Source organism: Bufo bufo, chromosome 3, assembly GCF_905171765.1.
Source record: "Bufo bufo chromosome 3, aBufBuf1.1, whole genome shotgun sequence".
Classification (NCBI taxonomy): domain Eukaryota; kingdom Metazoa; phylum Chordata; class Amphibia; order Anura; family Bufonidae; genus Bufo; species Bufo bufo.
The window spans coordinates 486,940,411-487,084,589 of NC_053391.1; the positions used below are offsets into that span (position 1 = coordinate 486,940,411).

Here is a 144,179-nt window from a genome sequence, read left to right on the forward strand (position 1 = left end):
GAGAGGTTTCAAAGCAGAGAATCAGGCATTTAGATCACCCACCACAGGAGTAGGCCCCAATTTAATGGGACCCCGGCAACCATGTCAGATGGCACAACCATCAGCTTCATATCAATCAGCACAGGAGAAGGCGACTTTGAAAGACTTTGACCCCTACACCCAGACGGAGGAGAGAGGTTTCACAGCAGAGAATCAGGCATTTAGATCACCCACCACAGGAGTAGGCCCCCATTGAATCAGACCCTGGCAACCATGTCAGATGGCACAACCATCAGCTTTATATCAATCAGCACAGGAGAAGGCGACTTTGAAAGACTTTGACCCCTACACCCAGATGGAGGAGAGAGGTTTCACAGCAGAGAATCAGGCATCATATCAACCACCACAGGAGAAGCCACCATTTAGTTACTTTGACCCCTGCACCCAGGAAGAGGAGAGAGGCACCACAGCACATATTCTGGCATCATATCAGCCACCACAGGAGAAGCCACCATTGAGTTACTTTGACCCCCGCACCCAGGAAGAGGAGAGAGGCACCACAGCACATATTCTGGCATCATATCAGCCACCACAGGAGAAGCCACCATTGAGTTACTTTGACCCCCGCACCCAGGAAGAGGAGAGAGGCACCACAGCACATATTCTGGCATCATATCAGCCACCACAGGAGAAGCCACCATTGAGTTACTTTGACCCCCGCACCCAGGAAGAGGAGAGAGGCACCACAGCACATATTCTGGCATCATATCAGCCACCACAGGAGAAGCCACCATTGAGTTACTTTGACCCCTGCACCCAGGAAGAGGAGAGAGGCCCCACAGCACATATTCTGGCATCATATCAGCCACCACAGGAGAAGCCACCATTTAGTTACTTTGACCCCTGCACCCAGGAAGAGGAGTGAGGCACCACAGCACATATTCTGGCATCATATCAGCCACCACAGGAGTAGGCCACAATTTAGTTTATTTGACCCCTGCACCCAGGAAGAGGAGAGAGGCCCCACAGCACATATTCTGGCATCATATCAGCCACCACAGGAGAAGCCACCATTGAGTTACTTTGACCCCCGCACCCAGGAAGAGGAGAGAGGCACCACAGCACATATTCAGGCATCATATCACACACCACAGGAGAAGGCCTCTTTCAGTGATTTAGGCCTTTGGACCCAGACAGAGGAGAGAGGCACCACAGCACATATTCTGGCATCATATCAGCCACCACAGGAGAAGCCACCATTGAGTTACTTTGACCCCTGCACCCAGGAAGAGGAGAGAGGCCCCACAGCACATATTCTGGCATCATATCAGCCACCACAGGAGAAGCCACCATTTAGTTACTTTGACCCCTGCACCCAGGAAGAGGAGAGAGGCACCACAGCACATATTCTGGCATCATATCAGCCACCACAGGAGTAGGCCACAATTTAGTTTATTTGACCCCTGCACCCAGGAAGAGGAGAGAGGCCCCACAGCACATATTCTGGCATCATATCACACACCACAGGAGAAGGCCTCTTTCAGTGATTTAGGCCTTTGGACCCAGACAGAGGAGAGAGGTCAGAGATTAGCTTCATATCCCCCAGCACAGCAGAAGACCGCTTTATTTGACTTAGGCCTCAGCACCCAGACAGAAGACAGAGGTAGCATGGCAGAGGTTATGGCTTCATGTCACCCGTTAGTTTAACCGGCCACTTTCATCTGGTTAGGCCCCGGCGCCCAGACAGAGAAGAGTTTCATTCAACTGTGGGTTTCATAAAATTTGTATCAAATAAAGAAGTGGCCCGTAGCACAACAAGACATGTTTTAGGCAGTTAATAAGGACTACTCTGCACAAGGGAGGGACAGGTCCTGTGGGATCCATGCCTGGTTCATCTTTATGAAGGTCAGCTTGTCCACGTTGGCTGTGGACAGGCGGCTGCGCTTGTCAGTAATGACGCCCCCTGCCGCGCTGAATACGCGTTCAGATAAAACGCTGGCCGCCGGGCAGGAAAGCACCTCCAAGGCATAACATGCTAACTCTGGCCACGTGGACAATTTCGAAACCCAGTAGTTGAATGGGGCCGAACCATCCGTCAGGATGTGGAGGGGTGTGCAGACATACTGTTCAACCATGTTAGTGAAATGCTGCCTCCTGCTAACACGTTCCGTATCAGGTGTCGGTGCAGATAGCTGTGGCGTGGAGACAAAACTTTTCCACATTTCTGCCATGCTAACCCTGCCCTCAGATGAGCTGGCCGTGACACAGCTGCGTTGGCGACCTCTTGCCACTCCTCTGCCTTCACCTTCCACCTGTTCCCCTGTGACATGTGGGAATGCTCTCAAGAGCGCCTCTATCAGCGTGCGCTTGTACTCGCGCATCTTACGGTCGCGCTCCAGTTCAGGAATTAAAGTGGGCACATTGTCTTTATACCGGGGATCCAGCAGGGTGGCCACCCAGTAGTCTGCACACGTTAAAACGTGGGCAACTCTGCTGTCGTTGCGCAGGCATTGGAGCATATATTCGCTCATGTGGGCCAGGCTACCCATGGGTAAGGACAAGCTGTCCTCTGTGGGAGGCGTATCGTCATCGTCCACCGTATCCCCCCAGCCACGCACCAGTGATGGGCCTGGGCTGCCACTCCGCTGTGAACTTGCGTCATCCTCGTCCCCCTCCACCTCCTCCTCCTCATCCTCCTCGTCCTCCAGTACAGTGCCTTGGCTGGCGACTTGTGAACCTGTCCTCTGCTGCTTAAACAAACCTCCCTCTGAGCCACTTCGAACAGACTGGCCCGAAAGTGTTAGAAACGAGCCCTCATCCTCCTCCTCCACCTGGGCCACCTCCTCTAACATCATTGCCCTAAGTGTTTTCTCAAGGAGACATAGAAGTGGTATTGTAACGCTGATAACAGTGTCATCGCCACTGGCCATGTTGGTGGAGTACTCGAAACAGCGCAGCAGGGCACACAGGTCTCGCATGGAGGCCCAATCATTGGTGGTGAAGTGGTGCTGTTCGGCAGTACGACTGACGCGAGCGTGCTGCAGCTGAAACTCCACTATGGCCTGCTGCTGCTCGCACAGTCTCTCCAGCATGTGCAAGGTGGAGTTCCACCGGGTGGGCACGTCGCATATGAGGCGGTGAGCGGGAAGGCCGAAGTTCCGCTGTAGCGCAGACAGGCGAGCAGCGGCAGGATGTGAACGGCGGAAGCGCGCACAGACGGCCCGCACTTTATGCAGCAGCTCTGACATGTTGGGGTAGTGGTGAATGAACCTCTGCACCACCAAGTTCAGCACATGCGCCAGGCAAGGGATGTGCGTCAAACCGGCTAGTCCCAGAGCTGCCACGAGATTTCGCCCATTATCGCATACCACCAGGCCTGGCTTGAGGCCCACCGGCAGAAACCACTCGTCGGTCTGTTGTTCAATACCCCGCCACAACTCCTGTGCGGTGTGGGGCCTGTCCCCCAAACATATGAGTTTCAGAATGGCCTGCTGACGTTTACCCCGGGCTGTGCTGAAGTTGGTGGTGAAGGTGTGTGGCTAACCGGATGAGCTGGTGGAAGCAGTGGAGGAGGAAGCCGAGTAGGAGGAGGAGGCTACAGGAGGCAGAGAATGATGCCCTGCGATCCTAGGGGGCGGAAGGACGTGCGCCAAGGAACTGTCCGCCGGGGGCCCAGCCGCCACTACATTCATCCACTGTGCAGTTAGTGAGATATAGCGTCCCTGGCCGTGCTTACTGGTCCACGTATCTGTGGTTAGGTGGACCTTGCCACAAATGGCGTTGCGCAGTGCACACTTGATTTTATTGGACACTTGCATGTGCAGGGAAGGCACGGCTGTCTTGGAGAAGTAGTGGCGGCTGGGAACCACATACTGCGGGACAGCCATGGCCATCAGCTTTTTGAAGCTGTCTGTGTCCACCAGCCGGAATGACAGCATTTCAAAGGCCAGCAGTTTAGAAATGCTGGCGTTCAGGCCAAGGGCTCGAGGGTGACTCCGGGGGAATTTGCGCTTCCTCTCTAAGGTTTGAGATATTGAGAGCTGAACGCTGCTGTGTGATATAGTGGAGACGCTAGTTGACGGTGGCGGTGGTGGTGGTGTCGGTGGCACATCCTCTGTTTGCTGCTCGGCAGGTGGCAACATTCCTCTCGAGGCGGAAGCCGAGGCAGCAGCGGTAGAGGGAGCAGGGGGAGCCTCAGCGAGTGCCTGGTTTTTAGGGTGTGTACCCCACTGCAGTTCATGCTTTGCATGTAGATGCCTGGTCATGCAGGTTGTGCTGAGGTTCAGAACGTTAATGCCTCGCCTCAGGCTCTGATGGCAGAGCGTGCAAGTCACTCGGGTCTTGTCGGTAGGACATTGTTTAAAGAAGTGCCATGCCAGGGAACTCTTTGAAGCTGCCTTTGTGGGGCTGGGTCCCTGTTGGCGATGTCCAGTAGCAGGCGAACTCTGGGGGCGGCAGCTCGTCTGCTTTGGCCCCCTGCTCCCTCTTTGGCTTCGCTGTTGTCTCGGTCTCACCACTACCTCTTCCTCTGAACTGTGAAAGTCATCGCCACGACCTTCAGTCCATGTGGGGTCTAAGACCTCATCGTCCTCTGCATCGTCTTCCACCCAGTCTCCCTCCCTGACCTCCTCCTGTTCAGTCTGCACACTGCAAAAAGACGCGGCAGTGGGCACCTGTGTTTCGTCATCATCAGAGAGTCGGTGACTCTGCTGTGGTGGTATTCCCATGTCCTCTTCATCTGGAGACATAAGTGGTTGTGCGTCAGTGCATGGTATGTCTTCCTCCACTGGGGAAGGGCTAGGTGGACGCCCCTGGGAAACCCTGGAAGCAGAGTCTTCAAACAGAAGAAGAGACTGCTGCATAACTTGTGGCTCAGACCGTTTCCCTGATATGCTTGGGGGTGATGTGACAGACTGATGGGCTTGGTTTTCAGGTGCCACCTGTGCGCTTTCCACAGAAGACTGGGTGGAAGACCATGTGGTGAACGTGCTGGAAGCACTGTCGGCCACCCAATCGATTAATGCCTGTACCTGCTCAGGCCTTACCATCCTAAGAGCGGCATTGTGCCCCACGAGATATTGCGGTACATTCTGCCGGCTAGTTGAGGGAGTTCGTTCCCTACTGTGTGCGCCTGGGGCCGAACGGCCACGTCCTCTACCAGCAACAGAGGCTCCACGGACACCACCACGACCACGTCCTCGTCCCTTAATAGTATTTTTCTTCATTGTTGCGATTCAACTCGCACCACAATGAAATATATTATTTTTTATAAGCAAAATCCCCTCACTGGAATACTTTCAGTCTTTTGACTGTATGGATTACAGATGGAATGACTGTTATATGTGAGTACCGCTTTCTTTGACAGATTCTAGTATGGGTACATATATGTTTTCCCAACCCCAGCACATTAGTTTGCTAATTCCAGATGTATGAAACGCAGGCCTAACTGTATCTAGTATATTGAACGCCAGATAAACTAACTTGGCCTTTTTTAAATAAAAAAAATTCCCTCACTGGAATACTTTCAGTCTTTTGACTGTATGGATTACAGATGGAATGACTGTTATATGTGAGTACCGCTTTCTTTGACAGATTCTAGTATGGGTACATATATGTTTTCCCAACCCCAGCAAATTAGTTTGCTAATTCCAGATGTATGAAACGCAGGCCTAACTGTATCTAGTATATTGAACGCCAGATAAACTAACTTGGCCTTTTTTAAATAAAAAAAATTCCCTCACTGGAATACTTTCAGTCTTTTGACTGTATGGATTACAGATGGAATGACTGTTATATGTGAGTACCGCTTTCTTTGACAGATTCTAGTATGGGTACATATATGTTTTCCCAACCCCAGCACATTAGTTTGCTAATTCCAGATGTATGAAACGCAGGCCTAACTGTATCTAGTATATTGAACGCCAGATAAACTAACTTGGCCTTTTTTAAATAAAAAAAATTCCCTCACTGGAATACTTTCAGTCTTTTGACTGTATGGATTACAGATGGAATGACTGTTATATGTGAGTACCGCTTTCTTTGACAGATTCTAGTATGGGTACATATATGTTTTCCCAACCCCAGCAAATTAGTTTGCTAATTCCAGATGTATGAAACGCAGGCCTAACTGTATCTAGTATATTGAACGCCAGATAAACTAACTTGGCCTTTTTTAAATAAAAAAAATTCCCTCACTGGAATACTTTCAGTCTTTTGACTGTATGGATTACAGATGGAATGACTGTTATATGTGAGTACCGCTTTCTTTGACAGATTCTAGTATGGGTACATATATGTTTTCCCAACCCCAGCAAATTAGTTTGCTAATTCCAGATGTATGAAACGCAGGCCTAACTGTATCTAGTATATTGAACGCCAGATAAACTAACTTGGCCTTTTTTAAATAAAAAAAATTCCCTCACTGGAATACTTTCAGTCTTTTGACTGTATGGATTACAGATGGAATGACTGTTATATGTGAGTACCGCTTTCTTTGACAGATTCTAGTATGGGTACATATATGTTTTCCCAACCCCAGCACATTAGTTTGCTAATTCCAGATGTATGAAACGCAGGCCTAACTGTATCTAGTATATTGAACGCCAGATAAACTAACTTGGCCTTTTTTAAATAAAAAAAATTCCCTCACTGGAATACTTTCAGTCTTTTGACTGTATGGATTACAGATGGAATGACTGTTATATGTGAGTACCGCTTTCTTTGACAGATTCTAGTATGGGTACATATATGTTTTCCCAACCCCAGCACATTAGTTTGCTAATTCCAGATGTATGAAACGCAGGCCTAACTGTATCTAGTATATTGAACGCCAGATAAACTAACTTGGCCTTTTTTAAATAAAAAAAAAATTCCCTCACTGGAATACTTTCAGTCTTTTGACTGTATGGATTACAGATGGAATGACTGTTATATGTGAGTACCGCTTTCTTTGACAGATTCTAGTATGGGTACATATATGTTTTCCCAACCCCAGCAAATTAGTTTGCTAATTCCAGATGTATGAAACGCAGGCCTAACTGTATCTAGTATATTGAACGCCAGATAAACTAACTTGGCCTTTTTTAAATAAAAAAAATTCCCTCACTGGAATACTTTCAGTCTTTTGACTGTATGGATTACAGATGGAATGACTGTTATATGTGAGTACCGCTTTCTTTGACAGATTCTAGTATGGGTACATATATGTTTTCCCAACCCCAGCAAATTAGTTTGCTAATTCCAGATGTATGAAACGCAGGCCTAACTGTATCTAGTATATTGAACGCCAGATAAACTAACTTGGCCTTTTTTAAATAAAAAAAATTCCCTCACTGGAATACTTTCAGTCTTTTGACTGTATGGATTACAGATGGAATGACTGTTATATGTGAGTACCGCTTTCTTTGACAGATTCTAGTATGGGTACATATATGTTTTCCCAACCCCAGCAAATTAGTTTGCTAATTCCAGATGTATGAAACGCAGGCCTAACTGTATCTAGTATATTGAACGCCAGATAAACTAACTTGGCCTTTTTTAAATAAAAAAAATTCCCTCACTGGAATACTTTCAGTCTTTTGACTGTATGGATTACAGATGGAATGACTGTTATATGTGAGTACCGCTTTCTTTGACAGATTCTAGTATGGGTACATATATGTTTTCCCAACCCCAGCACATTAGTTTGCTAATTCCAGATGTATGAAACGCAGGCCTAACTGTATCTAGTATATTGAACGCCAGATAAACTAACTTGGCCTTTTTTAAATAAAAAAAAAATTCCCTCACTGGAATACTTTCAGTCTTTTGACTGTATGGATTACAGATGGAATGACTGTTATATGTGAGTACCGCTTTCTTTGACAGATTCTAGTATGGGTACATATATGTTTTCCCAACCCCAGCACATTAGTTTGCTAATTCCAGATGTATGAAACGCAGGCCTAACTGTATCTAGTATATTGAACGCCAGATAAACTAACTTGGCCTTTTTTAAATAAAAAAAATTCCCTCACTGGAATACTTTCAGTCTTTTGACTGTATGGATTACAGATGGAATGACTGTTATATGTGAGTACCCGCTTTCTTTGACAGATTCTAGTATGGGTACATATATGTTTTCCCAACCCCAGCAAATTAGTTTGCTAATTCCAGATGTATGAAACGCAGGCCTAACTGTATCTAGTATATTGAACGCCAGATAAACTAACTTGGCCTTTTTTAAATAAAAAAAATTCCCTCACTGGAATACTTTCAGTCTTTTGACTGTATGGATTACAGATGGAATGACTGTTATATGTGAGTACCGCTTTCTTTGACAGATTCTAGTATGGGTACATATATGTTTTCCCAACCCCAGCAAATTAGTTTGCTAATTCCAGATGTATGAAACGCAGGCCTAACTGTATCTAGTATATTGAACGCCAGATAAACTAACTTGGCCTTTTTTAAATAAAAAAAATTCCCTCACTGGAATACTTTCAGTCTTTTGACTGTATGGATTACAGATGGAATGACTGTTATATGTGAGTACCGCTTTCTTTGACAGATTCTAGTATGGGTACATATATGTTTTCCCAACCCCAGCACATTAGTTTGCTAATTCCAGATGTATGAAACGCAGGCCTAACTGTATCTAGTATATTGAACGCCAGATAAACTAACTTGGCCTTTTTTAAATAAAAAAAAAATTCCCTCACTGGAATACTTTCAGTCTTTTGACTGTATGGATTACAGATGGAATGACTGTTATATGTGAGTACCGCTTTCTTTGACAGATTCTAGTATGGGTACATATATGTTTTCCCAACCCCAGCACATTAGTTTGCTAATTCCAGATGTATGAAACGCAGGCCTAACTGTATCTAGTATATTGAACGCCAGATAAACTAACTTGGCCTTTTTTAAATAAAAAAAATTCCCTCACTGGAATACTTTCAGTCTTTTGACTGTATGGATTACAGATGGAATGACTGTTATATGTGAGTACCGCTTTCTTTGACAGATTCTAGTATGGGTACATATATGTTTTCCCAACCCCAGCACATTAGTTTGCTAATTCCAGATGTATGAAACGCAGGCCTAACTGTATCTAGTATATTGAACGCCAGATAAACTAACTTGGCCTTTTTTAAATAAAAAAAATCCCCTCACTGGAATACTTTCAGTCTTTTGACTGTATGGATTACAGATGGAATGACTGTTATATGTGAGTACCGCTTTCTTTGACAGATTCTAGTATGGGTACATATATGTTTTCCCAACCCCAGCACATTAGTTTGCTAATTCCAGATGTATGAAACGCAGGCCTAACTGTATCTAGTATATTGAACGCCAGATAAACTAACTTGGCCTTTTTTAAATAAAAAAAAAATTCCCTCACTGGAATACTTTATGGCTTTTCACTGTATGGATTACAGGTGGACTGGTATTAGTAGGGGTGACACAAGCACCCCAAGTCCCTGATGTAGGATTTCTATGGCACAGACCACTATTACAAGTGATTAATGGACGTTGGGAGAGATTGTGCTGCAGCACTAGTCCCAAGATAGCCGCCGCCTATCAGCCCAGTAACATGTGCCACAAAATGGTCTGCACAACCTTTAAAAAAAATAGCCTTGGACTGTGCTGCTAAATCGCTATTGGTCTGAATCCCAGGTGTAGATGTCTGACTTGTTTGGAGCTTTGGAATGCACACTGTGGCAGCTTCTGCTGCAGCACTACAAGTCGCAAAATGGCGGCCGGCGGTCAGCCCGGGTACATGTGGATGGAAAAATCACTCTGGCCACTCTAAAAATAGCCAATCCCTATCAAAAAAAGCAGCTCAGCTGCAGTTGTTCAGATGAATCACAGGTGGAGGAGAGAAATTTGCTTCCAGTTATTCAATTATCCCTGCCTATTCTCGCCCTAGCATCAGCTGCGTCTAACCCTGTTCTATTCACATCGGGAGTGAGCACGTCCCAACGTGCGCACAAGCTTATAAGAGGCTGAGTCACATGCTGCACTTGGCCAATCACAGCCTTGCCAATAGTAGGCATGGCTGCGATGGCATCTTAGGGCAAGTAGTATGATGCATGTTGATTGGCTGCTTTGCAGCCTTTCAAAATGCGCCAAAATACATGCCGAACGACGAACCCGAACCCGAACTTTTACGAAAAAGTTCGGGTTCGGGTCCGTGTCACGAACACCCCAAAATTCGGTACGGACCCGAACTATGCTCGAACTGTTCGCTCAACACTACCCAGGACCTGAGTGTGTCACTGTTTTTACCCACTCTGAAGCGGGTTATGACACGTTCAGGTCCAGCCTTGTGTAATTGGAACAGGGGCAGTCCTTTGCCCCATAGGGAGAAAATCTGGCAGAATCTTTGCTTTGCCCATTTCTCCATATCCCGTAAGTCCAATCAAGAAATATAGTTGATATTGATAATCAGGACAATTTTACGCATCATCTGATAACAAATACGACTAAAAGATATTACAGGGTGCCTGAGAACCTTTATATCTCAGAGCGGGAATCTCTGATTTGCCCGCGGGTTTCCTAGAAGGTGGGTTAGAAGAACCAAAACCATCTCTGAAAAGATGGTTCCTTTCACATTTCCATAACCCATGAAATATTAGGAAAATATGGGAAAAATATGAAGCTTATGGATTGAAGGGGACTTTCAGGTCATCTTCCTTCCTGTACCAACCAGCTGTGTGATAAGGATCTGTCCTTTTCTTCTGAAGCTCGCTGCCCAGGCTAAAGGTGTGAGACCCCTGCTGGTATTGAGACACTATGGCTGCAGAAAGACCAGGTTATGTGGTTCTGTCATAAGAGAACTAGATTGATGGCTACTCAACTTGGCCTGGGCAGGAAGGTTTGTCACAAGGTGGTGATAATGGCACCCTCTGCTCTGTGAATTACTCCTTTAGTGAAAAGAGAAGATTTTTAGTAAAGGCTCTGGTGTCTCTGTGATTGCGAAATATGGCGCATTTGCGATTTCCTAGTATCGCTGTGGATCGCAAAGCGTCACACAGGGCGCTACGACACTGGTCGAATAACCATGGGCTAGATTTCGACCCAAACGTTAATTTACTAGAAAAGAAATACTGCCCTTGCCACTTGATACCATGCCACTGCCATAAGTCTGGTTGAATGGGGAGTAGCTTAAAAGCATCTGTAATATCTGCCTTGGATAACCAGGCTCCTTTACCTAACTTAAGTATGACCTGAATAGCTTCATCAATAGACACATGCTTCATGGAAAACTCTTCTGACGGAATCAATGAATTCAAACTAGGTATGGTTAAGGAATGTGGGGCCGACAAATCATAAATCAAACTTTTTTATTAGAAAATTTGCACCACCACCCCAACCGGATTAATCCTCCAGCATTCAAACAGGGGCTGTTTCAAAGGGCCAATTAAATATCCCCTATCTAACTCCGTCTGAATTAACTGTGAAATAGCCTCAGGGTCTTTGAATGCCGACAATAAATTCCTGCACTCATATGGAGATTGAGGGAGGGCGAGCATACCCGAATGAAAACCGTTAACTAAGCCGTTGAGCACGAACTGTACCCAAGCTAGGTCTGGATGAGTGGGTAAGTGACAACTAAGGAGTTCCACATTGACCATGCTTAGTCATGCAGGATTATTGCCCTTTTGGGGGCAAGAAACTCAGGGGTGGGCCCTAAAGCAAATAGCACACAAATGCAACAATCTACACTGGCTGTTGTGGCACTCAGAATAATTGAAATTGTTACAACTTTGTGATTTACCTAAATATTTAATTGGCCGACCCAACTTATCCACTCCGGAGACTACCCTGATAACTGACGGGCCCGGAACAGCGCAAGACTGGGAAGGTTCCATTGTGTAGTTAATATTAGAACACCAGCCAGCAGTATGGGCGTAGGAGTTGCAAACAGTACAGGTTGGGGCTTTAAGTCCCTCAAAATAGCTCTGTATCAATAATAGACCAATCAACCGTATGCTGACACTGTGCAAGAGCAGCTGCTGCCTTAGCCGAAAATGAGCACTGATAGTCGTAGAATGCAGTACCACCATATTTACTGTATATCTCAAGTCTACCACTTTATACATATAGAGGTCTAACTCCTCCCTCCTAAGTAGGCTAAGCATACAAACCACGTCCCAAAACAAGCTAAAGGTCAACACAAACTCTGCAATATTGAGCTTTCTATTCAATCTAGCGTCCCTAGATTTCAATATCACCGAGACCTCACCGCAGGTTATGGTTTTGTTATCTGGGGCCTCATGAGTAGCTATGAGAAGAGAAGCCAGATTAACATCTTTCTCTTCAAGGATGTCTTGTCGTATGTTAGTGGGTATGTAAATGTGAAGGTGCAATAGTGGGAGTAGGACTTGACCCACCAGGAGCATTAAACTGTGAAATAGTGGCCACCGTCGGTGTCTGCCCCATCAAGCCAGAAGCAGCAGTACTGGCTTCGACTGTGTCTAGTGTAGCCTGAATGTCAGACATTGAAGAAGCCATCGTATTAATGACAGCGTGTAGCTGAGTAAGTAAAGTCTGGAGGGTGCAGCCGAATCCGTAGAGAGAAGACGGTAAAGTTTCTGCCTTAGAAGCTGAGGCTGAGAAACGGGATTCCTCTTTTTAATAATTCTGCCGTCAATTTCGGGATGGTGCATGACCTCAACGATGGTACTGCACCTCGTACTGATTGCAGATCACCACTGTCGTGAGTGAAGGATGAGCCCTCAGCAAGAAACTCTTGAGGCATCTCCCTAGTAAAAAGAGATGAATAACAAGAGACAAAACTAGCACCCTAATTGACAAGCACCGTGAAAACCCTGAATAACAATATACCTACACCATAGTATGAATTATGTATAGACAACCGCCACCTACAACCATGACTAAATACACGTAAACCTACAGTCGTGAACCACTATACCCCGATCCTGTAGTCAGAACTAATGACCCTGGACGTGGACTGGTAGAGCTTGCCAAGCTGAGCCTGTAGTTGTGACAGAACTAGAAATCGAGTCTGAAGACGTGACAGACATTTCAATGCTGCGCCTGTAGTCGTGACGGGACTACACCTCGAGTCTGCAGTCGTGACAGACATTGCAGTGTTGCCTGTAGTCGTGACAGGACTTCACAGTGAGTCTGTAGTCATGACAGACATTGTCCTGTTGCCTGTAGTCGTGACAGGACTTCAAATTGAGTCTGTAGTCGTGACAGACATTGCACTGTTGCCTGTAGTCGTGACAGGACTTCACATTGAGTCTGTAGTCGTGACAGACATAGTTTTTTTTCTTTATGCACAATACACCTTAAAGCAAATGGATAGGATTCCTGGCGATGCTGCTGAGCTGCAATACCAAAAATACCCAGCAGATGGCGCCCGCACACAATGTCAGCTGCCTCGAGCACTGAGAAAAAAAACATACCCAGCTGTGCCTTAACTGCGCTGCTGCACGTGACTGGCAAGTAATGATTGCTTGCCACCGCCAACCCTTGCAGCTGCTTACAAACCCCCGACCGACACATGCCCCAGGCTGCGCCTGCAAGCCCCAGCAGCCTCCAACCTACCATGAGTAGCAGCACCTAGCTGGAACGTCTCACGCCCGAACGCCACCACCGCACGCCGCGTCCAACGATAACCTAATCGACCCGGAAGTGATGAAAACGCCATTGAGCCATCCTGTGGCTGTGCGCTTGTCGGTATAAGTAGGCAGTTGGCCCCGCCTCACCTCCCACAAATAGGACATTCATATTGCCTAACACTATACACTCACCTAAAGAATTATTAGGAACACCTGTTATTTCTCATTAATGCAATTATCTAGTCAACCAATCACATGGCAGTTGCTTCAATGCATTTAGGGGTGTGGTCCTGGTCAAGACAATCTCCTGAACTCCAAACTGAATGTCAGAATGGGAAAGAAAGGTGATTTAAGCAATTTTGAGCGTGGCATGGTTGTTGGTGCCAGACGGGCCGGTCTGAAGTATTTCACAATCTGCTCAGTTACTGGGATTTTCATGCACAACCATTTCTAGGGTTTACAAAGAATGGTGTGAAAAGGGAAAAACATCCAGTATGCGGCAGTCATGTGGGCAAAAATGCCTTGTGGATGCTAGAGGTCAGAGGAGAATGGGCCGACTGATTCAAGCTGATAGAAGAGCAACGTTGACTGAAATAACCACTCGTTACAACCGAGGTATGCAGCAAAGCATTTGTGAAGCCACAACACGCACAACCTTGGGCTACAACAGCAGAAGACCCCACCGGGTACCACTCCACTACAAATAGGAAAAAGAGGCAACAATTTGCACAAGCTCACCAAAATTGGACTGTTGAAGACTGGAAAAATGTTGCCTGGTCTGATGAGTCTCGGTTTTCTGTTGAGACATTCAAATGGTAGAGTCCGAATTGGCGTAAACAGAATGAGAACATGTATCCATCCTCTGATGGCTACTTCAGCAGGATAATGCACCATGTCACAAAGCTCGAATCATTTCAAATTGGTTTCTTGAACATGACAATGAGTTCACTGTACTAAAATAGCCCCCACAGTCACCAGATCTCAACCCAATAGAGCATCTTTGGGATGTGGTGGAAAGGAGCTTCGTGCCCTGGATGTGCATCCCTCAAATCTCCATCAACTGCAAGATGCTATCCTATCAATATGGGCCAACATTTCTAAAGAATGCTATCAGCACCTTGTTGAATCAATGCCACGTAGAATTAAGGCAGTTCTGAAGGCAAAAGGGGGTCCAACACCGTACTAGTATGGTGTTCCTAATAATTCTTTAGGTGAGTGTATATGTGAGATAACAGTAAGTGGTCCTGCCATGCAAGAACACTTAAATATTCATCAAATGTCCAGAAAATAGCAGCAAAGTGGGCTGAGACTACACCATATCTGCACACGTTGCCCAGATGGCTTGTGGGCTCAGTGTGGGGAATACCGCTAACTACCGAGATAAAAATGACATACCGTATTTGCAATTAGTGTCCTTTCACCATAACCAGGTGCCAGTAAACCTACAACATCATGTGGCTATTAGCAATAAGCTAGCGAATGACCATTGAGTTTTAAAGGGGTTTCCGGCACCTGCTTGAAATTTCTCCTTTAAAATAACCTGTGGAGAGAAGGTTATTACAGTAATACTTATCCTCCACAGTGCAGCAGTTCCCGCAATCGTCTTTACAGTCACGTGACCACTCCTCCAGCGATTCCACATTTTAAAGTCCTTGCCGTTTTCTTCTTTTCCTCTGTGAAGCAGAGTAGTATGCAGATGTCGGTCTTCCTAGGTCCTGACCCTGCACACTACTACGCAATGCCCTGGGACTGCCAGCCGTCTTCTCAGTGTACAGGCTTCTGTACAGGCGCGATGTAAGCACTGTGTACGAGTCGCAGCATAGCGATCACCCACAGAGGCAGAGGCACTTGAGGAGCGCTGTGGCTGGTACTGTTATGGGGCGCTGTGGATGTCACTGTTATGGGGGCGCTGTGGAGGTCACTATTATGAGGGTGCTGTGGAGGTCACTGTTATAGGAGCACTATGGATATCACTGTTATGGGGCGCTGTGGATGTCACTGTTATGGAGGCACGGTGGCTGTCACTGTTATGGGGCGCTGTGCATGTCACTGTTATGGGAGCCATGTGAATGTCACTGTTATGGGAGCCCTGTGGATGTCACTGTTAAGGGGGGCGCTGCGGGTATCACTGTTATAGGGAGCTGTGGAGGTCACTGATATGGGAGCACTGTGGAGGTCACTGATATGGGAGCACTGTGGATATTACTGTTATGGGGCCACTGTGGAGGTCACTGATATGGGAGCACTGTGGATATCACTGTTATGGGGCCACTGTAGAGGTCACTGATATGGGAGCACTGTGGATATTACTGTTATGGGAGCCATGTGAATGTAAATGTTATGGGAGCCATGTGGAATGTCACTGTTATGGGAGCCCTGTGGATGTCACTGTTAAGGGGGATCTGTGGAGGTCACTGTTATGGGGGGAGCTGTGAAGGTCACTGTTATGGGGGAGCTGTGGAGGTCACAGTTATGGGGGCACTGTGGATGTCACTTTTGGGGGCCCTGTGGATTTTACTGTTATAGGAGCTCAGTATGAGTTATAGGGCTCATGCAAACATCCGGAATCGGCTCAGGAATCATGGTTCATGTGTCAGCCATATTTTTCAGGCCGACTGCGGCTCCCCCGACCTACACTGACTGTATGATAGTAATTCATGATACAACCAGTCTTTACCTGACAGCAGGGCAAATGTAGTGCACTCACCTCATCATGTTAATACCCCCCGATCAGATAGATACTGGCTGTATCATACACTGATGTCATTACAATCAGTTCTGGTCATGAGACTGTGGTCGGCCTGAGAGATGCGGTGACACATGGACCGTGTTTCCCAGGCTGATCATGTCGTATCACATGTGTATCACACATAACGGGCCAAGATAAACCCTTCAGCAGGCAGGACCAAAAATGATAGGATTAGGCTCATGCAGACAACTGTATTCGTTTTGCTGTCTGCAAGTGCGCTTCTGCTAAATAAGCATACTGTACGTGTGTGACCCACATTTTTTTGCCTGAGCCATTGACTTCTATGGGTCCGAGGTCTGCATTTTGAGGACCAGAAAAGGACATGTTCTATGTCTTGCAGAACTTGACATACAAATGTGGAAAACACATGGAGGTCATCAGTGTGCTTTCCACATCCATATGTCAGTTCCACAAAAGATAGCGCATATCCTATTCTGGCCCTCAAAATGCAGACCTCGATCCCATAGAAGTCAATGGCTGTGCACAAAATGTGGGTCACACATGGACAGTATCCTTATTTAGCAGATGCGCAACTTGTGGACCACAAACAGATACGGTCGTGTGCATGAGGATCTATATACACACTTCACCAGGCAGTATCATACAAGATAGGATTAGATACACAACTCAGAAGACAGTATCATACAAGATAGAATTAGATACACAGTTCAGGAGCCAGGATCATACAACATAGGAATAGATACACAGCTCAGCAGACAGGATTACACATGAGAATCTTGATACAGGAACAGTAGACTGGTATCGCAGATGATAGATTTAGATATAGGGGCACAACAGACAGTATCTGACATGAGAAGCTTAGATACACACCAGCCAGTATCATCAGGGGCGTAGCTATAGGGGGTGCAGAGGTAGCAGTTGCTACCGGGCCCAGGAGCCTGAGGGGACCCAAAGACCCTTGTGGTGCAAGAAGACACCAGTATTATAGAAAGTGCATGCTGGTCCAGTTACACCTCTGGCTGGAGGGAAGGAGTTAGGTCAAGAATTTGGTATGGGGGCGGGGGGCCGTTTCAATTTTTGCCTCGAGCAAGCACGAAGGCTATGTGCTTCCTGCCCCTGGCCACAAAGCACTGAGGGACAGGGGGGGCCCCAAGCTGAACTCCTGCACCAGGGTCCATGAGCCTTTAGCTACGGCCCTGAGTATCATACAAGATGGGATAGAGATTAGATACACAGCTCAGCAGACAGTATAGTACAAGATGGGATATATACACAGCTCAGCAGGCTGTATCATACATGATAGGATTAGATATGTGATGTCATGTGCTTGCTTTTTCAAGCTGTTTATTGCACTCCTAGATGGTGAGGCGAAGAGCCTGTAAACTGATAATGATGTGATTTAGACACTGGAGTGGTAAATTAAACTAGCAGGATTCATGTATGGGTGTAGTAAACATATCAGCCAGGACAGTCTGATGCCTATACAGGGGGAAAAGAAAGCACAGACATGAAAAACAGGTTATCGGGGGCATATGTATGGGGGGGGGCATGGTGACCCCTCGTCTTGCATACATATGCCCCAATATCGTTTTTCAAGTCTGTGCTTGCTTAGCAGCACATCAAAAGAATTTTGATTTTGAGACTGGGCAACCTCTTAATGAATTATAACAGATTGCTCCTCCTTGCATAGCCAAGCAGGTTTCAGCCGGATCCCGGCCACGTCTTGACCACAGCCCACTAGGTATGGCCTAACCCTCAAAGGCAGAGTCTACATCTTCAAAAAAAATTTAATTCACCTCTTGGTAGCCCAAGTGTATAAGATCGCTAGAGTTAGCACATGAACGTTCTATTCACTGACAGTATGGAGAGATCTTAAACATTGTGAGGAACTGACACAGAAAGGGGAATTTCCCTTGCAGGAGCGCATCTTATACTAGCATTTTTGGAAGAAATGCTAGTCTTTATAAATCCTCCAAAGTATATTACAAAGTTGTGGAACTCTTCATTATATGATATCTAAAATACCTACAAATTAAAGTACATATGTCATAAGTATTTTAACCCATTCCCAATATCTGCCATACATATAGTGCAGATGTCAGCTCTTTAAAAATTGTGGCTGCTCAGCAACTAAGTTGCTGTTTTACTATAAGACATCTGCCAGCATTGTCCATGATCAAAGACACATCCGAAATGAACACTTAACACATCAGATGCTGTAGTCAACTGCGACCACGGCATCTGAGAATTATTTATCGGAGGGGGCTGCTTCAATGCCCGAATGGCTCACCTGTGACAAGATCGCAGAAGTCATATGGTTACTATGGCAACCAGGGGCCTTGGAAAGGCTCCTAGGCCTGCCATAGCAAGTTTCCTATTGAGCCCTTCTTGAGGAACATACCACCCCCTACTCCCCATTTTACTTACAAAAATATATAAGCAATAAAAAATAAAACCTAATTGGTATTATAACAACTGATAATACTCAAACTATTAAGATCAAGTATTTTTCTCTACAGTGAACATCATAAAAAAAAAAACACCCAAAATTGCTGTGTTTTGGTTACTTCACACAAATAAAAATTGAACAATAGTGATCGTAGTACTACTCATGTCCATGATTGTGTGGCAGATTCTCTTTAAATGGTGCAATTAGAAAGTACACCTTGTCCAGCAAAAACTAGCTGCCATAACAGCTATGTGAATGGGGAAAATAGAAAAAAAAATTTGCTTTGAGAAGGCAGAGAGAGAGTAAAAATGAAAAATAAAAATTTGATTACAATGGAGGGGGTTAAAAGAAGTCAATCAACTAAAAATAGGAAAACTAGTGGTCTCTGAATGATAGTTTAGGACAGGACTACTAACCTTGATGCATATGTTACAGTACGACTTATCATTTATCACCGTTCCGTGTCTCATACTTCAAATGACAAGAAGCTCAATATCTTACTTTGTTTCCTGACTTGTTCCTTATTATAGACAAGTGTCGAGAGTCAAGACCCATGACAATGCCAGTCATTATTCACATGAAACATAATTTACCTCTGTGTGCTTGCAGTCTGTAAAACGGCTTCACACGGACAGCACATAGACTCATGGAATAAAGTGAAGCATTCATATCTCAGTTTTCCAGGGCATGCACCATTCTGGCCATGTCTCACAGAACATGGACCTTAATACCTTTGGATACAATTGTCTCTGATGGTTGCCATATCCAAGTCCTGGGTGAACGTACACCGGCATATAAAAATCGTCCTTGTTTTGCGGTTATAAAACGGATGATTTTAATATTAACAAGAAACATAAGGCCTAAGGCTAAGTTCACAGGTTGTGCAATTTTTGGAAGCCAAAATCAGGAGTGGATCAGAAAAGGAGAGAAAGTTAAAGGACAGGTACGACTTCTCCTCTTTTTTTAAATTCACTCTTGGTTTTTGGCTTCGAAAACTGCCTGAAGAATCCTGACTGTGTGGCTGTAACCCGTTTTCTTTGCGGGACCGTATATGGAACCATTCATTTCAATGGGTACCGCCAAAGAAAAAACGGAAGGTACTCCGTGTGCATTCAGTTTCCGTATGTCCCGTATTTCCGTTCTGCAAAAAAATAGAACATGTCCTATTATTGTCCGCATTACAGACAAAGATAGTACTGTTCTATGAAGGGCCAGCTGTTCCATTCCGCAAAATACAGAATGCACATGGACATTATCCGTATTTTTTGCGGACCGCAAAATACATATAGTCGTGTGCATGAGGTTTACACAGAGGAACTTGCTGTAAATCTGTGTTGCACGGGGCGCCAAAGGCGCACTCGGTCTCCCATCAGCCACAGACCTGCTGCTTACCTTCGGGAGCAAGGATCTGTGTTTGGCCACATTCCCAGGGCGGCTTTGCTAGCTGGGAGGCTCCCTGCTCCTAGGTCTGCCTTGAGCGTCGAGCTGATCACTCGTTGCTCAACTTGTCTGTCTGTCTGTCATGTGATGCTGGCCACGTCACATGACCCTCAGACACCACTATAAATACAGGCAGCCTGCTGGCCACAGGTTGCCTGTTAATTCTAGGTTCCTGGCTATTTGTTGGACTACTGAATACTACCTGATCCTGTTCTCTGCCGATCCTTTGCCTGCTCCTCCTGTACTGCGCATCTCTCCTGGTATTCTGACCCCGGCTTCCACCTGACGATTCTTTGCGGACTCCTGTTGTACTTCGTTTTTCTCCTGGTATTTGACCTCGGCTTTTCCTGACTATTCTCTGCTCATTCCTTAGTACTGCGTAGCTCTCTAGGCATTGACCCGGTCCGTTCACGTTCCGTTATTTGTCTTGTCTGTCTTCCCAGCACATATCCTAAGTTAGGAACTGCCGTCTAGTTGTCCCCTGTCATTAGGACTTGTGAGGCAAGTAGGCAGGGTCAGGGGTGAGGGTGGAGCGCAGTGGTCACTATCCTCCCTTCTGTGTGTAGAGTACGTGACCGTCACACTGTGGCTATGTTACATGTGCATGTATCCATGGATTAGGCTGCAGTTTTACCACATCGAAAAAGTGTAATCTGCAGCACACTCTCAGGTTTCTGCATGCAGTTTTCGATGGCAAAATCAAGAGTGAATTTAAAAAAGAGAAGTCATATCTGTCCTTTATACTTTTGCTCCTTCTTTGATCCACTCCTGGTTTTGGATTCCAAACCAGCATCAGGAAACCTGACAGTGTAGCTGTACTCTAAACCTATCATGACTTTGATGTCTATGATACCAGAGAATTCTCTAATATACACACCCCATATGCAGTAAAAGCAAAAGCCATTTTAATTCACATTCAGTTAGGGTTTATTGGCTGAATCAATTGATACACATATGTTAGTTATAAGAGTTATAGGACGTAGGGTGGAGTACAGTCCTTACTGATCAGCAAATTTGTTTTATGGATATACCTTTGACATGAGCAGAATATAATAGTTTGCTATACAAAGATAATTAACAGCCAGACTAGAATATATATCAGGGATGACTACTCATTACTACACTGTAATTACAGTTTATATTTCAGGTCATGTTGTGTATACAGTATCTACCTGCGTTTTCTTTCAAGTACAAACCTGATAATCCAATAACAAATGACCCATGTCTTGCGATTACCGGTCCTTAGCAGCATGTACTGTTAATATTAGGCTAGAGCGAATTCATTAAAAAACTTTGTTATTAATGCTGTTTCTTTACAGCATTAAAATAAGAATCAGAAGTCAGCTCCGGTACCAAGGTACCAGCCAGTACCAAAGCCAACTTCAGATTCCTATTTTAAAATGTTTAAAAAAAATGCAGATAGGAATACTGAAGACATTTACCGAAGTATTGCACAACTTCGTCCAAGACGAAGTTTGCCTACACGGAGCCAATACATTTTGATGCTGTACAGAAACCAAGTTTTTTAACAAATCAACTTTGGATCTATGATCTGAAGCTTGATTCACTGAAGCCTAGTGAATATTGCACCTATGACAATGTCCAAGATAATGATGTAACTGTGTACTTGTCCTATGACATTTTGTTCCATTGATCAGAACTACATTAGATGGCTAAACCCATTGAAAGGTTGTTTTAGGCCAATAATTTCTTTTCATATGCCCAAAATCCCCTTCTATGAGCCAGAATCAAGATCTGGTTACCTGGCCACCTACAGCATGGTCATGCATTCATTAATACTGGAATATAGGACAATTAAACACGGAATTGATAGATTAACAGATGTATTTTTTCAGCCTTATAAACTATGTTACTATATTACTAATCTATAACTAATTAGTAGATTTCTGCATATCTTCTGGATGTGACCATTCTTTATCTGCTTTTTAGATTACATCAAAGCATTACATGGAGTGACCTGACTTTCTGTTTGAAACAAAGATGACAACGATAATGTAAAATCATGCAAAATATCACAGAGAAAGGCAGCTCCGGATTATATGTTTAAATTAATATTTTTTTGGTATTTAGGAAATGTTGCAGAAAGTAATATCTATATGAATGGGTTGTTACAGTCTAATTAGGGACTGTTATTGGAAGTGTCTTCACCTTTATGTTTTATCTGTAGTATACAGCATTGGTTTTTTGTATAAAACTCATCAGATTTACGGTTGTTGTTCATAGGGTTTGCTTTATAAAGTGACTGAATAGCTTGCCGGAAGTTGCCCCCACAGCAACATACAGTAACAAATTGCCAAATGTATTTAAGCGAAGCTATGGGTCTAGATGCTAATGTATGTGGCATGGATATGCTTTTCATTACACAGTCTACGGGATACTGCCGAGTTTCGATACGAATAGCTCTAAAAATATGTAAAGGTAAAAAACAAGCATAAATACACCAGAAGAATGACAACAAGGCGTCGAGCCCTTTATCTTATGAGCATCATTAGTATATGGTCCATTTGCTAAGCTGAAGTTGATGCAAGTATAGGATAGAGTCACTACTAGTAAAGGTAGTGCAAATCCAGTGGAAGTGAGGAAGCAATTATACCAACGTACATTATGTGTATCAACAGACACTGCAAAGTCCATGCAAGCCACCAGTACTCTTCAACCATTTCTCATGAAAACAACCATGGAAGGACCCTCAATTAATGCAATTACCCACACAGCAGCGCACGCTATGCTGCCCCATCTTCTTTTTGTGGATGGAGTGAAATTTCATTGGATGAACAATGACAAAAGTAGCGGAAGATGCTGAAACAGGTCAGGAAGAGAATGCTGCCATATAGGTTAAAATGAAATTGCAACTCGGATGAGCTTGCACGTAAAGTCTCCAAGAGTCCACTTTTCCTTATTAGCATAATTGTATACCAGGAAAGGAAGACTGCTAAGGTGCAGAAGATCTGTGATGGCAAGTTCAGCAGAATAATGATGCTGGTTCTCCATGGCCTCATCTTCATGACATATACTGTAATTGCAATAATGTTTCCCTGGAAATCCAATATGAGATGATGCTGTACATTGCCAGGTAGGAAAGTATATTTTTATCAATTTTGTCCTCTAAAGGGTTTGTACTGTTAGTTGAGAACTTCTGTGTTGATGGACATAAAGGAGGATTTGAAGATTTATTCGGATTCATTATTCATTGTCTTCTGCTAGAAAGAAGGTGTATAGTTAATAGAATATGAATTGAGTTCTCATATGTACATATATTTATTTTTAAACAATCTGCATTGTAAGGGAAGGGAATAGGGAAGGTTTACTTAAACTAAATGTACAAGAATAATTGGCCAAAAAATGAAATGTTTTGAACCTCATTTATCTTATGTTTCAGACCCTTTTTTAGGCCTTGCTTAACATTGGACTTTAGCACAAAGGTCTGGTGGATGATCATGAATGTTGGCATGGCTTATAATACGCTGTGAGTAAAAATGTGCTAATATTTAGTCGATGTCATTTTAGTCCCAAAATATCAAAGATTGCTTCAAAATATATTGGGAGATCACTGTGTCACACGACACAGGAGTGACATGTCACTGGCTGCAGCCAGTCATTGGGTTCGGCCACAACTGGAGGGGCTGAAAAAAAAAAGCACACTAAAAGTGAACAACCCCCTTTAACTTCATATTCATGAGTATTTTTCAACTAGACAAGATTGTGAAGTTTTTCGAGAATGACATCTGCAATGTGTAGTCATCATAAATGCACTTCATATTGTATAAAATGTAATTGTAAAATGAGTACCATAACTGTCTCAAAATGATTTCTGATGAGTTTTGTCACCTGCACATTAGGAATGGTTATCAATAGAAAACTATTCATAGATATTTCCTGGAATCAAGCAAATAATCACACAGAATAGTTGTACTGTACGTGCTACGAAGACACAACGCTCACAGCTCAACATGAAAGTACTGCTTTGGTAGCCTGATTCCACCCATATCCAAATAATGTTGACATGTAAATTATGATAGAGTTAGTAGTTATTATGGGAGGCGGATCTGTTCCTACATTTATGCAATGTGCAGCTCAGGGTCACTCTGACACATGTGTCAAGCATGTAGTTGTGATATTATTCTGGGACACAAACGTCATAGAAATAAGCAATGAAAACTTATGTCATAATGTATGGGCCCTTACTCATCGTGTAATACAATGAAGGGAACACATGGTGACATGGTTCCTTTCACTGTATTTAATTATGTTAATAAAGTTATCTTACCTAGTGATAGGTGTCATCCACGAAGTTCAACTCCAAAGATGAGCTGTTATCGTCCTCTTCACCATCACTGGATGGCAGCCTAACGGTTAAGGCGGGGTGACCTATAAAAGAAGGAAGCAAACTGTAATTGTGCATTCTCTGCGCTGGAAAACAACTTTTCCCTCTCCACCTGCACAACTGTCGCGATGTTCTTTATGGGGTAAGACACTCAAATGTTTTTGAGTGGACAAAAAGTTATTTATTATACAATAATTTATATGTAATGGTAAGTTGGTTAATATAATAAATAATGAACATCGCGGCCTACATTAATCCATTAAATAAATTAATTCATTACTATTTAGTGTTTGGGTCATTTATTTAATAGAGCCTCTGGAACCTGTGCCACCATGTAAATTATTACAGTTATCGAAAATGACTCAAAAACGACATTATAATTAGAGATATAGCGAATTTTTCCAAAAATCAGATTCAGCCAGTTCGCCAAATTTTCAGAAAAAATTCGGTTCGATACGAGTTTATTTCTTGCGAATCACGTTAAAAAAGCCTTTATAGTGGTGTAGAACACTGTGCCTTGCAGTAACATGCATAGGGAGTCTGCTGTGGTAGTAAAATAATACTATGAGTCAGTATGACATGCAGATGACATGACAGGCGTCGCTCTTAGAATCACTGCACACTTCACTTATTTGGGCAGTCACGGGGCTAAAACTGACCAAATAACTCAAGGATGAAATCAGCCTTAATGGTCAATGTTAGCGCACTCCTTTCACACAGTCATCAGCTGATTCCACATAGATGTCTACAGAACCTGTTCAATTAAACGCTTATACAAGTAGAGCCCCCCTGACAGAGTGGAGAGGGTGTCAGCAGTAAGTTTGTGTTGACGTCACTATTTATTTTGCCCTTCCTCTGATCCGTCAGAACAACAACCCCCAAAAAATTGATCTTGTCTGTTGAGCATCCGCCTTCACTCGCTCAGCATTTGGTCAGTAATCCATCAGTATTGCTAATGCCAAAAAAAACAGGAGTGGATCCAAAACAGAGATGATCGAGTCAACCATTCAAGAACCGCTGGGTTGCTGGTCAAGACACGACCGCTAGATGACACCGGGAGCTCAGGCCTCTCGCTGCCATGCTCACTTACTCTGCTGTGACTTGTGCCTGCGCCAGAAACATTTTGGCCTCTGCCACTCCCCTGTGCAGGGCCTGGCACTTCTCTGTCAGACATACTGTTAGATCAGATAAATAAATAAAAAGGAAATTAAAACACCCCAAAAAAGTCTGTAATTTTCTCACTTCACCACACAACGGCTAATAAGCCCTTTTTTCCACTAATGCACACCAAAAAGGGCTGTAATTTTCTCATTTCACCACACAATGGCAAATACTTTTTTTGTGCCACTAATACATGCAAAAAAGGGCTTTAGAACATATAACTGCACCAATGAACGGCAAATATATATTTCTTTTTTTGCCACTAATACATGCCACAAAAGGCTTTAGAACATATAACTGCACCACTGAACGGCAAATATATTTTACTTTTGCCACTATTACACACCACAAAAGGCTTTAGAACATATAACTGCACCGCTAAATGGCGAATATATTTTTATTTTGCCACTATTACCCAACAAAAAAGGTTTTAGAACATATAACTGCACCACTGAACGGCAAATATATTTTTCTTTTTTTGCCACTAATGCATGCCACAAAAGCCTTTAGAACATATAACTGCACTGAATGGCAAATATATTTTACTTTTGCCACTATTACACGCCACAAAAGGCTTTAGAACATATAACTGCACCGCTGAATGGCAAATATATTTTTCTTTTTCCACTAATACATGACTAAAAGTGCTGTAATTTTAGCACTTCGCCACACAACGGCTAATAAACCCTTTTTCCCCCCTAATACAAGCCAAAAAATGCTTTAGAACATATAACTGCACCGCACAAGGGCAAATAAGACGTAGAAATATTTCCTTGTAATAAACCCTGTTAATGGCTAACACCTGTAAGAAGGTACCTGGAATCATCGTGGATGGAAGGTATGTGTCACCAAGGTTCCTGGCCTCGGTGAAGTAAGAGCCGGTATTTTATGTGTCAGCAGCAGCTATTGCTAATTGACACCTTGAGATTTAGCATGGCTGTCATAGCTGTTCCGGGACGGCTCTTAATGGGAGTAGTCAAAGTGCTGGGTGTGTGACTACTCCCCATGTTCCAGGCCGGGTTTTGGCAGGCATAAAAAAACAGCCAGGACTGCCAGGTGTGGTGGATTTACCTCCCTCTGACAGTGGAGCTCAGGAGTCTGTGTGCTGTGAACTGAGGGCTATACTGGGATTTGAGGTTTGAGCCGGGCTGGAGGACTCAGGCCCCTCTAAAAGCGAACAGGCTGCCTATGGACTTGATGAGGCTGAACTGCTAACAGGGTGTGAATTAACACCAAGGAGAAAAGGTGACTTTTATTGTTTATGAACTTTCCTTGTGTGTGAACAAACACCAAGCCACCTGCGTTTTGCGATACACCTTAGGCTACTTTCACACTGGCGTTTTGGCTTTCCGTTTGTGAGATCCATTCAGGAATCTCACAAGTGGTCCAAAACGGATCAGTTTTTCCCTAATGCATTCTGAATGGAAAAGGATCCACTCGGAATGCATCAGTTTCCCTCCGTTCCGTCTCCATTCCACTTTGGAGGCTGACGAAACTGAGCCAAACGGATCAGTTCTGACACACAATGTAAGTCAATGGGGATGGATCCGTTTTCTATGACACAATCTGGCACAACCGAAAACATATCCGTCCGCCATTGACTTTCAATGGTGTTCAAGACGGATCCGTCTTGGCTATGTTAAAGATAATACAAACGGATCCGTTCTGAACGGATGCAGACGGATTTATTATCTGAACGGATCCGTCTCACCAAACGTGAATGTGAAAGTAGCCTTATCTGCATTTTGTTATACACCAATGTGTGAATAAACACCGCTGTTTGGTTCAAGAACTGTGTACTTTGCCTCTATACTGCATCCGCTAGACCAAACTACCAGAGCGAATCCCCACAATTGGTGGAGGATGCGTGCAAGCGCAGTGAGGCTGGCCTGAATGCCGATATATTTTTGGGGTTGCATTTTTGGGCACAGTTGTATGTCGTACATCAAACCAGCTGTATTTCAACCCGTTCCCCACAACAAAATGGATGCTGTTGTGAAGGCCCTCATGGAGGCTAATAAGCAGCAGCAAGAGACCAACCAGTTGCTGCTACAACACGTAATGGCTTTGCAGACAGCAGGAGCAACCCCAAGCGTCCACGATGCCCGGAAAGCAGTCCGTGCAGCGATCTCTAAGATGACACCTGCAGACGACATTGAAACCTACCTGGCTATGTACAAGAAAGTGGCCACCAGGGAAAAGCTGCCCCGAGACCAGTGGGCTGAGGTCGTCGCTCCTTTGCTGGCACCAGAGTCCCAGCGGGTGTATTTCGACTTGCCGGACGATCATAAGGCCGACTACCCGAAGGTAAAGGGTGAGATTTTGGCAAGACTGGGGGTGAATGTGTTGGTCTGGGCCCAGCAAGTACATCAGTAGGGGTTTAAGTCGGCTGAGAACGCGAGACCCCAGTATTATGACTTACTCTACCTTTTGCAAAAGTGGCTACAGCCTGATGTGCTGAGTCCCACGGCTATGCTGGATAGACTATTGGCTGATATATTCTGGAGGGCGCTGCCACCCCCTCTCCAGCACTAGATAGGCCAGGTATCTCCTGGAAGTGCCCTGGAAATGGTGGACCCGGTGGAACGCTATGAGGCCACCAAGAGTCTCAAGGGGAGTTCTTTTGGGAGGAGGGCAGGCAAACTCCAGAATTCCCCACCCCAGGACCACCGGTTTGAGCCAATGAAACCCCACCAGGAGGTTCCCCCTATTGGCCAGACCCAGTTAATCTGCTGATGGTGTCAGGAACCTGGCCACACCAGGGCTGAGTGTCCTCATCGGGTTGAGCCCATGGACACTAATTGTGGTTACCAACAATCGCTATATGCTAGGAAACTGTGCCACAGGTACCCCGGAGGCTCTAGACCACTTGGGCCAGGTGAAAGTGGGAGACACTCAAGTGGTGGCGCTGCTGGACCCAGGGAGCTTGGTGACCCTGGTAAGGGCTACCCTGGTATGGTCAGCTGATTATACTGGCCGGAAAGTTGGGGTGATGTGCATTCATGGAGACTTGAAAGACTACCCCACCACGCTGGTGTCTCTAACCACGGTGGCCAGCAGGTGGACCCACGAAGTGGCAGCCGCCACAATTCTCCACTATGAGCTCATAATAGGGAGAGACTTTCCAGGTTTCCCTGCCCTATGGCCGGTAGTGAGAGTTAAGGATACCCCTGGCCGAAGTGCCAGCAGTAGGGGTGACCGCCACTTCAGTGAAAGAGGAGGAGACAACCCCACGTAGGGTAACAGTGGGAGACATGGAGGAGTTGCCACGGGTCCTCGGTTGGCAGACCTCAACGTCCCGGGGAAGAATTTTGGTACAGCCCAACGCCGAGACCCAACCCTATCTCGGGCCTGGGAGAATGTGGTAATACTTGATGGTGTACCCCAACAACATAGTTACATACCGTAGTTAATACGGTTGAAAAAAGACAAACGTCCATCAAGTTCAACCAAGGGATAGGTGGGGACGCGAATCCCAGAAGGAAGTGAGACTCTACACGTTTTCATAAGCATTTATGTTTTTTACTTTTAAGAATTCGTCTAAACCCTTTTTGAAACTGTCCACTGTTCCTGCTGTGACCACATCCTGAGGAAGTCTATTCCACAGATTCACAGTTCTTACAGTAAAGAAGCTTTGACGCTTCTGGAGACTGAACTTTTTCTTCTTCAGTCGGATGCAGTGCCCCCTTGTCTTTTGAGCACATTTTACATGGAACTGTTTTTCACCGTATTTTTTGTATGGCCCATTTTTATGCTTGTACAGGTTAATCATGTCTCTTCAAAAGACTAAATAAATTCAATTATTTAAATCTTTCTTCATAACTAAGACCCTCCATGCCCCTTATCGTTTTAGTCACTCTCCTCTTTACTTTTTCCAGCTGCAGTGCATCCTTTCTATGTACTGCTGCCCAGAACTGGACTACGTATTCTAGATGAGGTCGCACCAGCACTTTGGAAAGTGGTAGTATTACATCCCTGCCCCGCGAGTCCATGCCTTGTTTAATGCATGACAATATCCTGGTGGCCTTAGAAGCAGCTGATTGACATTGTATACTATAATTTAATCTACCATCCACAAGGACACCCAAATCCTTCTCTATAAGTGACTCTCCCAGTGCTACATCACCTAGGACATATGAAGAACAGAGATTATCACTACCAAGATGCATAACTTTACATTTGTCTACATTGAACCTCATTTGCCAAGTTGATGCCCAATCCCTCAGAGTGTTCAAGTCAGCTTGTAGTTTGTGGACATCTTTCTTAGACCGTACAGTTCTACACATTTTAGTGTCATCTGCAAAAATAGATATGGTGCTATTAATCCCATCCTCAATATCATTAATAAATAAATCAAATAATAAAGGGCCCAGCACTGAACCTTGGGGTACACCACTTATAACCTGGGACCATTCTGAATAGGAATCATTGACCACAACTCCCTGGACACGGTCCTTCAGCCAGTTTTCAATCCATTTACAAACTATACTTTCCAAGCCAATAGACCTTACTTTACTCATTAAGCGTCTATGAGGGACAGTATCAAAAGCCTTTGCAAAATCCAGAAACACTACATCCACAGTGGCCCCTCTCTCCAGGCTACTACTCACCTCCTCATAAAAACAAATCAGGTTAGTCTGACAACTTCTGTCCTTGGTAAACCCATGCTGGTTATCACTTATAATATTATTTATAGTCACATACTCCTGTATATAGTCCCTTAAGATTCCTTCAAAGATTTTTCCCACAACAGAAGTTAAACTAACTGGTCTATAATTACCTGTGGAGGACCTTGATCCTTTTTTGAATATGGGCACCACATTTGCCTTGCGCCAATCACTTGGCACTGTACCAGTCCCTAGAGAATCCTTAAAAATTATAAACAGGGGCACAGCAATGACTGAACAGAGCTCTTTAAGCACTCTTGGGTGTAATCCATCTCGACCTGGAGTTTTGTTCACATTTGCCCTATTTAACTTCTCTTGGACCATATCTACAGTTAGCCAATTGAGTATATCAATTGATGTACTAACAACCCCGGCGCCACAGATATCAGCTCCTTTCTCTTCTTTTGTATATACAGAGCTAAAAAACCTATTTAGGAACTCTGCCTTTTCCTTATCTTCAGTAACTAACCCCCTTTACCATTACTTAGGGGGACCTACCTGCTCAGACCTATTTTTTTTTTAGCATGTATATATTTAAAAAACTTTTTGGGATTTGTTTTGCTTTCTTTTGCTACCTGCTGTTTGTTTTGTATCTTTGCTAATTTTATCTCCTTTTTGCAGATTTTATTAAAGGGAACCTGTCACCAGGATTTTGTGTATAGAGCTGAGGAAATGGGTTGCTAGATGGCCGCGAGCACATACCCAGTCCCCATAGCTCTGTGTGCTTTTATTGTGTAAAAAAAAACAATTTGATAGACATGCAAATTAACCTGAGATGAGTCCTGTCCTTGACTCATCTCACGTACAGGACTCTTCTCAGGTTAATTTGCATATGTATCAAATCGCTTTTTTTACACAATAAAAGCACACAGAGCTATGGGGACTGGATATTGCGGATGTGCTCGCGGCCATCTAGCAACCCATGTCCTCAGCTCTATACACAAAATCCCGGTGACAGGTTCCCTTTAAGCCCTTTGCAATCTTCAAAGGCTACAGCTGACCCCTCAGATTTGTATTTTTTAAATGCCCTCTTTTTGTCTTTTATTGCTCTTTTTACAGTAGCTGTAAGCCATGGGGGGTTTAATTTTAGCCATTTATGCTTGTTACCTAAAGGGATAAAAAATTTTGTCCAATTACTCAATGTGGATTTGAAGCTCTCCAATTTATCATCTGTATTATTATGTGACAGTAGCTGCTCCCAGTCTATGCCCTGAAATTTTGCCCTCAACCCAGGGAAATTTAGTGTCTTTGCTCTGCCTGATAAAGTATGCTTCTTATAGTTTAGGGGGAATATAATTATATTGTGGTCACTATTACCTAGTGTTTATTGAACAGTAACATTACCAACAAGCTCTGCATAATTAGAAATTACCAGATTCAACAGAGCATCGCCCCTATTGGGAGCTTCTACAAACTGGCCCATAAAGTGGTCCTGCAGCAAGTTGAGGAATTTTCTCCCCTTTGCAGTTGAGGCAGAACCATGACCCCAGTCAATGTCTGGGAAGTTAAAATCTCCCATTATGACTACTGTACCAGCCTGTGCCGCCCGCTCTATTTGGTTATACAGTTGCGTTTCTATCTCTTCTGTGATGCTAGGGGGTCTATAGATTACACCAAGTATCTTTTTTTCAGTGTTTATATCCCTTTGAACTTCCACCCATGAGGTTTCCACATCCTCACCATCCTCACGCACAATTGCCTCTTTCACACTTGTCTTCAGATCACTCCTCACATACAGGCACACGCCACCACCCTTTCTATTGACCCGGTCTTTCCTAAATAGTGTAAAACACTCAATATTAACCTCCTCAGGACCGCCGTACGCAGGATTGCGTCTTTGCGGCGGTCCTGTTGTTCTGGGTGGACGCGCCGGTGCACATCGCGGGCCGGCAAAAGTTAAAGAAGTATTTCGTCACCAGCCTGCCAGCCAATGATCGTGGCTGGCGATTTTCAAAAAATCAAATCAGAAGCCAGATAACAGATCATATTAGTAAATATGATCTGTTATATGGCTTCTCTGCTCCTCTGCTGGTCCTTTTCGTCGGTTGGATCCAGCAGAGGAGCAGACTTCACTGTGAGTACCCACCAAACACTACCCTTAGCCCTAGATCACCCTCCATCACCCCCATCATCCAAATTAACCCCTTGATCGCCCCCTGTCAATCACTTAGTGAAAGACAAAAAGTGATCAGTGTAAACTGTCACTTTTTTTTTTTCACTAGTATTGGCTGTTAGGTTTTAGGATAGTTTAGGCCCCTTGGTTAGGTAGTTTAGCGTCAGTTAGCGCCCAGCCCACCGCACCGCAGTCACTGATTCGCTGATTAGCGTATCGCTAATCAGCATTTGTACTTTTATAGTATCTGTAAGTGATCAAAACTGATCACGGTCAGATCTATAATAGTATTAGTGTCACCTTAGCTCGCCCTCCACCCAAAACGCAGTGTTTGCCCGATCAGGCCTGATCGGTCGCCCACACGTGTGTTCACCCACACCCGCCCCGCCGCAGTGACAAAAAAAATTTAGTTTTTTGATCACTGCACAATCATTTTACACGCACTGCGGCGATAAAAAAATCAGTTTTGATATTTTTTATCAACCGCAGCGGCCTCCGGTACTTCGCTAGCCTCCCCTTTGTAAGACAGGTTTGCTTTTTTTCTTGGGTAGTCTCAGGGAATACCCCTAAATTTAGTAGTCCAAATGGCAAACAGGGGGTATTCTTCTGAAGAGGCCTACAGGATTCTGACCCAGTCGGATGAGGAATGGGAACCCTCATCTGACGAATCTAGCGGGTCAGAATATGAACCTGTAGAAAGCAGTGGCTCTCTGACCCAAAGTTCGGACGAGGAGGTGGAGGTCCCTGATAGAACCAGGCGTACCCGGCCCGTGTCGCTAGACCACAGGTTGTGCAGGATCCGTTTCAAGAGCAGCAGAGTGGGGCTGTCGCTGCCGGATCACGTGGTGAGGCATACACCAGCAGCGCAGCCCTTCCTGGACCTACACCTACCTGCACTGCCGTACAAAATGGTGACGTGGCGAGCACCAGAAGGGCAGTTGAAGCTGGTACGGTGGCACGTGCAGTAGTTACCCCGTCGCAGCCACCGTGCAGACAGGCCCATAGAGCCCCTAGAATCCCTGAGGTGCTGGCAAACCCTGATTGGCAGTCACCAACTTCAGCCGCACCATTAGTTCCCCCTTTCACTGCCCAGTCTGGAGTTCGGGTTGAGACGGCTCATATCGGTTCGGCCCTGGGATTTTTTGGCAGAAACAAATCGGTATGCCACACAATTTATATCCGCCAACCCGGGAAGCTCTTATGCCCAGTCTTTCCGGTGGAAACCAGTTCAAGTTTCCGAACTTAAAATTTTTCTGGGCCTTCTCCTCAACATGGGTCTAACTAAAAAGCATGAATTGCGGTCATATTGGTCCACGAACCCAATTCATCACATGCCCATGTTCTCTGCTGCTATGTCCAGGACACGATTTGAGACCATCCTGCGCTTCCTGCACTTTAGCGACAACACCACCTCCCGTCCCAGAGGCCACCCAGCTTTTGACCGGCTCCACAAAATTCGGCCCCTCATAGACCATTTCAACCAGAAATTTGCAGATTTGTATACCCCCGAGCAAAACATCTGCGTAGACGAGTCCCTAATACATTTTACCGGGCGCCTTGGCTTCAAACAATACATCCCAAGCAAGCGTGCCCGGTATGGGGTCAAATTGTATAAGCTCTGTGAAAGGGCCACAGGCTATACCCACAAATTTCGGATCTATGAGGGAAAAGATCAGACCCTGAAGCCGGTCGGTTGCCCTGACTACCTGGGGAGCAGTGGGAAGACAGTCTGGGACTTGGTGTCACCCTTATTCGGCAAGGGGTACCATCTTTATGTGGACAATTTTTACACAAGTGTGGCCCTCTTTAGGCATTTGTTTCTAGAACGGATTTGCGCCTGTGGCACCGCGCGAACTAGTCGCGTGGGCTTCCCCCAACGGCTCGTTACCACCCGTCTTGCAAGGGGGGAGAGGGCTGCCTTGTTTAATGAAGAACTGCTCACGGTGAAATGGAGAGACAAGCGTGACGTTTACATGCTCTCCTCCATTCACGCAGACACGACAATCCAAATTGAAAGGGCAACCCGTGTCATTGAAAAGCCCCTCTCAGTCCACGACTATAATGCGCTCATGGGAGGGGTGGACTTCAATGACCAGATGTTGGCTCCCTATTTAGTTTCCCGACGCACCAGACGCTGGTATAAGAAGGTGTCTGTATATTTAATTCAATTGGCTGCATATAATAGTTTTGTTCTCTACAGTAAGGCTGGGAGAACAGGATCCTTCCTCAAATTCCAGGAAGAGATCATCGAGAACCTCCTGTATCCAGGAGGTTCCGTGGCCCCATCCACCAGTGTAGTTAGCCGTCTACACGAGCGACATTTCCCTAGTGTCGTTGCTGGTACCTCAACCCAACCGCCACCCCGAAAAAAATGTTGTGTCTGTAGCAGGAGTGGAATAAGGCGTGACACCCGCTATTTCTGTCCTGACTGTCCTGACCACCCTGCCCTATGCTTTGGTGAGTGTTTCCGGAAGTACCACACACAGGTACACTTAGCACAGGGATTGCATCTCACAGAACAGGCACACAGGGCTATTAGGGCACTTTTACTCACAGCTGCTGCAAACCTCTCCTTTCACCTGGGATAAAGTGCATAACGTACTTCGCCACATCTTTGGGCGATTTGCGCTTTGCACATTGTCCCATGGGTAAGGAGAGGTTTGTTCTATAAAGGTAAAAAAAACTAAACAAAAAAAAAATTACCGGTAAGTAAAAAAGTTAACGTTCAGTTAAAAAAGTTTCTATATTCTGTTCAACAGTTAATAAATTTATTGCGTTGCGGCCTGGTTTTTTCTTTTTTGTTTTGTTTTTTTTACCTTCCAGGTGGACCAACCGATCGACTAGCTGCAGCACTGATGTGCATTCTGACAGAAGCATTGCGCTGCTGTCAGATTACACACAAGTCGGTGTATGCGGCGCTGCAAGACGAGATTTCTCCTCTGCAGTAAAAGATACGTTTGCCGAGGCATATGAGCTGAGGAGGTGGCGGTGTTCATATACTTTGGCAAACACTTTGTATATATAAAAAAAAAAATCCCGGCAAGGATTTATTCATCCACATCGATTGATGTGAATGGAGAAATCTAGTTTGCCAGGGCATACGAGCTAAGTGGGTATGGATGTTGGGCGGAGCTCCTATGTCCTTGCAGACGCCTTTCCCCTCCTTTTTCTTTTTTTGGCAGAGATTTTTTCATCCACATTGATCGATGCGAATGAAGAAATCTGTGCCGTTAATTTTTTTCTTTCAGCCCAGAGGCTGAACGGAAAAAAAAAAATCTCATTACCCGTATGCTCAATATAAGGAGAATAGCAGAAACTCCTAATGCTGGGCATACATGTAATGATTGCAGAGACCCTCAAATGCCAGGGCAGTACAAACACCCCACAAATGACCCCATTTTGGAAAGAAGACACCCCAAGGTATTTGCTGAGGGGCTTATTGAGTCCATGAAAGATTGAAATTTTTGTCCCAAGTTAGCGGAAAGGGAGACTTTGTGAGAAAAAAATCCAAAAAATCAATTTCCGCTAACTTGTGCCAAAATTTTTTTGTTTCTATGAACTCGCCATGCCCCTCATTGAATACCTTGGGGTGTCTTCTTTCCAAAATGGGGTCACATGTGGGGTATTTATACTGCCCTGGCATTTAAGGGGCCCCAAAGCGTGAGAAGAAGTCTGGTATCCAAATGTCTAAAAATGCCCTCCTAAAAGGAATTTGGGCCCCTTTGCCCACCTAGGCTGCAAAAAAGTGTCACACATGTGGTATCTCCGTATTCAGGAGAAGTTGGGGAATGTGTTTTGGGGTGTCATTTTACATATACCCATGCTGGGTGAGATAAATATCTTGGTCAAATGCCAACTTTGTATAAAAAAATGGGAAAAGTTGTCTTTTGCCAAGATATTTCTCTCACCCAGCATGGGTATATGTAAAATGACACCACAAAACACATTACACAACTTCTCCTGAATACGGAGATACCACATGTGTGACACTTTTTTGCAGCCTAGGTGGGCAAAGGGGCCCACATTCCAAAGAGCACCTTTCGGATTTCACAGGTCATTTGCCTACTTACCACACATTTGGGCCCCTAGAATGCCAGGGCAGTATAACTACCCCACAAGTGACCCCATTTTGGAAAGAAGACACCCCAAGGTATTCCGTGAGGGGCATGGCGAGATCCTAGAATTTTTTATTTTTTGTCACAAGTTAGTGGAAAATGATAATTTTTTTCTTTTTTTTTTCTTACAAAGTCTCATATTCCACTAACTTGTGACAAAAAATAAAAACTTCCATGAACTCACTATGCCCATAGGCGAATACCTTGGGGTGTCTTCTTTCCAAAATGGGGTCACTTGTGGGGTAGTTATACTGCCCTGGCATTCTAGGGGCCCAAATGTGTGGTAAGGAGTTTGAAATCAAATTCTGTAAAAAATGACCAGTGAAATCCGAAAGGTGCTCTTTGGAATATGGGCCCCTTTGCCCACCTAGGCTGCACGAAGGCCATCTACTCTCTGGACGGATCCGGTTGCCTCCGCACGGCCAAGCAAGCAGCGTTCAGGTGTCCGCTCGCTGAGCGGAGGCTGAACGCTGGCAGACTGATGCATTCTCAGCGGATCCGCGTCCACTGAGAATGCATTAGGGCTGGACGGTTGCGTTCGGGGCCGCTTGTGAGCCCCTTCAAACAGAGCTCACGAGCGGACACCCGAACGCAGGTGTGAAAGTAGCCTTATTCGTTGAATGCTCAAAAAATGTTTTGTCTCACTCCCATTTCTTCTTGTTGCATGTTGAAGCTCTACTTGGAACCTTGTTAAGATCCAGCCATGCAAAATATGATTTTTTGCCATTTTTCAAGTAGTCTTAAACTTTTGATCAGGACTGTATTTCAAGCTGCTTATTTAGATTTAAGATCTGGGCTTTCAAATATGCAACATGGTTGCATCTAGTGCAAATGTATTCACCCTTGAATGGCTCTTAAAGGCATGCATACAGGACACATACTTAGTATCGTTGTCAATGGAGCACATGTTTAATGGGGATGAACAGTAAAAAAGTAAAACCGTAAATATGAGTTAGAATTAGACCCTGTCTGCTGTAGTTGAAGGATTAGCTTGTATCAAGCCAACAACACACAAGGAAATTATATCCAACCTTAGTTTCTTGCTCCTTGTCTTAAACTCCTTTTCTTTAACTCAACTTAATCAGAAGCCCACTTAGTACAGCAAGCCTCAGGAAGAGTTCCTGGGGCCAAGTCGATGTTTCCCCGTTTTGTGGTCCACCAGAATATGCTATATCAAGTAAACCAGCTGCTGAACCTGTTGAACAGTTAGTGGTGCCCGGGGCCTATCGAAAACTTGTGTTAGAGTTAGCCTACCAACATGTTTTCGGGGGTCATCTGGGAAGGCAGAAGACACAGGACCGGATACTAAAACAGTTTTACTGGCTCAGTGTCTTTAGAGAGGTGGATGACTTTTGTAAGTCTTGCCCGACCTGCCAAACCACTAGCCCCCAGCACCTGTTTTGCAGTCCCTTAGTGCCCCTCCCGATTATTAAAATACCATTTGAGAGAATCGCTATGGATCTCGTAGGCCCAGTACCGAAGTCCTCTAGGGGGCACCAACATATCTTGGTCATCCTGGACTAGGCCACTCGGTACCCGGAGGCGGTGCCACTGCGAAATACATCAGCCAAACTCATAGCAAAAGAGTTAATGAAGATGTTTTCCCAAGTGGGGATACCCAAACAGGTTCTGACTGACCAGGGAACTCCTTTTATGTCCAAGGACATGCGGGATCTCTGTAAGTTGCTGAATATCAAACAGATACGGACATCTATCTTTCACCCGCAAACTAACGGCCTAGAAAGGTTTAATCAAACATTAAAAACTATGTTAAAACGAGTAGTAGCTAAGGATGGAAAGGACTAGGACCTCCTTCTGCCCTACCATTTAAAAATGTTGTTGAATACGTCACCCAGATGCTGGTAAAGAAACATATGTAGGCAGCTCAGCGAGCTCAAAGTCGGGTGTATAATCGGCATGCTCGGGTCCAAATCTTTAACCCGGGAGATTGGGTTTTGGTTCTGGTACCGACAGTGGACAGTAAGTTACAGGCTAGGTGGCAGGGACCCTAAGAAGTAGTCAAAAAGGTTGGAGAAGTAAACTACTGTACAAGGTACACCAGCCAGGGTGGCGGAAGCTGGAGCAGGAGTACCTCGTGAATTTACTTAAACCGTGGCAGGATAGGGAGACCAGTACTGACGATAGCCCATGGCCGAGTTTTCTAGGGGAGAGGTTTCAGCCCCTAAGTCTGATGTAAGGTAAGCGGTTGCCACAATTAAGATTACTGACAGCCTCTCCTCTAAACAGACTCAGGAGGCCAGGGAGTTCGTCAGCAGGAGCACGGATGTGTTCTCAGACCTCCCTGGACGCACTTCCATAATCCAGCATGACGTTGTCACTGAGCATCAGGCCAAAATCCAGTTGAGACCATACCGGGTACCCGAGGCTCGGGAACAGGCCATCTCTGAGGAAGTACAACTAATGCTGAAACGAGACATCATCGAGGAGTCTAGAAGTGAGTGGGCCAGCCCTATAGTACTGATACCCAAACCAGATGGGATGTTGCGCTTTTGTAACGATTTTCAAAACTTAAACGAGATATCTAAGTTCGACGCATATCCCATTCTTGGGTAGACGAGCTGATTGAGAGGTTAGGACAAGCCCGGTATGTTTCTGTTTGGGACCTCACTAAAGGGTACTGGCAGGTACCCTTAATGGAGGCTGCCAAAGAGAAAACGGCCTTCATCACACTGGAGGGGCTGTACCAGTATAAGGTATTACCCTTTGGTCTGCATGGCGCCCCCGCCACTTTCCAAAGGCTAATGGACATTGTGCTGCGACCACATCGTTGGTACGCTTCGGGTTACCTGGATGATATTGTCATCCACAGTACCGACTGGGAAAGTCACCTGCCCAAAGTGCAGGCTGTAGTAGACTTATTTTACCCCAACTCCCCTGACGAAGCCGCATCGCGGCAAAACATGTCGGGTGGGGTATGACAATCTCCAATTTTTAGACAGGTTGCAGTATAGGGCAAGATCCACAACCAGTAGGGTCGCAATTTTTGTCCAGCTCAATACACATTGTGTAAATGTTCGGAAGCTAACTGCCTGATCTTCCAGCGTGTGAGATGTGTGAATGAATGATGAATGTCTGTCGCATAGGGATATAGGAATACATTGTATCTATTTACAATAGAAACTCCTATACTTAGGACCTATAGGGACACCAAACAATTCACCATTGAAAACACACGAGGCAACCTGCGGTGATACATGGCCACAGAGTATCCATGAGGTTGGCCACCTCTTGAGTAGAGTGCAGAGCGAGCGACGGTGCCCCAGGAAAGACATAAAGTAACTGACTTAGCCAGAAACTGCAACCTGATATTTTTATATTACCTTGTAGTATTAACATATAGATAGGACCCCTAAAAGGAGTTTTTGGTCAGGTGAGCGTGGTTGGATTTTTGTTACAATCTCCTGAGGGCCCTATAGGGACAAAAATCTGGTTCCCTGTAGTAGACAGGACTGGTTCCCTTCGAAAAGTTGGACTAACCGCTAACCCAAAAAAATGGCGACAGGGTTGGAGGAGACAAAATACCTGGGGTATGTCATTGGGTGTGGAGTGATCAAACCCCCCAAGTAAACAAAATAGATGCGATAAGAAATTGGCCCCGACCTGTCTCCACTAAACAAGTAAAGTCATTCCTAGGAATGATAAGCTATTACATGAGATTTGTTCCTCACTTTGCCACCATAGTCGCGTCCTTGACAGAGCTCTTGAAGAGATGAAAATCAGTTATGGTTCGCTGGGATGAGCGGGCGGAAGATGCTTTTTCCACTTTGAAGTCAGCCCTATGTGGGTCACTGGTTTTGGTGATGCCCGACTTCAATAGGGAGTTCGTGGTACAGACAGATGCCTCCGAAGTAGGCCTCAGTGCTGTACTCTTTCAGGAAGTCAACGGGGAGGAGCATCTCGTTGTCTTTTAAAGCCGCAAGCTCACCCCAACCGAAACCAGGTATAGTATAGTGGAGAGTGCTTAGCTATCAAGTGGGCACTCGAGTCTCTCAGCTACTATTTGTTGGGGAGAAAGTTCCGCCTGGTGACTGACCACTCCACTCTCAACTGGATAAGCCAGGCCAAAGAGAGAAATGCCCAAGTCACCAGGTGGTTCCTGTCCTTATAGAACTTTAAGTTCTCAGTGGAACACAGGGCAGACCAGTAGCAGGGAAACGCGGATGCCCTGTCCCAGGTATACTGTATGGCAGGTGTTCACCCCCTCAGGGTTGAACAAAGGGGGGGGGGGTATGTAAGAAGGTACCTGGAATCATTGTGGATAAAAGGTATGTGTCACCAAGGTTCCTCGCCTCGGTGAAGTAAGAGACGGTATTTTATGTGTCAGCAGCCGCTATTGCTAATTGATACCTTGAGATTTAGCATGGCTGTCATAGCTGATCCGGGACGGCTCTTACTGGGAGTAGTCAAAGTGCTGGGTGGGTGACTACTCCCCATGTTCCAGGCCGGGTTTTGCCAGGCATAAAAACCAGCCAGAACTGCCAGGTGTGGTGGATTTACCTCCCCTCTCAGGAGTCTGTGTGCTGTGAACTGAGGGCTGTGCTGGGATTTGAGATTTGAGCCAGGCTGGAGGACTCAGGCCCCTCTAAAGGCAAACAGGCCGCCTATGGACTTGATAAGGCTGAACTGCTAACAGGGTGTGAATTAATACCCAGGAGAAAAGGTGACTTTTATTGTTTATAGACTTCACTTGTGTGTGAACAAACACCATGCCACCTGCATTTTGTGATACACCTTATCTGCATTTTGTTATACACCAATGTGTGAATAAATACAGCTGTTTGATTCAAGAACTGTGTACTTTGCCTCTGTACTGCATCCGCTAGTCCTAACTACCAGAGCAAATCCCCACACACCCCAATAACAAGAACGGTTTGCTGGAATTTCAGAGGTGTATAAAGGCAATTTGGGTCCCCAGTCAGTGCAGCAAGGTGTAATAGGATTGTTCCTATTACCCATGCTGTAACCTCCCTTACTGAACCCTGTTCAACATAAATGATGTGGAATGATTCCTCCCTATCCTTTCCCTACACCTTGAATAATCTTTCCCTGCACTTGTAAATAATTTTTTTAGCACTGTGAAGTTCGGATTCGGTGCAAATAAAATTTGAATGGTTGAATGGTTTATTGTTTTTCTGTGCACTTTATTGCCAAATTATTGCTTGACATTTCTCTTTCTATCATTGGATGCTATTAGTGCTCATTAGTTACTGTGAATACGATGCTTTACATGTTTTACCTCTTAGGCTACTTTCACACTAGCGTTCGGAGCGGATCCGTCTGATGTTTCATCAGACGGATCCGCTCCGATAATGCAGACGTTCGCATCCGTTCAGAACGGATGCGTCTGCATTAAAACTTAGAAAATTTTCTAAGTGTGAAAGTTGTCTGAGCGGATCCGTTCAGACTTTCCATTGAAAGTCAATGGGGAACGGATCCGCTTGAAGATTGAGCCATATTGTGTCATCTTCAAGCGGATCCGTCCCCATTGACTTACATTGTAAGTCTGGACGGATCCGCTCGCCTCCGCACGGCCAGGCGGACACCCGAACGCTGCAAGCAGCGTTCAGGTGTCCGCTCACTGAGCGGAGCGGAGGCTGAACGCTGGCAGGCGGATGCATTCTCAGTGGATCCGCCTCCACTGAGAATGCATTGGGGCCAGACGGATGCGTTCGGGGCCGCTCGTGAGCCCCTTCAAACGGTGCGCACGAGCGGACACCCGAACGCTAGTGTGAAAGTAGCCTTACTTTGTACTAATGTGCATGAATCTGTTGTGGATATGCTTTGTCATTTATTTACTCTTTAATAAATATACAATTATAAAAAAATAAAAAAAAAGGTATTGGGGGCATATGTATGCATGGTGAGGGGTGTTAGGAGCATGTAAAAAGAATTTTGATTTTGGGACCGGACAAGCTCTTTAAGTTCTTCTGCATCCACAAGAGTCTTCCCCCAGCTGGTGTCACACAGCTCTCTAGACTTCTTTAGTAAGCCGTAACATGACAATTCCCTATTCCTTACTGTTTATATTAAATGGCTTCTCCGGTTTCATAATGCAATTATTTAACTGCCCAGAGTACCCCAAACACTGTATATTTTTAACCTTGTATACCTGTTTTTCATGTCAGCACTTTCCTTCCTCTTTTCTCCTTCACCGCATCCTGGCAGGATGTTTACATGCAGAAACTCCGGTTTTCATCAGCTTCTTGCTGTGTTTTCTAATAAAACCCAGCATGCTTTACTGTGTAATGTTACACAAGACTTGTTCTGCATAGCTAACATGGAGAGGGGAGGTGTAGGGGGATTGACTGCTGCATATCTCCCAATGTGCTTCTGACAAAGGATCATTTATTCAAGTTCGTCCTGATTAATACCTAGTGAAAAATTAAGCAAGCACTGATTGATTTTTTATATTACCGCTTGTCAGGGACTTGCGTAAGAAGACATTTAAACCCTAATTTATCAAGACCAGTCATGATGGGCTATGCACCATCAGAGGAGGCATTTAATTTATTACAAGTCATAGGCCTAATCATAAAATAAATGCCTCCTCCTGCAGTCCAAGCGCCAGATGAAAATTTACTCCAACTCATAGCAGCCATGGATTTCAGTTATCATTTACTCCAGTTTCTGGTGTAAATAATGATGAATGTGTCTGGGAAAATGGTCAGGCCGCCTTTTTGTAAACTGGAAAGGGCAGTGTAAAAATGCCTCTTAACCACTTCCAGACCGGGTCATTTGCACCCTTGCTGACCAGGCCTAATTTTGTAAATCTGACATTTTCAACAACCTTTGAATGCTTTTACCTATCCAAGCCATTCAGAGACAGTTTTCTCGTGACACATTGTACATCATGTTAATGGTAAATTTGAGTCAATATGTTTTACTTTTATTTATAAAAAAAAAAAAAAAGTTACCAAAAAATTTAAAAAATTCACTGTTTTCTAAATTTGAATCTCTCTGCTTTTAAGACAGATAGTGATACCTCATAATATACTCATTAATTAACATTCACCATATGTCTACTTTATGTTGGCATCATTTTGGTATTGTAATTTTATTTTTTTAGGACGTTAGATGGCTTAGAATTTTAGAAGCAATATTAAAAATTTTCAAGAACATTTCCAAAATCTACTTTTTTAAGGACCAGTTCAGTTTGAGGAGCTCACATAATATAAACCATACCTAAATGACCCCATTTTAGAAACTACACCCCTCAAACTATTCAAAACTGGTTTTAGAAATGTTAACCCTTTAATTATTCCACAAGAATTAAAGCAAAATGGAGGTGAAATTTAAAAATGTCACTTTTTTGCAGATTTTCCATTTTAATCAATTTTTTCCTGTAACACATCAAGGGTTGACAACAAAACAAACCTCAATATTTATTGCCCAGTTTCTGCAGTTTGCAAAAACACCCCATATGTGGGGTGTATGGGCACACTACAGGGCTCAGAAGACAAGGAGCGCCATATGGATTTTGAAGGACAGATTTTTACTGGAATGGTCTTTAGGTGCCATGTTGCATTTGAAGAGACCCTGAGGTACACCCAAAGTGAAAACCCCCAAAAGTGGCCACATTTTGTAAACTACACAACCCAAGGAATTTTTAAGGGGGTGTAGTAAGCACTTTGACCCAATAGACGTTTTACAGAATTTAAGTGCAAATGAAAAAAGTGCAAATGAAAAATTTCAATAATTTTTGTTTACAAGAAAATGGTGCGTTATGCCCAAACTTTATTTTTCACAAAGGATAACAGGATAATATCCCCCACAATTCGCTAGTCATTTTCTCCTGAATACAGCAACATCCCAGTTGTGGTTGTTAACTGTTATTTGGGGATACGCCAGGGCTCAGAAGGGAAGGAGTGATGTCACGAACCAGCGGGTGTGAACCCACTGTGCCACGTGTCCTACCTCCACTAAGGGCGTTGTCTAAGTGAACCCCTCAATCTTTACAGTACCCCTGATGGTGGGGAAAGCATTTTCCGAGGGGAACACCAGGTTGCTACCTCTAGAGGAGTATAGGCACACAAGGCAGCTGATCCAGGCGGACCAGGAAGTACCTGAGAAAGGTCCCAGAGGTACATGCATTGTCAGCAGGCTGAGTCGTAACCAGGAGAAACAGTGCAGGACCGAAGGATGAGGCAGAGGCAAAGTCAGACAGGCAATAGGTCAGGGCAGGTGGTAGTGTGGACTCTCATTGCATTCTTTGGTGGCCATTTGGCACCAGCAGTGGTGTGGAGTGGGCTCGGCATGAATTTTGGCACCTGCATTCCTTGGATATAATGGAGGCCATTTTGGCACTAAAGATTACAGAAATTAAAGCAGGCCTAGCATGCATGTGGAAGCTACAATCCCTGAATTGTATGGTAGCCGTCATGGCACATAACAGGTAGAATTTAGTGTTAGGAACTCGTCTTACAGAGATCGCCTTGACGTGCGGCAGACGGGCTCAAACTATTTTGTACAAAATGTATTTGCCAAGCATTTCTAATTTATAAGTGTAGCACTAGCAATTATTATGCATTTTTGTAGTTTATTTGGTTTGCAGAGAGCTGTTGCATTGCATGTTTTGTTTTACAATGTTGTTTTCAGCCGTAGCAACGTGCCCCTGCGCATTGGGATGTGCTGACTGACCCCATTTTTCTTTGCAGGGCAGGTGGCATAGGTACAGGTCAGGCAAATCGGGTCGGCAACAGGAGAGTCAAGGCAAGCAGGCAGAGATGAAACAGGTAGCAGAGTCCAGGAATACAAGTACGAGTCATGAACACAGGAACACAAGCGGATATCAGGACCATTAGCAGGACACAAGGACCTTGACACTGAGGCATCTGGGAAGGGGGCTGAGCAACTTATATATATGCAGGAGGGCTAGGATTGGTCAGTGAGGTCACATGACCTAACCCATAAATCACAGGGAGTGACGCATGCCAGCCCTTAAGGAAGTGCTACAGGAAACAAGCAGCAAACCAGTTCTGGGATGAACCTGTGGAGAGAATCTCAGAACAACAGTACCTACACAGACAGAGCCCAGGTTTGCAGCAGTGAATGGGAAGCACTGGCAGCAGATCACTGCTGAACATGGCGCCCAGGAACGAGGCGGTAAGCAGGGGAACAGCGGCTGTTACAAGCGGCATCTGGATTTTCTAACATGGAATTTTCTGACATGGTTTTTAAGAGTGATACCTTTTTTTTTTTTTTTTGACTGAGCTGTTTAAGAGATTACTTTTTTGCAGGACGAGCTTTAGTTTTTATTGGCACCATTTTGGGGAAAATTTGGCTTTCTGATTGCTTTTTATCTCATTTTTTGGGAGGTGAAGTCACAAAAAAACCAGTTTGGTGTCATTTTTCTATATAGTTTTTTACACTGTTCACTTGATGGGGACGATCATGTGATATTTTTGTAGATCCGGTCGTTACGGAGGCAACAATACCAAATATATCTATTTATTTTTTATTTTTACGTTTTACACATGTCACGGTAAGTGGGGAAAGGAAGAACACCAAATAAACAAACTAGAATAGTAACACAGACTTGGACCCAAAGCTAGTGAGGAGGGGGATGGTAACCTCCTAGTTATCCCTGAGCCTCTCCCTGACTGCTGACAGTATGAGCAAATCCTAATGGTGGAAGAACTCATACACCGGAACCTAAGACCTGCTGAAACTGACACAAATCCTAAATTAGGGAACAGGAATGAGACTGCCGGGACCTTCCACCGTGAAGGGACCAGCATCTCCCTGAGACCTAGACACAATACACACAAAAAGTAGAAACAGGAGGACTTAGCTTGAGATGAGTAAGAAGCAGGAGAATCTCTAACAACCAGCTTAGAACTCCAGAAGGAAATAACAACCGCAAGGTCTGCAGTGAGAGGTGGGCTTAAATAGTGCCACTAAATAGCAAATGAGCAGAACCTGTGGAGAGATGAGATCCTGCCCACAACAAGAGGCAGTAAGGAAAAACAGAAAGACCTGTCAGATAGACTCACGTGCTGCAAATCTATCTGATCTTCTCAGACTTCTCACAGGGCAGGCAGTGACAACACAATAAGAACATTTTTAGCAAAAAAAATCATGTTTTTGTGTTGACATTTTCTTAGAGCCATATTTTAAAAAAAAATCTGGTTATGGTCTTGTGTGAGGGCTTTTTTTTTTTTGCGGGATTAGGTGACATTTGTATTGCTATCATTTTGGCGTACATACGACTTTTTGATCGACTGACGTGTTTTTTGAAAGGTGAGGTAAGGTTTCGGCGTAATGTTATTTTTTTTTACGGCATTCACAGTATGGGCAGATCATGTGATAATTTTATAGAGCCGGTCGTTACGGATGCGGAGATAACAAATATGTCTATTTTATTAAATTTTTTCTATTTTTAACATTTTTAAATGACTTAATAGGGGGGGAAATTTTATTTTACATATGATTTTTTTTTTATAGAACACTTTATTATTATTTTTATTTTATTTTACACTTTGTGTTCCACATAAGGTCATACAAAACATCTGGGGGACATTTATCTATTGATTTCTCCTATTACTGGGTCTGAATATGGCCCCAGAAAGACTGTACAGTATAGTATAATGCTGTACAGTACAGGGCTGTTCAAGGTCTGTGTAAGACCCCGCAGCTTCTGTACTAACCGGCCCCAGCGGTCACATGACCACCGGGCCAGGACAGGAAGCGGCACATCGCTTCTTGATCGGTATACACATTGCTCCTTCAGCATTGTGTATACAGCGATCCAGAAGACAGGGACGCCCAGGAACAGCTCCTGCCTTCTTTATGGGGTGCCCTGCTGTCACTGATTAGTGTGCAGCTGCGATCTCTGAATGGACGTTCCAAAACATCCATTCAGAGACAGTGGCGTATGTACCATATAGGCAGAGCACGCAGCTGCTATGGGGTCCGTGAGGAAGGGGGGCTTGCAGTGGAGGATAAGCCCCCCCTAATTGCTCCCATCTATGATGATGTCACCACAAGGCCTATAAGGGAACTGCACAGTGTAAAGTGTAGTTTCCAGGTTAGAACAATGCATCTGTCAGGACCTGTGATGACATCATCTTCAACATCACAGGTCCTGCAGGATCTAGCAAAGGAACTGCACCAAAAATGGTGTAGTTCCCAGGTTTAAAAGGTACATCTGCCAGGACCTGTGATGACATCATCACAGGTCCTTCAACCCCTAATAGCAAGTATTAGAAGTTTACAATCAGCTCTGCATTGATCCATACAGACTGGAATACAGTGGTAAGAGGAGGTCCTCTACTTTTCTCTTCATTTTCCCCCCCAACCATGCCCTGTTTTTACTCATTAATCACTCATATATAATACTTCAGACAGTTACAGTGGCCACTACCTCATGTACCTGACACACAGTGACCATAATGTATAACTGACCACATATATCTGTACACACTGCATCTATTATACCTATTATAGCTCTGTATGTATATATATATATATATATATATATATATATATAGTACAGACCAAAAGTTTGGACACACCTTCTCATTCAAAGAGTTTTCTTTATTTTCATGACTATGAAGGCATCAAAACTATGAATTAACACATGTGGAATTATATACATAACAAACAAGTGTGAAACAACTGAAAATATGTAATATTCTAGGTTCTTCAAAGTAGCCACCTTTTGCTTTGATTACTGCTTTGCACACTCTTGGCATTCTCTTGATGAGCTTCAAGAGGTAGTCCCCTGAAATGGTCTTCCAACAGTCTTGAAGGAGTTCCCAGAGATGCTTAGCACTTGTTGGCCCTTTTGCCTTCACTCTGCGGTCCAGCTCACCCCAAACCATCTCGATTGAGTTCAGGTCCGGTGACTGTGGAGGCCAGGTCATGTGGCGAAGCACCCCATCACTCTCCTTCATGGTCAAATAGCCCCTACTTTCAAAGTTTTCCCAATTTTTCGGCTGACTGACTGACCTTCATTTCTTAAAGTAATGATGGCCACTAGTTTTTCTTTACTTAGCTGTTTTTTTCTTGCCATAATACAAATTCTAACAGTCTATTCAGTAGGACTATCAGCTGTGTATCCACCTGACTTCTCCTCAACGCCACTGATGGTCCCAACCCCATTTATAAGGCAAGAAATCCCACTTATTAAACCTGACAGGGCACACCTGTGAAGTGAAAACCATTTCAGGGGACTACCTCTTGAAGCTCATCAAGAGAATGCCAAGAGTGTGCAAAGCAGTAATCAAAGCAAAAGGTGGCTACTTTGAAGAACCTAGAATATTACATATTTTCAGTTGTTTCACACTTGTTTGCTATGTATATAATTCCACATGTGTTAATTCATAGTTTTGATGCCTTCAGTGTGAATCTACAATTTTCATAGTCATGAAAATAAAGAAAACTCTTTGAATGAGAAGGTGTGTCCAAACTTTTGGTCTGTACTGTATATATATATACAGTTTACACACAGGACATTTATAGTCAATGGGCGTTCGGGAAGTGGTTAATCTGGTCAAAATGGGTTTTGCGACTTTTTAACGCCAAATCCATGAATTAGACAAAGGTGATATGTATTAAGCAAATATATTGCTGCATTTGTGGGAGGGGAGGCTGATTACAAGGCTAATAATAAGCACCTGTGGGCCCAGGCTGGCTGATTACTAGGCTATTTATAGGCACCTGTGGGCCCAGGCTGATGATGATTCAGCTGATTTCACTACCTCTGAGTCAGCTCTAGGATACAGCAGCATGGTGTGGAGGCTCCTTACAGCTGAGCGACGGCAGAATGTCTCAGGAGGGCGCTGGTATTCATGGTAGGATCGGAGTTGTTTGTACGGGACCCATGCTGCGGTCCGCGACATGTAGCGCTCTGGGATGAAGCAGAGTTTGGGCGCTAATGGTCGAACCATGGTTGTTTGTATTGTTTGTCTGGCTATTCAGAGGCCTGGTGGGGCCTTTGCATACAGTTATTGGGGTAGCATGTGCTTAGAGTGGGCATGGTTGTATGTTTTCTGATACCAGTGTTACATGCGGGGCGTGTGTCTGCAGTTGGCTCAAGCTACGCGTGCTGGGTTTAAGTGATGGTAAATGTGGATCAATGGTCGATGATTTAAAAAAAAAAACAAAAAAAAAAACCTCCTGCAGCATCATGTGGAGGTTCGGTTGCGCCTGGGCAATGGCAGAAGGTGCCAGGCGAGTGCTGGCATTCACGGTAGGATCGAACTTGGTTACACGGTCCGTGACTTGTAGCGCTCTGGGGCGAAGGGGGTTGGGCTCCAATGGTCAAATGATCGTGGTTAGGATTGTTACCTTCAAAGCTACGTCCGTGTGTCTGCATTTACATTTTGTCCTATAGGCCATTCACTAATAGAGCTGCGTTCATGCGTCCGCTGTTGCATTACATTAATACTCTTCTCACTTTCAGATTGCATTCATACGGCTGCTTTATACCATGCTCCTCATAATCATACACATACACAGAGCTGTGCCCATACCATGTTTTTAGGCACCACTCGCATCCAGAGTTGCATTCACTCACTTGTTCTTACATCCTGTGTTATACTCTGCTTCCACTTAAAGCTGCATTTCTTTTCATTGCTACATAAAGGTTACTCAGTATTCTTACTAGGGCTATCAGCACACCCAGGGCCGGTACAAGGCAGGGGCCGAAGGAGCGGGTGCCCTGGGCGCTACCATTTGCGGACAGGAGGGGGGCGCAGGTGAAGTGCCAGCAGTGTACAGCTTCACTGTACCACATTAGCCAAGCGCCACTTGCTGTGCTGAGTGCGCTCCTGCACCCGCCTACACCGTCCACACCAGCCATGTCAGCGCTGCTCCTTCTCTCCCCCTATGAATTTTGTGCCGACTGCGCTCCTGGCTCGGGCTCCCTTTCCTCCTCTGCGTTTCCCCGCCCCCCCCCCCCCCCCATGGAGGATTCATTTGGTTGATACCACCGGCGTGCGCCGTGTGACGTCACGCGGCTCACGCCGGAGGCGAGGTGTGAGGTGAGAGAGGGAGGACTCGCGCAGCCTACAGGGAGCTGTGTCGGCGCGTGAAGAACAAGCCACGAGGAGCCTGCCTTCACTAGCTGCTACTCACACACAGACTGTAAAAAGTAAGAAAATAATGTAATACAAATAACAAACTAATTTTTTTCTTAAAAACGGGGGGGGGGGGGGGGCGCAGTTTGCCATCTTCGCCCTGGGCACCAAATGGCCTTGTCCCAGCCCTGAGCACACCGCTCTGATACTGCTCTTCCGATAAACATAGCCGCTTTCTTTTCAGGCTTACGTTTCTTTCCTTGGTGGTTTGTTACATTCCTTAGGCCTACCTTTTTCTGTTACTTGGGGGGAAGAGAGGAGAAAATGGGGGAAAAAAAAAATAAAAATGGGTGGTGTTCTTTAATCCTGGTTTGCATTCACTCAGACTGGTCTCCTTTACTTCTGGTTCACATTCACTCAGATTGATCTCCCGCCCCAGTTAACCAAATAGCTCCCTAGCGGACAGTGGGCCAATAGGAGTAAGTTCCTACTATGTTGTCACAGTTCATTCCTTTGTCACGACGAGGGTCTTTTCTTAGCGAACTGCAATGCCCCTGGCTCTTGTTTTTCTCCCATCTGTTTAAATTTCGTGGTTGGTTAATGTTTCGTTCATGCAAGTGGTTCGGATCACTAATGTCTATGCATTTTCCATTAGGTCTGGCTCACGTTTTAATTACTTATCGTCACTGTAAGGTCATCCAGGTCAGTCTCTTGGCTTCAGGGGGCCTCATGGCTTCGGGGGCCCGATGACCGTTCTTCATGTTGTTCGTTAGGGGTACAATATGGTTGTAGGCTGGTTAGCGTCCTAGGTTTATTGTCAGAGAGGGTCATGGTTATGCAAGTCCCCAAGTCATACTGGTGCTGCACAAGTGGTTTAAAATAAATAAATAAAAATCCGCAATTAGAGTCTCTCACGCATGGCTTCTCCGTTTTAGTTTTACACATATGGCTCCGCCATTAGTCTCTCACGCATGGCTTCTCCGTTTTAGTTTTACACACGACTCCGCCATTAGAGTCTCTCACGCATGGCTCCGCCATTAGAGTCTCTCACGCATGGTTCTCCGTTTTAGTTTTACACACATGACTCCGCCATTAGAGCCTCTCACGCATGGCTCCGCCATTAGTCTCTCACGCATGGCTTCTCCGTTCTAGTTTTACCCACATGACTCCGCCATTAGAGCCTCTCACGCATGGTTTCGCCATTAGAGTCTCTCACGCATGGCATCTCCGTTTTTAGGTTTACACATATTACTCCGCCATTAGTCTCTCATGCATGGCTTCTCCGTTTTAGTGTCACACATATGACTCCACCATTAGAGTCTCTCACGCATTGCTTCTCCCTTTTAGTGTTACATATGACTCCGCCATTAGTCTCTCACGCATGGCTTCTCCCTTTTAGTGTTACATATGACTCCGCCATTAGTCTCTCACGCATGGCTTCTCCCCTTTAGTGTTACATATGACTCCGCCATTAGTCTCTCACGCATGGTTCTCCGTTTTAGTTTTACACACATGACTCCGCCATTAGAGCCTCTTACGCATGGCTTCGCCCTTTTAGTGTTACACATATGACTCCGCCATTAGAGCCTCTCATGCATGGCTCCGCCATTAGAGTCTCTCATGCATGGCTCCGCCATTAGAGTCTCTCATGCATGGCTCCGCCATTAGAGTCTCTCATGCATGGCTCCGCCATTAGAGTCTCTCATGCATGGCTCCGCCATTAGAGTCTCTCATGCATGGCTCCGCCATTAGAGTCTCTCATGCATGGCTCCGCCATTAGAGTCTCTCATGCATGGCTTCTCCCTTTTAGTGTTACATATGACTGAGCCATTAGTCTCTCACGCATGGCTTCTCCCTTTTAGTGTTACATATGACTCCGCCATTAGAGTCTCTCACGTATGGCTCTGCCATTAGAGTCTCTCACGCATGGCTTCTCCGTTTTAGTTGTACACATATGACTCTGCCATTAGAGTCTCTCACGCATGGCTCCGCCATTAGAGTCTCTCACGCATGGCTCCGCCATTAGAGTCTCTCACGCATGGCTCCGCCATTAGAGTCTCTCACGCATGGCTTCCCCCTTTTTAGTGTTACATATGACTCCGCCATTAGTCTCTCACGCACGACTTCTCCCTTTTAGTGTTACATATGACTCCGCCATTAGTCTCTCACGCACGGCTTCTCCCTTTTAGTGTTACATATGACTCCGCCATTAGTCTCTCACACATGGCTTCTCCGTTTAAATTTTACACACAACTCCGCCATTCAAGGCCGGCTGCGTGGTCCCACAACAAGTAAGTTCCATGTCTTTTTCTGCCCTCAGACCCGCTCGCATGGTTCGGTCATCTGTGGCTCGCAATACAATTTTCTTGTGGTGGCTCGCACGTGTGGCTTGTGCCATTAGAGTCTCACTCACGTTATTGTTTTCCCTGACTTTTTTATTTTCTAGGTTGTTGGGTTTTCATTGTTTTCTTTATAAGCAGTCATCCCAAGCCTGCCTTTGCGGACATCATCTTCTCCCAGGCATGCTTACTTCATCTACAAACTCGGGCTGAGGGTGTTGGTGTCCGGCCTAAGTCCTGGGTATCAGTCCATCTTACAGTAGGAGGTACAGTAATAAAGCGCAGTTTACGAAGTCTGTCATGTCTTCTGACACGACAAGTCCTATCACGACTACAGGCGCAGCATACATAGTTTGTCACGACCTTAAGCTTATTTTCTGTCACAACTGCAGGTATTATGTGTACGTTCTGTCCTTATTACAGGCAACATTAGCTCGTTAATCGAAATAGCCATGTATTCCTGTGGATGGTTCCCCAGGCCTGGTGGGTTTACACATTTCACTTAATTTACTACTACAGTAAGACGGCAGACGCCATGTTCTGACTTTTGGGCCCTTAATAGAAAGTGTGGCCTGGGGAATAAGTAGAGGTAAAGTATTTTGCCACCAGGAACAGTCGGTGCCGGATCAGGGCCCTTGGGGGATGGTTGGAGTTCATCTAGGCCCTTCCAACAGATTCACCATTGTTTGTTTCAGTCTGCAGCTCTCAGGATTCAAACCTTCTCGTAATATGGTCATATGTTAGTCAACATAGGAGTAAATCGTTCCTGGTTACCAGCCACTCTTTCAATTGCATCAGCATTAACCATCTCCAAGAACGGTGTGGCGGTGCACATGACAAAGAGGTAAGGTAGATGGGAGTCACTGTGATATATATACGGTATATTCCGCACCTTCATCGTGAAAGGTCTTTTCCGTTCAAAATCGGGTGTCGTAACGGTATGTATATATTTACTCTAAACAAGGTCTGCTCTTTTTGGCCCCTTTAGGCTGCCCTACCACGGCAGTCATGGCATAACTCCACTGCTTGTTGTAGATAGGGGTTAGATAGGTTAGGTTCACCTTTCTGATAGCCTATCCGACCACAAATAATGTAGATTAAGATCATGTATCTTTCTCTCTGTTCTTACCTTTTATATAATCTTGTGACAAGCACATTTAAGAAAATAATGACATTTGTATATATGTATAAATGACATACCGCATCCCCACCTATCTGTGTAATGGATGGAGCTGGCTAATGCAGTTGTTCTCCCATTGACATAGTGCTGCAGTAACAAGCTCCTTCCATTACACAATGGATAGAGCTACCGTATGTAGTTTCGGCATCTGTACACACATTGGCCCAGATTTACTAAGCCTATAAATGGTGTAAGCTTAGACAGACTGTGTAGACCTCAACCAGATTTATCACAGGGATTCAGGCTGGATGATAAATATGGTGCAGGGATAGACACTTTTGTGTAACTCTACCAACTACTATTGGTTGACTTACTTTGAGACAGAATTTTATGCCGGAATTGTGGCACAATGGTAGAAAAAAATATTGCATCTTAGGCCTTACCTCTTACAGAGAAGTCCTACCTCATTCCCTCATTACCCTTCTTTTCCAGCAAGTTGTGCAAGATTGCACCACATTGCACCACTTTTAGACATTTTGTAGGAGCAGGAATATTAGTAAATCTGGTCCACTATATATCCATGAGGAGACTCCTAAGCCACATTTTTTTCTTATAGAAATCGCAGGTTATACTACCATGAAGTTTATAAGAGGTAACCAGAGCATGGTGAATGCAGTGGTGCACTGAAGGAGTCTGAACCCTGTGACAGGGTACAGCTAAGTAGGATTCCCCCACAGGTTTGGCGGAGGAGAGACAAAATTTGTTAAAAAGCTGGGGAACCACCATTAATACTCTCTTTCCTTTTATGATCCACTCTTGATTGTGGCTTCCAAATCTCAGAAAATAATGCACTAAAACAATAGATGCAAACATTCATGCGCTTCTATTTTATCTTGGGAGTAGCATTTTTGTGCACTTCTACCCCGCCTAACCCCACAGGAGACCTTGATTAGGTGGTACATATAGCTGTGCATGCTCTTGGTCTCATTGGTTGCTTGATGGATACAGAGGTACAGTAACTTGGAGAAGCACACTATATGTGCAGGGTCTTCTCTCCTGAATGTAGATGCTCAACAGCATTGATAGGTTTAGAGTAGGACCTGTTTGACTGAGACCACCTTGGCGCTGGTAGGTTGGCACAGATGTGTTTTGATCAAAATATATTGGCTGAAAGTCTCAGATTTTATAATATAAGAATGAGAGCTTAGTCCATATATAATGCTTGCATCTATTGTGTTAGTGCATTATTTTCTGTGATTTTTTTTCTTATAAATGTTGCCATGAACATCCGCATATTCAGTTATCATATCATGCAGGATGTTTTGTATCTTTTTCTGTGATTTTTTTTTTTTTTTGCTTTGCCTTCCAGATCTGCATCAAGCAACCTGAACCTTTAGGGCTCTCTCAGATGTGTGTGTCCCTTGCGGGAATCACGCTTCGTGTGACAGAGGGATCGTGTGGTCTGGAATACAGTAGTGAATAGCATTATCATGACTTTCTGCATCATTACCTTTCTGTAACAGATTCATACTGACAGATTTCTGTTAGTATGATTCTGTAACAGAACGGTCAGGCAGAGGCAGAGAGCATTATCAATCATGATAATGCTGTGTGCTTCTGTAGTCCAGACTGCACGATCACTCTGTCACACTTAGCAAGATTCCCGCAGGGGACACACCCGAGTGCAAAAGCCTTTAAATGGATGTTCCATAAAAAATATTCTACAGTTTTCAAACCAGCACCTGATTTGAACACTCTTATAATACATGTAATAAAAATTTAGTATAGCTACTAAGTTATTCAATAAAATGTATCTGTATAGCGCCACCTGCAGTTTTTTTTTTTCTTATTTCTTTGACCTGCTCACTGAGATGGCCGCACATGCTCAGTTTCATCCTTACACTGCCTCCTGAGCTGTGATAGGGAGAGCTGAGACACGCCCCCTTAGCTGCAGCAGAAAAGACAGACACTCCCCTTGAGCTGTCAGCTTGATATAATCTAGCAGATCAATGAATCGGGAGATCTCTGGATCCATGTGAGGTACGGGGCTGGTTCTAGCTTTGTTAGAAAGAGATCATATACTATATGATATCTGATTTTAATTTTTTACATTAGTCATGGGAAAACTCCTCTAAGGTTTTAACCCCTCTTCATCTAATTTCAGAAACCATGTCACATGATAAATAATAAAAACTAGTACAGATGAAAAACATGATTGTACTTATTTGCAATAGCTACTAGCTGTACATTTTTCAGTACACTGAGTTACAGTAATCAGTGATTCATTAGCTGCAGTAAGCTGGTGACCAATAATTTAATTGTAGCTTTTCTTTCTCAATGTTTATATGTAAAGAGAGTAGATATCATAAGCTGATAGAACAAAACTGAGATTTACAGAGTTATACATATAAAGAACACTGTGTGAAAAGCCCTAGGTGACATATATACCGTATGAGTAGAAAACGGCTTTAAACAGAACACTGCATCCTTAAAGGGGTTGTACAGAGGCCGTAGCACTGGTGTGAGTGCTGCATCCTCTTCATTAATTACCTGCACAACATCTAGATTGTAGCAGTAGTGCAGTATAATTACACCCTACTCTCCCATTGAAGTGAATGGGACAAACATCTGTAATTACACTGCGCCACCATTACAATCTAGACAGCGTGCAATTAAGCATTAAAGGGGATGCAGTACTCATATGAGCACTGAAACTTCTTCAAATGGCTTACTAGTGGGGGTGCCAAGAGTTGGACCCTGGCCAATCTCATATTGATGACCTATCCTAAGGTCAATTTCACACAAGTGTATTCAGTGGGAGAAAAACGCTCTGTATGTCAGAGTTATTCCCCATCCTGAATGCTGCTCCTATGACATGGCATTATTATGATTTATAATGCTATGTGTTCCTGTCTGACTTTAACTCTTATGATTTGTACTGACAACATTATGTAAGTACAAAACATTAGAGTTGAGATCAGGCAGGAGCACACAATATTATAAATCATTATAATGCCACGGGTCCATGTCATAGGAGCAGCATATAGGGCAGGAAATATCTCTGACTCACAAAGCATATTTCTCATACAGAAACGCTCGTATGAAATTGATCTTATCATAGGTCATCAATATCTTTACAGTGCACAACCCCTTTAAAGGGATTCTGTCACCTCGTTTTAGCTTAGAGATGCGGACATGCACGGCTAGATCACCGCTAGCATGTCCGCAATATACCTGTCCCATAAAGCGGTGTCCTTTTATTGTGCTTAAAAAATGATTTTAGAGATATGTAAATGAGCCTGGTAAGGTGCCCAAGGGGCTGTACTAACCTTCTTCATGCCCAGCCACGCCCCCCGGTGAAGGAGCCCAGCACCGCCTGCGTCCTCCGAATCTCCTCTTTTCTTCACAGTTAGATTGCTGTAATCTCGTGATGCGCGAGTTTGCGCATGCGCAGTGCCGGTATAGTGTTCCTTCCCTGTGCTGGCATCAGCCTCAGGGAAGGAACTGCACATGCGCGAGCTCGCGCATCGCAATATTACAGCAATCTATATATTCTGTATTATGTTTTGCTACTTTTAAATAATTAAAAACTTTTGTAGTGTTGCCATATACTGACACCTATACCTTTTTTTTTTTTTTTTTTTTTTTTTTGCTTTTATTGACAGAGAAATATTGCTGTATTGTTTACTGGTATCATTTTAAGGAACATGCACTGTTTTGATAATTATTTTTCCATTTTTTGGGGAGGTCAGGGGACCATAAAAACGCAATTCAGATTTTTTTTTTTCTTCCAGTGTTCATCATGGAGGATATATCACATGATATTTCAGCAGATCAGACATTTTCAAACGCAGAAATATCAGTTATGTTTAATTATTTGTTGCACATTATTTTAAATATGTAAAATCCAACTTAAGGCCAATGCAAAGTGACAGTATTGGTGAAGTCTCTAAAAGTGTGGACACTGAAGAGTCTGCTGGTTTTGCTAGAATTTGTAAGATTTTATCTACAATTCAGGACAATTACTTCTCAGCTGGTTGAGGAACCAAGAAGATACTATATTTTTGTACTATATGACACACTTTTTAGCTAGAAATAATTTTGTCTTATAGTCCGGAGTCATGGTGGTTCAGCATTCCCAGACCTCCCTAACTGCTTCCCTAATGATCCAACAGAGCGCCCATACAGCGCTTTTCTGGATCAGGGAGAGAGGTGAGCGTCTGCACACTTCTCTCTATCCCTGCCCAACACTAATCTGTTGGATCAGTGCAGGGAGGAGAGAAGGCTGAACGATTGTTCAGAACATGGAAAGGGCTGTGACAAAGTCCTTTCCATCCTGAAGGTCTCAAGCTGCAGTGAGGATGAAGAAAGCTCTGAGTAACTGTAGCCTTAGGACATTTGATGATATCACTAGTTGATGGAGCCAGACTAGGAAGACTAGAAATGTGTTTTTTTGTTAAAGAAGCAGTTTTTTATTTTACGTATAATCATGGGTGTAGGAACCCCCAAAAATCTGGGGGGGATAGCATTTTTGCTTGCCGGGTATATTCTTATTCAGTAAACTGCGAGTTGTTTATATCATAAAATTTTAAGTGTGTGTGTGTGAAAAATCTTTTTATGGCTTAACAAAATGATGCCTGACTGGTGATTCGGTGATCTCTTTTTGTTGACATGCTTCTGAGCTTGATGAGGATGTATTTGCTTTACTAGGCTTTGTAAAAAACTTGCGGATATCCATTCTGACTTTCTTCACTCAAACTGACTTTTAAGCATAAAGCTAAGGTTCCAGAAAAGACAAAATTTAACCCCTTAAGGACTCAGCCCTATTTCACCTTAAGGACTTGGCCATTTTTTGCAAATCTGACCAGTGTCACTTTAAGTGCTGATAACTTTAAAACGCTTTGACTTATCCAGGCCATTCTGAGATTGTTTTTTCGTCACATATTGTACTTCATGACACTGCTAAAATTGGGTCAAAAAAGTTAATTTTTTTGCATAAAAAAATACCATATTTACCAAAAATGTTGAAAAATTTGCAAATTTCAAAGTTTCAGTTTCTCTACTTCTGTAATACATAGTAATACCCCCAAAAATTTTGATGACTTTACATTCCCCATATGTCTAATTCATGTTTGTAGCGTTTTGGGAATGATATTTTATTTTTTGGGGATGTTACAAGGCTTAGAAGTTTAGAAGCAAATCTTGAAATTTTTCAGACATTTTTCAAAAACCCAATTTTTAGGGACCACTACAGGTCTGAAGTCACTTTGCGAGGCTTACATAATAGAAACCGCCCAAAAATGACCCCATTCTATAAACTACACCCCTCAAGGTATTCAAAACTGATTTTACAAACTTTGTTAACCCTTTAGGTGTTGCACAACAGTTATTGGCAAATGGGGAAGAAATTTGAGAATTTCATTTTTTTGCCTAATTTTCCATTTTAACCCATTTTTCCCACTAACAAAGCAAGGGTTAACAGCCAAACAAGACTGTATCTTTATTGCCCTGACTCTGCCGTTTACAGAAACACCCCATATGTGGCCGTAAACTACTGTACGGCCACACAGCGGGGCGTAGAGTGAAGGGTGCGTCGTATGGTTTTTGGAAGCCAGATTTTGCTGGACTGGTTTTTTGACACCATGTCCCATTTGAAGCCCCCCTGATGCACCCCTAGAGTAGAAACTCCATAAAAGTGACCCCATCTAAGAAACTACACCCCTCAAGGTATTCAAAACTGATTTTACAAACTTTGTTAACCCTTTGTGTTGCACAAGATTTTATGGAAAATAGAGATACAATTTCAAAATTTCACTTTTTTGGCAGATTTTCCATTTTTATGTTTTTTTTCCAGTTACAAAGCAAGGGTTAACAGCCAAACAAAACTCATTATTTATGGCCCTGATTCTGTAGTTTACAGAAACACCCCATATGTGGTCGTAAAACGCTGTACGGGCACACGGCAGGGCGCAGAAGGAAAGGAATGCCATACGGTTTTTGGAAGGCAGATTTTGCTGGACTGGTTTTTTTGACACCATGTCCCATTTGAAGCCCCCCTGATGCACCCCTAGAGTAGAAACTCCAGAAAAGTGACCCCATTTTAGAAACTATGGGATAGGGTGGCAGTTTTATTGGTACTAGTTTAGGGTACATAGTATTTTTGGTTGCTCTATATTACACTTTTTGTGCGGCAAGGTAACAAGAAATAGCTTTTTTGCCACAGTTTTTTTTTTTTTGTTATTTACAACATTCATCTGACAGGTTAGATCATGTGGTAATTTCATAGAGCAGGTTGTCACGGACACGGCGATACCTAATATCTATACAATTCTTTTAATTTATGTAAGTTTTACCCAATGATTTCATTTTTAAAACAAAAAAAAAGTTTTAGTGTCTCCATAGTCTAAGAGCCATAGTTTTTACAGTTTTTGGGCGATTATCTTAAGTAGGGTCTCATTTTTTGCGGGATGAGATGATGGTTTGATTTGCTTGCTATTACACTTTTTGTGACGTAAGATGTCCTGTTGCCATGGGAACCTTCCCCGTCTGCCACAACTTCGCAGACGGGGAAGGGTAAGGACGGGGCTAGTGGGGGGCTGTCTGGGAGCAGCCCCCCGATCGGAGAGGGAGGGAGCTCCCTGAGCTGTTAACCTTTTCCATACAGCGGTCCGTACGGACTGCTATATGGAAAGGGTTAAATGGCTGACATCGCATCACCTGGCACCCTGGTATACCCACTGTACACCAACGATTATTCAATGGGAGGCGGGCGGGGGATCGCGATCCCGCCTGCCGCACCGCCCGCCTCCCGCACTGCCCGCACCGCCCGCAACCCCCCCCCTGCACCTCCCACCGGGCTAAAATCATTCAGAGGTGCAGGGGGGTGATAAATATATATTTTTGCCGCACTAAAGTTTCTGATCGCCGCAGTCAGGGACCGCGGGGATCAGAAACTGCAGAAATCGCAACAAACCGCAGGTCTGAATTGACCTGCGGTTTGTTGCGATCGCGGACATGGGGGGGGTCACGGGACCCCCCCGCGCATTTAGCCGAGGTGCCTGCTCAATGATTTGAGCAGGCACCTTGTTCCGATCACAGCCGGCTGGGCGGCAGTGATCAGAACAACACATGACGTACCGGTACGTCATGGGTCCTTAAGGACTCGGGAAACATGCCGTAACGGTACGTCATGCGTCCCTAAGGGGTTAAAGAAGAATGATAATACTGAATGATAACAAAAGATTTTGATTCCTAACCTGGGGGCAGTGGCGTGCACCTCAGGTCAGACCACCAATCAGACCCCCAATGTTAATCAGACCTCAGCTAACAGCCCCAATAAGATCCCCAATGTTAATAAGACCTCAGATCACACCTCAGCTCAGACCCCAATATGAATGACCCCCAATCAGACCTCAGATAAGAGCCCCATGCCTCATAGCAGCCCCCAGTGCCTCTCCAGCAGCCCCCAGTGCCTCTCCAGCAGCCAGTAATAACAGCCCCCCAATCATGTGCCAGTAATAACAGTCCCCCAATCATGTGCCAGTAATAACAGCCCCCCCAATCATGTGCCAGTAATAACAGCCCCCCCAATCATGTGCCAGTAATAACAGCCCCCCCAATCATGTGCCAGTAATAACAGCCCCCCCCAATCATGTGCCAGTAATAACAGCCCCCCCCAATCATGTGCCAGTAATAACAGCCCCCCCAATCATGTCCCAGTAATAACAGGGCCCCCCCATTATGTGCCAGTAATAACAGGGCCCCCTGTCACGACTGCTATCCCAGCAGCAGTCGTGTCGCACCAGACGGAGGGGAAGGGGGACCCCTATCTACGGATGGGGAATAGAACGGCCACCCCTGACTAACCCTAAGCTGGCACCTGTCTGCCCTGATACCCTAGACGGGGTGTGAACCCGTGCGGCGAGCAGAATGCCTAAACCCTCAGTCACCCTTACAAGACTAGACTGGGGAAAGGCAGATGGGAGCACTAGTCACCATCACTCGTGTCTAGGAGAACAACAGGGGAAGACAGCAACAAACAAACAATCTACAGCAGAGATAGACTTATCCAGTCACGAGCAGAGAAGGTGATCCCAATGACGACAGTCCACGCCAGACAAGAGCTCCACAGCAATACCGTCCAACGATCTCCTTCAAAGGTCAGAATAGCACTGGAAGTAAGGACTATATCTGGCAATGACTGCAAGTGAAACTAAAACTAATATAGTAGCTGGGAGTGGCAGACAGGACTCCCCTGAGAAGGATGCCTACAAACTCCCAGTCAGGACAAAAAGGTTCACAAGGCAAAACCCTGATGACATACCCTGAACCACGGAGCAAACTCACAAGCTATCGCGAGTAGCAAGTCGCTGCGACCTTCTCCTCCCAGACCTGTCTGGATCAGTCATAGTCATGACACCCCCCCATTATGTGCCAGTAATAACAGGGCCCGGCCCCCCCCAATCATGTTCCAGTAAAAGTATTGTATATATTTAAAAAAAATGTAACACTTATATTTACCTCTTTGGCAGCGATGCGATGCATGCCTCTTCCGGCCTGTGTCCCACGCTGTACGGCTCAGGCGGCGTGATGATGCCATCGCGCCGCCTATGCCGGCCTCTGATAGGCTGCTGGCCTAGTGCCGGCGGCCTATCAGAGGAACAGGAAAGGGACACACCTCTTCCCTGCTCCTCTGCACAGACTTCTGTTTGTATCGCTGTCCTGAGGACGGCGATACAAACAGATCACTATGGAGATGAGCGCTTCCACAATGGAAGCGCTCATCTCAGTGCCCCGCTGCCGCCGCACACATTGCCCCGCTGGGGGGATTTTCACCATACCTGTCCCCCCCCGCATTATTTTCTGGGGGGGATCCGTCCCCCCTGTCCCCCCCGCTTCCTATGCCCATGCGTATAATACTCACTAACCACGATTATTCTAGCAGTGCAGTTTGTTACATTCCAACTCAGTTGCATCCATATATCTTTAAACCTGTTTTATGAGAACCTGGTCATGTTACTTCAAGTTTAACCAGCAGCCCAGAGCTTGGTCTAATGTGTAAGCATGAATTCTGTAAGAGGGTCTCTCCTATGTGGTTGACTTCCTGTTGGCAGCTCTCAAGCCCCTCCCTTCTCACTCTCCCTGTTTCTCCATACTGTATGTCCCTATATTCTGTTGAAGATATAATGTCTCTCCATCTAAAGGACCAAAAGTACAGATATATAGTAAATATACAGTGTAGTTAAGTCAACCTCCTGATTCACACTGACTGTCTATGCCATCTATATGTGCTGCCTGTGGTCCAGTGTGGTTCAATGAGATACCTTCACATTGGTCTCCCTACCTCCTGCATGTAAGAGCTGACAAAGGAGGGAGAGATGACAGTATGATGAGAATACACTCTCTGTCTTTGCAAAGCCTGGCATGATGGGAAATTCATTAGGAAATAATTCATTAAGATTCATTATGAAAACCATACAGACAACACACAAATGGCACATCAAATAAAACAGGTATACACAAGACATACACAAGAGCCTTTATCTTATTCTTTAATAATGGCCTATCCTGCACTATGTAAATCCTGGAGTCCTTCTTTAACCCCTTCAGGTCCCAGCTATTTTTCAGCATCCTGACCCTTCCTGATTTTGCAAACCTAGCGTGGCATTTTACGTGGTAATAACTTTGGAGTGCTTTTACTTATCAAACCGATTGTGAGTTTTTCGCGACACAAAGTACTTAATATATTAATAAAACTTTGTGGCACCCATCTTAAAGTAACAATAAATACTCCAGCATTTATGATGCAAAAGAATAGGTATTTATTGGATAGTGCGGCTGTATAATACATGTGACGTTTCGGCCACACTCAGGCCTTCATGAAACTGGTGCCGCTTGGTAGATGGATGTCCTCGGAAATAGGCGTACAGGAAAGAGTGCAACAGCACTGAGGGAAAAGGCGCCGAAATGTCACATGTATTATACAGCCGCACTATCCAATAAATACACAGTGGGGGACACAGGCCAGAAAAGGCTTGCATCGCATCGCTGCCAGCCTCATGAAGGTAAGTATTAGCTTTTTTATTTATTTTTATAGATGGCACATTATAGGGGGCACCTGATGACACTAGGGCATTTCTTATTGGCCCATTTTTTGGGGGGGGGAGGCACTATGGGGGCATTTCTTACTGCCCCATTTTTTTGGGGGGGCACTATGGGGCAACTGATGGCACTATAGAGGCATTATTTGGGGGCACTTTGGGGGAGTGGAGCACTATGGGGGCATCTGGGGGCTCTAAAGGGGCCTTTTTTATTGGCATATTATGAGGGGCACTATGGCATCTGGTGGCACTGAGGGGGCATTTTTTTACTGGCACATTATGAGAGGCACTATAGGGCATCTGGTGGCACTAAGAAGGGGCATTTTTTTTAACTGCCACATTATGGGGGAGAGGAACACTATGGGAGTATCTGTTTGCACTAAGAAGGGGCATTTTTAACTGACACATTATGGGGGCACTATAAGGGAGAGGAACACTATGGGGGCATCTGGTTGCACTAAGAAGGGGCATTTTTAACTGGCACATTATGGGGGAGAGAGAACTATGGGGGCATCTGGTGGCATTAAGAAGGGGGATTTTTTACTGGCATATTATGGGGGCATCTGATGGCACTAAGAAGGGGGATTTTTTTACTGACACATTATGGGGGAGAGGAGCACTATAGGGGCATCTGCTGGGGCACTAAGAAGGGGCATTTTATACGGGGGACTATGGGGAAGGGGGAGAGGAGCGCAATGGAGGCATTTACTGGGGCACTATTTAGGGGTATATTATACTGGCATACATTATAGGGACATTAGCTCAACTGCGGGCACTAATCAGGGGTATTTCTTGTACTGTCATATTATAAAGATACTAATTATTACTACTAGGGGGCATTACGGTGAGGTTTACTACTACTGGGGGGCTATGGGGAACATGATTACTAGTATGGGCACTGTGCGGGCATTATTACTACTAAGTGTGCTCTGGCAGAGAATAATTTATATTATTGGGATTTTGGGAAGCACTGTTACTTTGGTGGGCACCAATTATTTTTGGGGACATTATGTTTATACTATTTGTGTCCGGGATACTATTTACTGGGCGCAGTTATTTTTTTTAGAGCAGTGTGTGCAAATAATTGTTGAAGGGGGCACAATCTGTCTGGTACTAATATTTTTCAGGGGACAGTTTCTGCAGTATAGTATTGGGGAGCACAGTGGGCACAGTATTGGGGTGGCAGGAAAGGGTGTTAAGAAGATATGAAGATGATGGAAAAGTGGGAAACTAATGTCTGTCAATCTCTGCAGAGACGGGAGATGGCTGAAAGATCATCATGGCGGTCTGGTCTGAATGGAGCAGATGAGGAAAGAGAACATTTACATCAAAGGTGACATCACTGGATGTAAGAGGTATGTGGCGCTATGTAGGAGAGAAGATGCTAGATGCTCTGGCTCCTCCTCCTGCCTTTTGCAGAAGGAGGATTCAGAGCTGGGTGAGGATGGCCAAGGGAGGCACCAGGCCAAGGGGGGCAGCAGGCCACGGGCGGGTGGCGGATGGTGGGGGGAACCACAGGCCTTGAGCAGGATCTTGGGAGGGAGAAGAGCGGAGGAGCTTCCTGGCTGTAGCCTGCTGTTGTCTATTGTATAATGTGAAGCAGGCACTGCAGCCTGGAGAGGCCCTCCCCTCTCTGTATGATGTGTAAAGCCGGACCCCCACCCGGACCTACACACCTTCAATATCGTGCAGCTCCTCCTCCACTCCTCTTTTGGCGCCTTCCGGACTAGGAGGGAGGAAGTGAAACTGCAACAGCTCCTGCAACAGAGCCATGTGGGGGGCAGTGTGAGTGTGAATACAGGAGCTTTATGTCGGGGCCCTTAGTATTGAGTACAGTGCGTCTATGTAGGATGGGGGTGAGACTCTTACCTTCATCCTCAACAATATAATTTCAGCTGTACAGTGTTTGTTGGGAGTGGCCTATAATACATAGGAGGGGTTTATAATAATGGACATGGCCTTTTTTTTTTTTTTTTGCATTTTTATTTGTAGGATGGCTTAGAGAAATGTGTGCCACTTTATTTCTTTTCAGATCCCCCTAGACAAAATTCCTGGGTGCTCCCCTGCACCTAATGCCCAGGCCCCTCAAATAGGTTATACTTACTGCGCTCCCCAGCAACCATGTCGCTTCTGCTACCCGCACGGTCGCCTCTGCATCTCCCCACAGCACGGATCAAAACATCACATGGTGGTTGATGCTAGGGAGACTTGTCCCTGCCTCGGCTTGCTATTGGCTAACCCCAACATCCCCCCCCCGCGTCGCCGGATGTTTTGATCGGCGTGATGGGGAGATGCAGTAGTGGCCATGCGGGGAGTAGGAGCGACGCAAGTGCCGGGGTGCGGGGTAAGTATAACCTATATGAGGGTCCCGGACATTAGGGGTATCATTATAGGGGTTGGATAACCCCTTTAATATATACCTCCCAAATATCCCGGATCCGGCGGGACAGTGACGAATTTCAGTGGCTGTCTCGCGGTCCATGTATGGGAGAGGTATGTCCCGCTCTCTGGCAGCTGTCCCTGCTTCCATAGGAAGCAGTGACAGTTGCCTGTAATGATGAAGTAGAGAGCCATCGGCTCCCTGCTCCATCATTCCTCCCCCCTGCCGGCGCCTCACAAGGCTAGTCAGTGCAGGGGGCAGGGCCAGCCAGCAGTCAGCCTCTGCTCCTCCTTCTCCACAAACCAGTGCAGCCAATGTGGATCTTGCTGCTGCTGTTGAAGGAAGTTAGAATGTCAAGTTTACTTTCTGTGAAGAGAGCACAGTCCTGGGCATATTTCTGAGGTGGCACAGCTGAGCATGTTTCTGAAGGGGCACAGCTGGGCATATTTCTGTAAGGGGCACATAACTTGACATATTACTGTGAGGGGGCACATAATAGGGCATATTACTGTGAGGGGCACATAACTGGGTATATTACTGTGAGGGGGCACATATCTGGGCATAATCTGTGAAGGGGGCACAATGCTCACATAAATACTGTGTGGTGGCATAAAGGGGGGGCGTAGAAAATGAGGGGGGCACGGCTCAGCATATTTCTGAGGGTGGCACCGCTGGGCGTATTTCTGTGAGGGGCACAGCTGGGCATATTTCTGTGAGGGGGCAAAAAATTGTAAATACGACCACCCTGCCCGCCCTTCCACACCATGCCCACTTTTTTTAGACCTAGTGTGAGCTGGAAAAAGTCGCAGTTTGCGGCGCAACGTTTAGTATATAGGCTATATAGGTATATAGAATAATATAAGCGTATTTCTGGATAATATATGACTATGGCTATCAGAAAATGCGATGCAAAGAAATTTTGATTTATTTTTCAAAGGTTTTTATTTTTTAAACGTAGTAGATTTTAAAAAAAAAATACAATTTTAGTATCGCCGTATTCATATGCAGCTGCAGAAATTATGTCATTTTGAGCACACAGTGAACTGTGATGTCAGAACCTAAAAACCTTGATGGAATTGTAGTTTTTTTCAACTTAACCCCATTTTCCAATAACAGACATAGTTCATTTAATGGTGCTCTTAAATAGTACACCTCATACCCTCAAAATAGGCCCTCATATGGCTAATGGAACATTGGGAAGAAAAAAAACGAAAATGCCAAACCAAAAATGGGCCCAGTACTATATGTTCTGAAAAAAATACAAACAATGAAGAACTTTCAAAAATAGACCGAGAATATAAATATAGAATGTACACATTAAGGTCTCATTCACACGTCAGTGTTTTGGTCAGTAATTTCCATCAGTGATTATGAGCCAAAACCAGGACTGGAGCCTCCACAGACATAAGGTATAAGGGAAATATCTGCACCTGTTCTGTGTTTAGAGCCACACCTGGTTTTGGCTCAAAATCACTGATGGAACTTACTGACCGAACACTGAGGTGGGAATGAGGCATAAAATTGCAAAGTGGCTCTGTTTTGTCAAATGGAAAACTACTGAAAGAACAGAAATTATTTTTTAACACTTTTGACATTGTTCTGGTTCTGATCAATAGTCAGGTAGGTTGATACACTGCTCCAAATTAGATAAATAGATGCGTGCATGCACAGCGAGAAAAAAGACACTGCCACTCTATATAAGGTCAAAGCATAACTCTAATTTGTGGTCAGGACCTAAACGAGTGGAAGATGCCCAACCACCACCCCCCTACCTAATTGGCCTGAGGTGTGCCTTGGCCTCACTAGGTCGGTATGCCTGAAAAGGGGGCAAAACCCACCAGTGAGGGAAGGATTGGCCTGAGGTGCTACTCTGCCAATGTACTGAATGCTTGGACCAGCTCCGCTTGTGGCTCCGGGATATACCGTACAAAGCACCCCGAGCGCCAGCGCCCCAAGTGTTTGATGATATGCACAGGGACTCCATGCTTGGACGCTGCGGATGCCGCACCGATGCAGAAAGAATGCCCCGAGAATTGAGCCGGATTCAATCCTAAACTGGTCAACAGGATGCGAATATGTTTGATGAACTGGCTGGACGTCAGTGGACCAACAGGGAATGGAAGCAATGGGTCGGTGGGGCTGTGAAGACTAAGGGCCAGCAAGAGGTTGTCCAAGACTGTCACTGGACACCATGCGTTTGTGGTCTGGAAGAACTTAACTACATGGCCGGGACCTACCTGCCTTGTTTTGTTGTGAGGCAACTGCAAATGAAAGTTACTGCCCATGCTGACTAAATCTCCCTTGCGGAGAGCCACCGCCCCTTGTCTGGCATGTGTCACTTCACCTGGTCTTAAAAACCCGTAAAACGCCAAGTACATCGCCGCCTTGATCACCAGGCTGGGAAGGACTCCGAATGGTGACAATGTGAGAACTTCCAACAGGCTACGAAACGTGTCCCCCGTAATAGGTCGACGGACCGACTTGACCGTGACCTGGCTCTTTTGAATGCCTCTGAGGATGGCCTTGATCGGGTGAGCTGAAAATATAGAGGGTCTGTCTGGCTCTTGAAGTGCCAAAAAATGCTGCACCCCAGCCAAATATAGCCTAATGGTGTTGTAGGATAAAGCCAATACCGAATGACAATAAGACACGAAAGCCACCATATACTTGATCTGACCTGTGTCACCTCTAGGATATGCCAACTGAAAGTTCGAAAAAAACACCCACGCTCGGCGGTACGACCGCAACGTACTGGCCGACAAAGACTTGGTAATGAGTGAACTGGCGACCACCATCAGAGAGTCTAATCCAAGACCAGCAGTCGCCAGTCCGGTACCGGGGTGCCCACTGAGTCTGCTTCTGGGTTCTGTAAGAAAAAGCGAGAAAAATCAAAACGAGATAAAGCATCACCTGCAACGTTGCTGACCCCGTCCAAAAACAGGGCATGAAAATGAAACCCCTGTTCCAGAGCTATCCAGGTCAATCTACGCATGAAAGACATGATGAGTAACGATTTAGATCTGCCCTTGTTAATGATCTCTGCGGTCGCCATGTTGTCAGTGTGGAAAACCACCGTGTGACCCGACCACCTATGCCCCCAGACTATAGCAGCTGCTACGATAGGATAGATCTCGAACAAATCCGACGTCTGAGAAAACCCCGGCAACTGTAGCACGTGTGTGGGCCATGAGCCGGCGAACCAATGTGAGCCAAATATGGCCGCGAAACCTACCGAGGCAGCCGCGTCTGAAAATACGTGTGGAGAATCAGAAGTGGCCCTCGGAATAAACATGGAAATGCCGTTCCACCCGCTGAGAAATCTGTCCCACATGAACAGATCTGCTCGGGCGTTCGCATTAAGATGCACTGATGCGTCCAAATCACTGGTCTGAGAGATGGGCTAATGGGCAGCAGTTTGAACGCATCAGAGACATCTGCTTTGGACAGCCAAGCCCCCATGCGTGTCTGAAGAATGACCTGGATAGCCTGGTCTACGGAAGTATACTTCAAGGAAAATTCCTCGGACGGAATCAACGAGTTGAGACTTGGAACGTGGGAAGAATGTGGAGCAGACAAATCATAAATCAAACGAAATTTATTGGAATATTTTCCCTGCACCACCCCCACCGGGCTCACTCTCCAAGTGCAGAAAGGAGGGGACTGGAAAGGACCAATGATGAAACCCTTGTCCAGCTCAACTGCCAAGAGTGAATCCACCAGACCAGCATGTTTAGAAGCCGACTGCAAGTTGGGGCATTCATGAGTCTGCTGGGGCAAGGTGATGAGCCCAGTGTGAAACCCCCGTGAAAACCCTTCCACCAGGAATGTACGGAACGGCTGAACCGGATGAAGCCGCAGCAGCTGGTCTAGTGCCTCCACATTCACCCGGCTCAGTCACGCTGGCTTCAATGTGCAGACCGTGACCGGATGTGCCCTAAAACATGTGGCACAGACATGCAGGAGCCTGCACTGGCTGAAGTTGCAGATGGCGTAATTAAAGTTATTGCAGAGCTGGGCTTTGCCTAAATAATGAATGGGTCTCCCTAGCTTGTCAAACTGGGTTGACTGCTGGCTAGGACCCAGGTTAATCCTACCTCTGGAGGTACTGGGGGCGGCTGTGAGGTCAGCCAATGGGCACCAAGCGGTAGTATGAGCAGGAGACTGACATGTAGCGCACACTGGGGACTTCAAACTGGCGAAGGGCCTGCAAAATAGTTCCATGTCGATATTGCTCCAGTCTGTGACTACCTGGAACTGGGCCCAAATGGCTGCCGCTTTGGCCGAGAAGGACCTATGATAATCGTAGAACGCCGAACCCCCGTACTTGTGCGCCAAATCTACCACCCTGTAGAGATAAATGTCCAACTCTTCTCTCCTGTTAGGGCTGGCAGAACACAAAACGGCTCTGAACAGGCTGAAGGCCAGGACGAACTCGGCCAGAGACAATTTGCGACTGAGCCTGGGGTCCTTGGACTTAAGTACCACCGACAACTCGCTACAGCCAAAGGACTTATTCTCTGTAACGTCGTGGGACGTAATTAACAAGGATGCCAAGTTGACATCTTTGCCCTCCAGGATGTCCTTCTTTATGCTAGGCCTCACAAAATACACTGGTGCCACTGAAGGTACTCCCACGCCCTGTGACAGGTTAGCTGTAGACAGTAGAGTAGGCCCAGTACCTGCTACAACAGCCGGAGGTGCCGCGCCATTGGCTGGCCCAACTACTAGGGGGGGGGTAGCGACGCTGTTCCATCACCTCCATCCGGGCTTGTAAATCCTAGATGGAACTCGTGAGTGTGTTCAGCACCGTGTGAATCTGCACCAGCGAATTAGTGATGGTGGTATTGTCGCTGGTAGCAGCAGGCCTGGGCCTGTGGAGTAGCGGGGGAACAGAAGCCTGAAGAGTTCAGCCTTTCTGGCTGTAGCCGCGAACGGAATGCCTCTCCTGAGCAGTTCGGCCGTCAGTTTAGGCACTGTACAAGACCTAAGGGTGGAGAGTACTGCCCGTGTTCGGACCCTCTGGAGACGGAGGCAAGGACACAAATTCCTCAATGTCTGAAGGCTGAGACATGACCACTGCAAACAACACAACAAACACCACAAAACAACAACAAAAAAACAAACAAAAAAAAAAAAACAACCTGTTAACCCTACGACCTGCTGCCCGTAAGCTGACAGACAAGATGACGGAAACTAAGCCCCTCCCCTTTCCCTCCCCCCAGCAGCGTGAAACGATTTGAACGAAAAGCCTTCGAGGCTGACAGGAGTATGATAGTCGGTTCCACTGACGTATGAAGCGAGCCTGAGTTTTGTGTGAATCTGTGACGTGGCAGATTAATTAAAAACGAATACTGCGGGCTAACGAACCTACAGACGTGGTAGGTGATGTATGTAAGTATAGGATTTGTGGAAAACAGACCGTATGACATATGACACTAGTCTACGAGATGAAACGGGGTGTGTATGTCGTGCGAGCGTGTAGCTCTATTGGCGGATGTACCTATGCTAGAGGTGTATGGATGAAGCTTGGTGGATAAAGGTTCCCAAAAAAAATTTTTATTTATTTTTTTTTAAATCCAAAAAATTCTTTTTTTTTTCTTTATTTGAACAACCCACTTTTTTTTTTATTTTTTTTTATTTAATTAAAAAAAAAAGGTTGAAAATAACCACCTGCCATCTGGGCCATTTGCCCCCTTCCTGACCAGGCCAAATTTTGCAAAACTGACATATCTCACTTTATGTGGTAATAACTTTGGAACGCCTTTATTTATCCAAGTCATTCAGAGATTGTTTTCTCGTGACACATTGTACTTCATGATAGTCATAAATTTGAGTCAAAATATTTCACCTTTATTTATGAAAAAAATCCCAAATTTACCCAAAAATTTGAAAAATTTGCAATTTTCTAAATTTCAATTTCTCTGCTTTTAAAACAGAAAGTGATACCTCATAAAATATTTATTATTTAACATTCCCCATATGTCTACTTTATGTTGGCATCATTTTGGAAATGTCATTTTATTTTTTAGGACGTTAGAAGGCTTAGAAGTTTAGAAGCAATTCTTCAAATTTTTAAGAAAATTGCCAAAACCCCACTTTTTAAGGACCAGTTTAGGTCTGAAGTCACTTTGTGGGGCTACATAGTGGATACCCCCATAAATGACCCCATTGTAGAATCGTCTCCCCTCAAGGTATTCAAAACCGATTTTACAAACTTTGTTAACCCTTTAGGCGTTCCACAAGAATTAAAGGAAAATGGAGATCAAATTTTTAAATTTCACTTTATTGGCAGATTTTCCATTTTAATCAATTTTTTTCTTTAACACATCGATGGTTATCAGCCAAACAAAACTCAATATTTATTACCCAGATTCTGCGGGTTTACAGAAACACCCCACATGTGGTCATAAACTGCTGTATGGGCACAAACGGCAGGCGCAGAAGAAAAGGAACTCCACACAAGGGGTTTAGATGCCATGTCCCTTTTGAAGCCCCCTGATGCACCCTTACAGTAGAAACTCCCAAGAAGTGACCCCATTTTGGAAACTAGAGGATAAGGTGCCAGTTTTATTAGTACTATTTTTGGGTACATATGATTTTTGATCATTCATTATAACACTTTATGGGGCAAGGTGACCAAAAAATTGGTTGTTTTAGCACAGTTTCTATTTATTTATTTTTACAGCGTTCACCTGAGGGGTTCAGTCAAGTGACATTTTTATAGAGCAGATTGTTACGGACGTGGCGATACCTAATATGTATACTTTTTCTCATTTATTAAAGTTTTACACAATAATAGCATTTTTGAAACAAAAAAATTATGTTTTAATGTGTCCATGTTCTGAGAGCTATAGTTTTTTTATTTTTTGAGAGATTTTCTTATGTAGGGGCTCATTTTTTGCGGGATGAGGTGAAGGTTTTATTGGTACTATTTTGTGGGACATACGCATTTTTGATCACTTGGTGTTGCACCTTTTGTGATGCAAGGTGACAAAAATTGTTTGTCTTGACCGTTTTTTTTTTTTTTACGGTGTTCACCCGAGGGGTTAGGTCATGTGAAATTTTTTAGAGCTGGTTTTTACGGACACGGCAATACCTAATATGTATACTTTTTTTTATTTGTTTTACTTTAACACAATAATAGCATTTTTGAAACAAAAAAAAAATGATGTTTTAGTGTCTCCATGTTCTAAGAGCAATAGTTTTTTTATTTTTTGAGAGATTTTCTTATGTAGGGGCTCATTTTTTGCGGTCTGAGGTGACGGTTTTATTGGTACTATTTTGTGGACATACGCGTTTTTGATCACTTGGTGTTGCACCTTTTGTGATGCAAGGTGACAAAAATTGCTTGTTTTGACAGTGTTTTTTTTTTTTTTTTTTTTTTTACGGTGTTCCACCCGAGAGGGGTTAGGTCATGTGATATTTTATATGTGATATTTTTTATTTACGGATGCGGCAATACCTAATATGTATACTTTTTTTTATTTTTTTCTATTTTTAACTTTTTTTTTTCATTCCTTACTTGGGACTTTTTTTTTTTTACTTGTAAACTTTTTTTTTTTTTTTTTAACCACTTCCCGTCCGCCCATAGGATATAAACGTCCTATGGGTGGACGTCTATTTCTGACAGCACATTTTAGAACGTCCTGTCAGAAATAGCAGCTGCACGCTAATCGTGCAGCTGCTGATCGGGTTGCCCGCTGTCAGTGACAGCAGGGCAACCCTAAGACAAGGCAGGGACAGTTCCCAGGTGTCCCTGCCTTCACGATCGCTGCAGACACAGCGCTCACCGAGCGCTGTGTCTGCAGAGCAGGAAGCGCTGTGCGCTTCCTGTTCCGGCCCGGCGGTCATGTGACCGCCGTGACCGGAGTGTGCAGGAGCTGTGTGAGGTCTCTCAGAGACCTCGATCAGCCCTGCTGTGAGGCTGTACAGCGCTAGATTGCTGCTGTACAGCCTCTCTAGGGGTGCATTTCCACTGTAACTGGGGCTACTATGTCAGCCCCAGTTACAGGAGAAATCAACTGTGAAAAAAAAAGAAAAAGTGAAGCAAATGTCCCCCAGAGGTCTTGTATGACCTTATGGGGGACGAAAAGTGTAAAAAAAATAAAAAAAATAAAGGGTTGAAAAAATAAAATAAAATAAAGTTTCACATGTAAAAAAAAAAAGTTCCCAAGTAAGGAATAAAAAAAAACAATTAAAAATAGAAAAAATAAAATAAAATAGACATATTAGGTATCGCCGCGTCCGTAAAAACCAGCTCTATAAAAGTATCACATGACCTAACCCCTCGGTGAACACCGTAAAAAAAAAAAAAAAAAAAAACTGTCAAAACAAGCAATTTTTGTCACCTTGCATCACAAAAGGTGCAACACCAAGTGATCAAAAACGCGTATGTCCCACAAAATAGTACCAATAAAACCGTCACCTCATCCCGCAAAAAATGAGCCCCTACATAAGAAAATCTCTTAAAAAATAAAAATACTATAGCTCTTAGAACATGGAGACACTAAAACATCATTTTTTTGTTTCAAAAATGCTATTATTGTGTTAAAGTGAAACAAATAAAAAAAAGTATACATATTAGGTATTGCCGCGTCCGTAAAAACCAGCTCTATAAAAATATCACATGACCTAACCCCTCGGGTGAACACCGTAAAAAAAAAACAACAAAAAACTGTGTCAAAACAAGCAATTTTTGTCACCTTGCATCACCAAAGGTGCAACACCAAGTGATCAAAAATGCGTATGTCCCACAAAATAGTACCATTGAAACCGTCACCTCATCCCGCAAAAAATGAACCCCTACATAAGAAAATCTCTCAAAAAATAAAAAAACTATAGCTCTCAGAACATGGACACATTAAAACATAATTTTTTTGTTTCAAAAATGCTATTATTGTGTAAAACTTAATAAATGAGAAAAAGTATACATATTAGGTATCGCCACGTCCGTAACAATCTGCTCTATAAAAATGTCACTTGACTGAACCCCTCAGGTGAATGCTGTAAAAATAAATAAATAGAAACTGTGCTAAAACAACCACTTTTTGGTCACCTTGCCCATAAAGTGTTATAATGAATGATCAAAAAATCATATGTACCCAAAAATAGTACTAATAAAACTGGCACCTTATCCCCTAGTTTCCAAAATGGGGTCACTTCTTGGGAGTTTCTACTGTAAGGGTGCATCAGGGGGCTTCAAATGGGACATGGCATCTAAAAACCATGTGGAGTTCCTTTTCTTCTGCGCCCTGCCGTGTGCCCATACAGCAGTTTATGACCACATGTGGGGTGTTTCTGTAAACCGCAGAATCTGGGTAATAAATATTGAGTTTTGTTTGGCTGTTAACCATCGATGTGTTAAAGAAAAAATTGATTAAAATGGAAAATCTGCTAAAAAAGTGAAATTTAAAAATTTGATCTCCATTTTCCTTTAATTCTTGTGGAACGCCTAAAGGGTTAACAAAGTTTGTAAAATCGGTTTTGAATACCTTGAGGGGTGTAGTTTCTACAATGGGGTCATTTATGGGGTATCCACTATGTAGGCCCCACAAAGTGACTTCATACCTGAACTGGTCCTTAAAAAGTGGTTTTGGCAATTTTCTTAAAATTTGAAGAATTGCTTCTAAACTTCTAAGCCTTCTAACGTCCTAAAAAAATAAAATGACATTTCCAAAATGATGCCAACATAAAGTAGACATATGGGGAATGTTAAATAATAAATATTTTATGAGGTATCACTTTCTGTTTTAAAAGCAGAGAAATTGAAATTTAGAAAATTGCAAATTTTTCAAATTTTTGGGTAAATTTGGGATTTTTTCATAAATAAAGGTGAAATATTTTGACTCAAATTTATGACTATCATGAAGTACAATGTGTCACGAGAAAACAATCTCTGAATGACTTGGATAAATAAAGGCGTTCCAAAGTTATTACCACATAAAGTGAGATATGTCAGTTTTGCAAAATTTGGCCTGGTCAGGAAGGGGGGCAAATGGCCCGGATGGCAAGTGGTTATTTTCAACCGTTTTTTTTTAATTTTTTTTTTATTTTACACTTTTCGTCCCCCATAAGGTCATACAAGACCTCTGGGGGACATTTGCTTCCACTTTTTTTTTTTTTTTTTCACTGTTGATTTCTCCTGTAACTGGGGCTGACATAGTAGCCCCAGTTACAGGACAAATACACCCCTAGAGAGGCTGTACAGCAGCAATCCAGCGCTGTACAGCCTGAGAGCAGGGCTGATCGAGGTCTCTGAGAGACCTCACACAGCTCCTGCACACTCCGGTCACATGACCGCCGGGCCGGAACAGGAAGCGCATAGCGCTTCCTTCTCTGCAGACACAGCGCTCGGTGAGCACTGTGTCTGCAGCGATCCGGAAGGCAGGGACACCTGGACACTGTCCCTGCCTTGCCTTAGGGTTGCCCTGCTGTCATTGACAGCGGGCAACCCGATCAGCAGCTGCACGATTAGCGTGCAGCTGCTATTTCTGAAAGGACGTTCTAAAACGTGCTTTCAGAAATAGACGTCCACCCATAGGACGTTTATATCCTATGGGCGGACGTAAAGCGGTTAACAATCCACTTGTACCCTTTTTTTTTTTTTTCCGTCAAACTGCCTGATGTGCGAACTATGTGTCCTAAGGTATGTATGTAGTGTATGTGATGAGTGTCAAACATGTGCACAAGCAGCAACCTTGTAAGTAATCAACTCAGTAATGGCACCAGGACCCAGCTGCGAGAGTTTAACCTGCTGAGCCCAGATGACTCGCAGCCCCTGTATGAACTTAGATACAGGTTATGCTGAGAGTGCTGAACAGGCAATGAGCTCCAACTATGTGACAATGCTGCCCCCTGGTGCCAAAACTTGAATTGCATGTGCCTGAACGCAGTGAGGAGAAGCGATCCTCCGGCACACTTCCCCCTCTCTACACACCCTCCTACCCTCCTCCACGTTGCCACGCTCCCCAAACAAACCAGTTATCTTGGAAAACGATCTGAACAGCTTGCCTGCGGCCAGCCTTAACACTTATTAGGTGGGGGCTTCACATTATATACCCTCCATATTAGAGGGAGGAGTGGGCTCACATGATTGATCTTTTTGCAAGAAGGAATGTAAACCGGAAATAAGTTTAAGGCATACAGTCGGGTCCATAAATATTGGGACATCGACACAATTCTAACATTTTTGCCTCTCTACACCACCACAATGGATTTAAAATGAAACAAACAGGATGTGCTTTAACTGCAGACTGTCAGCTTTAATATGAGGGTATTTACATCCAAATCAGGTGAACGGTGTAGGAATTACAGCAGTTTGCATATGTGCCTCCCACTTGTTACGGAACCAAAAGTAATGGGACAGAATAATAATCATAAATCAAACTTTCACTTTTTAATACTTGGTTGCAAATCCTTTGCAGTCAATTACAGCCTGAAGTCTGGAACACATAGACATCACCAAACGCTGGGTTTCATTCCTGGTGATGCTCTGCCAGACCTCTACTGCAACTGTCTTCAGTTCCTGCTTGTTCTTGGGGCATTTTCTCTTCAGTTCTGTCTTCAGCAAGTGAAATGCATGCTCAATCGGATTCAGGTCAGGTGATTGACTTGGGCATTGCATAACATTCCACTTCTTTCCCTTAAAAAACTCTTTGGTTGCTTTTGCAGTATACAAACTACAAATTGGCGTGGTATTAAAAAGCGGGAAGTGCTCAACCCCGTATGCAGTGGTGCATCTATACCGGGGGGGGCAGATCCTGCACTTGTGGCCCGTTGCTAATGGCAATCCCCAGCAAAAATGCATACAATGGAGGATGCCTGCAGCGGACCACAATTACCACAATGGACATCCTACACAGGATAGCAATTGTGATAGACAGTCAAAATAACATAACAAAAACAAATACAGGTGCACTCTGCGGTCTTACTAACCCTCATACTGGTGTAAAATTGAGAATTAGCCAACATATCCTGCTTGGAGGACATGTCTGAGCCCAAGCACCGCGCCAAGGTTTCTCAAGTAGCTTGGGAACCTAACGCTAAACCTACCTGAGCCGTATGGGCAATACCAGGAGCCAGTGGGCGAGTTACAGGTGCGCAAGGTCCGACTCAAAGCAATCTCCCAGTAACCTCCAGCATGTGACCATGCATACAATGGGAGGAGGCAGAGAGCTCTGAACCCCACCCAAGACTGGCTGATATAGCCCGGGCCTCACATGTGCACCAGAATGCTGCCTGTGGATGGAAATAAAGGCACATTCAGACTAGGAGTTTCTACACCTCCAAAAATTCAAAATACGAACTACAAATTGGCGTGGTATTAAAAAGCGGGTAGTGCTCAACCCCGTATGCACAGACATGTCCTCCAAGCAGGATATGTTGGCTAATTCTCAATTTTACACCAGTATGAGGGTTAGTAAGACCGCAGAGTGCACCTGTATTTGTTTTTGTTATGTTATTTTGACTGTCTATCACATCCACACAATTGCTATCCTGTGTAGGATGTCCATTGTGGTAATTGTGGTCCGCTGCAGGCATCCTCCATTGTATGCATTTTTGCTGGGGATTGCCATTAGCAACGGGCCACAAGTGCAGGATCTGCCCCCCCGGTATAGATGCACCACTGCAAACAGGGTTGAGCACTTCCCGCTTTTTAATACCACGCCAATTTTAGTTTGTATTTTGAATTTTTGGAGGTGTAGAAACTCTTAGTCTGAATGTGCCTTTATTTCCATCCACAGGCAGCATTCTGGTGCACATGTGAGGCCCGGGCTATATCAGCCAGTCTTGGGTGGGGCTCAGAGCTCTCTGCCTCCTCCCATTGTATGCATGGTCACATGCTGGAGGTTACTGGGAGATTGCTTTGAGTCGGACCTTGCGCACCTGTAATTCGCCCAATGGCTTCTGGTATTGCCCATACGGCTCAGGTAGGTTTAGCGTTAGGTTCCCGAGCTACTTGAGAAACCTTGGTGCGGTGCTCGGGCTCAGACATGTCCTCCAAGCAGGATATGTTGGCTAATTCTCAATTTTACACCAGTATGAGGGTTAGTAAGACCACAGAGTGCACCTGTATTTGTTTTTGTTATGTTATTTTGCTTTTGCAGTATGCTTTGGGTCATTGTTCATCTGCACTGTGAAGCGTCGTCCAATGAGTTCTGAAGCATTTGGCTGAATATGAGCAGATAATATTGCCCGAAACACTTCAGAATTCATCCTGTTGCTTTTGTCAGCAGTCACATCATCAATAAATACAAGCGAACCAGTTCCATTGGCAGCCATACATGCCCACGCCATGACACTACCACCACAATGCTTCACTGATGAGGTGGTATGCTTAGGATCATGAGCAGTTCCTTTCCTTCTCCATACTCTTCTCTTCCCATCACTCTGGTACAAGTTGATCTTGGTCTCATCTGTCCATAGGATGTTGTTCCAGAACTGTGAAGGCTTTTTTAGATGTCATTTAGCAAACTCTAATCTGGCCTTCCTGTTTTTGAGGCTCACCAATGGTTTACATCTTGTGGTAAACCCTCTGTATTCACTCTGGTGAAGTCTTCTCTTGATTGTTGACTTTGACACACATACACCTACCTCCTGGAGAGTGTTCTTGATCTGGCCAACTGTTGTGAAGGGTGTTTTTTTTTTCACCAGGGAAAGAATTCTTCGGTCATCCACCACAGTTGTTTTCCGTGGTCTTCCGGGTCTTTTGGTGTTGCTGAGCTCACCGATGCGTTCCTTCTTTTCAAGAATGTTCCAAACAGTTGTTTTGGCCACGCCTAATGTTTTTGCTATCTCTCTGATGGGTGTGTTTTGTTTTTTCAGCCTAATGATGGCTTGCTTGACTGATAGTGACAGCTCTTTGGATCTCATTTTGAGAGTTGACAGCAACAGATTCCAAATGCAAATAGCACACTTGAAGTGAACTCTGGACCTTTTATCTGATTATTATAATTGGGATAATGAGGGAATAACACACACCTGGCCATGGAATTGCTGAGAAGCCAATTGTCCCATTACTTTTGGTCCCTTAACAAGTGGGAGGCATATATGCAAACTGTTATAATTCCTACACCGTTCACCTGATTTGGATGTAAATACCCTCAAATTAAAGCTGACAGTCTGCAGTTAAAGCACATCTTGTTTGTTTCATTTCAAATCCATTGTGGTGATGTATAGAGCCAAAAATGTTAGAATTGTGTTGATGTCCCAATATTTATGGACCTGACTGTATGTATGATAGACTCAGAGGAATTCCTGACAGTTTAAAGTCTTTGCTGCAAATAGTTTCAATCATAGAATGCATACTGGGGGGTGTCTCTCGGACAGACACCATTTTGTAAGTGACAAGGAAGTGTCCATTATATTCCATAACAATCTCCCCTTCTTGACTGTAGAACTTTCCCTGCCTAGTGAACCCCTGGGAATACCATTCGCAATCCTCTTCACCCACAGTGGCGACAACCTTCCCCTTTTGGGTAGACTCCCGGCTAATCGGACTTATGATAGTACCCTGGGATTCATCTTTCCCTATCTCGCTACGAGATCGTAATTAGTGGAGGAACTTGTGTTGAATTCTTTGGTTTCCATTTCTTCTTCACCATATAGCAGCATGATGGGCTGTTCAGTAGTTCAAATCACAATTTTTTTCACATATTTTCCAGACACAGGGTACAATGCAACATAACACTACTGACATTAATACTAGCATCAAGACTATCACCATACCTATCTGGGTGAGGAAGGATTTCCAATTTTTGAACCATCCAAAGTACTTATTCCATGGGTCTGTTATCCCTGAGTTACGTTTTAATTCCTCTAAGAGGTTAGTAAGCTTTTTTTATTGCTTCAGTTACCTTCCCTTTGGGGCCAGTGTTATCTGGGATGTAGGTGCAGCAAGTTTCCCCAATCATTTTACAAACTCCCCCAGTATCAGCTAGGATCATATCTAGGGCCATCCTGTTCTGAAAGGCCACAGCAGAAGTAGCCTCTAACTGTTCGTCAATTCCTTTTAGGGCATCACGGGTGTAGTTTAGAAATCTTTGCGGTTTATAATATATGTCGTTTATGCAGTCAATGTTCTTGTTGATTGTCACCATTGGGAGTATGGATTCAAATCCAGCTGCCACCTGATCTCTGGCCTTAAACTCGCTGGGGACCCCCCCCCCCCCCCTTGGGACTCCTATTGCGTCTATATACACATGTGGGTCCAAGCTCTCCTGTGGAGAGGCCTCCCTTTTTGACCTCCCTAAATAGGTTTTTTTGAGTATACCCTCTAACTGTGGGGTCATCTTCTAGTATGTGAAGGGGCATTATGGCTTTCGCTAGGGCGCATTCACCGGACCAATTGCCTTCTAACCTAGTTCTTATTTTTCCGTCTCCACAGATCCAATAGTTGTCCCCCAAAGATACCCTCTGATTCTGTGTTTCAGTGGACAGGTTGCTGTAGGATGAGCAGTACCCCTCTGTGAAGTTGCCCAAGAATCTCTGACTGCCAGAGTTGAAGTAACAGGTGTAGTTACCGGAGTATATGGTTATGCCTTCACCTGGTTTGGGGGTTTTTACTACCAGGGGGTATTTTCAATTCCACTTTTCACAGGCAGAATCATTCACGCTAGTATTGGTGTATAGGCTGAGGAAGCAGCTTTCAGTCTCAGGAGGCAGATGCAAGGGCACTGTGCCTAGGTGTGGGCATGCCCCCCGCATGTGTCAGCATTGTATTTCATCTATTCTAACCACAGGTTGTGTCAGAAAATCCGGTCTCGGCGGCCATAGTATCTTCAAAGGTGGGGTATGCTATGGCTGTCATCTGCCTAAGGGAGGTAGTGTAGGGTTTGGACGGACCCTTCTCTATATTTGTTAGATTATGTAGGTCTTTCAGGTGGAACATGCCCATGTCCCCACCAGTTACCCCCATCCAGGTGCCTATAAGGTATGTCCCTGCGTCATTGGGGCTTCGGTTTTCTATTGTGAGGGTAAGTGGGTGGCATCTTCCACTCTTAAACAGTGTCATGCGGGTAAGCAAGGATTTACCCATTTTTTCTTTTGTCTCGGGAACTCTGAGGTCTGTATCCCCATGAGTCACCCGTGTTCCACCCAACTGCTCCCCCCAAGTTACACTGTTCCCCATACTGGTTATCAGTGACACAGATGTATGTGGATCTATGGCTGCCCGTTTGGTACATGCTACATTGCCATGCTGGCATTGGGCACAATACTAGACTGCAGTAATCGAATATGAAGGTAGCCACGTGAGTGCTGGATGAATAAAACCAGAAAGTAGTAATATGTAGCCATCCTTCTCTTTTTGTTGGGTGATGGCCACTTGTCCTCCTGTCTTTCGAAGATTCTGTGTATATGTGACCATGTAGGTGTAGACAACAAGTAGCAGAGCGATAACTGTTGCAAAAGGCATCATGCAGATTCAGCAGTGATTCCCTCGATATCTGGAGCTGTCACTCGTATTCTTTTGCAGTGTGATGCGTGGATCCAGTTAGTTCTCCCTTCGAGTTTTACAGAAGTTGGGGTGGTCAGCAGCACCTGGTAAGGTCCCTCGTATCGTGGTTCGAGGGTGCTTCTGATATGCTTCTTGACCACCACCCACTCTCCAGGTTTCAGAGTGTGGCTTCCTTCTAGAGAGTTAGGATCTGGAATGGAAGAGAAAACTTGTGCATGTATGTTAGACAATTGTTTACTCAGAGCTATCACATATTTGGCAACAGATTCATAAGGCATTTGCAACTGTTGCGGGAAATACTGTCCCATTTTTGGCCCTGTCCCAAATAGGATCTCGTATGGTGTCAGTTTGTGTGGAGGCCTTGGTGTGTGCCTAACTGAAAAGAGTGCTATAGGCGAGCACTGAACCCAATTGAGCCCTGTCTCCCTGGTCATCTTCAACATTTTTTACTTGAACACCCTGTTCAATCTTTCAACTTTGCTGCTGCTTTGGGGCCTGTAGGGGGTGTGATATGCCAGGTGCGACCCTACCATTTTCCAGACTTCTTGGGTTAATCTGGCAGTGAATGCCGGGCCCTGATCACTCTCAATGACCTCAGGTACTCCGAACCTACAGACAAGCTCCTGCATCAGTTTTTTAGCAGTAGTAGTTGCTGTTTGATTTCGGACGGGGTAGGCTTCTGGCCACCCAGAGAACAAGTCTATCACTACCAGCACATATTTAAACCCTTGGCACATTGGCATCTGGATGTGGTCGATTTGTATCCTCTGAAAGGGAGATAAGGCCTTTGGGAGACATTTCCGGGGTGTGGGCTCGGTTCTACTTGGATTACACTCTGCGCAGATGAGGCACTCTTGAGTATGTCTCGCCAGCACGGGGGTGATCCTTGGGGCCACCCATATTTTATCAATTAGCTCTTTCATGATGGTTTTGGATTGGTGGGTGGGCCCATGAGCTATTGCGGCTATTAGGGGATAGAGAGTTCTGGGTAGGCATACTCTCTTTCCCTGTGTCCAGTGTGCGGATTCTTCTTCGAGGGCTGACTCTTTCAACCAGGTTTCCTTTTCCCTGGGAGTGGCCTGTTTCTGCATTAGTTTCAGAAGGTCCCATGTGACCTTCTCTTGCTCCAGATCTTCTTGTACTGTCAGGATCTGTTCTGTCTGGGCTCCTTCCTCTTCCATTGCTGCTCTCTTCGCTGTTTGATCAGCTAGGGCATTTCCTCTGGTCTCAGGAGTGTCAGTTCTTGTATGGGCCTTTACCTTGATCACTGCCACTTGAGTGGGCAGGAGTACTGCTGCCATTAGGGCCACTACTGCTGAGTGGGGTTCCCGTGGCTGTGATGTAATCCCGTGCCTTCCATATTAGTCCAAAGTCATGAACCACTCCAGGCATATCTGGAATCCATGTAGATATTAGCGGTGGAATCTTTTGCTATGAGGCAGGCTTCAGTGAGGGCAATGAGTTCAGCCTCCTGTGCTGACTGGTCTGGAATTTCCCTTTGTCATCGGCGTACCTTGAGCCGTCCACAAAGAGAATGCAATGTCCCTACTTCAGCTTCCATCATTGTGATGCAATCATGATCCTGTTCCTGGTAAAGAGAGTTAGTTGAGGTCCATAGTTCTTCTTCCTGAAGATCTTCTTCAGCATGCAGATCAATAAAATCTTCAGAAGCTTCTCCTGAATCTCTAGTATATTCCCCCCTTGGAAGAGGAAGGAGTGCAGCAGGGTTAAGTATGTGACATTTCTGAATGGTGACATTATCTGGCAGGAGCAGACTACAATGCAGCAGGAGGTGGCGTTGTGCAGTGAGGTGTTTGGGTTGTGTCTGTTGGAGGATGGCAGAGATGTCATGCAGAGCCAAAATAGTGAAGGGGTGCCCAAGCACAACGTCAGATGTGACGTCCAGAAGAGAGCTGGCAGCATGGACAGCTCTGACACAGGAAGGGGCAGCTCTGGCTACAGGGTCAAGGTGCTTAGAGTAGTAGCCCAGCAGTCTGTTGCGTCCACCATGAGTTTGGGTAAGAACTCCAGTATTGTAGGAGTTCAACCTCCAGGTTGTCTGCCTGCCATGGTTGGAGCATGGAGGACATGACTTTGCTAAAGCATGAGGGGCTATTCTGTGCTCCCTGAGGCATCACAGTCCAAGTGTATTGCTTGCCTGCATGTGTGAATGTGACAATCTTCTTTTAATAATCTCTTTGGCCTTGCAGACAGTGTTCTCACTTATCACACATGCCAATGTCATGACGTCACTCCCCCCTTCCAGCTATGGCCCCCTTTCTCTCACTCTAGTATACTTTGTAGATCTGACCACGTACACACATATGTCTTGTATATTTGATCTAATTTACAGTAAAACGGCATGGGGTGGGTCTCGGGGTCCAGCAACTGACTGACAATTGAATACAGTTGATTTGGTGTGAATGACACATATCCTCCTTCTTCCCGGCCATCACTTGAACAACCTGCTGTGGCAGACTGAATGTGCCATCAGGATTTATCATGGGATAGAGTGCTTGAACTTGTGGGCTTACAGGCAGGACGGAGGGATCTGGGTTACCGGGGGTTAACAGTCCAGGCGTGGGCATCAGCTGGGAATATGATGGTGTCTCATGCAGAGCTGTGGGTACGAGGTGCCCGGGAACTACAGGAATGTGGCTGTGGGCATAAAGCACCACATACGAGGCATGTAACACTGGAGGGAGGATTCTGTTGCCCACATATGGCACAGGTCCACCCCCCCTTCTTGATGACACCATAATTATAAGGTGGCTGCCCGGGCATACAGTAATATCTTTCTGTCTTTTCATTATATGTCTGTTCTCCCCCCGTCCGTTCAAATTCTTTGCTGCAGTCAAGCCACACCTCCACTGCACTTACTATCTTTTCATCAGCAAGTTTGCCTTTTTTTTCATTTAACAATGCTCTCCATGTATCAACACAAAGAGTGCCACCTTTACACATGTCATAATGTTTCTCCAACCTGGGTAAACACTTTACAAAGCGTTTCCCTCTCTTGTCCACCACGTACTGCTCCAGTGAGCAGCATTCCTTTGGGACACTTTCAACATTTCCCATAATGTAATATCTCCTGGAGCCATCTAGTCCATAACGTGTGCTTGCACCCTGTGTTCCTGAACTACCTGAGTTCTTCTTTGTCAGACACGTAGTACACCTTTGGACCGGTTCTGACCGCCTCCTCCCCTTATACTATCCGGACAGACGCCTCTGGCTGTACCACGATGTAGGCAAATGAGGTAGGCTTCCTTATTTTGTAACTCGTAGTTTATACACAGGTGCTCAAGGTCATAATGACGTCAGAACAATACATAAAACACAGTGTATCAAAATCTCATCAATTACTGTGGGGTTCTTACTTGCGTGCCCTCAAAGGTGCCCCGACTGCTTCCACACCCCTTCCTCCGACAGATGACAAGAGGCTACACCAGGGGCCACAGTATAGGCAAGATTACTCTGTTCTCTTACCTCATATCACGGGTAGCGATCCCGGTGTCCGTTGGTTTACCCCTCCTAAGTCTGATCTCCGGAGGTACGGGAACAGGGGGGGTCCAACCTTTGAGCCCCACGTTGGGCACCAAAATGTTCTGGTCCTGATCAATGGTCAGGTAGGTTGATACACTGCTCCAAATTAGATAAATAGATACGTGCATGCACGGCGAGAGAAATAACACTGACACTCTGTATAAGGTCAAAGCATAACTCTAATTTATTAGGTGGGGGCTTCACGTTATATACCCTCCATATTAGTGGAAGGAGTGGGCTCACATGATTGCTCTTTTTGCAAGAAGGAATGTAAACAGGAAATAAATTTAAGGCATGTGTATGATAGACTCAGAGGAATTCCTGACAGTTTAAAGTCTTTGCTGCAAATAGTTTCAATCATTGAATGCATACTGGGGCTTGTCTCTCGGACAGACACAATTTTGTAAGTGACAAGCAAGTGTCCATTATATTCCATAACAACATGAATCCCTTTAAAAAAAGAATGATTACCATGTTTCAAATGTAAAATCGAAAACTATACAAATATACTATGAACCAGATGGTATTTTGCTTTAAACATGTATTACAGTTAATACCAGATGTGCTGAACATGGTGGATGGATCAAACATTGCCGCACGATTATTGCCATAAGGGACAAGAGCCTGAAAACTAGTAGATGCCATATAATATGTTAGCAAAACAGGGGCTGTTGCTGGTATGGGGTTTGGTTGGTCATGTGTGTAGCAAAATATGCAAATTTTTGTGGCCTGCAATCTCCTGAAAATTATTCTTTTGTATGAGAATTGCATAAAGGGGCCACATTGGGCCAATAGTCGACCGCTTTATACATTCTACCTACTAATTAAAGTTATACTTACCTTTTAATCCTTGCATCCTGAAACTACATATGAAGAGTAGCTCGTGGTGCAGCAGGTGACCGGCAGTTGGATCCAACAAACTGATAAAAGCAGAGACAAAAATGGTCAGAGGGTATTCCCGGAGTGACACAAGAAGACAGCCCCCCACCCTTCTAGCTGCAAACCCACTTCTCCAACCCCAACTGCTCTGCTGCCCTACTTGTGGAAAAACACTTCTCCTGCAATCTGCTTTTCCTCCTTCCACATCATCTATTACCAATGTTATGTCATCAGGAAAATCCAGCTCCTCCTCTCTCTGCATCTTGCTGTCTTTCTAGGACATGGAGAGTTTGAAGGATGATTTGGAAGAAGTAAAACCAGCAAAAGATGAGGATGGCCATCATTAAGACCTGCACCCCCAGGGGTGCATAAAAAAAAGAATGATTTCCATATTCTACTACATACTACTGTCCTTCCATAGTCAACTACATGGAAAGGGAGGGACTGTAGTACCAGTAACTTGGCTTAACTTATTGGATGAGTGCACACATACTGTTGTCTTTTTGCAATCACTTCGGTGATCGATTGCTGTTGAAATAAGTGATGCGGAGAAGGAGGAGCATCAGGAGCAATAAACAACATTAAAATCGATGGGAAGGAATGACAGCTTCCTTCTGCTGACGTTGATGAGTCCTGACTGATGAAGAGGGGGTGTGGGCCAGTGGGAGATGCAGGGATTGCTGTATCAGGCTGTAAGACTAAATGAGTGGCACGGTTTTCCCATGCCATCTTATGGTGACGCTCCATGTTTTTATCGACCCGTGCACTGCTAGTCTGTTCCTCACAGGTAGTCTCCCGAGCAGCAGATGCTGTACCCCTCCAGCATTTTGCTGCAGATCTCCCTCCGCTTCCATCCTGCTGTCTCACAGGCGCACTTTTATCAGTTTTCACTTGAGATGATATTTAAGAGTGAGTCAACTATTCCAGTAAAGCTGGATTGTTGGTCAAAACACGACCGCTGGATGACAGTGGCAGCTCAGCCCCGTTGCTGTGGCTACTGCTGCCACCACCCATTCTTATGCTGCTACTTGTGCTGGCTACAGCAACATTTTTGCCACTGTACGTTCCTTTGGAGGGCCCAATCAACTGTCTGTTGGCTATAGTGTACAGTAATTGTATCAGTAATGTAACAGATTAGCGTTGAATGTCGCAGCAGTTGAGCAAGATAAACACAGCAATATATTAGACTGCCTTTTAATACTGAGGCACAGTAATTCTATATATAAACTAACAAATTAACTGGGAATTTCGCAGCAGTTCACCAAGATGCACAAGGTAATATATTAGACCGTCCTTTAATACTGAAGGACACTAATTCTATATATAAACTAATAGTGCCAGCAGTTCAACAAGATGCAGACAGTGATATATTAGACCATCCTCTATTACTGAGGTACCATAAAGTAATTCTACATATAAACTAACAGATTTGCAGGGATTGTAGCAGCAGTTGAACAAAATGCATGTAGTGAGATACTGAGGCGCACTCTCCCTACAGTGTCTAAAACTCTCCCTACGATCTCCCTGTGCTGTCCTTTCACTCTTCCTAACCAATATTCTAAAATTCTAAGCTTTCTGAAACACTGTCCCTAGTGCATAAGTGCAGCCATTTTAGAAAAAATCTGATTCATTACCACGAAGCGCAATGAATTTTTTCTTAAACTTAGGATCAAATACTTTTTCAGATGCTTCGATTTGCTCAACACTAATCAAATTATACCAGCAGTGAACGTACCACACACATAAATATATACCAGTAGTGAATCTACCATACATATAAAAATATACCAGCAGTGACTATACCTCACACATAAATATATACCAGCAGTGATTATACTGCACCCACCAGTATCCACCAGCAGTCAGTATACCACAAACATAAATATATACCAGCAGTGAATGTACCGTACACATAAAAGTATACCAGCAGTGAATATACCTCACACATAAATATATACCAGCAGTGACTGTACTGTACACATAAAGGTATACCAGCAGTGAATATATCACACACATAAATCAGGGGCGTAACTAGAAGTGACTGGGCCCCACAGTAAATTTTTGTAAGGGCCCCCCCAGCGCGCTTCGCACCTCCCTCCTCCTGTGTAAACCCCACTCCTTTGGCAAGTCACGATCTAGACCAGACCAGGCTGCCACGCCATCCTTTTTCTATATAATTTGTATAACACCGGCCCCCCCGCTGATCAACAGTTTGAAGAGAAAGCAGCGCATACAAGCACTGCCTTCTCCTCATTGTTTGCCTGCTTGCCCTCGTAACTGCATTCACTTCAATGGGACAGCTCCTTCCTGTCCAAGTGAGTAGTAGGGTAATGTCCCATAGAAGTGAATGTGGATGCCATAGTAGCAATTACACTGCTCTTCACTGCAGTTGGTAAGCAGGTTAACAATGAGGAGAAGGCAGCACTTGTATGGATAGGTCATCAATAGAAAAAAAAACAGACAAAGCCTTTAAGGAGATTCTCTTAGTAGTCTGCTGCTGCCCTCTTCCAACACCCTGCACATTCCAAGTCCAAATCCCATATAGCTTGGCGGCCAGTGCCGGATGCCACGGAAGTCCATCCTTCTCCTCCTCTAATTTTACTAAGATGTAGAGGCTGAGAAGGAGACACTCGGGTCCACAGCTCTAAAGCCAGCCTTACTCACCCTTGTTGGGATCTTTCTCACTGGACTGCAGTCTTCACTGACGTGCTCTTCTCCTCTTCAAGTTCTGGCGACGCACTGCTCCAAGCAATGAAATCTAGAAGGTAGAAAAAAATATTTTGTAATATACTATTAGAAGAAATATACTATTAGAAGAAAACAAAGAAAAACTATACATATGTGGTATCCGCCAGATTCATACTGACCTGGAGAATCAAGATCACAAGTGAAAAAACAAAAACTATAGAACTGTGGTAAAATTATATTTTTTCCACTTCTCACTACATTTTATGCAATATTAAATGGTTGCTTTGGAAAGTACAACTTGTCCTGCTAAAAACAAGCCCTCATACAACTATGTTAATGGGGAAAAAAAAGTTAAGGCTCTGGGAAGGCTGAGAGCACAAAACGAAAATGCAAAAGGAAAAAAAGCCTCTGGGGTAGAAGGGGTTAAAATAAAACCTTTCAGAAAAATACTTTTTTCTTTGCATCACCATTTACTGATATCCATAAGTTTTTCCTATTTCTGTCTACAGAGCTTTATGAGGGCATTTATGTGGGTGAACTGTAGTTTTTATTGGTACCATTTTTGGGGTGTGTGCAATTTTTTGATCTTTGTTAGGGCCCATGCACACAACAGTATGCCCTCCGAGACATACAGTCCATGAGCGAGCTGCGAGCCATATGTCCCAGAGCAGCAATGATTGTGTGCACAGGAGCGCACAGCATCATAGGTTAATTGCGCGTTGGGCTGCGCGCGAGACTACTGTCCCATAATCATACGTTTTAGTAATCTACGAAGCTGTGCGCTCCCGTACACAGGATCAATGCATCTCAAGGACCGAATGTTTCAGAGGGCGTATGGTCGTGTGCATGGGCCCTTATTCAATTTTTTTTGCTTGGTGTGTGCGTGTGAGTGTTGGGGAGGAGGGGGGTTTATGGTCACCAAAACCATGTTTTTAGTATTTTTTTATATTTTAATAGTGAAGACTTTTTTTTTTGTTTATTTTTGTTATTCACATATAAGCGCACACCCTCTGCATATATAAGAGCAATAAAATAAGCAGTAGTAGATGGCAGAACAGCAAGCAGGGGGGCACAGGTCAGGGCGGCACAGACAAGGGCCGGGGGAAGGGGGGCACAGCCCACAGGCCAGGGAGGCGCAGATAAGGGCCAGGGAGGTGCACACAGGGGCCAGGGGTGCAGACAAAGGCAGGGTGGCACAGATAAGGGCCAGGGCCCAGGGGTTCAGACAGTGGCCAGGGAGTCGCAGACAGTTGCTAGAAATGTATGGGCCCCAGCCAGAGCAAATTTATGAATGCCCAGAGCAACTTCCTCACAACCCCTCCCTCAGCAGTGGCTTGTAAGACGCCTACACTCACCACACAACGTCGGACGTCCCACTCACTCAGTAGTTATTCCCCCCTTAGTACCCCTAAACAGTAGTTATTATGCTCTATTATTTCCCCTTCACAGTAGTTGTGCTCCCAGCCTCCCTTATTGCCCCCACACAGTAAAATGTTGTTATTATTATTCCCCAAGGCCCATTCCATTAGTGTCCACAACTCCACACACTAGTTATGCCAAGCAATGCCCCTTTATTGCCCCAGGCCCAGCCCCCACAGTAGCCATATTCCATTACCTCAGTCACAAAGTAGTTACAACTTACTAACTAGTAGTAGTAGTAGTAGTAGTAGTAGTAGTAGTAGTACCACTACCACACTCACACTCTGGCTCTGGGCTGGGCGCTGGCCCGCTGGTGCTGGTCTGCTGGACCTGACGTGGTGCTGCTCTCTGACTCACTCAGTGCACTGCTCGTCTGCCTCTGCGCTCTGCCATCTTCTTCTCTACTGCTGCCTGCAGCTCCTGTCCTCCTGCTCCTGGCTGTTTTCTCCCGCCTTCTGTGACCTGACCGCTGACCTGTCAGGCTGTGACTGTCACTTACTGCTGCCGCCGGCTTGCCGCTCCCTGCGTCTGAAGAATCATTCATCAGTATGTAAGATAAGAGAGAGAGACAGTAAGATAAGATTAGAAAGAAATGAATGAATACAAAGAGCTTGATCCGATCAAGGGGCCCTGATGAGAATCGATCATTTTAATTAACTATTTAAGTTGAAAATAAACTGTCACACAAGCTGGGCGCCGGGCCCCTTGGCAGCCCTGGCCCCGAAGCAGCCGCTTCCCCTGCTTCCCCGGTAGTTACGCCACTGACATAAATATATACCAGCGGTGAATGTACTGTACACATAAAAGTATACCAGCAGTGAATATAGATCACACATAAATATATACCAGCAGTGATTATACCACACCCACCAATATCTACCAGCAGTCAGTATACTACACACATAAAATATATGCCAGCAGTGAATATACCGCACCCACCAATATCCACCAGCAGTCAATATACCACACACAGAAATATATACCAGCAGTGAATATACCACAACACCGATATATACCAGCAGTCAATATACTACACCCACCAATATCTTCTAGCAGTCAATATACCCCACACAAAAATATATACCAGCATTCAATATACATACTACACACATAAATATACACCAGCAGTGAATATACCACACACATGAATATATATACCAGCAGTGAATGTACCACACAGATAAATATATACCAGCAGTGAATGTACTGCACACATAAAAATATACTAACAGTGAATATACTTGACACATAAATATATACCAGCAGTGACTGTACCACACACATAAATACAGGGAGTGCAGAATTATTAGGCAAGTTGTATTTTTGAGGATTAATTTTATTATTGAACAACAACCATGTTCTCAATGAACCCAAAAAACTCATTAATATCAAAGCTGAATATTTTTGGAAGTAGTTTTTAGTTTGTTTTTAGTTTTAGCTATTTTAGGGGGATATCTGTGTGTGCAGGTGACTATTACTGTGCATAAGTATTAGGCAACTTAACAAAAAACAAATATATACCCATTTCAATTATTTATTTTTACCAGTGAAACCAATATAACATCTCAACATTCACAAATATACATTTCTGACATTCCAAAACAAAACAAAAACAAATCAGTGACCAATATAGCCACCTTTCTTTGCAAGGACACTCAAAAGCCTGCCATCCATGGATTCTGTCAGTGTTTTGATCTGTTCACCATCAACATTGCATGCAGCAGCAACCACATCCTCCCAGACACTGTTCAGAGAGGTGTACTGTTTTCCCTCCTTGTAAATCTCACATTTGATGATGGACCACAGGTTCTCAATGGGGTTCAGATCAGGTGAACAAGGAGGCCATGTCATTAGATTTTCTTCTTTTATACCCTTTCTTGCCAGCCACGCTGTGGAGTACTTGGACGCGTGTGATGGAGCATTGTCCTGCATGAAAATCATGTTTTTCTTGAAGGATGCAGACTTCTTCCTGTACCACTGCTTGAAGAAGGTGTCTTCCAGAAACTGGCAGTAGGACTGGGAGTTGAGCTTGACTCCATCCTCAACCCGAAAAGGCCCCACAAGCTCATCTTTGATGATACCATCCCAAACCAGTACTCCACCTCCACCTTGCTGGCGTCTGAGTTGGACTGGAGCTCTCTGCCCTTTACCAATCCAGCCACGGGCCCATCCATCTGGCCCATCAAGACTCACTCTCATTTCATCAGTCCATAAAACCTTAGAAAAATCAGTCTTGAGATATTTCTTGGCCCAGTCTTGACGTTTCAGCTTGTGTGTCTTGTTCAGTGGTGGTGGTCTTTCAGCCTTTCTTACCTTGGCCATGTCTCTGAGTATTGCACACCTTGTGCTTTTGGGCACTCCAGTGATGTTGCAGCTCTGAAATATGGCCAAACTGGTGGCAAGTGGCATCTTGGCAGCTGCACGCTTGACTTTTCTCAGTTCATAGGCAGTTATTTTGCGCCTTGGTTTTTCCACACGCTTCTTGCAACCCTGTTGACTATTTTGAATGAAACGCTTGATTGTTCGATGATCACGCTTGACTTTTCTGAGCCTGTCAAGTCCTTCTTTTGACCCATTTTGCCAAAGGAAAGGAAGTTGCCTAATAATTATGCACACCTAATATAGGGTGTTGATGTCATTAGACCACACCCCTTCTCATTACAGAGATGCACATCACCTAATATGCTTAATTGGTAGTAGGCTTTCGAGCCTATACAGCTTGGAGTAAGACAACATGCATAAAGAGGATGATGTGGTCAAAATACTCATTTGCCTAATAATTCTGCACTCCCTGTAAATACCATAACACACCACACCGACAACAGGAGGGAAGGGAAAAGGAACTAGGCCTCAAAGCTAGGGAAAGGGAAACAGACACCACCTATGGAAACCCTAATCCAAGTCTTGACTCCTATCCGTATGAACAGACCTTGAGGGTAGGAATGTTCATACACAGGAACCTGAGACCCTGGAAACCCTGAATTGACCTGGAGTAGTGTTTGGGCTTGAGACACCCTGTGTCACGGCTGTGTCATGGTCTGGTATTGTGGACCATGACACTTTTGCCGTGCATGCTTGTTGCTGGTGGCAACATGTTGTTTTTGCATGTTTTGACACTTCCCCTTTAAGTTGTGTGTCCCTTCCCATCCTGTTGTGCACGGGGTTAAGGTGTGTTTGCTAGGTGTGGTGGGTGTGACCTCAGGCCTGCTTATATGTTGGGGTGGTGGAACCTGAGGTCAGATTGATTTTGCTTGTCAGTCTGTGTAGGAGCTCTGCTCCCTGGCTGTATGTAAAAGTCTGTGTGAGCCACCCTTATTTGTTACTTTATTTCCCTTGCTTTGTCTGTGTGTCCCCTCCGGCGTGTTTCTGTTTTCCCTCTCCCACCTGGTGTATGTTGTTATGGTGTGGGCCTTGTTTGGAGGTTATTGTGTTGTGGTGTGTTTCCTCCGAAAGGGGGTTGCTTTCCCGGAGGGGTTTAAGCAAACATCTAGACAGTGCGTTTCAGGTCCATCTCGTCGACTGAAGGTAAGTTCTGGTGACCTAGGTTGTCTGTTGCCTTTTGTTACTTACCTGTCGTTCGGCTGTTAAACCCTGTCTAGTTGGTGGCCAGCTGCTGGTCTTCTGGAGACACCATGCATCCGTTTTTTAGGATGAATGGGTGGTCTCAGCCCTGTCTTCAGGCTTAGGGCATAGCAGGGATACTTAGGGTTCTAGGTTGGTGAGCATGAGCCCCCTTACCTTCGGAGGTGGCTCATGCATTAGGAGTTTAGGGAGATCTTCAGGGTCGCATTAGGAGGTGACCTGCTCCCTGTTACCTGCTATCCGGCGTAGCAGCAACTGATATTGTACTTGGGGGGTTTCCCCCACTCCCCGTCGTGACAGCCTGTTCCTTCTAATATGAAAGAACAGATAGAGTCAGCACTGTGGATTAGGGCAGAGTGCAGGAACTAAGAAGTGAGCAGACACAGAGGAGGAGATGGTATCGGCCAGTGTTTGTTAACTGCTGCACTGATGCCGCCTCATGAAAGAATTTGCCAACTGCCATCTGAGGTGAAATTCTCATCTCTCCTTACAGCAGAAATGGCCCTGGGTACAAGTGACTTTTTGATCACTCGATATTATGCTTTTTGTGAGGCTAGGTGACCAAAAAAGGCTGTTCTGGCACTGTTTTATTTATTTATGGCATTCACCCGACAGGGTAGGTCATGTCATATTTTTATAGAGTCGGTTGTTACGGACGCAGCAAAATCTGATTTTTTTTTTTTTACACTTGAAACTTTTACACTTGAAATGAGTTTTGGCTCAAGTCTGAGCCTTTTTCAAACTGCAGTTTGAAAAAGGCTCAGGCTTGAGCTGAAACTAGTCACTGATGATGCTATTATGCCTTGAACAAACGTCTCTTCATATCATCAAGAAAGTGAGTGCCAGTCTTTCTTCGCTATATTCTTTTTTAACAGGCTCAGTACCATAGGATTGGAGGACAGCTGATGTAGAAATGTTTCAGGTAAAAATGTGTATCTACTGTGTGTATCTGAAGTTTTACATCTATGGTATGTAAAATATTTGAAGGTAGTCTAAGAGATGAGCTGCAGAAGTATATAGCACTGAATAACTTAATAACTGATAACCAGCATGGATTCCTGCAAAACAGGTCATACCCAACTAACATACTTGGTTACCATGAGAAGGTAGGTTCAAATCTGGATGCCGGTCACATGACTGATGTGATATATCTGGATTCGGTAGAACCATTTGATGCTGTACTACACAAGAGTTTTCTGATAAAACTACCTATGAAGGGACTAGGGGACAATATGTGCACACGGGTAAAGAATCTGTTTCAGGACAGAAACCAAAGAGTAGTAAACAAAGCACGCTCAAACTGGGCTAATGTCAGCAGCAGGGTGTCATAAAAAGCTATGACTTAAATAAAACATTTAGTGTAAAGTATTTTTTTTTTTAGTCCAAGCAGTAGAGGAGCCTAATGGGAGGGACTGTAGTACCAGTAACTTGGCTTAACTTATTGGATGAGTGCACACATACTGTTGTCTTTTTGCAATCACTTCGGTGATCGATTGCTGTTGAAATAAGTGATGCGGAGAAGGAGGAGCATCAGGAGCAATAAACAACATTAAAATCGATGGGAAGGAATGACAGCTTCCTTCTGCTGACGTTGATGAGTCCTGACTGATGAAGAGGGGGTGTGGGCCAGTGGGAGATGCAGGGATTGCTGTATCAGGCTGTAAGACTAAATGAGTGGCACGGTTTTCCCATGCCATCTTATGGTGACGCTCCATGTTTTTATCGACCCGTGCACTGCTAGTCTGTTCCTCACAGGTAGTCTCCCGAGCAGCAGATGCTGTACCCCTCCAGCATTTTGCTGCAGATCTCCCTCCGCTTCCATCCTGCTGTCTCACAGGCGCACTTTTATCAGTTTTCACTTGAGATGATATTTAAGAGTGAGTCAACTATTCCAGTAAAGCTGGATTGTTGGTCAAAACACGACCGCTGGATGACAGTGGCAGCTCAGCCCCGTTGCTGTGGCTACTGCTGCCACCACCCATTCTTATGCTGCTACTTGTGCTGGCTACAGCAACATTTTTGCCACTGTACGTTCCTTTGGAGGGCCCAATCAACTGTCTGTTGGCTATAGTGTACAGTAATTGTATCAGTAATGTAACAGATTAGCGTTGAATGTCGCAGCAGTTGAGCAAGATAAACACAGCAATATATTAGACTGCCTTTTAATACTGAGGCACAGTAATTCTATATATAAACTAACAAATTAACTGGGAATTTCGCAGCAGTTCACCAAGATGCACAAGGTAATATATTAGACCGTCCTTTAATACTGAAGGACACTAATTCTATATATAAACTAATAGTGCCAGCAGTTCAACAAGATGCAGACAGTGATATATTAGACCATCCTCTATTACTGAGGTACCATAAAGTAATTCTACATATAAACTAACAGATTTGCAGGGATTGTAGCAGCAGTTGAACAAAATGCATGTAGTGAGATACTGAGGCGCACTCTCCCTACAGTGTCTAAAACTCTCCCTACGATCTCCCTGTGCTGTCCTTTCACTCTTCCTAACCAATATTCTAAAATTCTAAGCTTTCTGAAACACTGTCCCTAGTGCATAAGTGCAGCCATTTTAGAAAAAATCTGATTCATTACCACGAAGCGCAATGAATTTTTTCTTAAACTTAGGATCAAATACTTTTTCAGATGCTTCGATTTGCTCAACACTAATCAAATTATACCAGCAGTGAACGTACCACACACATAAATATATACCAGTAGTGAATCTACCATACATATAAAAATATACCAGCAGTGACTATACCTCACACATAAATATATACCAGCAGTGATTATACTGCACCCACCAGTATCCACCAGCAGTCAGTATACCACAAACATAAATATATACCAGCAGTGAATGTACCGTACACATAAAAGTATACCAGCAGTGAATATACCTCACACATAAATATATACCAGCAGTGACTGTACTGTACACATAAAGGTATACCAGCAGTGAATATATCACACACATAAATCAGGGGCGTAACTAGAAGTGACTGGGCCCCACAGTAAATTTTTGTAAGGGCCCCCCCAGCGCGCTTCGCACCTCCCTCCTCCTGTGTAAACCCCACTCCTTTGGCAAGTCACGATCTAGACCAGACCAGGCTGCCACGCCATCCTTTTTCTATATAATTTGTATAACACCGGCCCCCCCGCTGATCAACAGTTTGAAGAGAAAGCAGCGCATACAAGCACTGCCTTCTCCTCATTGTTTGCCTGCTTGCCCTCGTAACTGCATTCACTTCAATGGGACAGCTCCTTCCTGTCCAAGTGAGTAGTAGGGTAATGTCCCATAGAAGTGAATGTGGATGCCATAGTAGCAATTACACTGCTCTTCACTGCAGTTGGTAAGCAGGTTAACAATGAGGAGAAGGCAGCACTTGTATGGATAGGTCATCAATAGAAAAAAAAACAGACAAAGCCTTTAAGGAGATTCTCTTAGTAGTCTGCTGCTGCCCTCTTCCAACACCCTGCACATTCCAAGTCCAAATCCCATATAGCTTGGCGGCCAGTGCCGGATGCCACGGAAGTCCATCCTTCTCCTCCTCTAATTTTACTAAGATGTAGAGGCTGAGAAGGAGACACTCGGGTCCACAGCTCTAAAGCCAGCCTTACTCACCCTTGTTGGGATCTTTCTCACTGGACTGCAGTCTTCACTGACGTGCTCTTCTCCTCTTCAAGTTCTGGCGACGCACTGCTCCAAGCAATGAAATCTAGAAGGTAGAAAAAAATATTTTGTAATATACTATTAGAAGAAATATACTATTAGAAGAAAACAAAGAAAAACTATACATATGTGGTATCCGCCAGATTCATACTGACCTGGAGAATCAAGATCACAAGTGAAAAAACAAAAACTATAGAACTGTGGTAAAATTATATTTTTTCCACTTCTCACTACATTTTATGCAATATTAAATGGTTGCTTTGGAAAGTACAACTTGTCCTGCTAAAAACAAGCCCTCATACAACTATGTTAATGGGGAAAAAAAAGTTAAGGCTCTGGGAAGGCTGAGAGCACAAAACGAAAATGCAAAAGGAAAAAAAGCCTCTGGGGTAGAAGGGGTTAAAATAAAACCTTTCAGAAAAATACTTTTTTCTTTGCATCACCATTTACTGATATCCATAAGTTTTTCCTATTTCTGTCTACAGAGCTTTATGAGGGCATTTATGTGGGTGAACTGTAGTTTTTATTGGTACCATTTTTGGGGTGTGTGCAATTTTTTGATCTTTGTTAGGGCCCATGCACACAACAGTATGCCCTCCGAGACATACAGTCCATGAGCGAGCTGCGAGCCATATGTCCCAGAGCAGCAATGATTGTGTGCACAGGAGCGCACAGCATCATAGGTTAATTGCGCGTTGGGCTGCGCGCGAGACTACTGTCCCATAATCATACGTTTTAGTAATCTACGAAGCTGTGCGCTCCCGTACACAGGATCAATGCATCTCAAGGACCGAATGTTTCAGAGGGCGTATGGTCGTGTGCATGGGCCCTTATTCAATTTTTTTTGCTTGGTGTGTGCGTGTGAGTGTTGGGGAGGAGGGGGGTTTATGGTCACCAAAACCATGTTTTTAGTATTTTTTTATATTTTAATAGTGAAGACTTTTTTTTTTGTTTATTTTTGTTATTCACATATAAGCGCACACCCTCTGCATATATAAGAGCAATAAAATAAGCAGTAGTAGATGGCAGAACAGCAAGCAGGGGGGCACAGGTCAGGGCGGCACAGACAAGGGCCGGGGGAAGGGGGGCACAGCCCACAGGCCAGGGAGGCGCAGATAAGGGCCAGGGAGGTGCACACAGGGGCCAGGGGTGCAGACAAAGGCAGGGTGGCACAGATAAGGGCCAGGGCCCAGGGGTTCAGACAGTGGCCAGGGAGTCGCAGACAGTTGCTAGAAATGTATGGGCCCCAGCCAGAGCAAATTTATGAATGCCCAGAGCAACTTCCTCACAACCCCTCCCTCAGCAGTGGCTTGTAAGACGCCTACACTCACCACACAACGTCGGACGTCCCACTCACTCAGTAGTTATTCCCCCCTTAGTACCCCTAAACAGTAGTTATTATGCTCTATTATTTCCCCTTCACAGTAGTTGTGCTCCCAGCCTCCCTTATTGCCCCCACACAGTAAAATGTTGTTATTATTATTCCCCAAGGCCCATTCCATTAGTGTCCACAACTCCACACACTAGTTATGCCAAGCAATGCCCCTTTATTGCCCCAGGCCCAGCCCCCACAGTAGCCATATTCCATTACCTCAGTCACAAAGTAGTTACAACTTACTAACTAGTAGTAGTAGTAGTAGTAGTAGTAGTAGTAGTAGTACCACTACCACACTCACACTCTGGCTCTGGGCTGGGCGCTGGCCCGCTGGTGCTGGTCTGCTGGACCTGACGTGGTGCTGCTCTCTGACTCACTCAGTGCACTGCTCGTCTGCCTCTGCGCTCTGCCATCTTCTTCTCTACTGCTGCCTGCAGCTCCTGTCCTCCTGCTCCTGGCTGTTTTCTCCCGCCTTCTGTGACCTGACCGCTGACCTGTCAGGCTGTGACTGTCACTTACTGCTGCCGCCGGCTTGCCGCTCCCTGCGTCTGAAGAATCATTCATCAGTATGTAAGATAAGAGAGAGAGACAGTAAGATAAGATTAGAAAGAAATGAATGAATACAAAGAGCTTGATCCGATCAAGGGGCCCTGATGAGAATCGATCATTTTAATTAACTATTTAAGTTGAAAATAAACTGTCACACAAGCTGGGCGCCGGGCCCCTTGGCAGCCCTGGCCCCGAAGCAGCCGCTTCCCCTGCTTCCCCGGTAGTTACGCCACTGACATAAATATATACCAGCGGTGAATGTACTGTACACATAAAAGTATACCAGCAGTGAATATAGATCACACATAAATATATACCAGCAGTGATTATACCACACCCACCAATATCTACCAGCAGTCAGTATACTACACACATAAAATATATGCCAGCAGTGAATATACCGCACCCACCAATATCCACCAGCAGTCAATATACCACACACAGAAATATATACCAGCAGTGAATATACCACAACACCGATATATACCAGCAGTCAATATACTACACCCACCAATATCTTCTAGCAGTCAATATACCCCACACAAAAATATATACCAGCATTCAATATACATACTACACACATAAATATACACCAGCAGTGAATATACCACACACATGAATATATATACCAGCAGTGAATGTACCACACAGATAAATATATACCAGCAGTGAATGTACTGCACACATAAAAATATACTAACAGTGAATATACTTGACACATAAATATATACCAGCAGTGACTGTACCACACACATAAATACAGGGAGTGCAGAATTATTAGGCAAGTTGTATTTTTGAGGATTAATTTTATTATTGAACAACAACCATGTTCTCAATGAACCCAAAAAACTCATTAATATCAAAGCTGAATATTTTTGGAAGTAGTTTTTAGTTTGTTTTTAGTTTTAGCTATTTTAGGGGGATATCTGTGTGTGCAGGTGACTATTACTGTGCATAAGTATTAGGCAACTTAACAAAAAACAAATATATACCCATTTCAATTATTTATTTTTACCAGTGAAACCAATATAACATCTCAACATTCACAAATATACATTTCTGACATTCCAAAACAAAACAAAAACAAATCAGTGACCAATATAGCCACCTTTCTTTGCAAGGACACTCAAAAGCCTGCCATCCATGGATTCTGTCAGTGTTTTGATCTGTTCACCATCAACATTGCATGCAGCAGCAACCACATCCTCCCAGACACTGTTCAGAGAGGTGTACTGTTTTCCCTCCTTGTAAATCTCACATTTGATGATGGACCACAGGTTCTCAATGGGGTTCAGATCAGGTGAACAAGGAGGCCATGTCATTAGATTTTCTTCTTTTATACCCTTTCTTGCCAGCCACGCTGTGGAGTACTTGGACGCGTGTGATGGAGCATTGTCCTGCATGAAAATCATGTTTTTCTTGAAGGATGCAGACTTCTTCCTGTACCACTGCTTGAAGAAGGTGTCTTCCAGAAACTGGCAGTAGGACTGGGAGTTGAGCTTGACTCCATCCTCAACCCGAAAAGGCCCCACAAGCTCATCTTTGATGATACCATCCCAAACCAGTACTCCACCTCCACCTTGCTGGCGTCTGAGTTGGACTGGAGCTCTCTGCCCTTTACCAATCCAGCCACGGGCCCATCCATCTGGCCCATCAAGACTCACTCTCATTTCATCAGTCCATAAAACCTTAGAAAAATCAGTCTTGAGATATTTCTTGGCCCAGTCTTGACGTTTCAGCTTGTGTGTCTTGTTCAGTGGTGGTGGTCTTTCAGCCTTTCTTACCTTGGCCATGTCTCTGAGTATTGCACACCTTGTGCTTTTGGGCACTCCAGTGATGTTGCAGCTCTGAAATATGGCCAAACTGGTGGCAAGTGGCATCTTGGCAGCTGCACGCTTGACTTTTCTCAGTTCATAGGCAGTTATTTTGCGCCTTGGTTTTTCCACACGCTTCTTGCGACCCTGTTGACTATTTTGAATGAAACGCTTGATTGTTCGATGATCACGCTTGACTTTTCTGAGCCTGTCAAGTCCTTCTTTTGACCCATTTTGCCAAAGGAAAGGAAGTTGCCTAATAATTATGCACACCTAATATAGGGTGTTGATGTCATTAGACCACACCCCTTCTCATTACAGAGATGCACATCACCTAATATGCTTAATTGGTAGTAGGCTTTCGAGCCTATACAGCTTGGAGTAAGACAACATGCATAAAGAGGATGATGTGGTCAAAATACTCATTTGCCTAATAATTCTGCACTCCCTGTAAATACCATAACACACCACACCGACAACAGGAGGGAAGGGAAAAGGAACTAGGCCTCAAAGCTAGGGAAAGGGAAACAGACACCACCTATGGAAACCCTAATCCAAGTCTTGACTCCTATCCGTATGAACAGACCTTGAGGGTAGGAATGTTCATACACAGGAACCTGAGACCCTGGAAACCCTGAATTGACCTGGAGTAGTGTTTGGGCTTGAGACACCCTGTGTCACGGCTGTGTCATGGTCTGGTATTGTGGACCATGACACTTTTGCCGTGCATGCTTGTTGCTGGTGGCAACATGTTGTTTTTGCATGTTTTGACACTTCCCCTTTAAGTTGTGTGTCCCTTCCCATCCTGTTGTGCACGGGGTTAAGGTGTGTTTGCTAGGTGTGGTGGGTGTGACCTCAGGCCTGCTTATATGTTGGGGTGGTGGAACCTGAGGTCAGATTGATTTTGCTTGTCAGTCTGTGTAGGAGCTCTGCTCCCTGGCTGTATGTAAAAGTCTGTGTGAGCCACCCTTATTTGTTACTTTATTTCCCTTGCTTTGTCTGTGTGTCCCCTCCGGCGTGTTTCTGTTTTCCCTCTCCCACCTGGTGTATGTTGTTATGGTGTGGGCCTTGTTTGGAGGTTATTGTGTTGTGGTGTGTTTCCTCCGAAAGGGGGTTGCTTTCCCGGAGGGGTTTAAGCAAACATCTAGACAGTGCGTTTCAGGTCCATCTCGTCGACTGAAGGTAAGTTCTGGTGACCTAGGTTGTCTGTTGCCTTTTGTTACTTACCTGTCGTTCGGCTGTTAAACCCTGTCTAGTTGGTGGCCAGCTGCTGGTCTTCTGGAGACACCATGCATCCGTTTTTTAGGATGAATGGGTGGTCTCAGCCCTGTCTTCAGGCTTAGGGCATAGCAGGGATACTTAGGGTTCTAGGTTGGTGAGCATGAGCCCCCTTACCTTCGGAGGTGGCTCATGCATTAGGAGTTTAGGGAGATCTTCAGGGTCGCATTAGGAGGTGACCTGCTCCCTGTTACCTGCTATCCGGCGTAGCAGCAACTGATATTGTACTTGGGGGGTTTCCCCCACTCCCCGTCGTGACAGCCTGTTCCTTCTAATATGAAAGAACAGATAGAGTCAGCACTGTGGATTAGGGCAGAGTGCAGGAACTAAGAAGTGAGCAGACACAGAGGAGGAGATGGTATCGGCCAGTGTTTGTTAACTGCTGCACTGATGCCGCCTCATGAAAGAATTTGCCAACTGCCATCTGAGGTGAAATTCTCATCTCTCCTTACAGCAGAAATGGCCCTGGGTACAAGTGACTTTTTGATCACTCGATATTATGCTTTTTGTGAGGCTAGGTGACCAAAAAAGGCTGTTCTGGCACTGTTTTATTTATTTATGGCATTCACCCGACAGGGTAGGTCATGTCATATTTTTATAGAGTCGGTTGTTACGGACGCAGCAAAATCTGATTTTTTTTTTTTTACACTTGAAACTTTTACACTTGAAATGAGTTTTGGCTCAAGTCTGAGCCTTTTTCAAACTGCAGTTTGAAAAAGGCTCAGGCTTGAGCTGAAACTAGTCACTGATGATGCTATTATGCCTTGAACAAACGTCTCTTCATATCATCAAGAAAGTGAGTGCCAGTCTTTCTTCGCTATATTCTTTTTTAACAGGCTCAGTACCATAGGATTGGAGGACAGCTGATGTAGAAATGTTTCAGGTAAAAATGTGTATCTACTGTGTGTATCTGAAGTTTTACATCTATGGTATGTAAAATATTTGAAGGTAGTCTAAGAGATGAGCTGCAGAAGTATATAGCACTGAATAACTTAATAACTGATAACCAGCATGGATTCCTGCAAAACAGGTCATACCCAACTAACATACTTGGTTACCATGAGAAGGTAGGTTCAAATCTGGATGCCGGTCACATGACTGATGTGATATATCTGGATTCGGTAGAACCATTTGATGCTGTACTACACAAGAGTTTTCTGATAAAACTACCTATGAAGGGACTAGGGGACAATATGTGCACACGGGTAAAGAATCTGTTTCAGGACAGAAACCAAAGAGTAGTAAACAAAGCACGCTCAAACTGGGCTAATGTCAGCAGCAGGGTGTCATAAAAAGCTATGACTTAAATAAAACATTTAGTGTAAAGTATTTTTTTTTTTAGTCCAAGCAGTAGAGGAGCCTAATGGGAGAAAGGCAGCTACAAGCTATGCACTTTTAGTCAAAATTTGAATAAATTGAAAATTTGGAAAAGTAATACATGTAAATACTGCATCAAAATGCTAAGTGTGATGACTTCAAGAATACAATGGGAGTCAAGTGGTGTGGTAGGGGTGGTGATGTCCATGTCATGTCTGGTGTGTGAATGTTTCAGATATACTCTACAATATGGTTCAGAGTTACTAAGGGTCTTGAATGATAGGGTAAGAAGTTTAAACTGAATTCTGAAGGAAATTAGAAATGAATGAATTGACTGACAATGATAAGCCATATTAATGGAAGAATTAACAATTAAAAATAGTCTGGTGGCTGCATACATGATAAATTGCAATGGAGCCAGCTGGTAATCCTCTGACACACAAACAGTATCTGGACATGTCCAGTCAAGAGGAAAGGTAAGGAAGAACACATCTGTTTCTCTGATAACAATTGGTTGAATTTGCAAGATGTTTTTAGATAAGTTGGAGATGGCCTTAACAACTTGCTTACCGCTGCATGACTTCAGATGTTGGGATGGTAAGCTGTTGACTGTAACCCACCAAATTAAAGCGGCAGGTTACATTATGATTTGCCGGCATCCTGTGGCGCTGTAGATCATTGTGACTGCATTGTTATTAGATAGCTGCGGTCACAGTGAAGATCCCAGAGACCAGCAAAATGATCTCCGGGCATCTGTTGGAACAGGCTGTTGCTGAGAAGAAAAGGGGGATGGTCAGATCATTGATGTGAGCACGACTCCTGCTGGTTTTAAAGTTAGCTGAGATCATGCTGTCTGTGATTTAACCCCTTTCTGCCCTGTCCTTGGTGAGGTCAGTTTCTATAGGATGCAATGATCAGAAAACATACTAAAGAAGGTAAAGAAGCATGTGAGTAGTGAAATAGCTGGGCAGTCTGTTATAAGCAAGTCTTTCAAAAGATATGGAAATAAACGTTAAGTTAGAGATAGTTTGATAAGGTGGAATGAGTAATTTAAGTACATAGCTGATATATGGTTGAGGGAAGAAGAACAAATAACAAATGAACAAATGAAAATGGAAAAATTGTCATTTAGTTGATTAAAGGGAGGTGGACCAAAAGGGCAGGTTGTCAGATGAGAATCGAAAAGCAGATTGTAGGCTTCCCCCTCTGTCCGTGGTTCAAAGACAAAGCATATATATGGAAAAGAGTGCAGATTACAGTGTCTATCTTTGCCTTGAAATATGAGGTGTGTTCCTGGGAAGGTAGGGTTGTAGAAGGGTAGCCTGATATACTAACCAATATTTTAAGGTACTGTTTGAAGGTTTGCTTACACTAGAATAGATTTTTTTATTTGACGACAAGCAATGACAAGCACTTAAACTGTCAACATAATGTTTCCTTCCAGAAATTTCTAGATCCCAGAACATACACTAAAGATATCTGCTCAGATAGTGATCTGACATTTCCAATCTGAAAAGTTAAAACTTTGAACCAGTGGGATTTAAAGTCAAAGTGCCAAAGAAAATGAGTTCTTGTGATACTCTCTTTTCTAGTAATTCTTTGGAGGCACGCAAGTTGTAAAGATGAGAAGCTGTCAGACATAGAATATACTATATGTATGTTTTTTGCTTAATTAACCACTTCACATCTGAGCCATTTGCCCCCTTCCTGACCAGGCCTAATTTTGAATATCTGACATATCTCACTTTATGTGGTAATAACTTTGCAACGCTTTTACTTATCCAAGCCATTCAGAGATTGTTTTCTCGTGACACATTGTACTTCATGCTAGTCATAAATTTGAGTCAATATATTTCACCTTTAATTATGAAAAAATCCCAAATTTAACAAAAATTTAGAAAAATTTGCAATTTTCAAAATTTCAATTTCTCTGCTTTTAAAACAGAAAGTGATACCTCATAAAATATTTATTACTTAACATTCCCCATATGTCTACTTTATGTTGGCAACATTTTCAAATGTCAATCTATTTTTTTAGGATGTTAGAAGGCTTAGAAGTTTAGAAGCAATTCTTAAAATTGCCAAAACCCACTTTTTAAGGACCAGTTCAGGTCTCAAGTCACTTTGTGGGGCTTACATAGTGGATACCCCCATAAATGACCCCATTGTAGAAACTACACCCCTCGAGTTACTTAAAACTGATTTTACAAACTTTTGTTAACCCTTTAGGCGTTTCACAAGAATTAAAGGAATGGATATCAAATCTTTTAATTTCACTTTTTGGGCAGATTTTCCATTTTAATCAATTTCTTTATTTAACACATCGAGGGTTAACAGCCAAACAAAACTCAATATTTATTACCCAGATTCTGCGGTTTACAGAAACACCCCACATGTGGTCATAAACTGCTGCATGGGCACACGACAGGGCGCATAAGAAAAGGAGCGCCACATGGTTTTAGATGCCATGTCCCATTTGAAGTTTCCCTGATGCACCCTTACAGTAGAAACTCCCAAAAATTGACCCCATTTTGGAAACTAGGGGATAAGGTGCCAGTTTTATTGGTACTATTTTTGGGTACATATGATTTTTTGATATTTCATTATAACACTTTATGGGGCAAGGTAACCAAAAAATTGGTTGTTTTAGCGCAGTTTTTATTTATATCTTTTTTTACAGCGTTCACCTGAGGGGTTCGGTCAAGTGACATTTTTATAGAGCAGATCGTTACGGATGTGGCAATACCTAATACAGTATGTATACTTTTTCTTATTTATTTAAGTTTTCCACAATAATAGCATTTTTGAAACAAAAAAATTATGTTTTAATGTGTCCATGTTCTGAGAGTTATATTTTTTTAATTTTTTGAGTGATTTTCTTATGTAGGGGCTAATTTTGTTGCGGAATGAGGTGACTGTTTTATTGGTACAATTTTTTGGGACATACTCCCTTTTGATCACTTGGTGTTTCGCTTTTTGTGATGTAAGTGTCACGGCCATGGCTATGACCGTGACTCCTGAACCGCATGCGGTTGTCAGCGGTTTTCATTGGTGTTCAATCACAGGTGAGGGCTGTGGTATTGGCCTCACCTGTGGTTGCCGCTGGCAACAGTATGTATGTGGCAGCGTAGCAGGCTGAGCTGTGCCATGCAGCTCGCTACGCTGCGCATGCGGTTTTGTGTGTGATGTGTGGATGTGTGCACTGTGTTTTATGTTATTGTGTGCACGTTCCCTTTAAGTGGTGTTTTCCCTTCCCTGGTGTTGGAAGGGTTAATCCCCTTCCTAGTGTGTGTGATCACTGGGTGTGTCCGACTGTGGGGTGTGGCTTCTTGGCCTATAAAGCCTCACTGCTTTTGCAGGCCTTCAGGTTGCTTCAGCCATGCTTAGCTGAGAGCAGCCTCATGTATTTATTACCTGCCAGTAAGAGCCACCCCTGTGGTCATAAACCTTAATGTCATAACCATAATGTCGCTTTAAGTTATTTCTAGTTATGTGTGATGTTTTATATGTGATTTTGTGCAGCTATGGATCTGGGTCCCTGTGTGGGGATGCGTTTGTGATCTGCACCCTGCTAACACAGGGATCCAGTCAGCAAGGCTGTGGCAGGTAGGTGGAACTCTTTGTTCACCTGCCATATCCATAGAGCTGTTTATGTCTCCCCTTTTCCTGCAGCTTGGCCGTTGAGACTCCTGCTCCTCCGTGTCTAGGAGGAGTGGGCTTGTCTTACTCAGCTCCTAGGTGAGGGTCATCTTGAGGGCTAGCAGGGACTTTTAGGTTCCGGAGCATGGGCCCTCCTACCATCAAGGTTGGCTCATGTAGCTAGGAGCCAGGGTCAGGTTAGGGATGCGTTTAGGAGGTGACCTGCTCCCTAATCCTGTCTTCATGGCCAAGCAGCCGTAACATCACCGGGCTTCACACGGCTGAGGATTTCCCCCATCCTCAGCCGTGACAGTATGACCACAATCGCTTCTTACGTGGCGCTCCCTCGAAAGAGGGTAAAGCATGCACCGCTATCTGCGGATGGGGTGCATGCACGTTCTCCGGAGGGAGAGCGTTATGGGGCTCACCATTTACGGCGCGGTGAGTGGCATTCCCCGCCATTCCCAGCTCACCGTTGTCCGTGTTGGTGTCCCCTTTTTGTTTGTCTTTCCCCTCCCCCCTCCCATTGTTTCTTATGCCTCACCAACTTTCCCCTTTTGTTGTTGGGAGGGGCTTTGAGGGGTGGGAGTATGCATCCCTCGAAAGAGGGGGAAGCATGTACCGCCCTCTGCGGAAGGGTTACATGCGCGCTCTTCGGAGGGAGAGCGTTCTGGGGGTTTCGCCTCTGACGGCGCGGTGAGTGGCGTTTCCCCGCCTTCCCTTCACCGTTGCCTCGTTTGGCGTCCCCCTGATTTTATAGCACTAGGGTGTTTGTTTGGTGTGCGAGTTGCACACCTTCGAAAGAGGGTGCAGCATGCAGTGCCATATCCATGTGGCCTGCATGCGCGTTCTCCGGAGGGAGAGCGTTCCTGGGGGTTCTCCGTTAACGGCACGGTTGGTGGCGTATTCCCCGCCACCTTTCCTTCCGTGTCCGTGTTGGGGATCCCTCGTCCCTCTCCATGTTCCCATCTCTGGTCGTTTGCTGGCAGCACTCCGTAGGTGGTCCGGCTGCTTGCTGGTTAGGAGTGTCTGCTGGCAGCGACTGGAGTGGGGACGTGAGTGGAGAGTCCCCTCGTCCATCTCTCAGTGGTTCTTTTCTCTTTGTTGCTGGTGCGGGCTGCAGTCCTCGTCGGACTGGCTAGTGTGAGCCGGGAGAGGATGCAGCTGACAGCGACCCCTTTTTAGAACCGGCACTGAGAGTGGACGTCCCCTTCTCCTATCCCCTTGTCTGAGTCCCTCACGTGTCTTTTTTTGGTGGGGGGGCTTTGAGGGGTGGGAGTGTCACGGCCATGGCTATGACCGTGACTCCTGAACCGCATGCGGTTGTCAGCGGTTTTCATTGGTGTTCAATCACAGGTGAGGGCTGTGGTATTGGCCTCACCTGTGGTTGCCGCTGGCAACAGTATGTATGTGGCAGCGTAGCAGGCTGAGCTGTGCCATGCAGCTCGCTACGCTGCGCATGCGGTTTTGTGTGGATGTGTGCACTGTGTTTTATGTTATTGTGTGCACGTTCCCTTTAAGTGGTGTTTTCCCTTCCCTGGTGTTGGAAGGGTTAATCCCCTTCCTAGTGTGTGTGATCACTGGGTGTGTCCGACTGTGGGGTGTGGCTTCTTGGCCTATAAAGCCTCACTGCTTTTGCAGGCCTTCAGGTTGCTTCAGCCATGCTTAGCTGAGAGCAGCCTCATGTATTTATTACCTGCCAGTAAGAGCCACCCCTGTGGTCATAAACCTTAATGTCATAACCATAATGTCGCTTTAAGTTATTTCTAGTTATGTGTGATGTCCGTGTGATGTTTTATATGTGATTTTGTGCAGCTATGGATCTGGGTCCCTGTGTGGGGATGCGTTTGTGATCTGCACCCTGCTAACACAGGGATCCAGTCAGCAAGGCTGTGGCAGGTAGGTGGAACTCTTTGTTCACCTGCCATATCCATAGAGCTGTTTATGTCTCCCCTTTTCCTGCAGCTTGGCCGTTGAGACTCCTGCTCCTCCGTGTCTAGGAGGAGTGGGCTTGTCTTACTCAGCTCCTAGGTGAGGGTCATCTTGAGGGCTAGCAGGGACTTTTAGGTTCCGGAGCATGGGCCCTCCTACCATCAAGGTTGGCTCATGTAGCTAGGAGCCAGGGTCAGGTTAGGGATGCGTTTAGGAGGTGACCTGCTCCCTAATCCTGTCTTCATGGCCAAGCAGCCGTAACATCACCGGGCTTCACACGGCTGAGGATTTCCCCCATCCTCAGCCGTGACAGTAAGGTGAGAAAAATGGCATTTTTTTTACACAGTTTTTATTTAGATTTTTTTTACGGTGTTCACCCGGGGGGTTAGGTCATGTGATATTTTTATAGAGCTGGTTGTTACGGATGCGGCAATACCTAATATGTATACTTATTTTTTTATTTATTTCACTAACACAATAATAGCATTTTGTAAACCAAAAAAAAAATTATATTTAAGTGTCTCCATGTTCTCAGAGCTATATATATTTTTTTTTTGTGATTTTCTTATGTAGGGGCTCATTTTTTGCGGAATAAGGTGATGGTTTTATTGGTACCATTTTGTGGGACATACACCTTTTTGATCACTTGGTGTTGCACTTTTTGTGATGTAATGTGACAAAAATTGCTTTATTTTTTATTTTTTATGGTGTTTATCAGACTGGGTGAATCATGTGATATATTTCTAGAGCCGACTGTCCCGGATGCGGCAATACCAAATATGTCTATTTTATTTAATTTTTTCTATTTTTAGTGTTGAATCTCTTTTTATTATATAGAAAAACAAATCAATTAAACATAGCAGCAATGACAATGTAGACAGTAGATATCTCCAATTCCAGATCCACATTAAACATAAAGTACAGTGCAAAGATGGATTTAGAGAACAACATATCTCCCTGGGCCACAACAATGCGGTCCAAAGGAGACCATTACCACAAAATACATACATATCAAGTGATTCAGCAATGAGAGACACAAAAAGTGTAACTCGTAGAGCCTTGACTGCTGAAAGAAAAAGTAATAAGGACTCAGGTCAAATTCCTGGATTACTCAGTAAAAAAAAATCAATTTTTAACCTTTTTTTTTTATTCCTTACTTGGGGAATTTTTTTTTTTTACATGTGAAACCTTTTTTATTTTTTTTATTTTAACACTTTATTTTTTTATTTTTTATTTTACACTTTTCGTCCCCCATAAGGTCATACAAGACCTCTGGGGGACATTTAACTTCACAATTATTAGATTTTTTTTTTCACAATTGATTTCTTCTGTAACTGGGGCTGACATAGTAGCTCCAGTTTCAGTGGAAATACACCCCCAGAGAGGCTGTACAGCCTCAGTGCAGTCTGATCGAGGTCTGTAGAAGACCTCACAGCTCCTGCACTCTCCCGGCCCCGGCGGTCACATGACCGACGGGCCAGAACAGGAAGCGCATAGCGCTTCCTGCACTGTATACACAGCGCGTATACAGCGATATAGAAGGCAGGGACACCTGGACACTGTCCCTGCCTTCTCTAAGGGTTGTCAGGCTGTCACTGACAGCAGGCAACCCGATATGCAGCTGCACAATTAGCGTGCAGCTGCCATCTCTGAATGGACATTCCAGAACGTACATTTAGAAATGGAGAACCACCTCCCGGACGTTTAAAGTCAACGTGCAGACGGGAGGTGGTTAATCTAATAACTAATTAACCCCTTAGTGACCAACCTGTTTTGGGCCTTACAGACTAAGCTATTATTTTTTTTCATTTTTCTATCATCAATTACAGTGGTCAGTACGATTACAGTGATACCTAAAGATATATATCTTTTTTTTACATTTTACTACTGTTGCACAATACAAACCCTATTTTTTTTTAATTTTTATTGAGCATCGTCACATCCCAAGACCCATAACTCTTATTTTATTCCTTAATAGGTCTTGATTTTTGCGGGACTATGTGTAGATTTCATTGGTATCATTTTGGGGTACATTACACTTTTTGATCGCTTTTTATTCCCTTTTTTTGGTGTAACCTGCTGGGAAACCCCGGAGGTAGGCTTGGGGGCCTACATTAGTCCCCGACCTGCATTCACTGGCATACCTGCATTCACTGGCATCGGAACTCCATGATCTCATTTACATTATGCCAAAGGGATACAGGGGTAGTCTACTTCCTCTGTAACTCCTTACAGACAGCAGGTGCCATTGCCCACGATATGTAAGGGGTTAAAGAGGACCTTTCACTTGTAAAAACAATGTGAACTAAGTATGCTGACATATAGAGCAGCGCCCGGGGATCTCACTGCACTTACTATTATCCCCGGGCGCCGCTCCGTTCTCCCGTTATGCCCTCCGGTACCTTTGCTCTTTAAGTTATAGTAGGCGGTGTCTTCCCTTGTCCTGTGGGCGTCTCCTTCTCCTAGGCTGCAGCGCTGGCCAATCGCAGCGCACAGCTCACAGCCTGGGAGGTTTTTTTCTCCCAGGCTGTGAGCTGTGCGCTGCGATTGGCCAGCGCTGCAGCCTAGGAGAAGGAGACGCCCACAGGACAAGGGAAGACACCGCCTACTATAACTTAAAGAGCAAAGGTACCGGAGGGCATAACGGGAGAACGGAGCGGCGCCCGGGGATAATAGTAAGTGCAGTGAGATCCCCGGGCGCCGCTCTATATGTCAGCATACTTAGTTCACATTGTTTTTACAAGCGAAAGGTCCTCTTTAAGCAGCCCGGATGTGCGCTCCTTTTGGTCCAGGCTGATAAAGCAGGAGTGCAGCTCTCATGTGAAAGCCGAGCACCACCTCTCTGCTGCACAGGAGACCTTAGACTGGGCCGCAGCTTATTGACTACTGTAAAAAGGAGTATGGGTGGTGACTAAGGGGTTAAATTTCATAAATGATTTCCAGGCTGTGAAGGGACAAAAATGCTAGAATAAAATTACATGTTTGTTTGAAAGCAATAGCTTTTCACCAGCTTAATACTTATCGTCAACTGAAAGTATAAAGCTAATCTTGCTCTCTTAAGAATTACACTGTTTTGTGTTCTTTTTAGACCCATAAGAATTCAGATTATTAAATTACTGTACAAGTAAATAGACAAACCAAATAGAAGTTGCAGCAGCCAATATTTTCCAAATGTAATTAACTTACATTATTTAACTATTTCATATATACAGTTTGTAATCAATGGATGAAGAAAGAGAAAACTCCAATAGTAATTTTCCAACTACACATTTTTCCACCATAAGTCGTCTGTAGATCTTTCTTTTTTTCCACCATAAGTCGTCTGTAGATCTTTTTTTTCACACTCGCGTTTTCTGTCTGTCATGGATCTGCAAAAACAGATCTGTTACAATAATACAACCGCATGCATCCATCGGATCAGTTTGTATTATCTGTAACATACCCATTGAACTCCATTGAAACTCCATTGAAAGTCAATGGGAGACGGATCCGTTTTCTATTGCGCCAGATTGTGTCAGAGAAAACAGATCCGTCCCCATTGACTTACATTGTGTGCTAGGACAGATCGGTTTGGCTCAGTTTTGTGAGAGCCCATGACGGATCTCAAAAAATTCTTTGCAACACATTTATTTCATGCATTACAGCATCAACATTAAAAAAAATGGCACCGAAGCCCTCAATTATATATAGGTTTATCACCTAAGCCTGGTTTATGAACTTGACTTGCGCTATATATATATATATATATATATAAGTTCTCTAAAAGTCTATTTACATGAGCCAACTGTGCAGGCAATTATTGGGAACAAACAGTTCATTCACAGAAAATGCCTGGTTATGAGCTGAGAGCTGCATTTACATGCAGCAATCACCTCCACTGTATATAATGTATATACAAATGAACACTACAAGGAATCGCTTGTCCCCGTACAGAATGATCTGCTGGCCAGAATAGATGATTTCGGGTGCCATATAAGTTATGTTTTTACCTGATGAACAATTGCTCATTCCTCAGTCACTAGCACCTTTACCCCCTTTCCGCATTTTCACGTACATGTATGTGAGGGAATGTGGTCTCTTGCCTCATTCCCATGTGCATGTACATAATTTTATCGGGTGGTCGCAGGAGCTGCGCCCGCCCGATCAGCAGCACAGGCCCGGTTGTTACTGACAGCCGGGCGCTTTGCTGTATCCGCCAGCATCGCTGTATCCACAGACGCAGACGGATTAACCCTTCTCATACCGTGGTCAGCGCTGATGGAGGCATGTGTGGGTTTTACAGAGGGAGGGGGCTCCCTCTGACTCCATCGACCCCCCCTCCCCCGCGATGCGGTGACAGGGGGCCGATGGTTGCTATGGCAGCCCCGATGCCTTATACAGGCATCGGAGCCTGCCATCTACAGAAGCCTTGGAGATCCAGTCCCCAGGCTGGGTCTCCATGCAACTGTTAGCATCTGACACTGTAAGACACTGACAGTTCAATGCAGCACAATACAGCTGACATATTAGGTATCACCGTGTCCTTAACAACCTATTATTAACCTGCTCTATAAAAACAACACATGAATGATCTGTCCTATCAGGACAACTTCGTAAAAAACAAGAACGGTTCCACAACAGCCATTTTGTGGTTATCTTATCTCATCTCACAAAAAGCGTACTATCGGGCAATCAAAAAAGATATGTACTCCAAAATAGTACCAATAAAACTGTCACCTTATCCCATAGTTTCCAAAATGGGGTCACTTTTTGGGAGTTTCTACTGTAGAGGTGCATCTGGGGGTCTTCAAATGCGACATGGCAACTTAAAATTATCCCTCCAAAATCCATATGGCACTCCTTCCATTCTATTGCCCATATAGCAGTTTATGGCCACTTATGGGGTGTTTCTGTAAACTGCAGATTCAGAGTAATAAATATTGAGTTTTGTTTGTCTGTTAACCCTTTCTGTTACAGGAAAATGGATAAAAATGGAAAATCTGCAAAAAAAAGTTACATTTTGAAATTTCGACTCCATTGCCTTTGATTCTTATGGAACACAAAGTTAACAAGTTTGTAAAATCAGTTTTGAATAATTTAAAGAGAGTAGGTTCTAAAATGGGGTCATTTATGGATGATTTCTACTATGTAAGCCCCCACAAAATCACTTCATAACTGAATTGGTACTTAAAAAGGTAGGTTTGTAAATTTTCTTAAAAAATTTCTAAATTGCTTCTAAAATTCAAAGCCGTCTAAATATCCTAAAAAATGAAATGACATTTACAAAATAATGCCAACATAAAGTAGACATATGGGGAATGTTAATTAATAACTATTTTATGAGTTATCACTATGCCTCTTAAAAGCAGAGATATTCAAATTTAGAAAATAGTGAATTTTTCCTAACTTTCCGGAATTTGGGAATTTTTTTTATAAATAAAGGTTCAACATAATGGCTCAAATTTACCACTAACATGAAGTACAATATGTCACGAGAAAACAGTCTCAGAATCGCTTGAATAAGTAAAAGCATTCCAGAGTTACTGTATTACCACTTAAAGTGAAACAGATTTGCAAAATGTGGCTTGGTCCTTTATGGTGTAAACTGGCTTGGTCTTGAAGTGGTTAAACAGGACAGTTATCAGAAATGGGCGTCCATTAAGTGGTGTGGAAAATTTTTGTTACAAAACACTTATGTACTGTACTGTTAATGTATAAATTTGGTGCAAAAATAAACTACATGTTCCCACTTTAAAGGGCTTCTGTCAGCAGAAACGCGGGCATTAAACTAACTGACATTAGTGATGTGCTAATGTCAGCTGAACATAACTATATTAGTCCCATCTCAATATGTGCCCCCGTTATTGAGAAAAAATAACTTTTATTATACGCAAATGAGCCTCTAGGAGCGGGGGGACGGACGTTGCTCCTGCTCCTAGAGGCTCCGTTCTCCCACCTTTGGCCACACCCTGCTAGACTTGATTGATAGGGCAAGGCAGTGTTCATGTCATCCTGCCTAGCCCTGAGTTCGGGTGAAATCTTCAGCCGTTTAGTATGCAGCACAGGTGTAGTGAAGAAAGGATACTCGCTGGCTGCAGACTTCCTTACTGCGCCTGCGCTGCATATGTCAGAGTACACCTCTTCAGTAATGCCGGCATCGCTCTTCTTCCAAGTGTATTCTCCAGTATTATAGTGATGATTTTGGTGCACTTGGTATCGCTATGCACAGGAGAATCATTTTATACCTTCCTCTTTCTGAATTAGTAAACCTTAAATCCTTAATGATAACTTTGTTATGTAACTTGTTATAAACCTTAAAACTTATGATGTGATATTTATTCTGTGAATTTTCTAATTCTTTCAAGTTGATTAAAACCTTCAATTGTTTGTGTCAAGTGGCTACATAATTGATTAAAAAGTATTTCAGCATCATAACTAATTAAAGTTTGAGTAATACCATATTGCAATTCAATTGCTTTGCAATGCTACAGTCCTTTTTACGCTTTTGTTACACAGATGACTACAGCAATGTTCAGCTAATAAAGTTAAATGTGTTTCATCTTCATATTTATACAGGAAGAACTATGAGAGTAAAATTATCCGTCTCCGGCCCGCTAACACAGGATTGCATTCCGGAGGCGGTCGATTTGTTCCTCCTTGACGCGCCGGCGCGTCATCTCGCGAGACGCGAGATTTCCTGTGAACAGGATCGGGAGGTAAACGAGCTGATCTAAAGCCTGCCAGGGGCGATCATTCGCTGGCAGGCTGTAGATGCGATTTTTTTAACCCCAAAAAGGTATATTAGACGCTGTTTTGTTAACAGCGTCTAATATACCTGCTACCTCGTCCTCTGGTGGTCCCTTTTGCTTGGATCGACACAGGCATCTCTGTAAGTAGCACCAAACACCACTACACTACACCCCTTCCCTGTCACTTATTAACCCCTTATTAACCCCTGATCACCCCATATAGACTGCCTGATCACCCCCCTGTAAGGCTCCATTCAGACATCCGTATGTGTTTTGCGGATCCGCAGATCCACAGATCCGCGGATCCGCAAGACACTGACACCACGGGTCCGCAAAACACGGACACCGTCAATGTGCTTTCCGCATTTTGCGGATCCGCACATTGCCCGAACTATATAGAAAATGTATTTTCTTGTCCGCAATTGCTCTACAAAAAATGCAGTGTTCGCCCGATCAGGCCTGATCTTGTGCGCACACTTGCGTTCAGTCCGCCCCACCGCAGTGACAGAATTTTTTTTTTTTCTGATCACTGCAAAACCACAGTAAAATCGCTGCGGCGCTATAAAAAGATCACTTTTGAGGGGCATGGCGAGTTCATAGAAGATTTTTTTTTGTCACAAGTTAGCGGAAATTGTTGTTTTTTTGTTTTTTTCTTACAAAGTCTCATATTCCACTAACTTGTGACAAAAAATAAAATCTTACATGAACTCACCATACCCCTCACGGAATCCAAATGCGTAAAAATTTTTAGACATTCATATTCCAAACTTCTTCTCACGGTTTAGGGCCCCTAAAATGCCAGAGCAGTATAAATACCCCACATGTCACACCATTTTGGAAAGAAGACACCCCAAGGTATTTCGTGAGGGGCATGGCGAGTTCATGTAAAATTTTATTTTTTGTCACAAGTTAGTGGAATATGAGACTTTGTAAGAAAAAAAAAAGAAAAAAAGAAAAATAATCTATTTTCCGCTAACTTGTGCCAAAAAACTAAATATTCTAGGAACTCACCATGCCCCTCACGGAATACCTTGGGGTGTCTTCTTTCCAAAATGGGGTCACTTGTGGGGTATTTATACTGCCCTGGCATTTTAGGGGCCCTAAAGCGTGAGAAGAAGTCTGGAATCCAAATGCGTAGAAAATGCCCTGTGAAATTGTAAAGTAGAGTTCATGTAAAATTTTATTTTTTGTCACAAGTTAGTGGAATATAAGACTTTGTAAGAAAAAAAAAATATTTTTCCGCTAACTTGTGACAAAAAATAAAAGCTTCCATGTACTCACTATGCCCATCAGTGAATACCTTAGGGTGTCTACTTTCCGAAAAGTTGAGTGTTTCTACTGTATGGGCATTGTAGAACCTCAGGAAACATGACAGGTGCTCAGAAAGTCAGAGCTGCTTCAAATGCGGAAATTCACATTTTTGTACCATAGTTTGTAAACGCTATAACTTTTGCGCAAACCAATAAATATACACTTATTGCATTTTTTTTTTATCAAGGACATGTAGAAATGTAAACGGAAAATACAAATGCGATAGCACTCTGCATCCAGCATTCTGCCCTGACTCCATGCTGGATGAGGCATTGGTGTACATTTTGGCCAAAACATAATAAGCCACTCACCACGTCAAGGTCGCCTCTATTTGAGTGGTCCCTAACACTAGTTCCTACCTGTTCATGGGCCATGACAGCCACACAAAGTCCAGGGAATGCAGGTCAGCATGCACGCCAAGCACACTCTGCTTTTAACCCCGTCCGGTGCCATTACAGCTTTCATCGGATCCAGGGATGCAAGTACTAACATGCACGCTGAGCCCACCATATACTTCTACTGGAGCCAAATGGCTACTGGTAGGTTCTATATAAGCAGACTCAGTTTTATACTGACTTTAAAACCAGCCTCCAGGACAGATTGACTGGTCAGGTGTGCATGACTCCAAGGAGATCGCCACGCCTCCAATATATACTACAAAGAAAAAATGTGGGGGATTGAGTCAGCACAACCTGTATGTAGGTGCACATCACTATGGCGAAATACATATACAAACGGAAAATACAAATGCGATAGCACTCTGCATCCAGCATTCTGCCCTGCCTCCATGCTGGATGAGGCATTGGTGTACATTTTGGCCAAAGCATAATAAGCCACTCACCACGTCAAGGTCGCCTCTATTTGAGTGGTCCCTAACACTAGTTCCTACCTGCTCATGGGCCATGACAGCCACACAAAGTCCAGGGAATGCAGGTTAGCAATGGCACCGGACGGGGTTAAAAGCAGAGTGTGCTTGGCGTGCATGCTGACCTGCATTCCCTGGACTTTGTGTGGCTGTCATGGCCCATGAACAGGTAGGAACTAGTGTTAGGGACCACTCAAATAGAGGCGACATTGACGTGGTGAGTGGCTTATTACGCTTTGGCCAAAATGTACACCAATGCCTCATCCAGCATGGAGGCAGGGCAGAATGCTGGATGCAGAGTGCTATCGCATTTGTATTTTCCGTTTACATTTCTACATGTCCTTGATAAAAAAAAAATGCAATAAGTGTATATTTATTGGTTTGCGCAAAAGTTATAGCATTTACAAACTATGGTACAAAAATGTGAATTTCCGCATTTTGAAGCAGCTCTGACTTTCTGAGCACCTGTCATGTTTCCTGAGGTTCTACAATGCCCAGACAGTAGAAACACTCCACAAATGACCCCATTTCGGAAAGTAGACACCTTAAGGTATTCACTGATGGGCATAGTGAGTACATGGAAGCTTTTATTTTTTGTCACAAGTTAGCGGAAAAATATTTTTTTTTTTCTTACAAAGTCTTATATTCCACTAACTTGTGACAAAAAATAAAATTTTACATGAACTCTACTTTACAATTTCACAGGGCATTTTCTACGCATTTGGATTCCAGACTTCTTCTCACGCTTTAGGGCCCCTAAAATGCCAGGGCAGTATAAATACCCCACAAGTGACCCCATTTTGGAAAGAAGACACCCCAAGGTATTCCGTGAGGGGCATGGCGAGTTCCTAGAATATTTAGTTTTTTGGCGCAAGTTAGCGGAAAATAGATTATTTTTCTTTTTTTCTTTTTTTTTTCTTACAAAGTCTCATATTCCACTAACTTGTGACAAAAAATAAAATTTTACATGAACTCGCCATGCCCCTCACGAAATACCTTGGGGTGTCTTCTTTCCAAAATGGTGTGACATGTGGGTTATTTATACTGCTCTGGCATTTTAGGGGCCCTAAAGCGTGAGAAGAAGTTTGGAATATGAATGTCTAAAAATTTTTACGCATTTGGATTTCGTGAGGGGTATGGTGAGTTCATGTAAGATTTTATTTTTTGTCACAAGTTAGTGGAATATGAGACTTTGTAAGAAAAAAACAAAAAAACAAAAAAAAAACAATTTCCGCTAACTTGTGACAAAAAAAAAATCTTCTATGAACTCGCCATGCCCCTCAAAAGTGATCTTTTTATAGCGCCGCAGCGATTTTACAGTGGTTTTGCAGTGATCAGAAAAAAAAAAATTCTGTCACTGCGGCGGGGCGGACTGAACGCAAGTGTGCGCACAAGATCAGGCCTGATTGGGCGAACACTGCATTTTTTGTAGAGCAATTGCGGACAAGAAAATACATTTTCTATATAGTTCGGGCAATGTGCGGATCCGCAAAATGTGGAAAGCACATTGACGGTGTCCGTGTTTTGCGGACCCGTGGTGTCAGTGTCTTGCGGATCAGCGGATCTGTGGATCTGCGGATCCGCAAAACACATACGGATGTCTGAATGGAGCCTTACAGGGGGGTGATCAGGCAGTCTATATGGGGTGATCAGGGGTTAATAAGGGGTTAATAAGTAACATGGAAGGGGTGTAGTGTAGTGGTGTTTGGTGCTACTTACAGAGATGCCTGTGTCGATCCAAGCAAAAGGGACCACCAGAGGACGAGGTAGCAGGTATATTAGACGCTGTTAACAAAACAGCGTCTAATATACCTTTTTGGGGTTAAAAAAATCGCATCTACAGCCTGCCAGCGAATGATCGCCCCTGGCAGGCTGTAGATCAGCTCGTTTACCTCCCGATCCTGTTCACAGGAAATCTCGCGTCTCGCGAGATGACGCGCCGGCACGTCAAGGAGGAACAAATCGACCGCCTCCGGAATGCAATCCTGTGTTAGCGGGCCGGAGACGGATAATTTTACTCTCATAGTTCTTCCTGTATAAATATGAAGATGAAACACATTTAACTTTATTAGCTGAACATTGCTGTAGTCATCTGTGTAACAAAAGCGTAAAAAGGACTGTAGCATTGCAAAGCAATTGAATTGCAATATGGTATTACTCAAACTTTAATTAGTTATGATGCTGAAATACTTTTTAATCAATTATGTAGCCACTTGACACAAACAATTGAAGGTTTTAATCAACTTGAAAGAATTAGAAAATTCACAGAATAAATATCACATCATAAGTTTTAAGGTTTATAACAAGTTACATAACAAAGTTATCATTAAGGATTTAAGGTTTACTAATTCAGAAAGAGGAAGGTATAAAATGATTCTCCTGTGCATAGCGATACCAAGTGCACCAAAATCATCACTATAATACTGGAGAATACACTTGGAAGAAGAGCGATGCCGGCATTACTGAAGAGGTGTACTCTGACATATGCAGCGCAGGCGCAGTAAGGAAGTCTGCAGCCAGCGAGTATCCTTTCTTCACTACACCTGTGCTGCATACTAAACGGCTGAAGATTTCACCCGAACTCAGGGCTAGGCAGGATGACATGAACACTGCCTTGCCCTATCAATCAAGTCTAGCAGGGTGTGTCCAAAGGTGGGAGAATGGAGCCTCTAGGAGCAGGAGCAACGTCCGTCCCCCCGCTCCTAGAGGCTCATTTGCGTATAATAAAAGTTATTTTTTCTCAATAACGGGGGCACATATTGAGATGGGACTAATATAGTTATGTTCAGCTGACATTAGCACATCACTAATGTCAGTTAGTTTAATGCCCGCGTTTCTGCTGACAGAAGCCCTTTAAAGTGGGAACATGTAGTTTATTTTTGCACCAAATTTATACATGCACAGTACAGTACATAAGTGTTTTGTAACAAAAATTTTCCACACCACTTTATGGACGCCCATTTCTGATAACTGTCCTGTTTAACCACTTCAAGACCAAGCCAGTTTACACCATAAAGGACCAAGCCACATTTTGCAAATCTGTTTCACTTTAAGTGGTAATACAGTAACTCTGGAATGCTTTTACTTATTCAAGCGATTCTGAGACTGTTTTCTCGTGACATATTGTACTTCATGTTAGTGGTAAATTTGAGCCATTATGTTGTACCTTTATTTATAAAAAAAATTCCCAAATTCCGGAAAGTTAGGAAAAATTCACTATTTTCTAAATTTGAATTTCTCTGCTTTTAAGAGGCATAGTGATAACTCATAAAATAGTTATTAATTAACATTCCCCATATGTCTACTTTATGTTGGCATTATTTTGTAAATGTCATTTCATTTTTTAGGATATTTAGGCGGCTTTGAATTTTAGAAGCAATTTAGAAATTTTTTAAGAAAATTTACAAACCTACCTTTTTAAGTACCAATTCAGTTATGAAGTGATTTTGTGGGGGCTTACATAGTAGAAATCATCCATAAATGACCCCATTTTAGAACCTACTCTCTTTAAATTATTAAAAACTGATTTTACAAACTTGTTAAGTTTGTGTTCCATAAGAATCAAAGGCAATGGAGTCGAAATTTCAAAATGTAACTTTTTAGTTATTTGGACTATTCCAGCACCCACTACAAGAAATGGAAGGTGAATATTCCGTTCAGTCAATTTAAAAGAGTCAGACGCAACTGTTCCCTTGACAAGGACTTCATTTGCCAAAGTAAAATCTTTCGTGATAGGTTTTTGAAGAAGGGTTATCCCCCAAAGATCATCGAAGCCGCATATGAAAGAGCAAAGGGCCTATCCCAAAGTTTGTGTCTCACCAAGACCAAAAAAACACATGATAAAAATGAGCACTTCTGTATGAATTTTTTGACAACATATGGGAACAACCATGACGCCATTAGGGGTGTTTTGTCCAGACACTGGCACATATTAAAAAGGGATCCACATTTGAGGCAAATGCTACCTGGTCAACCCAGACTAACTTTCAGGAGGGCCCAAACCCTCAAGAATGTTCTGGCCCCTAGTAGACTTAGACGCATACCCTCACAACATGTGAAGCCGACAATTTAGTCTCAAGGCCTTTGGGGAGCTATAAATGTAATTTATCGAGGTGTTTATGTTGCTTGACCATCAATACCACATCATCTTTCCGCAGTAAATCCACTGGGGATTCCTTTTCCATAAAAAAACATCTTAGTTGTGGCTCTCAGAATATCATTTATCTGTTGGGATGTCCATGCGGCCTTCAGTATGTAGGTCGCACCATCCAAACCCTACGTAATAGGCTTAACAAGCACAGATCAAATGTAAAAAAGAAATTTTTACAACATAGTATATCCCGCCATGCGACAGAACATCACGATGGGTGCTCCTCCGGGTTTAAGGTTACACCCATTGAACAGATAAATGACAGCTGTCGTAATGCCATTCAGACCCTCCGTAAACGTGAAATGTATTGGATTTTCAAACTTGATTGCCTTAATCCAAACGGTCTGAATGAGGCTTTGGAAATAAATCTTTAGGGTCACATGATTGTTGTACGGAGAATGGACCGAGTGTATTATTGTCACTAATACCATATAATTATCATTAATTTTTTAATCACTGATATTGTTATTTCTTTCATATTTATATATTTTTTATATTTATATTTATATATTTATATTTACATTCATTATCTTGCATAGATGTGTACTTATTCCTATATATACATATTTATAGATTATATTCTCCTACTGTGTTATTTTTTTATATTTTTTATTAATAATCAAATCAAGCTAATAGATTCTTTTAAGCAAAGGAAGGACGGATCTGACACCTCACACTTTGTTTTATGGTGAAGTCCTGTATTTTTAATGAATTTTTTATATACTCTATATTTTATATTTATACCAATGGTATTGCCTCCAGATTGTCTTTTTTTTTTTTGCATTCAATGAATCAATTACATTGAATCAATCATGTATACTATTTATGTATTTTGCATTCCATCGTCCAAGTATGTATTTATTTATTCGTCTTGATCTACTTGATAATGTTGATAATGCTGTTACCTTTACTTCTTCTAGCTAATTAGGGCATTATAAAGTTTCCTTTCACAGCGCTGCCGATCGCATTGAGAAGGTAGCAGGACGCAGGATCCTTCAGTATGCCGAGCCTCCTCTCATGGCGGCCTATAAGCATCGCGTTACCCAGCAACAAGCACTGCATCACAAGTCACATGATCGGAGTTGCGATCATGTGACCCTGTATGATGCTGTTCCTCCTCCCCAGCAATGGGCTGCATTTGAAAGCGATGTTCTTTCTTGTGAATGTTTTTATAAAAATACATTTATTGAGTAGTCTGTAAGCCCACTGGGCTAGTTTTTGTATATGTATATCCTATTTTACCAGTTTGTGTACTGATCACTTGGATTCTATTTTTTTTTTTTTTGAGGTGACGCCCACCTCCCCTTTGACCTTGTTTGCATGTGACCTCTTTTTGTGTATATATATCCAGCATGTTTGTCTATCTGCTATGCAATATTCTTCACCTGATGAAGGGGACCCTTTCCCCGAAACGCGTTGTGTGATTGCAATAAATACTCTTCAAGATTCATCATCTGCCTCTGGTTGGTTCCTTGCGCCGAGAGATGCTCCTTCTCTCCATGACATTTTAAAAATGACAGGCAGAGGAAGAGGAAAGCCGTTCCGCAGGGGTGGTAGGGGTCGGGCAGATGCACCAGGCCGGAGCCTAAGTGGGAAGTTGTAGAAGGTGCGGGCAATTACGTCAAAGGACGCACCAGAGTTGGTTGAGTGGCTTCCGCTTCTGCACCTGTAACACCCCAGAGTTGTGTTACGAAATTATTTTACCCCGCTACAACCTATTAAATGTATTTACCTTGTCATCTTGTGTAATTTCACATAATGTTCTCACATATGTGCATTGTAAAGCCTTGTAAATATATATTGCTGTAATTTCTATGTTCACCAGCATGTGGCAGCAATGTGTTCAGCAAGGACTTAGCCAGTTTAGTGTTTCTCAGCTGGAATACTATATTCCAGTTCACCTCCCCCTCTATGAGCAGAAGTGGGCTGTCCCATATCCTGTCTCATGGGTGGAGAAGGAAGTTAAGTTAGTGTGCCAGCCACCCTGGCTAGGGGAAGGCTGTGAGTGTAGGAGCAACCAGATATAGGGATCCAAAGCCAGGATCTTGTCTCGGCTGAGACAATTGATCAACATCCCCAGCCTGAGCCTTGCAGCCTCAGCTGGTAGAAGCAAGCATCCACCTCCAGTTACAGGAAGAAGCACTGTGAAGTTAACTGTGAGTAACGTCTAGAGACCCAGGAGAAGCCAAATTCCTCCTCAGCTAGTCAGTCCCCAAGACAGCAGAAGATAGTGCAGAAGATAAATTCCTGCCATATTTCAGAGCAACAAGCAGACGTCCTTTCCAGCAAAAGCTCCAGGCACATGATAGAGCAAAAGCCAGATTCCTGCCACACATTACCAATACCTGCTGGGACTTCAGACTAATGCTGTATCTCACTTGGATGAAAGCTTCATCTAGTAAAGTCAAGTTTGAACTTTATTAAAAGTCTGGATCTCAATTACTGCTGCAAGTTCCTCAATTACTCCTACTAGCACCACACTCATTTATTGCAAGTGAGCCAGGATCCAGGAGTCCAGCCGTACCCAGGTAGGAGACACCGTTGACACCATTACTGCTACCTTACAGAGACATTACACCACTCGGGCATTCTTAACCTGGTACATGAGTTACAACACCTTAAAGGGCCCTGGGTTAGTACCCTGCGCGCACTGCAATTGCCGTCACAAACAAATTATAGACCATCACTTACACCTGACCCAGCCATTGCATATTATTGGCGTCAGAGTGCATACCCCAATCCGGATCTATTGCACACCCTCCTCATCCTCTGTATCTGCACCCTCCTCACTCTCTGCTGTATGCACCCCCAAAGACACCACCACCACCATAGCCCCTCCACTCGAGTCAGAGGAATTATTTTCCCATCCATTCCCAGACCTTACCGATGCGCAGCCATTCTTAGCATCGGATGAGGAAGAGGAGGTAGCAACGGCCGCCACCCAGCGGTCTGACGACAGTACTCATATCAGCCCAAGCTGTTTATGCCTACTCCGAGATCTCTAATGTCAGTGGTGAAGGTGAGGATGATGATGTGTCGATGGACATCACGTGGGTGCCCACAAGAAAGGAAGAGGAGGGGATTTTAGAGGGAGAGACGGAGCAGCAGATAGGGAGGAGAAGCAGGCAGAACTCACAGTGCACAGGGGGCAAAAAGCAGACTGCAAATGTATCTGGAGTGAGCCATCCACCATGCACGGTCACATCTTGAGTTCCCAGGACGCCGGCACATGGCTCTGCAGTGTGGGCTTTTTTTTTTTAACGTGTCAGCTGCTGATAATAGAGTTGCCACCTGCAGCCTATGCTGTCAATGCATAAGTCGCGGTCAGCCCAACACTCACCTAGGGATGACCACCTTGAGAAGGCACCTGGCCTCCCATCACCAAGCCCAGTGGGAGCAACGCTGTCAGAACACACAAAGCCACACTCCCAGCGCTCCACATCCTGCCTCTTCTCCTTCTCCTGTCTCCTCCCATTTGTCCTCCACTCCACCTTCCACCGTGCCGTCGTCGCGTTCATCTGGCAAAAGGCAGGCTTCCATGGCCCAAATGTTCGAGTGTAAAAAGAATGATGACGCCGGATAACCCTCTTGCCCAACGGCTGACCGCTAGCCCGCCAACTACTGCCATATAAACTGGTGGACTCGGAGGCCTTTAGAAAATTTGTGGCCATTTGCACACCGCAATGGAGGTCCCCGGAAGGAAATATTTCTCCCAGGAGGCATCCCAGAGCTATATGGCCATGTTCAGTGGCAATTGAATATATCTATGGCACACAGTGTCGGTGCCAAGATACATCTGACCACAGACACGTGGTCTAGCAAACACGGGCAGGAAAGGTACATAACTTTTACTGCACGCTGGGTGAGCCTTCTGATGGCCGTTAAGCATGTAACCCGTGGCACCTGTGTGGATTTGTTGTTACCGTCACGGATTGCATGCAGGCATGCATTTTCTTATCCTCCTCCTACTCTCCATCTTAGATCTCCTCCTCGGCTGACTCCTCCTTTTCAACTGCTACCGCCTCTTCCGCTGCACCTCCCAAGCTCCCCAGAACCTATTCAATGTTCCAGGTGAGACGTTGCCATGCTGTGCTGCGGCTGTTGTGCCTCTAAGCTTTCAGCTCTGAGGTCACAGGCCGATCAGTGGCTAACCCCGCTCAATTTGACAGTTGGTAAAGTGGTGTGCAACAACGGTGCCAATCTGCTGAGCGCGCTGAAAAAGGGCAAATGAACTAAGATCTTACACAGCCATGGCTTGCTTTGCTGACATTCAGCGGCGACACCACCTGCCTGTCAGATGTCTGATTTATGACAGCCCGACGTGCTGGAACTCCACCTTGTATATGCTTAATAGGCTGCTCCAGTAGCAACGTGCCATTAACGACTACCTATACGAACTCTGCAGCAGGACAGGTTCTTTGGAGCTTGGTTTCTTTTCACCGAGCCAGTGGCTGCTCATGCTCTAAGCATGCATACTTCTGTGACCATTTGATGAGATCACCAAACTGGTCAGTTGCAGCCAGGGCACCATCAGTGACATCGTACCTTACGCCTTCTTTCTGGAGCGTGCATTGCGTTGTGTCGTTGATCAAGCCATCGAGGAGCAGGAGCTGGAAGATGGGGAAGTCGCAATGCTGAATGAATTCCCAGGGGGGGGCTACTCCATCTGAGACAAGTCAGCAGGAGTCTGAAGAGGAGTCAGAGGAGGATGGTGGCTGAGAGAAGGAGGAGGAGCAAGAAGAGCAGACTTTGAGGGGGACTTTAAACTTTTCGGGGATCCCTGGTGTTATCGGTGGCTGGGGGGAGAAGACCGAGAACGACATTCTCCTGGGCGATGAGCAGGAGCCAGGGCGCTCCACCGCTTCCAATTTAGTGCAAATGGGGGCCTTCATCCTCCAGTGTTTGAGGAGGGACCCCGTATAAAAAGCATAAAGGGCAAGGACTAGTACTGGGTGAAAACGTACTTACACCCCCGATACAAACACAAAACGGCGGACATGTTACCAGCGGGCTGTCAGAATGGAGCATTTCCAGGCCTTGCTGCGAGAGATGCTGCATTCTGCTGTTGCGGGCGCTGTCAGAGGAATTTTCACCCACAGCGAAACATAATCACTTGTTCTTTTCTGTCAGGTAAATGCCTAATTTTTGGGGCCTATATTCCAGCGGCCTACAGTAAAATTGTTATTCAGTGACCACCTAATGTTCCTCCAGCCACATAATCACTTGTTCTTTTCTGTCAGGTGAATGCCTAATTTTTGGGGTCTGTACTTCACTGGCCTACAGTAAAATTGTTATTCAGTGACCGCCTAATGTACCTCCAGCCCAGTGGCGTACCGTCAATATAGGCAGACCACGCTGTTGCTATGGGCCCGCAGCACAGGGGGGCCCGGAGTGCACGGAAGGCCCCGCCCCCTCCGTCTATTCTGCACAGAAAGTTTAGCGACTCATAGTTAATATGTGGCAGTCAGCGGCATGTGTGTTATTTCCCCCCCACCCCCCTGATGATCTGGGCTGCGGGCGTGCTGCATTTCACACTGGCCAATCAGCATTTCGCAGCACAAAGATCCTGCTGCTGATTGGCCAGTGTGTATCGCTGGCAGGTGCCGCCCATTCAAGTACACAGAGAGGCGCTGCGTGCACCGGGCGTAGCATCCTCTCAGCACTTACGTCATCAGCCAGCGCCCCCGGGCCAAGACTGAAGGACCACAGCTAGTGACTAGTTCCCCAGCAGCCGTGGGACAGCAAGGGGCGGGCCAGAGCGGCGGCAATCGGAAAGAGGCTGGGAGGAGCAATGGCAACTGCACAGACGAGCAGCAGGTAAAGGCTGAGGCAGGGGCTGCTGGGAGTGAAATGTGGGGCAGGAGGGGGACGGAGCCTAGGAGCGTACAGTATTCTGGCCATGTAGGCTGTGCTGTACCACATCTGTATACACTGACCCTGCACCCTGTATACACAGTTCAGTGTCAGTGTATACAGTTATGTGGGGTACAGCACTGTGTATACGGGGTGCAAGGTCAGTGTATTCAGTATAAACAGGGTGCAGTGTCAGTGTATATAGTTTTATGGGGCACAAGTTGTACCCCATATACATGGATCCTGCACCCTGTATACACTGCTGTACCCATATACCTGGACCCTGCACCCCGTATGCACTGCTGTACCCCATATACCTGTATACATATACCCTGCACCCCGTATACACTGCTGTACCCCATATACCTTTATACATGGACCCTGCACCCCGTATACACTGCTGTACCCCATATACCTTTATACATGGACCCTGCACCCCGTATACACTGCTGTACCCTATATCCATGGACCCTGCACCATGTATACACCGCTGTACCCTATATACATGGACCCTGCACCCCGTATACCCCGCTTTAAAGGGGTAGTCCGGTTGTTTGAAGTTATCCCCTATCCACTGGGGAAAAAAAAGGCACGGCAGTTAGTGGGATGGGCAAAAGGTGGTAGTGGGCGGGGCTGGGGGCCCTTTTCAGACTCTTGCTATGGGGCCCAATGATTTCTATGTACGCCCCTGCTCCAGCCACTTAATCACTTGTTCTTTTCTGTCAGGTGAATGCCTAATTTTTGGGGCCTGTACTGGCCTACTGTAAAATTGTTATCCACTGACGGTCTAATATACCTCCAGCCGCATAATCACTTGTTCTTTTTTGTCAGGTGACGGCCTAATTTTTGGGGCCTGTACTGGCCTACAGTAAAATTGTTATCCACTGACCGCCTAATATACCTCCAGCCACATAATCACTTTTTCTTTTCTGTCAGGTGAATGCATAATTTTTGGAGCCTGTACTTCACTGGCCTACAGTAAAATTGTTATTCATTGAACTCCTAATGTACATCCAGCCACATAATCACTTGTTTTTTTCTATCCGGTGAATGCCTAATGTTTGGGGCCCGTACTCCACTGGCCTACAGTATAATTGTTATCCACTGACCGCCTAATATACCTCAGCCACATAATCACTTGTTCTTTTCTGTCAGGTAACTGCCTAATTTTTGGGGCCTGTACTGGCCTACCGGTAAATTGTTGTCCACTGACAGTCTAATATATATCCAGCCACATAATCACTTGTTCTTTTCTGTCAGGTGAATGCCTAATGTTTAGGGCCTATACACCACTGGCCTATGGTAAAATTGTTATTCAGTGACCGCTTATTATACCTCCAGCCACATAATCACTTGTTCTTTTCTGTCAGATGAATGCCTAATTTTTGGGGCCTGTACTCCACTGGCCTAAAGTAAAATTGTTATTCAGTGACGGCCTAATGTAACTCCAGCCACTTAATCACTGGTTCTTTTCTGTCAGGTGAATGCCTAATTTTTGGGGCCTGTACGCCACTGGCCTACAGTAAAAATTTTATCCACTGACCGCCTAATTTTCATCCGCCACATAATTACTTTTTCTTTTCTGTCAGGTGAATGCATAATTTTTGTGGGCTGTATTACACTGGCCTGCAGTAAAATTGTTATCCACTGACCGTCTAATATAGCTCCAGCCACATAATCACTTGTTCTTTTCTGTCAGGTGAATGCATAATTTTTGGGGCCTGCACTCCACTGGCCTATAGTAAAATTGTTATCCACTGACCATCTAATATATGTACCTCCAGCCACATAATCACTTGTTCTTATCTGTCAGGTGAATGCCTAATGTTTGGGGCCTGTACTCCACTGGCTTGCAGTAAAATTGTTATCCACTGACCGCCTAATATACCTCCAGCCACATAATCACTTGTTTTTTTCTGTCCGATGAATGCCTAATGTTTGGGGCCTGTACTCCACTGGCCTACTTTAAAATTGTTATACACTGAACGCCTAATATACCTCCAGCCACACAATCACTTGTTCTTTTCTGTCCGGTGAATCCCTAATGTTTGGAGCCTGTACTCCACTGGCCGGCAGTAAAATTGTCATCCACTGACCGCCTAATATACCTCCAGCCACATAATCACTTGTTTTTTTCTGTCAGGTGAATGCATAATTTTTGGGGCCTGTACTCCACTGGCCTACAGTAAGATTGTTATACACTGACCGTCTAATATACCTCCAGCCACATAATCACTTGTTCTTTTCTGTATGGTGAATGCCTAATGTTTGGGGCCTGTACTCCACTGACCTGCAGTAAAATTGTTATCTACTGACCGCTTAATATACCTCCAGCCACATAATCACTTGTTCTTTTCTGTCCGATGAATGCCTAATGTTAGGGGCCTGTACTCCACTGGCCTACTTTAGAATTGTTATCCACTGAACGCCTAATATACCTCCAGCCACATATTCACTTGTTCTTTTCTGTCTGGTGAATGCCTAATGTTTGGGGCCTGTACTCCACTGGCCTAAAGTAAAATTGTTATTCAGTGACCGCTTATTGTACCTCCAGCCACATAATCACTTATTCTTTTCTGTCAGATGAATGCCTAATTTTTGGGGCCTGTACTCCACTGGCCTAAAGTAAAATTGTTATTCAGTGACGGCCTAATGTACCTCCAGCCATTTAATCACTTGTTCTTTTCTGTCAGGTGAATGCCTAATTTTTGGAGTCTGTACGCCACTGGCCTAAAGTAAAATTGTTATCCACTGACCACCTAATTTACCTCCGCCACATAATGACTTTTTCTTTTCTGTCAGGTGAATGCATAATTTTTGTGGGCTGTATTCCACTGGCCTGCAGTAAAATTGTTAGTCACTGACCGTCTAATATAGCCCCAGCTACATAATCACTTGTTCTTTTCTGTCAGGTGAATGCATAATTTTTGGGGCCTGTACTCCACTTGCCTACAGTAAGATTGTTATGCACTGACCGTCTAATATACCTCCAGCCACATAATCACTTGTTCTTTTCTGTATGGTGAATGCCTAATGTTTGGGGCCTGTACTCCACTGACCTGCAGTAAAATTTTTATCTACTGACCGCTTAATATACCTCCAGCCACATATTCACTTGTTCTTTTCTGTCCGATGAATGCCTAATGTTAGGGGCCTATACTCCACTGGCCTACTTTAGAATTGTTATCCACTGAACGCCTAATATACCTCCAGCCACATAATCACTTGTTCTTTTCTGTCCGATGAATGCCTAATGTTAGGGGCCTATACTCCACTGGCCTACTTTAGAATTGTTATCCACTGAACGCCTAATATACCTCCAGCCACATATTCACTTGTTCTTTTCTGTCTGGCGAATGCCTAATGTTTGGGGCCTGTTCTGGCCTACTGTAAAATTGTTATCCACTGACCGTCTAATAAACCCCCATCCACATAATCACTTGATCTTTTCTGTCAGGTAAATGCCTAATTTTTGGGGCCTATACTCCACTGGCCTACGGTAAAATTGTTATTCAGTGACCGCTTATTGTACCTCCAGCCACATAATCACTTGTTCTTTTCTGTCAGATGAATGCCTAATTTTTGGGGCCTGTACTCCACTGGCCTAAAGTAAACTTGTTATTCAGTGACGGCCTAATGTACCTCCAGCCATTTAATCACTTGTTCTTTTCTGTCAGGTGAATGCCTAATTTTTGGAGTCTGTACGCCACTGGCCTACAGTAAAATTGTTATCCACTGACCGCCTAATTTACCTCCGCCACATAATGACTTTTTCTTTTCTTTCAGGTGAATGCATAATTTTTGTGGGCTGTATTCCACTGGCCTGCAGTAAAATTGTTAGTCACTGACCGTCTAATATAGCCCCAGCCACATAATCACTTGTTTTTTTCTGTCAGGTGAATGCATAATTTTTGGGGCCTGCACTCCACTGGCCTATAGTAAAATTGTTATCCACTGACCATCTAATATATGTACCTCCAGCCATATAATCACTTGTTCTTTTCTGTCCGGTGAATGCCTACCGTTTGGGGCCTTTACTCCACTGGCTTGCAGTAAAATTGTTATCCACTGACTGCTTAATATACCTCCAGCCACATAATCACTTGTTCTTTTCTGTCCGATGAATGCTTAATGTTTGGGGCCTGTACTCCACTGGCCTACTTTAAAATTGTTATCCACTGAACGCCTAATATACCTCCAGCCACATAATCACTTGTTCTTTTCTGTCCGGTGAATACCTAATGTTTAGGGCCTGTACTCCACTGGCCTGCAGTAAAATTGTCATCCACTGACCGCCTAATATACCTCCAGCCACATAATCACTTGTTTTTTTCTGTCAGGTGAATGCATAATTTTTGGGGCCTGTACTCCACTGGCCTACAGTAAGATTGTTATGCACTGACCGTCTAATATACCTCCAGCCACATAATCACTTGTTTTTTTCTGTACAGTGAATGCATAATTTTTGGGGCCTGTACTCCACTGACAAGATATGAAAAACAATAGAGATATTGCTCCCAGAATGAAAATTATAGACATGAGGTCCCAGAAAGGGAATGAAGAGGGAGCTAAAACTTAGCTTTTACTTCTACTTAATAAAATATAATAGGAGCACCAATTTAAGTAAATAATACTCACAAACATAAAAACTCCCCAGTGAAAGGAACTTGCTCAAAAATTTAATAAAACGGAACGTCATTACCATGTCAGACGTACCCCAGGCACGACAGGCCAAACTTAGATTTTGATTCAGTGAGGTCTGTCGGATATCACGATGGTATGACTGAGTAACTACATGCATAGATTAGACAGGGAATGCTAGCCCTAAATGGCCCTGGTAATTTGGGAAGGGGCAGCTACTCCGACCCTGCCTATCTATACAGAGCAACTCGCCCCGAAAGGGGCGACCCTGTCCGGATACCTGGCCCTATCTACGGGCGGTATCCCTGTTGTGCCCTGCAGGATATTCCCGAAGTGTCACGTTTCAACTAATGTATCATCAGGGGAGATAATCCAGTTAGAGAAACACAGGCATCCTGAAACAAAAGGATATAGTTGTGTCAGACCAACAGTGCGCATTGTGTCCTTTAGACAGACACATACAAACATTAAACATACATGGGGTCTACCTTAGGTCAGTGGACCGAAAGGACAAAAAAGCTGGACACAATGAGTCCCTATGAGGAGGTGCGTGCCTGGATGGGTAAAGGGAGGCACCTATGGAGCAGCTGAACGCCGAATGCATGTGAAAGTTGCCATTTTAAAGAGCAATTTTCGCGCCCGGACCGAAGCCCCGCCCCGCACGTAACGCATTTGTTGCGGGATATACAGGGAAATAGGGGGCGGCTGCTTCTGCTTACAATAATAAGCTTATGCATCGCAAAGAACTAACATGCAGACAGACAACCACAGGGGTGAGATACCCCGTGGGAAGCAGATTGGTATATATGTATAAAAATCTGTGGGTATATACGGGGGTTGTATTGAATAGAGGGGCGATAAGGGATTCTGAGGAGAGTGCAGAGGGAAGGACTCAGATGAAGCAGCAAAAATAAAATTTTGCTGCTCATTCAGTCCTTGTGGAGTCATGGTTTTAAGTTTGTATATCCATCTGGCCTCGCGCTGCAGGATAAGTCTGTTCCAATCACCCCCCTCCCCGGTGGGTTCACCTTGTCTATGGCCATAAAAGATACTCTTGCATGGCCATTGTGGAAATTGTGCACATGTTTTGCCACGGGAGTGTCCCGGTTTTTGGCTATATCATTCAGGTGCTCCCCCACTCTCCTGCGGAATTCTCGGATCATCTTGCCAACATACTCTTTGCCGCATTGGCAACTAAGGAGATAAACCACACCTCGGGTTTTACAATTAATGTACTCCCGTATGGTGTATTTCTTCCCGGTGACATTGCTAGTGAAAGTTTTACCCGTATGGACGTGCCCACATGCTATCCAGCCACTGCATCTGTAGCAGCCATGGTTCCGATTACGTAGCCAGGAGCTTCGTAGGGGTACTGGAGGGGTGTATTGACTGTGCACAAGTCTATCATGTAGACTCCTGCCCTGACGGTACGTGATGTGCGGGTGGTCTCCTACCACCTCCCTGAGATCGGGGTCCATAGTCAGAAAATACCAGTTTTTGTTGACAATATCCCATACTTGTTTTGCTGCCCCATCATATGTGGTTACAAGCCAAATCACTTTACCTGCTGGCGCCTGGTTCTGCCTAGGGGTGAGGAGGGTAGATCGTTTCTTCTGTAAGGCTGATCTATAGGCCGATCTCAGGATATGATCCGGGTAGCCACGTGCCAAGAATCTTTGGCGTAGGTCAGTGGCCTGGTGCAGAAACTCAGTTTTCGTTGAGCAGTTTCACCTCAGGCAGGGGTACTGGCCTTTCAGAATTCCACGTCTAAGACGGAGAGGATGTTCACTCTCCCACCTCAGAAGTCAATTGGTTGAATTGGGCTTTCTGTACACGGATGTATCCTGTTCTCCTGTCCGATTTTTTGTGATCATCACATCCAGGAAGGGCAAGGATTTCTCATTTGTTTCAAAAGTAAAGCGGAAACCACTCTCATTGTGGTTAAGTTCCTTGACTAGGGATTCAAAGGCTCTCCTGGTGTCGTGCCAGATGATGAAAATATCATCAATATACCACGCCCACAGTCCAATTGGTTCGGTGTACAATGCTCTCTCCTCATTAAAGACCAAGGTGGCTTCCCACCAGCACAGGAACAGGTTGGCATAAGGTGGGGCGCAGGGGCTCCCCATCGTGGTGCCCCTGAGCTGGTGGTAAATCCTCTGGTTAAACCTGAATATGTTCCTGGTCAGTGTAAATTCCATAAGCTGGAGAACAAAAAGACTGTGGGCAGAGTATTGGCACCCTCTGGTTTGTAAAAAAGAACTGTGTTGCCCTCAAACCAAGATGATGTGGGATACTGGAATAGAGGGCCTCCACGTTGATGCTTGCCAATAGGCTGCCAGTCTCGACGTGGATCCTCTTTCGGGGCGAGTTGCTCTTTATAGGGTCGGAGTAGCTGCCCCTTCCCAAATTACCAGGGCCATTTAGGGCTAGCATTCCCAGTGTTATCTATGCATGTAGTTACCCAGTCACAGCATTGTGATATCCGACAGACCTCGTTGAATCCAAATCTAGTCTGGCCTGTTGTGCCTGGGGTACGTCTGAACTGGTAAGAACATTCCGTTTTATAAAATTTTTGAGCAAATTCCTTTCACTATGTATGAAGAGGGCACTCCTGGGGGCATAAAAGGAGACATTGAAACTAAATAAGTATGTTCACTTATGCAGAAAGAAGTTGTGGTCAGGAGACGTCATCTGTGTAGGACTGAGAAAAAAAGGAAAGAGAACGACTCCAGCCAGAGGAAACAGTAAAATAATAACCTATAATTTTATGAAATCACAGTGAGAGAAATATTATTTAATTAGCGGCAGAATTCACAGGAGTCATTTCATCACCCAGATCAGTTATTTAGAGTAGACAGCTGATGTAACAAATATGTAAGTATTGGAGACTGTGTTTCATTTATTTCAGCTTATTAGGCCATTATTGAAAGTGGCTATACAATTTATCTACTGTATACGGAATGACAGATATTTTCTTTAGTATACACAACCACAGATCCTGCGCCCTCTCTTTCTCTCCTCTCCTAACTTTTAAGCTTTTTAACACAATGACAGCAATAATAATTGTCAGATGGTTAATGGTGTTTACAAGCAATGTGTTTAAAAACACACCAATTTTGTTTTGCTTTTCAATATTAGAAACCAAAAATGGTCTTTTATTGGGGGCACATGGTGTTTAACTCTAAGGATGGTCTTTAAACATGGCACCTGGATGTGCTTGTAGCTGGCGGGTCTCTGCATTTTCAAACAGCAGAGGCCTGTGGCTCATTACTGCGACCGGCAATAAAGCCGATCACAGGCATTTAAGCCTTTAGATGCTGTCGTCAAGCGTGACCATGACATCTAAATAATGAAAAACCCATAAGTGCACGCTTCTGGGTTAAAACCGGCTCCCTCGTGCGGAGATCGGTAAAGCTAGTCATTAATTCTAATACTCTGTGTCTCTCTGAAGAGACCCATTGTATTAGATTTGCCGTTCCTATATTGGCCAGCAGGTCAACATAGGATAACAGCAATTGGAGCTTACACTGTAGTTCCGTGGTATAAGCCATAAAGAACAAATTAGTGGATATTGTAGCCTCAAAGTTTTTATTTTTTTTGTATTAAAACGCAAAAAATCCTACACATATGTGGTATCGTTGTAAATGCATTGTCCCAGAGAATGAAGAGCAAAGGTTAGTTTTTCAGCATAGAGAATGCCATAGGGACAAAACCCATAAAACTGTGGTGGAATTGCGTTTTTTTCCAACTCCACCCAATTTGGAATCCTTTTCCCACTTCCCTATTCATTGTATGCCATTTTAAATGGTGGTATTAGAAAGTACAACTTGACCTGCAAAAATCAAGCCCCCATATGACTATCTGAATGGAAAAATAAAAAAAGTTATGAATCCTGGAAGACAGGGTAGAAGAAAGAAAACTCAAAAACCTTCGGTATCCAAGTGATTAAACTTCAATGGGAAGGAGTAGATGGAGTGTAACTGCTCCTTCCCATGGAAGTGAATAGGATGGAGGGGCTGTAGTTACACTTGCTTGCCCTTGACATTGCAGTGAAGAGAAGTCATCTGTAACGCAAGTGCTGCATTCTGTTCAAACAGCTGATCTGCTAATCTGATATTGATAACCTATCCTCAGAATAGTAGTCCAATCAAAGTTGACGGCAGCATATCCATTAGAAGATCTTTATTCATAATGGGTCCATAGAAAAATGTACAAAAAAGCCAAAGAAAGTGCAACGTTTTGACTACATAGTAGTCTTTTTCAAGCATAATGTAGAGTGAACATTGGAAGTTTATAAAGTGTATATAGCCCCTCCCCCAATATTCCTATACCAATAAAACGTGCCAATTCATCACTATAACACCCACTTATTAAAAATATCCAATACCACGCATTCACTAGGTGATTGTCATCACTACTGACCAACCTCAAGCGGTCCATAAAGTGTTACCTCATGGAGGACGGAGGCAAATGGATCTATCACATCATGCACATGGGTCTGGCGACTCTTCCAAGCGACTGCGCATGCCCATTCATAATTCCTACCTCCTATATCCCATTCATCCGTAGCGAGTAACGTATCAATGTCACATGACTTACTCCCAGTCATATGGCCATATAGCTCACGTCCACCTGACCTTACCAAAAGTGCCCAGCACACGGAGCGTCTCTATTACCATGGAGACCATCCCAGCCATGTGTTGCAACAGTAGAACAGACCACCAATGGTAGGCCGATCCACCATGCGATCTGGTATCTTGCTTATTATAGGACAGCTACTGACTTCCTCTGGGATATACAGTCATGAGCAAACCTTTGCTAGATTAATTGGAGGTTCCCCATTTTGTCGTTCACAGATCACCATCTAACCCAACATTCCAGTGCAAGATGGAGATCCAATGCAGTCTGTCCTCCACCTATCAATAAAAATAAAAACAGTATATTAAAAGCAACTCCAAACATAAATCCTTGGCCATATACTGATAAGACATATACCGTATCTACATTATTCAATACCAGTTACATTAAATTCAATATTCTTCCCTAGGGGCTGTAGTGATCTCAAAGTAAAAATCCACCTCAGTTCTTTCTTCCTAAGAATCATTTCTCTATCACCTCATCTCCTTAACACTCCAACTGAGTAAATAACTCGAAACCTCAGTTGATTGATTGAATGTCCACTTTCTATAAAATGTTTAGCAACTGGTTTGTCCAACATCTTTTTTCTGATAGTAATTTTGTGCTTATTGATCATTTCTCTGATCTCCATAGATTCTTCACCAATATAATTCAAACGACATGGGCATTGGATCATGTAGATCACATCTCTTGATCTACATACAGTACAGACCAAAAGTTTGGACACACCTTCTAATTCAAAGAGTTTTCTTTATTTTCATGACTATGAAAATTGTAGATTGACACTGAAGGCATCAAAACTATGAATTAACATTTGTGGAATTATATTCATAACAAACAAGTGTGAAACAACTGAAAATATGTCATATTCTAGGTTCTTCAAAGTAGCCACCTTTTGCTTTGATTACTGCTTTGCACACTCTTGGCATTCTCTTGATGAGCTTCAAGAGGTAGTCCCCTGAAATGGTTTTCACTTCACAGGTGTGACCTGTCAGGTTTAATAAGTGGGATTTCTTGCCTTATAAATGGGGTTTGGACCATCAGTTGCGTTGAGGAGAAGTCAGGTGGATACACAGCTGATAGTCCTACTGAATAGACTGTTAGAATTTGTATTATGGCAAGAAAAAAGCAGCTAAGTAAAGAAAAACGAGTGGCCATCATTACTTTAAGAAATGAAGGTCAGTCAGTCAGCCAAAAAATTGTGAAAACTTTGAAAGTAAGGGCTATTTGACCATGAAGGAGAGTGATGGGGTGCTGCGCCAGATGACCTGGCCTCCACAGTCACCGGACCTGAACCCAATCGAGATGGTTTGGGGTGAGTTGGACCGCAGAATGAAGGCAAAAGGGCCAACAAGTGCTAAGCATCTCTGGGAACTCCTTCAAGACTGTTGGAAGACCATTTCAGGGGACTACCTCTTGAAGCTCATCAAGAGAATGCCAGGAGTGTGCAAAGCAGCAATCAAAGCAAAAGGTGGCTACTTTGAAGAACCTAGAATATGACATATTTTCAGTTGTTTCACACTTGTTTGTTATGTATATAATTCCACATGTGTTAATTCATAGTTTTGATGCCTTCATAGTCATGAAAATAAAGAAAACTCTTTGAATGAGAAGGTGTGTCCAAACCTTTGGTCTGTACTGTATATAGTAACCTTTAATGGTAGTATATGGATGTACAAATATATCCCCTTTGATCATATCCCCATTGTTACAGCAACTCAAACAGGGAAAATTACCCATTTAACGTGGGGCAAGATATCGTTGTTTATCAATCTGTGTACCCCTATATCTGTTTTAACAAGTCTATCATGTAAATTAGTACTTCTTCTATATACCATAAGTGGAGGTACTTCAAACTCTGGTATAGATGGTAAACCTCTTTGTAGAATATGCCATTCCTTTTTTAATATCTCCGATATTTTGCCACTATGTTTCCCATAAGTGGACACAAAAGGAATCCTCTGTACATCATTCTTTTTTGTTTGGCTTGTCTGTAGAGTAACCTCCCTATCCAGCACCTTCACCTTATTACATGACCTTTGTAATAGTTTTCGGGGATAACCTCTGTTAATAAACCTCACATATTTCCTCAACCCGATTACCAAATACATGGTTGTCAGATACTACTTTCATGACCCTGAGTTATTGACTCCATGGAAGTGATTCGATCAAATGCCGAGGATGACCACTGTCATATCTCAATAGATTGTTCCTATCTGTCAGTTTTTGATATAAATCTGTTTTAATGCATCATTCTTCTATATAAATTCTGACATCCAGAAATTGTAATTCCCTATCTGATGCTGTCTTAGTGAACTGTAAACCCGGAATTCCAGAATTTCAATGTTGATGAAAAAATTCTAGCTCATCACCTGTGCCACTCCAAATAAAAAAAATATCATCGATGTAGCGCCACCAGCACAGGATCCTCTGCATGAATGTTGGTTGGTAAACAAGTCTGTCCTCCACCTCGGCCATATAGATATTAGCATAAGTTGGGGCCACATTGGACCCCATCGCCGTCCCATGCTACTGCTGGTATAAGGTGTCCCCAAAAAGGAAATAATTCCTCCTGAGGACAACCTCCAAAAGTTGTAGGACAAACTGTGCACCATCCGGAGAGAATCCTGCGGCGGCGAGCACCACACCAACTGCCCTCAATCCATCATCATGTTCAATAGAGGTATATAATGAGACTACATCAAAAGAAACCAAATAAAAGGACTCCAGTAATTCAATCTCTCGCAATCTTAGGAAAAAATGACTTTATCCCTTATATATATGGGAGCTTCCATTGCATAATTACGGAGCAATCAATCAAGAAATATAGCTATGGTGTTAAAGATAAAACCTCTACCCAAGACTATGGGTCTACCTAGGGGATCCTCCAACCTCTTATGAATCTTAGGGAACATATTCATAATGGGTCCATAGAAAAATGTACAAAAAAGCCAAAGAAAGTGCAAGATTTTGACTACTTAGTAGTCTTTTGGGTTTACCACCTGCGATTCTGAGTCTACAGATGAATCAGCCAAATCAGTTTTTTTAAGGGTCAACCAAACAGGGAAAAGGAGGAAATTGAGACGGGGCGGAAGGAAACATCATAGGCCCCAGAAGAAATGTACTCCCACAAACTGTCACGAGGGTGTCAAGAACCACGCCTGACTCCGTTATACCCGGGGTCAGGAAGTCGCAGCGGTTGGCTGCGCGCTCTATGTAAGATAGGGCTGTTTCCTTATGGTAGCTTTCTGGGTTTGCTTTGCAACCCTTTTGGCTCACTCAGGGATCCGTAGCTCTTTCTCCTCAGCTGTTCCTTGTCCAGCACTCCCAACCTCCTTATATTCCCCTCTCACACTTCTCTGGTTGCCAGATATAGAGCTTCCTGCCTGGACATCTATTCTGACCCTCTGGAGCTGTGTTGCTGCGTTCTCTGGTTGTTGGTCCAGAATGCTACCCTCCGGATCCCTGTTGGACCTTTGTGGTCTGCTGTGGTCGCCCACCTGGGTGTATGTGTTTGTCTGTATTGTCTGTCCTCTCCCTGGTGTTTCCCTCTTAGTGTCAGTGGTGCAGACTAGCGATCCCACCGGCCCGTTCACTATCTAGGGCTCATTCTAGGGAAAGCCAGGGTTGAGGCACGTGATCGTCTAGGGACGTCAGGGCAGTCAGGTGCCAGCCGCAAGGTGAGTCAGGGGTCACCACCTTTCCCTCTCCCTTGGGCAGGGCTTTCCCTTTTCCCTCCCTGTGCATGACGCCGGTCATTACATTATATCTGGCCCTTATTTTGTGTAGGTAAAAAAAATAATAATAATTTACTTACTTAGAATCCAGTATGGATCAAATTGCTGCTCTGACCAAACAATTTCAAGGCCTGTCTTTGGAGGTGGCAGGATTGAAGGCGTCGGTCCTCCAGCAACAGCAGCAATTACAACAGACCGCAAGCCCAGCGGTTGCTACTGGTAACCAGGTTGTTGCGGAACCCAAGGTCCCTCTCCCTGACAGATTTTCTGCGGGAAGGGACAAGTTTTTGACATTCCGTGAGGCCTGTAAATTATATTTTAAACTGCGCCCTTACTCCTCTGGTAATGAAGAACAGCGGGTGGGGGTTGTTATTTCCCTGCTGCAGGGGGACCAGCAATCCTGGGCGTTCTCTTTACCTACTGATTCCCAGGCTCTTCGGTCAGTGGATGAGTTTTTCGGGGCCTTGGGTCTCATATATGACGACCCTGACCGAGTCGCACTGGCTGAATCAAGATTACGGAGACTCCTACAAGGATAGCGACCGGTAGAGGAGTATTGCTCTGACTTCTGTAGGTAGGCTACGGATACCCAATGGAACGACCCAGCTCTCAGGAGTCAGTTCTGCTCTGGGTTATCCGAAAGGGTTGCATTATATGAGACCCCCTTTTCCCTTGATGCAGTTATGTCCCTTTCTATCCGAATAGATAGACGCCTTAGGGACAGGTTGAAAAAACCGGAGCAATTGGTAACCCCTCCCAAGCAGCAGTTAATCTGTACGGACTTAGACGAGCCTATGCAGCTAGGAGGAACTACTCATCAGGTCCGTCCTCCTGAGGCTCGCCGTAGGCGTGGGGTTTGTTTTTTTTGTGGGGAGAGGGGTCATTTCATTAATGTCTGTCCTTCTTTCCTCAGAAACAAAAGACCGTCGGAAAACTACGAACCCCAGGCTGTGTGGAGGATGTCAGCCGGGGGGTATACGTTTCCTCCATACGTACATCGCAATTTGTGTTTCCAGCGGTTATTGTTTTTGGTGATAAGATGGAGACTATTTCTTTCTTTCTAGACAGTGGAGCAGGGGTAAATTTGATAGATGCCCATTTTGCCCGCACTATGGGTTTGTCTCTCTGTACGCTACAGAGACCTATTCCCATATTCGCTATTGTTTCTGCTCCTCTGTCTCAGAGAAACTTCACCCACATTGTTCATAATTTACACCTTCGGGTAGGGGACCACCATAACGAGATGCTTTCATGTTATGTTCTGGAGGGGCTTCCCACTCCGGTAGTGCTGGGTCTTCCCTGGTTGGTAGCGCACAATCCAGTGGTGGATTGGCAGGCCAGGGAGATATTGGAGTGGAGTGAGCAGTGCAGAGAAAATTGCTTAAATAGCAATTGCTTAGTCGCCTCCATAACTACCCTACCTACAATTATTTCGGATTTTGAGGACGTTTTTTCTGAAAAGGGTTGTCAGAAGTTACCACCTCATCGTCCTTATGATTGCCCGGTTAACCTTATTCCCGGCGCAAAATTACCCAAAACCAGGTTATATAATCTTTCAGGTCCAGAGA

At 44.2% G+C, this 144,179-nt stretch overlaps 1 protein-coding gene across 1 annotated transcript; it reads right to left on the reverse strand.

Moving 5' to 3' along the window:
• Positions 1 to 22,390: 22,390 nt before the first annotated feature.
• Positions 22,391 to 23,250, reverse strand: OXGR1 (oxoglutarate receptor 1; the record flags this gene model as incomplete). The annotated part of the gene is given in 8 exon segments (XM_040422334.1): positions 22,391 to 22,480; positions 22,482 to 22,611; positions 22,613 to 22,641; positions 22,643 to 22,918; positions 22,920 to 22,958; positions 22,960 to 23,019; positions 23,021 to 23,133; positions 23,136 to 23,250. Coding segments are annotated over 8 exon segments (852 nt in total), but the record flags the coding sequence as incomplete, so codon positions are not given.
• Between the last annotated feature and the right edge of the window lie 120,929 nt (positions 23,251 to 144,179).